Here is a 132,500-nt window from a genome sequence, read left to right as displayed (position 1 = left end):
TATTTCTAAATTCATTGTCTTCAAAATGACAAAAGTTGTTTTTTGCCAACTGAATGAAACAAAATCCTAATAAAAAAAAAATATCACAGTGACATTTTCACTTGTTTGCTTCTCACTGTTATTTATTTATTTATTTATTTATTTATTTAGCATGAACTTTATCTCTAAAAAAAAAAAAAAAAAAATTGTTGTTTTCATTCCTTGGGACTTATCTGCCTTCTGTATACGGGGACAGAAAGGCCGCCGTCTGTTAACAGAGTTAAAGGATGACGTAGTCAAGGATAACGTGTATTAACCTCACCTATATACGACACGCATCCGGACGCCGAGTCACATTACCATCCAGTTTACTGGACTGTCAAATCTATAGACAATGTTTTAGAAATATATTTGACAATATTCCGAATTTTTCCTGCTTTTTATCCACGGACTTCAAGAAATTACACCTAACAACTGAAAATATCTTTCATGTCGAAAAAAATGACGTAATGCTTCTTACTGAGATCATTATAAATCAAATATAATATTATTCGGCCTATTTTGAGACACGTTTCGTATTCTACTGGTAAATCTTTTTTTTTTTTTTTTTTTTTTTTTTTGGATAAATCACCGAGTGATTTAAAAGGAACTCGACCAAACAGAAGAAGACTATCTCAAGCTTGAAATTCGTAGGAAAATGTGTAAAAGTAGGATTAACGATCTGTTACGCTTGCTTTATTGTTAATGCTATAAAAGGAAATATGAGCTAAAGCAGCCCAGATATTTTCACTTGCTGACAAAACATGGCTTCCGAAAGCGATCATTTATCAATTTCACATTTTATGGTGCACATGGACATCGTCAACTTATATTCTAATACATAAAAAATAAATAAATAAATAAATACGAGATTCATTTTAGATTTTAATGGAATCATTTAAAAATACTTACTTTTTTTTAAAAAAAAAATTGATTTTATTTGTGTTTACATATGAGGATAATGGACTGAAACAGGATATAGTATTGCTGGCATGTCTGAAAGGAACACTGGCGTAACCTGTTAGCAACGCTTCAGAATAAACCCCAGATCATACTTTTATACCATCTAATAGTCGTTATATTTGAAGATGAGCAGAAACGTTCTGAGGGTAGTAGTATTTTCATCTGTTTAGGCTTACAGCTACACCGGCTGACCCGAGAACAGACAACCTCGACTTCGTTTACAAAACACGCATCTGAGAAGAGACAGATTGGAACGCGAAAAAAAAAAAAGAGAGAGAGAGAGAGAGGGAAAACATCACGAGAACTCAAGACTCCCACTCGAGACGTCAACGGGAACGTTATCTGCTCTCCAGGAATAACCGATACATCCGATACAATACGGTGTTTCACCACAGTAAGTCATACGTTGCATAAATATAGATTGAACACCGGGTTTAAAATAAATCGGTGGAGATGTACATTTGTGTCTATATTGATATTGTGTTATATATTGTGATATATTGTGTCTATATACCGTTGAATAGTAAATATATCGCATAATATACTGACCTGAGAGTGACGAAGTAATATACAAGTGTTAAAATGACCTGTCTTTGCAAATGAAGCCATATTTTAATCAACGTTACATTACACCGATCTCTTTATTTATTTATTTATTTATTTATTTATTTTAGAGCGTACACCTTCCTTCAGAATTAGGAAGAGCTTTAACGTCATCAGTTCCCGTAAGTTCACACGGCGAAGAATTAAAAGGATCATGTTGGATACTTGAATTCACCTTCAAAGCTTTAGGTTCAATTTTTTTTTTTTTGTTTGTTTGTTTTATAACTTCTCCCAAGTGTGTTGGGTTTTGTTTTTTTACAACCTCCAAAACGGTGCTGCTCATGATATGGCGCGTTTAATTCATCGATTCTGACCTTTATATCACCTGCCTGTTGCTTAGGCCTGAGGAAAGAACATGTTGCTGCTGTACATCAAAAGGCAATCAAAAAAAAAAAAAAAAAAAAAATCTTGGAATAAAAACTACCAGAGCAGAAATGCTTGCGCTTTATAAAATTTACTTTCTGATGACTGTCAGCAGAAGGGGGAAAAAAAAAAAAAAAAAACAACTTGCTGCTTGTCTGACTGTAAGGTTCACAGGAGAAAGGAAACGCTACTTACGTAACTGTGGTTAAGTGAACCCTGGATAACCGCCAGGTGAGGTCAGAATCACATGGATACCTTCTTGTCCCTGCATGCGTGCATGCCGAGGTGTTCCAAAAGAGCCACAAAGTGATGTATGATGCAGCGTTTGCAATAAATCCTGCTATCGTACAGCCGTCTCACTCTCTGGATCAGCTCTGGTTCCAAATAACAATTATCCGGGGTTCAAAGAGCAGTTACATCACTAGCAAGCTATTTTACCCCATTTCACTGATGGGAAATAGTACCATCGTACCATGCTACACACAGCTCTACTAGTCTTTGTGCTGTTTGAGCCAGAAAGCCGTTTTTAAAAGCATCTCGTAAGGGCTCATAAGGAAGGGACTCCAGTACAAGGGGGAGATCCCACACTGGGCTCTTCAGGGAACCATGATGGATTGTTCCACCAAAGGGAATGCAGATCCAGTATGCTAGGGGGTCTTATATTTAGGAGTGTTTCCCGGATTGCAAGGTTGCAGTCCTCAGTTTCCACTTCACAGGTGACCTGGCTGGAGGTCACCAATCTCCCTTCATTTGGAACAGTAGATCTGCTCCAGGATGAAGTCATCATGGTGTTCCAACCACTATCGAATGCAGCGGTGGAAACCAAGGCCTTGCTGACCATCTCGGGGCCATGAGTCTGGAGGCTAGTTCTGTTTAACATGAGAAGAATCAGTGGCGAAGGAGAAAAGGGAAACAGTAGACGAATTGGTTCGTCCAGGAAGTAAAACATCATTGGTAATGAGTCGACTTGGCGTCAGGGAAGAGGCGTTCCTGCACCTAGCCAAACCTTTCTCAGATCTGGTGCAGGCTACAGGAAGTATATTGAGTCGAGTCGTTTGTTCCGAACCCTGATGTCTAGCTCTGTCCAAAAGATAACACACTTCTTGGGTCAGAACGACAACCTTGTTGGAGTCTGATATCAATGAGGACCTGAGCCCAAAGGACATAAGTATATATCCATATGACATGAGGGCCCACAGATCTGATAGTCACTGCCCGATAAGCGATGTTTCTGAGCAATGCGGCGCTCTTCATGGGTGTGGTCTGAAGGATCTTTTAATGCTGGGTGAAGGGTGCTGTTTAGGGCCAAACATGGTCAGACCTACAAGGGATATAAGGGTATGACTTTCACCGCCTAGGGCCTGTGCAAGACAGACAGAACCTCACTGGTGCACTGGTTCGAACTGGTTTGAAGTGCCGTGTGGCCAGTCTGCCACATATCCTGGCCTAGGTCCCACTGTTGGATCAAGGTGTTGATCAGCTCCCTCACAGACTGCTCAACATGTATCGTCCCGCTTGGAGCGATTGTCCGAGTGCTAGCAGTAAAACGGTCAATGTAAAACCCCTATCTGTATCTGTGTCTGTACCTGTATTCGGATTGAAACCTGCGTGCGCACTTATTCTATTTCTTTGTACCTGCGAGTTCTATTTGGTTTGGTCTAATTAAAAAATTATAAACAAATCAGCAACCTAATTTAAACCATTCAGGACGAACGACCGAACCTCGTAAATGCGTCATGCTGCAACTCATGTTAACGATCATGGTCTTTTTGGTCCTGCAAGCTTCATACCTTCCACTCGTGTGCCTGGTCCTTGGTTTCACACCTCTAGTCTCAACCCTTTTTGGCAAGCTTTCCAAAAAAAACAAAAACAAATAGTGCATCTCCTATTAATAGCTGCATCTGCATCCATTTAAAACACACGTTAGTTCAAGTACGAATATTGCATTGGTATCCGGTTACATCCCTAATTTACACACAGTGCTTCATCGGGTAAGACCACCAGCAATGGCAGGCAAGTAGCCCAGGTTAACCTGCTCGTGATCTGACATTTTTGCTAAAAACGTACACCATGGAGCCTCTATTCATGACGTTTTGTTCAAGTTCATGAAGTTGTATGCGTTATTATGGTCTATACTGGTATGCCATAACTTGAAACATACACCTATTTCAGATTTCCTTATCATGGAATGCCATTATACTAATATATTATCACTGGAGCATCACCAAGAAATAAAGGCTAATAAAACTGTATTAGCTGAATATTTCATGTCCTTTAGCTACTTCATCCGCACTACAAGAGAAGCATTAACATGGTCTGAGCTCATCTGAAGGGAGGTTACGTCTCGGCAGAATTAATGCAGACGAGCCTTATGAGTTTTGAGTGAAAACTTTATTTCCCGGACATTAAAATTAATTAAAATTAAATTAAAATCCACCCTCTCCTGATATCCCGAAACTATAAACGCGAGTCGTTCAACCTGATCATTTTCGCGTCTTTAACCTCCATCCGATTCTCGTTAAGATCTCGGAACGATCGTTCCCCTGAGCCCCCGTCTATAGGTTCCGAGTCTCGGTGTTTTTCATTCTCTTGCGGGCGGACGGACGTTGTTTGCTGTTTGCTTTATGAGACATCGGTACTCTCTCGGGGTGCAACCGAATTACAAGCTGCCAAAACGTTGAGGAACCCCTGTGAGCGGAGAAACAATACTCCTTTTGATATGAGATCAGGAAACACGGCGAAGGAAAATAAATGCTTTCATTGCTCCGAACAAGACGGGGAATTTCTCCCTCTTTGCTACATGTGTTCTTGGTTTGATTCTCAGGACGAACCTCGGCCCCTGTCCCTAATAGACTTCAGATGTCAAAGGCAGGCAAACAATGGAGGCTCCATTGGAATCTATCAGGAGGTTCTTCAAGGTTGCTCTTGGGCATTCCTCCTACAGGTCTTCTCCTTTCTTTCCTCCCTCTCTCTCTCTCGCTCTCTCTTTTTTTTTTTCTTCTTCTTCCCTTCGTCCTCCCCCTTTCCATACAAGAGAGCTCCAGACCCCCAGGGTGAACATTATTGCTCTAAAGTTGAAGGCCCCTACCTCTTCTCCCCACTCCCTGGCTTTAGTGAGACTCGTTGCACTTTCTCATAACCTGGCCCAGTTTGATCGATACATAGGAGCAGTGCTTTGCCACGGCAGAACAAAAGCACGACCCCGAGTGTTGTCAAAAAGAATTTGTGCAGCACTGAGCGGCCTGTAGACTGTACAGAGGGATTAATGAAAACTGATGTGAAGTCCGACACGCACGTTAACTTTATGCTGTGCTATTTAAGCCTCATTTATTTTCAATCAGCCTCCCGAATGCGCTTTTGCTCACGTTTTTCCCCTCAATTTGAATGTAACACAACATTAAATGTCGCCCACCTGATGCTATTATTTTGCAAACCGTGCTATTAAATAATGCCAAGGCAAATAAATGACATTTAATGTGACTGTCAACCATCTAAAAGATATCAACCCCTTACAACATGCCATTATTATTATTATTATTATTATTATTATTATTATTATTATTATTCATTTGTCACTCATCACCCTGTAATGAAGAAAGCATCTCATATCAGTTTGAAAGCTTTTACAGAGAAGGTGTTAAGTGATAGGCATGAAGCTTTACTTTCAGTTATGATATTTCCTTTTACCAAACTGTTTGTACTGATCAATCATAAAGAGAAACCCACAGGATAAGTGGCCTTTTTGGTGGACCTGCTGGACCTGTTTGCTTTGTTGATCTTCCTCTTTATTCATCTTTCCTTATTCATCGGTAGGCTGGTTTTCTCATGATTATCAAATAATAAAGTTATTGCACCCGTTCAGATTGTCTTTGCTTCCTCTCTATGTTCGCAAGTGAGCGAGCTACCGGCTTATGGAGCAGATTAATAACAATTACTGTCACATCTGGGCTTCTGGCCTCAGGCCGGTGTTACACGCTGTTTTTGGTGGGATTTTTCCAGTGTAGCTTTACAGACCACCCACTTGCTAGGACAACACGGGCCATTTGTGGAGGAGGACCTGTTCTCTGCATGCTGTGGAAACATAACAAGCCGTGAGCGAACACACAGTGGCTTGCGCTTATGGTTCTAATCACCATCCTAATGCCTTAATGGACAACTGTTTCAAGTGGGTACTTTCCCTTTTCAAACATCAGCTAAGTTTGCTGGATCTGAAGAGAGGCCCTGTAGGAAACTCGGGGTGAAAATGGTAAATGTATTTTATTGATGTTAAACCTGTTTATTAAGCTTATTTGTGGTTCCTCTTTGCATGGTTGACATTTAAATTTAAGAAAATAAGTTTTTTTTTTTTTTTTTAAAGAAAAAAAAGCAACTTTTATACAGAGCATGATTGGAAAATGATGACGCTTTTCTTTTCTTTTTTTTTCTTTTTTTATTTTTTGCCTGGCTTGAATGCATTGCTAAAGCAGCTGGGATGCTGGTAAGCTACACATGTATGTGCTAAATAAGGGATGATTCATTTGGCTTACTGAGCCACAGGGCATGATTCAGCCTCTTCACACTTTCACACCAGTGCGTTAGGAAAACAAAATGGCAGACGTGTCTCAATGAGTTGGCACTATGAGCTTTTAAAAAAAGAAACATGACTGTCACAGTGACAGACTGGATATTTCGAACATTCACCATTGTTTTACAATATTACTTGTTATTAACCTGTGACTAATTAAATCAATCAGCAGAAAAGAAATATTCCCAGAATTGACTTTCAAATAACTAAATCTTGCTCAAGGTTATCCCCTATTACACCACAAGTAATTACAAATTTTCCCATCGTCTCTTACTCATACCAATAGCAGTACCACTAGCAGCTTCAGGCATCTCTACATACAAGTCAAAAACAATCAAATACGGGACTCTAGAAAAATTCCAACTCCAGTAGATAATTTTTTTTTTCTCCCTCATACTAGACAGTTTCCTATATGCACTCCCTCTTTTGTAACCAGTTATCCACTAGGCGTTTCTGGCCTATAGCAGGTTTTTCTGGCCTAGAGGAGTAACCAAACCCACATGTCTACTGGTCACGACATGTGTCGAATACAAGTTATTTCCTTTATTTTATTATTATTATTATTATTTATTCTCTCCGTCTGCCTTGTAGGATTGCAGGGTGATGCCCCAAAAGTTAATGTGAATGTTAATATTACTCCCACCTGGTCCACCGGAGCAAGACATGACATCCTCTGGCATCCCAAATATCCTAAACAAATAGAGAATAAGCCGTTTGGAAAGGAGGCCAAGGATATTATTGTACATGCTTTAGATAATTGGTAATATCACCACAAGATAGAGGTATGAACACGTGACGAGGACAGGTCAGTGACGCTGTCAATGGAGACCAGAGTCTGTATGGCATTGGCAGTGCTTTTTAATTGACTATTTATTGACTTTTGTTGGGCTTTTCCACGTAAGCCTAAACAAATAAAATGACTTAAATCCACTCAAAAGGAGTCAAATCGGACTAAACGAGAAACACCGTTGTTTGACGAGCACTGCGAATGTTCTTGCTGGACAAGGTCGATCGAGTTTGCTTGACTGTTAGCGTACGTGTCATCTTCTATTAATGACAGACTTTCCTGGATTCTCTGTTTATACGCTGTGGCTGAAAGTTTTGCCCGGTTGCATAGGGTTAACATTTATCTTAGGTGACAGCACATAAGTCCGCTTGGTGACATACAAAATGAAACACAGAAGCAATTAAGGGCTAACACAAAACAGGTGAACACAGTGTGATAACAAACCAACGATAGGACGAGTCTTGAGCCGAAACAAACGCACATGGAGTGAACTCAAAACAAACACAAACCCAACAAAACTTGTTGCACTGGGAAACACACTGCGAATGTAAATTTGTGACAGCATCCAGGAAAAGGGACTTTTCCCTGCAACTCATTTCTGTTTTAAACGTCTTACTAAGACGTCTCTGAAATACGGTACTCAGGTGTGCTTTGTGCCACCCTGTGATTCAGCTGGGTGGTTGACCATGGCTATAATCATTCACATCCTTGTGTACAAGTCCCACCCCTAACGTGATGTAACCCAACCAAAGCTTTGCCAATTACCAAACAGCTAAAGACCCACCTCTTCCGTGAACACATAACTAACTACTAAAAAAAAAACAACCATACTCTGGCTCTTACACCTCACCTCAATTCTACATTTTAGAACTCAATTAAAGATCTTGTATAGTAGCACTACTTGTATTGTTCTCTGCTTGATATATATCGCTTTGCTTGGCCTTTTCTTGTCCTATTATTGGTTTGTTATCACACTGTGTTCACCTGTTTTGTGTTAGCCCTTAAGTGCTTGTATTTCCTCATTTGTAAGTCTCTTTGGATAAAAGCGTCTGTTAGATGAATAAATGTAACTGTAAATAGAGACAGGGCACAAATGAGCAGTTGAGGTTTGAGGATCTTGTTCAAAGGTCCAACAGTGGAAGCGTGGTCATGCTTGGATATGAACTCGCAACCTTCCAATCAGTAGCCTAACGCTTTTCCCGACGGCTTAACCACTGAGCTCTCACTGCCCCGCTACCCTGGCCCTACTGCTTCATCGCCCCAATTATGAACATCCATTAAAGCCACCTTGTAATGTGCAAAGCAAAGGAAACACTGCACAAGAAATCTTTCAAATTTATTTCTATTAGGTAGCAGGCTCAATATGGATGGCAGTAGATGAAGTGGATAAAGCTTCTGTATTGAGCTGCCAATTAGTGCCAGCATGATGCATAAATAAGTTATCTACAGTGGTGTCTCCAGCATCACTCTGTACACTCATGACCTCCTACCGCTTTTCTGATACATCTATGTACATCACGGTAATGCAATAGACCTTTTAACCATGGGTAACCATGGCCTATGCTCTTGATTAAAAGCACAGGGAAGCTGATCTTTTATAGATCTTCCAGATGTGGGCATGACACAATCACATACAGTTGGAATATGAAGACATTTTTGAAATGTCAATGAAGCCTTCCTTAATTAAAAACGCCGGCTGCTCTGTCACAAAGTACTTAGGTGACTGCCATTTTTTTTTTTTAGATGATTTTTTAAATAAGCGTTTCTATTCAGCTTGTAGCCAGCAGGGACTTGTTTCTGTTTTTATATCCCAGGCATCCTAATTAAGCTAGAGAAAAGGAATAGGGACTGTATTTCAGCACCACTGAAGCAAATTGAGGATAATTGCCTTGCTCAGAGGCATATCAGGAGTACAGGACCCGCAGACCTTTTGCTACATCAACGGTTTCCCCAAGCATTTACCAATTACACAGCTGCCATCAACGACACGATGTGTGTTGGAGATGAGCTCTGTTCTGGGCATGCTTAGAATGAGTAGTGCTCGAATTTCCGGTTGAATCGCCAGCATGAAACATATTCCTTCACGATGACTCACCAGCCCTGAATTTGAAGTGTTACGTGGCTAATAATCAGGTTCTATTTTACATTAGAGATCCCGCAGCACAATCTAATCGAAAAGTCTTAGCGAGAAGTTCAAGAGGGGCACTACACAGAATAACCCCCTATTCAGTCTTGCTCAATTTTGAACAAACGACAGCTAATCAGATCACAAGTGCACGTTAGCGCATTCTGTTGCTGTTGAGTCAAGTGGCGGTGGGTGGCACTTCACCCTTGGCCCCTACAATTACCCATTAATAACCATTAAATGAGATTTTTCTATCGATTTCTATGGTACTTTGCTCCAAGTACAAACTAATGAGTTACCATGTTATCAGCCAGTGGTTGTGTCAATACAAACTTCGGCCAAGCGCCTTCTTGAGTCTTCACAATCTCCTTCAAGCTATTTTTATAAAAAAAGAAATCAGTAAGAATCGTTATTATCAGATGTACGATAAGACACAAAACATATACACATTATATTCCCATAGGTCACTCTCGTGCATTCGAACCCATTTGTCTAATATTCAACATGTGGGGACGCTCATAGTTTCAGCAAACCTCCTCCCTCCGCAAACAGCCTAGCCAATTCTCTGCTTTTACCCACAGCCTAGCTTTATGATTTATGACTTGTGATTTAGATACTGTTCTGTTTGGGGTGAAAGGCTAGTTTTTCGTTTAATTACCCTGAAGTTTTAGAGCCGACGGCAGTTTCTGGTCAACTGGATGCAAGCCATGATCTCGTCCTTAAAGTCAAGTTTCATCAATATTGAATTCCAACTAATAGTGGGACTAAGAATGAAGAAAGTTGATGCAGTTTGTTCTCCAGTGTGTTTTTACTACAAGCGCTTGGTGGCTGTTTGTTGAGTTTCAACACGTCCACTGTTTTTCATAAAAAAGAGAGCAAATTAGGCTAAATTGTACACTGCGGTTATGTTTAATATACCATCATTATGTTAACATCCCACAAGCCGGAGTTCACTGGCTATAGAAACACATTTGAACCTCTGCCTATTGATATAAAACAGGTAAGTAAATACGTGTATTATATTCTGAAACAGATATTAATATTTAAACACACTAATGTAATTTTATATCAAGAATGTTTTAATGAATAGTCTTAATTTTAACTGAAGAAACCCCCAGCTTGGGAAGACAAACAACACATCAAAGAAGACAACTGAAATAAGTTGTGAGCAGCGATACGCGGGGTCCAATCACTCTTCGCAAGTAGCGCCCCTAATGGCCAGTTGTTACCGAGTTACATAGAACGCAATATAAATTTCCAAGTTATCATTAGATGGACAGTTACAGATGAACACAACAATGAAGTACACCAAATTTCAGCGTGATCAGGTTTACAGTTCCTGAGAAACAGTGATTTGAACTTAACCATCAGGACAAGACAGTTCCTGTTATGACTTATGTTATAGCAGCTACACACAGTCATTCACTCACCAGCCGTTTTTCCCTCTCTCCCTCTCTCTCTCTCTCTCTCTCTCTCTCTCTCTCTCTCGAAGTTAATAAGACAGATAATGCAGTTTGAAGCGTTTACTGTGACAGAAATTTTACTGAATGTTACTCATGCGATACATAATACACAAGTCACTTTGAATGAGTTGTTACTTCAGAAACGATTACGTATTAGAACGAGCACGTTAATATAAACCTAGCGTTTGAATTAAAGCCAAGGCTACGTACAGTTCGAGCTGCTGTTATCGAAAATAACTGATACTGTCTTTGGACCAATCGGATTTGAGAATTCAACAGTGCTGTGTTGTAAATATTCTAAAAACGTGGATTTCACAGAGAAGTTAAAGGTTTGGGTTGTTTTTTGGTTTTTTTTGGCAAATTGTCAGTTTGTTCTCTCAGGATAGTCTCTAAAGGTCAACAAAATGTTAGAGCTTGTTTAGAAGAGATGCACCGAGCGAAAACAGGATTAGATCCATCGTCCGCCCTGGCCGAGCGCTCACTGTCAATGGTTACTATTTATCTGTACGCTAAATGGCGACTGCGACTGGCTACGTCCCAAACCACAGTTCAAATGGGTCGTTAATACTAATGGAGAAATGACTTCTTATGGCTTAGAAGCTGTTCTGTGAGAAGAGCAGCAGCTGCACACCTGCCTGCCATACACGACCCGCACATGCAAACCGAGAGCTTAGAAGCCTTGGGTTCAAACTATAACACCGTATGCAAGCCTTTGGATGCATTTCATAGATATGATATTTACAGACAGAATATGTCAGAGAAATGCCTGATTTTATAATGCCTGAAAGCGGTGTCTTGTTTTGTTTTGTTTTTTTCTTCATAATAAATACCACATTTCAACAACTTTCCCTCAGAGCAACAGCAATAAAAGACAAGACTGGTCTTATTTTTTTTCCACAGGTGTGTATGTGTGTGTGAGAATGACAGGAAGAGAGTGCATAAAGAGAATGTCTGAGTGTCAGTAATCCAGCTGTTAAGCTGCTAAGTGTCTCCTCGGGGATCCACACACCTTAGCTGACAGCAGGAGTTAGTATATGTGTGTGTGTGTGTGTGTGTGTGTGTGTGTGTGTGTGTGTGTGTGTGTGTGTGTGTGTGTGTGTGTGTGTGTGTCTTTGCAGTGTCCGAGCCTCAAAAAGTAAGTGCGCATTCTGAAAATATGGTCACTGGGACTGGAGCGACCTGACATTTGACGTTTCCGCTCACAGTGTTCAGTTTATTAACAGAGGCACATTATCATTAAAGAACTAGTCGAATTCTCCATTCTGATTGGTCAGAATGTCGAATTCTCCATTCTGATTGGTCATCGTCTGTAACAGCAGCTCTGACAGTAGTACTGGCTCTTACTCAAATCACTAGTTTGTATTAATGTGTGTTCTAATGTTTGATTTTTTTATACTCCCTACTTACGGCAATTTAAGCCTTATAATAAGCACATGTTTATAGTAAGCAAATAAAAAAAAAAGTGTTGTTATATAACAAATACAAACATATAATCATTGATATGGTGACGTTTGGAGATGTTTCTTCGAGCGTTTATGGAAGGAGTCTCCAGTGTCAGAGCTTTTCTGGTTTCTCTCTAATAGACAAACTGCATTTTTTTTTTCTCTTATTAACTTCATGAGACTGTTTATAGTTGCTATAATGCAACATTAAATGCAACTGTAAATGGATAAAACATACAATAAATAAATAACTATTACAGTACAATGACTTTATGTTATGAGAAAATAATCAGTAATCAAGGTGGGGTGATGTGGCTCACCTCAAAGTGGATTATTTTCCCATAACAGAGCATCATGGGAGCATTGTTTTTTGTTTTTTTCTTCTTCAATATAGTGGAACTCATTAAAGTTCAGTTGATGTTCGATTTTAGTAATACGGAGCCTTTTCCTAGTCGTTTACCCGCGCAACTGAGGAAAATGTGGACATACCTGACAGTTTTGTCTCGTTTCCTGACAGTTTATTTTGATTACACAGAAACTATTCGAATCTTTACCTCAGTTATTAGCTCGCTAAATGCTTTCTGTCTGTGTTTCTCAGTTGCCAAGCAACAACTTTAACCACTTAAAATGGACCTAAATTCGAAATTTGATGTTTCAGAAATTTGTCACTTAGTGTTATGGACACTAATATTATACTATATCTAGAAAACGGAACGTTTTTGAGATATTCTCTTCACTTAAAATGAGTGGAAAATATATTTTTTTCAATAATTCATCCTTTACTAGTCTTGCGTTAGTCTTGCGTTTGTGCGTTTAAATTCTTTCTAGGACCCAGAGGCGTGTCTTGCTATATAGTAGCCGCTTATTATCAGCAAACATGGTTCATCAGTGTGTTTTTGTCTGTGTGATTGTTCCCAAAGGTTATTTAATTTGGAAAGTTTATTCATTTGGAAAAGGGTTTGAGTTTAAGTTGGTGGTTATTTGACAGGCACTTTTTTCAAAGGAGTTTTTTTTTTTTTTCACCAACTTGGGCCAGTTCAATGTTGAGATTAGATAAGATAAGATAAGATAAGATAAAACCTTTATTGATCCCACACTGGGGAAATAAAAAAAAAAAACAGATAAAAAAAAGAATACACTTTAAATAGGAATAGAATTGAAAAAAGAAGGGATGTGTTGCTACCTCGAGACTGATCGAGAACGCGCTATCCGATATTACACTTATTAATTTTATACTCTCTGTCGCCATCGACAACGCTGACGGTTGACCTCGTCCCAAACGTGTACACCGTAACTCTAAAAGCGCACGGCATCCCGTTGACATGCGTGGGACAAACTCCCTCTAATCTCGAAGCGGTTCTCCATATTTAGCTAGTTCACTAAGCTACTGTCAAGTTGGTTTAGATTCGGTGGCATTGTGGCGTGGCATATCTGGAATGCTATTGGCTGTTGTGTAAATCAGTCAAGCGCTTCAAACATGTCTTCAAAGGAAATACATCAGCATGTGGAAACAGATCATGGCTTTTCTGGATGAGCGTGATGAATGCAGCGTCATTAGTGCTCATCACTAGAATTCATTACATTAGTAGCGGTATTCTGCGTATGAGCAAATGGACAAATAACACTCTGTGTGTGTGTGTGTGTGTGTGTGTGTGTGTGTGTGTGTGTGTGGACAAGTGTGCATTGTAATTGAATTCCTTTCTCTAGGCGATGTGGAGCAAGTAGCCGGCCTGTAACACAAAACCAGCCAGGTTAGAAGGAACATGTGCTGCAAGCTGAGAATCCGTCTCTCTATGACCGTGTCTAATACGGGGGGCGGGGGGCGGGGGGGATCCACTCACGCACTCGTCTTTCCCCAGTTGGGCTTGAGATTTTGTGTGGATTTGGGCTTGTGTAGGAGGTGAGGATATCGGAAATGTTCGAGTTTAAAAAGCCCCCAGACTTGTCTTATTGTTAGCTTATGGTATGGATACATGTGCGCGGGTGGACAACCGCTCCGAGACCTTTTTTCTTTTTTTCCTCCCCACTTACTGCTGCCCTGGAGGACTTCTAATGAGATCTGTAAGCTTTTATTTTCCCATGCTCTTTTCAACACACACACACGCGAGCACACGATATGCACGTGGACACACACTCATACATACGCAAAGGTGGTCCGATGATGGATCAAACCCTTGATACATCTCTCTCTCTCTCTCTCACACATACACACACAGCTGTGAAGCGTTCATTCTCCACATTCTCCACCGTGTTGATGATGGAACACAGCAGTCACAACTCCCATTTCTAATAATACTTTGGAGACCTGGGATACAATAGCATTATAAACACACCAACAGCATTATTCTGTCGACCCCATAACCTCCGCCTCTGCTTCATACACACACACACACACACACACACACACATACACACTGTCATGAGTGGGATGATGTTCTACAAGGATACAGATGTTCCTCAATTACTTCCATCAGCACTTAAGGATCATGTTAGCCCTTTCCACAACTATTTGGTTGGCTCCTTTGGAAAGTTTACATCAGTCAAACAAGCCTCCACCCTTCACATAGGAAATGATAACAACCTACACGATACCACGTACACAGTTTCCATCAGGGCTGATCATTATTGTGCAACATGGACATTTTTTTGGAGCACAGAGTGAAATAGTATAAAATGTGTTACTTTTAATGACGAATAAATCTTTCATTTCAATGAATATTTGTTTTGATGGGTCCCCCCCCCCTTTTCTATTGCTTAATATAGTTTTTTTCTCAGTGCATGCAGGTTACTTACCATGTAAAGCGATTGTTGGTGTTAGAAAGTTGCTAGATAAATTGAACACATGTAGTGTAATCCATCCATCTATTTTCTGCACTGCTTATCCTACACAGGGCCACAGGGAGTCCAGAGCCTATCCCAGGAAACTCGGGGCATCCTAAATGATCCCTTAAAGGGATACCAGCCCATTGCAGGGCACAACAACACACACACTCATACACTTTCGAGATACCGAACAGCCTACGACGCATGTCTTTGGACTGGGGGAGGAAACCGGGGTACACGTAGGAAACCCCCGAAACACGTGAAGAACACACAAACTCCGCGGACACGGGGCGGAGACGGGATTCGAACCCCCGACCGTGGAGGTGCGAGGCCAAACGTGCTAACCGCTAAGCCACATATCACAGGGTGTATTTCGTGATTCGGTTTGCATTTGAGTATTTCTTTGCTTTCTTTCTTTCAAACTGTTACAATGCCTTTAAACAAATGCTTTAAACATCAAGTGAACTAAATATCCCTTAGGAGCGTTGGGGATCATTTAGGATTAGGAAATGTGGGCTTCATTTAAACGAAATCTCATCAAAAAGCCTTTTGGCATTTAGGAAAATATATAAAGAAACATTTTTTTTGGAAACTTGTTCCTGATTCATTGCAGTTCTGGCACAGTGTAACTGTCTGACTGTTTGTGGAGTCAAGCCTGCGTGTGTTTATGATTTATGAAACACACACGGAGGATCTTTCCTCACATTTATTAAAGGACTAATGCTAATAATGGTCGACAACTACTAGGAATAATAATACAAACTAGGTCATCTTTCATTACGCATTTGCAGTGTACGGTTCGAGGAAGGAAGCAAGTGTGTAGAGTCAGCGTCGTATTTACTTTGGGCAATCCAAGAATCAACGCTATAGTCCATAACAAGGTGCAGTACACATCAGGGAAAGTTAACCGATCTTCAGAAATGATCATTCAAGCAAGAGTTAAAATAAAACAAATACCCGGTTAAACACTGCTCAGAACTGTGCTACACACTCGGCAAGACTTCGACATAAGTAATAGATATAACTGAGTATATATGTAACCTAATTAAAGGCTGAACAGCGTGGTGGAGTACAGTGTCACAGTGCCTTACATGCAGGTGATGGCAAGGGTGTGTAAACTTTCCTTTCTGAGAGTTCACTCATGAGATACAATCACCGACGTGGGTCTGTGCAGACAAATTCCTGTTGTAGAGATACGGGACAGCGTTTAAGGCCAAACTGAAACGGCGAATTAAACAGAATCATACGGACTAAAGACTGAACATGTGGGAAGCTGAATCACTCGGCAGGAAACGAACGCTGTGGACGCATGAGATTTGTGTCATCATTCAGTATGTGGTCACATCATCACCGCCATCTGTCCTGCGTAGATGTGAACATCACATGAACACGATAAGTGCTTTAATCACTAATGAAGGCTAAAGCGGACCGGTAGTAACCTCAGGGAAGTTGTGTGATTGGTTAGCTGTCTCGATATTTCCAATGTAGGTTACTGGAAGTTTTTAATAAGCTTAGTGATGGGATCTTGTGCTTCCGTTATGCCTTGATAAGCCGGTCTTAGGTTTATAAGGGAGAATCTGAGAAAGGTAGTGATGGTCTATAGCAAGAATCAAACACAAGGTTAAACCAGTGTAATCCATAAGCGTGACGTCCGTTCTTTTTTTGTTTTGCTGAGTATACAACTAATTAAGGGGGAACGAGTAAAAGGTGCTCACAATCAGAAAGATTAGCTAATCAGAAGATAAGGATCGAGGCAGGTGATGCTGTGTCAATATTGGAACCGTGACATGTTTTAAGGAGAAACTATAAACGTGAAGGGTTGAATGGTTTAACATGGATTTTTTTTAGTCCATTTCGAAGATTTCGTACAGAAATCTGCCAGTCTCTAATGGAGACCTTGTGCTTAGGCTGTAATTCTGTGGTGATTCAATTGTCCTGATGGATTTCTGTGACCTTCACGGAACACGAAGAACACATAATTATTTAGCAAGAACTATCTTTCATTAAATTACAGTTTGATGAATGACACATTTAATACAGTATATCATTTATCTGTAACTTTAGCAGGAACGAGTTGGCTCTCATAAACCATATTGATAGGAATATATCTAATGTAAGCCAGTAAGCATTAAACTTGTGGTGATGCTCAGCGGTCAGAAGGTTGAGACATCAAATCCCAGCACCGCTAACCGGTCACTGTTGGGGTTTTGAGAGAGAGAGAGAGAGAGAGAGAGAGAGAGAGAGAGAGAGAGAGAGAGAGAGCTGTAAGTCACTTTGAGTAAAAGCATCTGCCGAACGTAAACCATTAAGTTAGGTCTCATAAGGAAGTGGGCAGTGGTGTCTCAGCGGTCCAGGTTCTCTGACCTACTGATCAGAAGATTAAAAAGAGTCCAGTTCACAGCCACCGCCTACTCTACGACTGCCGGTTCATTGATAAAGAACATCAACTGTTGAGTTTGATAAAAATCAGCCAAGGAATGAATGATTGGCAGTGAAACAGCATTTCTAATGTTTATTCTTCCACCACGGTTGAAGTCAGCATACAAGAATAAGGAAATCGTTACACTCTTAACTTTCTGTTACGCACTTAAAGGTGGACATCACAAAAATATTTCTAGAAGCATTTTTATCCCTTTAAATGAGCTGCAGGATTTTACAGCAGAGAAATTTCTACAATTAACTGCTTTAATTTCCAGATTACATTCAGTAAAATAGAGTATTTAAAAAAAAAAAAAGTGTTGTTTTCCTTATCCTTTTACCCTTTTATTATTATTATTATTATTATTATTATTATTCAATCATTCTTCTTAAAGTTCATTACTCAGGAAACACAAGGAATTATTACTTATTACTCATTATTAATAGCAAGGAATTATTCAGAACTGCAGTGAATCTATTAGGAAAGGCGAGTAGGTACGGCCGTGAGAAACGTGCGCCTGGACGCGTGGGCAGATTTCTGTGTGTTTAAGGAGATACTCATACAATGCATTCTGCATAGAATTCCGGACCCACCTACACTTAGAAAACAAAGTTCCTTATACCAAGTTTCCGTGAAACTCTCAAAACAGAAGGTGTGGACTAATTTTCTAGAACAGCAGCTCTGTCAGTAGTTCTGACTGTAACATCAAGGATTATTAAATTAATGTGCTCACTTTAATACATTATCATTTCTATAGTAACAGCTGGATTACACGGTCTAGTATGGAAGATGGTGTACATACTCTTTTTCTTTTTTCTTTTAAACGACTTAACAAAGAAAAACTATAGTTAATTAATGTGGTGAAGTTTTTTTTTTTTTTTTTTTTAACGGTTTATGGTTTATATAACACTTATGGAAGGAGTCTCCAGTGTCAGCACTTTGTATCATGTTTGTTTCTTTTCACGTTTTTTTTTTGGTCTTATTAAAACTTCAAGTGAGAATAAAAGAGATGCTGGTGACGGAACAGCTGTTTATGGCTGCTCTAATGTCAACGATAACAGGAACTAACTTGTTTCGCAGACATTCCAGAACCTTAACTGTAGCTAGAAATGGTTAAAAGGTTTTGCCGTTCGATAATAAATGAAAACTATTGATATCTGGTAAATCGCTGTGGTAGACGAGGAATACCACACTTCAGGCTTTGTTCTTATCGGGAAAATAATCGACTTCATTGGGGTAATGTACAGAATTACACCTCCATGATTAACAGCATGGCCCATCATGTTTTATTCCTTACATACAGTACCATAAATAGTTCTCTGGTTTAAATGTCACCTGTAGAACCTTAAAACTGAAGGGATTGTTTTCAGAAAATTTAGAAAAGACCCTTTAACTAGGCAAAAAAAAAAAACAAAACAAAACAAAAAAAACAACCCTTGAGAACCAAGTTCTTTAGAGCATTGTTTTCCTTCCCTTTCTTGTTGATGTTTGAAAAGACAAAACCGATCTCAGGACAGTACAGAACATTGACTAATCCTGACCAGAGTCTGACTCCTGGCAAAGTGGTTTTCACGAGAGCAAATTCTACAGTCCCAGATCCGAGGCCCACTGCTCGACTCATGTTCTTGTTTTCCATGCTCTAGGCAAGCACACTTGACTTGATTCAGGTGTTTTCTTGCAGGAGAAATATGGTACCGTGTTAGAGGATTAGAAAGCATTGCTGTTTAACTCTTGGACATGATTGAATAATGTGACTCATGACTTATTCTCATGATTCAAACCAGACACTTTTACAAATGTGGACATCTGTGTAGCGCTCTCCGGGAGGAATGTCAAAACGTCACTCCTCCCTTAAACTCACCTGGCCCGCTGATGCAACCTCGGCGCTGGTTTGTGACGGAGGTCGACGCTCATGTAAAGGCATTCATGGGTCAGTTACAGCTCAGAGGTCAGCTTGTGTTGTGTGTTTTAAAAGCTGGACTTTGTGGGAAATGACGGTGATTGTCTAGCTTTGAATGAACTGTAACATCCAGGCTTTACAACGTGTTCTCCGGTCTGTGAACCCTGCGGGTGTTCTTTCAGTCTTGGGACATAATGTATGACATAACTAAAAGTTCAAAAGCACTCTATGTCTTTTCTGTCTCGAAACCTTCTTTCCAAATGTTCCTGTCTCTCTCTCTCTTTCCTTGTGTGTGTGTGTGTGTGTGTGTGTCTCTCTCTCTGGCTTCATGTCTGTTCTTGCAGCAACGCAACTGGTAATCCAACAAATCAGTGTCTCACTAGAAAACCCACACCTCTGCAATTATTGAACACAGCCTTTGAGCCACTAGGTGTAATAGTCCACTAATAGTCATGACTAATCACTACTAGCCCTATATACACTCCTGCCTTACAACCAGCAGGAGGCCTCATCACAGGCATGGACAAATTAGGCCAATACTATTATTAATAATAATAATAATAATAATAATAATAAGAATAATAATAAGAATAAGAATAATAATAATAAGAAGAATAACAACACTATATTATACTATTACAATATGATAGTATTATAATAATAGTATAATAACACATCTGACATACAACATATTTAATACATGACATCATCAGTCATCTAATCATCACCTAACTCCCAGCTTATTATTTGCTTAGGCACGTTATTTAGTAAATTATTCAGTAATTACATTGAAACTAATAAAAGACGTGTTACGAGAGTGGGAAATGTCCAGCTAACGAAATGGAGCACTACGTGGCTTCACAACGTTGAGAAGGATTTATCGACCTATGTTACGTGTAGTAGAAAAGAAGTAAAGAAAAGGAGAAAACCGAGAAAAACAAGCAACGGAACGTGAAAACTAGGTCTATAAGGTATATTTTAGCTTGTTTTGTCATGCTAGCAGCAGTTGATCAGTCAGCTAGTCAGTTAACTAACACACACACACACACACACACACACACACAAATCTGTCAGCATACAAAGCCTGAATGTTGAAGAACTTAAGAAATCCGTAGCTGATAAGATTATTAAGGCCCTTAAACCAACTGATCAGTGTTTTTTTAGGCCTTCATTCCTGGATGGACATGAACTAGCAAGTGTTTTTATTTTTATTTATTTAAAAAAAATTTTTTTTACAATGCCTAGAAGTAACTTTTATTCGTGCTTGAAAACCTTAACTGTGCCAAACACTGGGGTTTTGTACTCCTCAATTTTATCCGAAGTTAGCATACAAAGGCAGCATTTTGTGAGCATTATTTTTTACAGCTAGTCTGTTAGCTAGCTAGCTAGCAAACAAACAGACAACACTTTTCACCCATAAATATTTCATTTCATTTTTCAGGAATTACAGACTGTCGAGTTAGTTAGTAACCAAGCTACGGCAGAAAGATAAACGGCACAGCCAGCTTGCATGAGCGTGAGCGAAGCAGAATTGTGTACGCTAGTCCGCTAAAATGGATTAGTATCGCCCATGCCTACATAAATACGTGACGCTCTGAAGTAACACCTACAATATTATATGCAAGGAAGTAAAAGCTCACATTATCCCAAACATTATGATGCTTTAAAATGAATTATTGAATCGAACACGATTTAGTTACCTTTTTACTGTTCTTCTACTCAGTACTTGTTCTTATAATCACATGTCTAGGACGCTATGTTCAGAATAAACAAGTATATTCTTCAGGGCCTCGGTGGCTCACACAGATACGGCTACAACCTCAATAGATCATCAGACCATCTAATCTTCTACTCATCAGTTCCCTTTTTTTAATATTTTGTGCTTAATTGCTACAGGCTTTTCACACACACTGTCATGTTAGGATTGAAGCCTGTAAATCTGTACGATGGAGATGATCGGGGATCTAGTAAGGCAGGATGGACTCTTAGATCAGATTCCGTGATGTGTCCCTAAACAGTACCCGAGGTACTTGAGTATAATTGTTTGTAATTGTAATTAATTAATGGCGGAGACTCTGTGGAGTCTGTTGGAAGTGTGAGATCACGTTGTTCAGGGTTGGCTTGTCTCCCAACGCCTCCAGGTTTGACCTTAATCTTTCAGAGAGATGCAGCAGGCAGGTTTGTGTGCATACCTGAGTTTTGCCTACAACAGAGACTTTATGCTTCTTCTAACATGTAAATGTAAACATGTAAAAATGTCTGTATATATTATAAACGGCATTTATTCAGAAGCAGGGCTGAATCGTTTAAATAACAATTACTCATGACGATTATCTTAGCTTAGGAATACAGTGGTTAGACTTTTATTATCTTAAATATAGAGAATGCATGATATGCCTGTATTCTCAAAAGGAATACATAAAAACCATATGCAAGTCATCGCAGGTGAAGCCTACCACTAGGACTGGCCAAACAAGAAAAACAGTATTATTATTATTATTATTATTATTATTATTATTATTATTATTATTATTATTGTTGTTGTTGTTGTTGTTGTTGTTAATAAATAGCTTGATTATTATTATTATTATTATTATTGTTGTTGTTGTTGTAGTTAATAAATAGCTTTATTATTATTATTATTATTATTATTATTAATAATAATAATAATAATAATAATAATAACCTTTTTACTTTAACAGCCAGCAGGGGTTTCATCACATTGCCAATAATAAATACACTATATTATATATTACATTATGATTATCATATATAAAATTTATGCTATTATAAGTTATATACTTTAAGTTATATATAATAGTATAATTAAAAAGTCAAGAACTGAGGATAGGTCAAGTTAAACACCCATCGAGTCGGCGTTATTAAAGGTTTATGGAACAGTGTTCCTGAATTTAGGGCTGATGTAAGAAAACGCATCTTCCATCGTCTGAGCTGCAAGTGATCCACAGAATAATGGTCAGTAATACCTGGTAACGGAGGAAGAAAGTTATTTTCCAACAACAGCACATCGTTTTTATCCGTTTATAGTTACAGTTAACGTTATGACGCCTCGGTGAAAAAAAGGTAGTTCCTGTTCTCACTACGGTTCCCGCACCAGCCTCGCTTTCTCTCTTAGATGAAGTTAATACCAAGTTATATGGAAGCCCAAAATTTTATTTCTCACCATTTGGAGTTGAAGTTCACAAGTTTGCCTTTTTTAATCCCAGTTTCGAGTTAACAGCTCACGATTGATACTTGTTCTCGCGATGCAGACACCCACTGGACGCAGTACTTGAAATGTGACCAACTTCAGGTACCGAACATGTGTTGGTGTCTGGTTTTCCTTGCCTTGACTAGCTGATGAGTGTTGTTCTCACTGTGTATATCGATATTTTATGATTTGCACGCTTTGTCCGTGTATTCTTTGTACCTCACTAAATGTCAGTCGGATGTGTAAATTGCGAGAATCGTGAGAAATGAAGTCAAAATTGTGCAATATGAGCTCGCGACTGTGGGGGGAAAAAAATTTCAGAATTACTATATGTAAATTTGCATATAGTCAAATCCCCCCCCCTGCCCCCCCCCCCATCCCCAGCATGTTGCAGAGAAACCAGAAAACCCGCCATCCTGAAGACTTGTGTCAGAAAATGTAAAGTTACAGCTTTACCTCTGACTGTTTCAAAGCTCTGACACTGGAGACTCCTTCCATAACTGTTCAATAAACTCCTTACAGAAAACTTCCCCATATCGACAATTACACATGCTTTCCAATGGAGCGTTCACTGTCCAAATACTATTACCGATGAGCCCAAGAGCTATGATCAACAATCTGATGCACTATTATCGATATTTGTTGTTGTTCTGAAAACGCTTCCTCCTGAGCCAAATCCGGCTAGGCCGAATAATCCTTCCAGCAGACTTGAGCACTGTGTTTGATAAGTAGCTTCTCATTCATCAGTCAGCGCACAAACTGTGATCTTTTCCAAAGAGATTTAAGCGCCTGCGAGAAAACAAAAACGTAAGTGCATAGGAGGACAATAATGGACATATGGCGCCAAATAAAACACCAGCATCTCTTTTTCTTTCTGTGCCTCTCTCTATCTCCCGTTCTCTCATACTCTTTCTCTCTCACGTCTTGTCAACAGCCTGTTTTTCCTTGGAGCGCTGCAGAGCCCAGGGGTTGTGTTATGACAGAGATTCTTTTGTTTGGATTATGAGACAGCGGCGAGAGCAACAACAGTCCACTGCGCTGTTTTCACTGACAGAGGAACAATATTTTCATAAGGTGTTTCTCATCTCCTTCCGCTGGCTGATCAGAGAGAGAGAGAGAGAGAGAGAGAGAGAGAGAGAGAGAGAGAGAGAGACGACTGATTGAGACATGCAGGATCCATTTGCAACCCACACAAAAACACTTCCTCGCCCCTGTACGTCCTGGACTGTGCTTCTTAAAGCACTCGAAGTGTGCGGTTTGCTCAGAAGAGCATTAGCTAATGCATTTGGTAATTAGCTATAATAAACAACGGCCAAAGTTAGCATTAAACGCCACAATCGGGATTGTGTTTGCATCGGCTTCGTGACATATTCCCACAGATTCATGTTTCAGGATGGCTTTTTTTTCCCTTCTTCTTCTTCTCTCCGAGAGACGAGACGTACAAGCCAAAATACTTGAGGTTTTAATGCTGTTGGCAAACCTGATACACTTTTTTATCCACCTAAGCTCAGGGATTATCATGTAGCAATTATATCTTATTATTTTACTACTTTATAACTGCTGCAAATTTTTCAGTAACTATAGTATATGCTATAACTGTAATAAAACTGATGGTAGGCGTGACAAAGTGAGGGATGTAAGGAAGGTTTAAATATAGCTTTTCGTAGCTGCCTGCTGCCCTTTAGGTAACTGATTCCTTTGGGCTTCAAAGAGATAATCGCAAGAACCTGATCGGCGGTGCAGAGTTTAGCGATGCCGATCCTGGGCTCAGGTTACTGTTTGTGTAAGTTCGGGTTTTCTCCGCGTTCTCGGGTTTCCTCCCACCTTCTAAAAACACACCAGGTGGATTGACAACGAGTACCCGTCTTGTGCCTCGCAATCCCAGGATAATCCGGTATACCTCAGGATTTCACTCGATATGATACCATTTTGATTCAATTCATAAGGCAATGATCTGACATTTGTCTATACCTATAAATCTGCTTCGATGGCACATTACGATTTGATTTGATTTCATTTACTAGCTACTAGATTGACACGTGACCTACTTTGTTCAAAATCTGGGGTAGACCTAGCGTGACTTCGCTAATAATGATGACGATTTGAAAAGTAAGACTCGCCACCAAATCACCACACTAGCCTTTTTAAATATATATATATTTATATGAATTATCTTTATTTTTCGATTGCAATCAACTTACAGTATAATCGAAAAATGACAAACAGCTGGTGTGTAAAAAAAAAAAAAAAAAAAAAACAACCCATGTAGCTAGTCCTATTGATATGCGCTTACACAAGCACAGCATATACTTCATTAATTGCATTCAAAGGTCAGAAAAGGCCACACAAAAAAAAACAAAAAAACATTCATGCATTCGGCATCTTGTTAGGCAACATGCTCTTCATATTCTATTCCACACGCAGGTCAAGGGCCAGCCCTTTAGTTCACTGTGTGTTTTCCATCAGATGATGTCTCATGAGAAACAAACAGTTCATAAAGGGTAAAGGGTAAAGGCTGGCGGTGTATTCTCAACCCACTAAAAGCTCTGTTATCTACATCTTAACATCTCAACACAGGCCTCAGAAAGGAACGATAAGCAAATACTTGTCTTATGCATGGTGTTGGAAATATGGCTTAGGAAACCCTGCCCCCTAGTGGACAGAAGACACGTAACAACAAGCAGAGTTAGGTTTCATAATAATGACATATGCTGAATGTTATTCATAGTAAACCCTGCCCAAAAGCAGCATGTGAGCAAGAATATTTCCTGTCCACCAAAAATAACCAGCCCTGTTTCTAAAATAGTGCCCTACTCCCTGTTCCCTATAAATGTCAAAGTGTTCTATTGATATTCTCTACCATCTAGGGAACATCATTCATGAACACACTGGATTTATTTCATAGCTACAAAACGGCCAAAATAGTGCAGTGTGCACTGAGCAGTTTTTAGATTCGTCTTCTTCTAATTATTATTATTATTATTATTATTATTATTATTATTATTATGATGATGATGATGATGATGATGATGATGATCATATTCTGAAATCAAGAGGATCAAAATAAATCTGTTTACAGCTGCCGTAACGTAAGTGATAACAGGAACGGATTTGTTTCACAGACAATATTAAATGTTGATGTGGTGTTTGTGAATGAATTAAACAATTGTAATCACAGGCATTACAATGTACTACCGTAAGCCCCCTCCGAAAGTATTGGAACAGAAGGTCAGTTCTATTGTTTCATTTCGTCATGCTAACATCCGGACGTGTTAAACGACTGAGAACGTGGCACCTTTTGTTTGAACCCACCCATTTTTTCAAGTGATCAAAAATATCGGCACGCGCGACTGATGTTCCGATATCGACCGGTGACTGTTGTTTCTTGCTGCCCGGGTGTGCCCCGTTAAATTCATCGTTTAAACAATCAATAGCTCAGAATGTCTACACGTGGTTCGAGCCAAAGGTTTCGCCTGTGAAGACTGCATTTGTTGTTCAAAAAGGACGAACCAACTTGAAGACTGTGGGAGAAAAGCGAGCCATTTTGAAGTCCCCTTTTGGGCAGGACTGTATGACCCACCCCCATGTTGTTGATTATTTTCCTATAACAGCACATCCCCAAGTCTTTTATTCCTTACATTGCCTGCTGGCACAGTATACAAGTAATCGCTCCTCACACGGACAGCCTCTAAGTGTAAAATATCGCGCATGAAGCCTTCAGTGTGTCATCAGTGTTTATAAAAATGAACATGGACCAGAGCAGGACTTAACAGAACGGTGGAGCTCAGGGAATTGTGAATGGAGGCTTTTACCGCGTTATCAGGCTTTTCTTATTTTAAAAACATTACTGTGAATAAAAGTCTGATTATTACATATAGCGTAAGAAAAGAGAAAAGACTGCAGCTGAATTAAAGTGTTAAGTGACTTTTTATTCATGCCTTCAGTCAGCCCATTAAACATATATATATATATATATATTTATGTATAAATTCACAGTCAATCCATATAAAAAAAAAGGAAATGTATACAATAACATCATTTACAAATACATAATTGAGAAACAGGATTAAAGGTTAAAGGAAGGTCGGTATGACGCTTTTCGATTATCGGTCATCGGGCGTCTCTATACAACACGTATATATAAATGGTGACGTCACATACGTTCGAAAAAGGGTGCAATAAAAATACTGAACAAATACATGACATGACATGACTTAAAATGCACATACAGAGCATGATTTATTTTTATTTTTTTAAATGTACAGACATCTGCTACACTATGTTTGTGCACAAATTATGCAGTTTAAATGAAAATGAATCTCTCTCTCTCGCTCTCTCTCGCTCTCTCGGGAAACACAGTACATGAATTCAATAATAATAATAATAATAATAATAATAATAATAATAGGATTGTTATGACCTTATGTTTAATCTGTGTGAACACTCATTCCATATCAAAAGGTGTGCAAAGTTTTTTTTTTTTTTTTTTTTTTCCCACCAGGAAATAAATCCCTGATTGTTTTCTTTCTTTTTTTTTTTTTTTTCTTCCATTAGAAAAAAGCGATATTAAGTGGATGGAATTTTCACACTGAGGTTTATACCCTGTTAATTATCCATCTGTGTTTTTGATCTGAATGAAAATCTGCGACGAATGACACAATCTGGTCCTCATGCGCCGATGAGAAACAAGCAAATAGTTTGGAGAGGTGATCTGCCCTTGTTTTTTTTTGTGTTTTCTTCTTCTTCACAGTTCACAACTGACACTGTTGATGCAGTCAGTAAAAAATTAAAAATAAAAATACAGCGATTTACATTAAGGTTTCTAACTGGCTAAAACAAACTGGTGTAATACTCTTAAACTGGGTTTTAAAATTGCAATGAACTTACATATAAATGCTGATTATGATTGACATACCCTGCAATATGCGCTGGTATTATTTGATAATCTCTCTCTCTCTCTCTCTCTCTCTCTCTCTCCTTCATACTTTGTAAGTCTTTGTAATATCTTAGAATATGAGTGCATGATCAGCAAGATCAGCTCCTTACAGATATAGATATAGATATATAAATGTATTCTTCAGGATATAAAGGGTAAAAACTGATCAGCACTCCTACTCTTCATTCATGACTAGACTTTATTATCTCTCTTAATACCACGAGCACATTCAGGGAAAGGTCCAGCCTTTCCCGAGCCACATCCTGACTCTGACCCCTTAAAACTGGTCCATCCGTGTGTGTGTGTGTGTGTGTGTGTGTGTGTGTGTGTGTGTGTCTTCACACCAAGGCGTGGCGGCGGCGGTGGAGTGCCAGGTGGTCCGAGCGGGAGAAGCTGCGCTCGCAGTCGCCACACTTGAACGGCTTGACCCCTGTGTGCTTGCGGTAGTGACGCGTGAGCTCGTCCGAGCGTGCGAACTTCCACGCGCAGCCGTCCCACGTGCATTTATACGGCTTTTCACCTGAGACAGAGAGAGAAAGAGAGAGAGAGAGAGAGAGAGAATGCAGGAGAGAAGATAACAGTGCATCTGTGGTCCTTTTCAGATTTGCTTTTGAAATAATGCTAAATACATTTATGTGGGACGAAGGAACTTATATGTTGTACTGTGTCTTTATTCAGTTAATAGAAACCCTAGAATCCGTTTATACTTTAAAGCTGCTGTTTGTATTATTATTTTTTTTATTCTTTCCAAACCTGTAATCATCATATCATGATCCCAAAAAAAACCCAACATCTTAATAAAATCTCACAACTTTGTCATTCAGCTCTCGGCATAGTTTCTTCATTTCAAGCCTTTGTTTGTAATTTTTCTGCCCCTGAAATGAGCTCCACCTCCAGCCAGAACACAGCTGCTCAACACTGATGGTTTTCCTTTAACTTGTGTGTTATTTCCAGACTACAGTTCCTTCCTGGACCACTAGAGGGCACCCTTACTCACTGTATTGAACTTCATTGATTGTCTACCCCATTCCCTGCCATGATCATGCACACATATTTGGTATTTTCTCATTAGTCACCTTATTTAAGTTCCTGTTTGCCCCCCCCCCCCCCCCCTCCTTTTTGTTTGTTTGTTATTGGAGCATTATTCTTATTCTGTGTTGGCATGTGTGGCTAGAGTTTGGTTACTGGTTTCTGTGTAAATAGTTTTGTTTTCTAGTTTAAGTTTTACTAGCCTAGCTTAGCATTAGCCAAGACCCTTGTTGTCCCAGTTTTTGTTTATCTCTTGGTTGTTTTTGTCCCTATTAAAGATGTTCTGCACTTTGCATCCATCTCCCTGGACTCCTGTTATGACACATCATCACCATCACCAAACCAATCAAGTTTCTCCGGTCAGTAATCAAATGTTTGGATTTTCCCCAATACAAATGGTTCTAGTTTCTAAATGAGAACATGAAACACTCAGAAAGATGATCTATACACCGAAGAGAATTGCGAGCAGTGCACTAGAGGTCACGAGGTCTCTGGTTTGAACCTGAGCTCAGGTGATCATATTGTACTTTTAAAACTCTTTGTTATGGTATATATCAGGGGTCGAGAACCTATGGCTTGGAAGCCATACATGGCTCTTTCAGTGATTGCCTATGGCTCGATGGCAGGAAAAAGAAAAACAATCATGAATCACAAAATGTAGTGTGTAATTTAAATTAAAACTATTACATATTTTACATTATTACATAATTTATAATCGATGCCCGTTTATGATGTATACACTGACCACTCGTGATATGGCACAACAAGCTCAAATTTCATTGGGCAATGTTGAGCAGAGCGGTAACTTCCCGGTCTGATTCGTAAATCAGTTGAAAACTACATAGCCAGTCTGTTTTCAGTTTTGTTTGTTTGTTTTTTTATATAATGGTGAAATGGCCGAAAGAATGAATCGGACAGATGAATCTGTATATTTGGAAGTCGCATTAACGGTAAGTAGTGCTCAATTTACTCTTAAGTAAGAATTGTATTGATTTACCATTTGATGAATCTATCATAGTTGGTTAAATGAAGTCCAAGTGCCACCTACAGGCCTATTAGGTGAAGTGCAGGCTGTTAGGTCAAGAACATGTCAAATGACCATTATTACATTAACACTCTATAATTATGCAATAATAGTAAAGATAATAACTATAATAATATGACGTGTGTATATATGTATATATATTTTCCTCATGATCTTAAAGCTTTTGATCTGAAGGTGTATGAATAAATGTGTGAAATCGGTGTTGTAGACAAAAATGTAATCCTGCCAACATATTCATTTCTTTCATTAGAAAACTAACATTTTATTTACAAAAAAAAAAAGTCTTTATTTAAACGGACGACTCGGAGCAAAATATTCTGAAAAGCAGCCGACAAGACTCCAGCGTCGGTGCGAACTCCTTTAATACTGTTTAAAAATCATCTGAGGGAAATTCCTCAAGAAATGAGGCGAGAAAACGCCAAGAATACATTTCAGGAAATTCTAGGCACTTTGAAGATGCTAAAATACTAAATTATTTTGATTTATTTTGCGTTTTTTATCACAACATAATTCCCATAGATACATGTGTGTTACTCCAGAGTTTTGATGACTTTATTATTATGATGAAATGGGGGGGGGGGGGGGGTTGAATAAAAATAAAGAATGAGTGTTTCTAAAGTTTTGACTGGTAGTGTGTGTGCAAACTCCAATTTTCCAATATATACTGCAATATATACTCCGATATAAACTCCTCATGTCCACTCAGTCTTCGCTGGATCTTTTTTGCATTTGTGTCACACATGCTCAGGTATGTGTCTTCTTTGGATTTATGCATTTTTCTTTGTTTTAGTCCTTGTATTTATAGTTTTAGTCCTTTTACCTGGTAATTAAGACTTTTTTTCTGGCCCTAACCTTAGTACATGTCACTACACATAGTAACAATGCTGTTAGTGTTTTTTCCTGGTTTCTCTTCACACTCACCGGTGTGTGTCCTCCTGTGGGCTTTGAGGTGGGAGCTCTTGGTGTAAACCTTACTGCAGCCGTCAAACTCACAGCGGTGGATGCGTCTCCTCTTGGTGTCAGGAGACTCGGGCCGCCGTGACCTTCGGATGCTCTCGATGCTGAACGGCAACATGGAGCTGCGAAGACAATGATAAAAAAAACATTACTTTATATCTTTCACAAGCAAAGGGGTACATGTTCTGAGGTGCAGAAAGAGAACTGTAATAAACCAGTAAATGTTTCAGGTGTTGTAGTTTACTGTGCTGAATTCGCAGAATATTGATGATGCTGAGAAGAACCATCTCAGCTTAAACCTCATCCCAAGATTTTTTTTTTTTTTTTTTTAATAAATGAAAAGGGTAAATGCGAGGGAGACCAGATACACACTGGGAATGAAGGCAGATTCTTCTGATCCATAAATAAAGACAGATAATGGAGGAAGGGGGAAAACAAACAAGAAGGAGAGAAAAAAAAACAGGTGAGAATGGAAGGAGATATAATGGTAAGGGAGAGAAAACAAAGGGAGGAAAGAAAGAATGCAAAAAAAAATCGCAGAAGAAAAGGGAGAAAAAAAGTAAATAGACTGACAAAAGAAAGGGGAGAAAAGGGAAGAAAGAGAGAGGAAAAATAAAGGAGAGAAGGGGTGAAAAAAATATTTAAAAAACCCCAAAGAGAAACAGATACAGAGACAGAACAAAAAAAAGAAAGAAAATGAAAAGGAGAGAATGGAAGGAAATATAAAGGGAAGAGAGAAAAAAAGAAACAGAGGAAAACAAAGGGACGAAAGAAAGAAAAGAGGAAAAATAAAGGCAGGAAAGGAAGGATGCGAAAAAAAATCACGTAAATAGACCGACAAAAGAAAGGGGAGAAAGAAAGAACAAAAAAGGAAAGAAAGTGAAAATAAAGGAAAGAAACGTAAGAAAGAAAACAATTAAAATAAAGGGAAATGAAATACATTTACTAAAAAAGAAAGAAGGAAAGAAAGGCATTAAACTGAAATAGCAATACATTTAACACACATTTAACATTTTACTGGTTGTTTAATTCCATAAAAGTCACATTAGAAATGTTATTCAGCCAATGCAGCTATTTTAAGTCGTTTTATTTATCTTTAGAGTGAGGTATCTTTCCTAAAACACCTTGACACCAGAAAGAATCATGGGGAATGTCTGGACGTGGACTATAATGTAAATAAGGGAGCAGCTTTAGCAGTAATGATAAATCCGGACACTAGAGGGAGCTGCGCTGCTGTTAAACTGCCAACATCCAGCTCCTGCCTGAGCCTGCTCTACTAACAGATGAAGAAGGAATGTATTTATCCATAAACATATTCGAGAGCCGTAAACAATTTCCACAAAAAAAAAAACTTTGAAAAGATGAAAAAAAGTAAACAACGTTCGAACATGGACACAAACACACACTGAGAAAGTCATACTGTACACTGCAACACAAGAAAAGACACAACAATCTTAGCTCATCCGTGTACATATGAGTAACACACACACACACACACACACACACACACACACACACACACACACACAAAACGATGGATCCTGGATCAGTAGTTTGAGTCACACAGGCTTTATCTGGAGAAGTTTGGGAGTTTCACCTCACCCCTTGCAGACTCACTTCCTGTTTCTCTTGGGCCACACGGGTACATCATTTGTGTGTGTGTGTGTGTGTGTGTGTGTGTGAGAGAGAGAGAGAGAGAGAGAGAGAGATGTGGAAAGGGGAGAACGGCCACCTGTGGCTGCTGGCAGCTCGAACTCTTCTGGGAGCCCAGAGGAGATGGAGGGGAAAAAGAGGCATTCGACTCCCCCATCTTCTCTTCTCTCATTCTCTCTCAAAACAGAGAGGAGAAAATGATTCACCGATTCAGCACGAGACATGAGGGAGGGAGTGGAGAGAGCAGAGGGACGTCTTTGAGGATCTCAGGAGATCCTCAAATCTTTATGATGCTGGATTTGGAGATCATCAGCAGATTTTCAGCCTTCACACAGGAGGATGTGCGTAGCGTCGGGGTCATAGCAAACAGATTTCTTTAGGAATGAAAACATTCTGTGCCAGTACACTGGGTCAGGAACTAAAAGTGATGGAGGGATGAAAGATTTTTTTTTATGAGCCCTTTAGGTACATTTATAAGCCCTAAAACAATGGCAGAAAGAAAGAAAAAGTATGAGAACGAAAAAATATAATAAGAATATAGAATGAAAATGGAAAGAAAGTAGTGAAGTAGAAACAAAAAGACAAGTTAAAAAATGGGGGGGGGGGGAGAAGAAAATGGATGATGAGGAAAAAAAGGAAGAAAGTTAAATTAAGAAGAAACAAAGAAAGAAATAAAAAAAAAATAAGGGGTGAATTTAATTAAAGCTCCTGATTGGTCAGTGAAACATGTGAAACCTGTTATGACATCATCATATGATGGGTGAGTTGATGGAGGTGTGAGGTGGTGGAGGTGTGGGTTGATGGAGTTGTGAGCTGATGGAGATGTTTGTTGATGGAGGTGTGAGCTGATGGAGATGTTAGTTGATGGAGGTGTGGGTTGATGGAGTTGTGAGCTGATGGAGATGTTAGTTGATGGAGATGTTAGTTGATGGAGATGTTAGTTGATGGAGGTGTGGGTTGATGGAGTTGTGAGCTGATGGAGATGTTTGTTGATGGAGGTGTGAGCTGATGGAGATGTTAGTTGATGGAGATGTTTGTTGATGGAGGTGTGAGCTGATGGAGATGTTAGTTGATGGAGATGTTAGTTGATGGAGGTGTGGGTTGATGGAGTTGTGAGCTGATGGAGATGTTAGTTGATGGAGTTGTGAGATGATGGAGATGTTAGTTGATGGAGTTGTGAGCTGATGGAGGTGTGAGCTGATGGAGTTGTGAGCTGATGGAGATGTTAGTTGATGGAGGTGTGAGCTGATGGAGATGTTAGTTGATGGAGTTGTGAGCTGATGGAGGTGTGAGCTGATGGAGATGTTAGTTGATGGAGGTGTGAGCTGATGGAGATGTGAGTTGATGGAGGTGAGATTTGTTGGAGGTGTGAGCTGATGGAGTTGGGAGTTAATGGAGGTGTGAGTTAATGGAGGTGTGAGTTTATAGAGGGGAGAGTTGATGAAGTTGTGAGTTGATGTATGGGTGAGTTCATGGAGTTGTTAGTTCATGTAGTTGTTTGGTGATGGATGCGTGAGGTGATGGAGGAATGAGGTGATGGATGCGTGAGGTGATGGATGTGTGAGGTGATGGATGCGTGAGGTGATGGATGCGTGAGGTGATGGGTGTGTGACATGGAGGTGTGAGGTGATGGATGTGTGAGGTGATGGAGGAATGAGGTGATGGGTGTGTGAGGTGATGGGTGTGTGAGGTGATGGAGGAATGATGTGATGGGTGTGTGAGGTGATGGATGCGTGAGGTGATGGATGTGTGAGGTGATGGATGCGTGAGGTGATGGAGGTGTGAGGTGATGGAGGAATGAGGTGATGGGTGTGTGAGGTGATGGGTGTGTGAGGTGATGGAGGAATGAGGTGATGGGTGTGTGAGGTGATGGATGCGTGAGGTGATGGATGTGTGAGGTGATGGATGCGTGAGGTGATGGGTGTGTGAGGTGATGGAGGAATGATGTGATGGGTGTGTGAGGTGATGGATGCGTGAGGTGATGGATGTGTGAGGTGATGGATGCGTGAGGTGATGGAGGTGTGAGGTGATGGATGCGTGAGGTGATGGATGCGTGACGTGATGGAGGTGTGAGGTGATGGATGCGTGAGGTGATGGATGCGTGACGTGATGGAGGTGTGAGGTGATGGATGCGTGACGTGATGGAGGTGTGTGGTGTGATGGAGGTGTGAGTTGTTTGAGCCACTCTGTGGCTGTGTTTCTACTGAAGGCTGAACGAGAGAGAGGGAAGCTACAGCTGAACAGCATCTAAAAACAGTGGCGCTTGTTCTTTTGTTCCGTCTTTTGTTTAAACATTTTTTCCTCCTGGAGGTGCAAGAAGGGGCTTTCCTGCAGCGAGGACGTGCATGGCAGTGCCACTGAGTTCGGATCAGTTCACACACAGTCTCTAACACACAGGACAATGGTGTACAGAGCGTTCAGCTGACCCGGGATCAGGAGAAGTGAATCAAGTTCATGACGTGAACCTGGTCGCCTCGTGCACCTGCGTCCCTGAAACATACTCCCTCCGAGACCTGAGCAAACAATGATTTTAAGGAACGGCAGAATGCATTAGCCAGCTCATCCGGCCTCTCTCTCTCTCTCTCTCACACACACACACACACACACACACACCCCATGACACATTCAAACACATTGTTGCCTTGAGGCTTGGCAAAAAGCTCAGCACCGCTGGCAGCCATGTTCTTCTTTCTCCCCCTGGTGTGCCCATCAGCTGGCACGGCCGAGACGCAACACTCTCGCCTTGTGGGCATTCTGAATATGGAGGAGCCTCTGTCACCCTCCAGGGAGAATTCCTTTATTAATGAGCTTCCCTTTGGGCCGAGCTAGAAGTACACACACACACACACACACACCTGCACATCTGCCATTCCTTCACAAGTGCCCGTTTATAATGATGATGAATTCATGCTGACAGGGAAAAGTGTCTCCACAAAATTCTACCAAACTGAGAGACAAAACCAGCCAGATCACACACACACACACACACACACACACACACACACACACACACACACACACACACACACACAGGTTGGGAGTTTACTTTCTCATTTCGGCGCACGCCACGTTTCAGGCTGTCCAGTGATGCATGAAACGCTAATACAGTGACAAATTATTATGGATCATCATGAGTGTTCTTGTACACGTTATAAATTGCACAGACTGTGCCTAAATTTTCTCACATGTGTGTGAGACATCTATACCGCTTTCCAAGAAGGTTCTGCTTGGAACCTTTTCTGAATCGGAAACTTAAATGCTTAAACTTACAGTTAGTTCAAGGGTTTATTTTTGTTATTGGGCATGCGTCGCACTGTAAAACACTCTTCAAAGGAAGTTCATGTGTAGAACCGTACAACAGAGGTGCTTGCTTTCAGTGGAACCCTTTAAACACTCCTTTATATCTGTTTACTGTCTAAACAGATATAAGGGGGTGGGGGGGGTGGGGGGGGCACACCAAATATACTAAAGGTTTATTCAGTTGTCCCCCTCAAGGAATCCTGAAAAGTTACGTATAACCCGACAACACAGTTTCCCCGCAATCATAAACAGTTCCAAGTAGAACGTCTTTGAACATATAGAACCATTAACTATCTAAAGAACCACTGGAGTCTCGTTTTCTGTAACAGCGTATGGAAATATTACTATACGTCCACTCTTACAAACAGGAGGTAACGTCGAGCACTTCTCAATGTTCTCTTTAGGAGAACCGTTAAAAGGTTCTAGGTCAAACCTCCTGTACAACTGGAGGTTTCCCATTCAGGAAAGTAGAACACCTTTATAAACCTTGAATCATTAACAGTCCAACCATTAACAGTCCAACCATTAACAGTTAGTTGGACAGTCTTTTAAAAAAAAAAAAAACGAAACAAAAAAAGCGTTGATGTATAACCCGACAACACAGCGTCCCATTCATAAAAGGTTCCAAGTAGAACGCCTTTGAACGTCTACAACCATTAACTGTCTAAATACCCACTGAAGTCCCCTTTTCTGTAATAGTGTACGAAAATATTACTATCCATCCACTCTTACAAACAGGAGGTTACATTAAAGAGCACCTTAAAGGGTTCTTCAGTTTGTCCCTCTGAGGGAACCCTTAAAGGTTCTACGTATAAACACTGTTTTACATTACCTATCCAAAGAACCACTAAGGCATCGTTTATTTATTGTTTTAAAAAAAATAGTTTATGAAAAATATTTCTGTACTACTACTCTTTTAGGAAAAAAGTTCCACCTAAGACCTTAAAGGGTTCTTCAGTGTGTCTTTCCTGACCTAAAAGATTCTATGTAGGTTCAGAAAGATTCGACAACAAAGACTTTAAGAAAACGCTCCAAGTGGAACTCTTTTAGAACGCTAGAACCATTAACGACACAAATAAACCTTGAAAAAAGGTACAAAAATGTATCACTAAAGTTAGTTGTACACTTTATAAAAGAGAGAGAGAGAGAGAGAGAGAGAGAGAGAGAGAGAGAGAGAGAAGAAAAATTGGGTTTGTCAGTCTAGGGTAAAGGTTAAAGGTTCTTTGTTGAACTTTTAAAAAGCTAGACATATTAACCATCCTACCAACCAACTATTGAGAACTATTGTGTGTGTGTGTGTGTGTGTGTGTGTGTGTGTGTGTGTGTGTGTGTGTGTGTGTGTGCGTGTGTGTGTAAAACTCACTCCTGTACAGCACGGGCGATGGTCAGGGCGGTAGAGCCGGTCTCGTTCACGCTGTCCAACGTCACATTGGGCAGGTCATCGTCCTCGCTGTCACTCAAAGATCGCCGTGGAGACGGTCCATCTGGCACTCTGTGTATGACTGGAGAAGAGAATGAAGAGGGCGGGTTTAGAGACGTGGTGTGGATATGAATGTAAGTGAAGTAAAAAGTAAAAATAATAATAAAAAATTATGAGAATTTTTTGCTGCAGTAAACCAAATTGACAGATGGCTATAAATGCTAAAAAATAAAATAAAATAAAAACCATTGAACATCATTTATTTACCTCATAAATGTCTTTATGAGAATATCAAAAACATATGGTGTTTATATGGCTAACTTGTCTTCAAAAATGTCTGATTCTGATGATATAGAATGGTGTTCAGGTTCATCTGTTAGCACAGTGCTAAAATAACATCTTAAAGAGAGAGAGAGAGAGAGAGAGAGAGAGAGAGAGAGAGAGAGAGAGAGAGAGAGAGAGACAGAAAAAAGAGAAAAGGCTTTATTTTTGGGTAGTTAACTATGAGCCCAGTTTGTCAGTCTGAGGAAAATAGACCAAACTAGACCCAACAGCTATTATGCTAGGTAACAATGTGCTAACTGAAACCTTTAGCTAAAGAATTTGCATGCTAATCTCACTACCTATCTAACAAAGCCAATATATAAATCTTGGGTGTTAGTGTAACATTATATTTGAGCAGGTTTGGCTAAATAATTCACTGAGAATATGACAACGCATATTACTGAAATCTTCCTGTGAAAAGTGAGCGCTAGTTGGCTAGCACTGAGCTAACATGTTAGCTAGCTGTTTGGCAGGAGAACATGTAGGAGTTTCTTAACGAGTTATTTTTGTATATGTATTTTATTTGTTTTGTTTTGTTTTGTTTTTACACTTTCAATGATTAAGTGTAGAAACGACCTCACAAAAGCTCATCTTTAAGGATTCACACTGTGCTAACATCTTTGCTAACTTTTCCAGGTCTGAATTTCCTCAGACGTGTTTATAAGCGCATGTGGTGAATTAAAAAAAAAAAAAAAAAAAAAAAAAAGAATAAGAAAGAAACAGCAATGTTTTTGCCTACAGATGTGACATATGAAATGATTTCTCCGACCAACTGATCTTTTTTTTTTTTTTTTTTTTTTTTTTTTTTTTTTTTTTTTTTAACCGTAGTCTGGAACAAATGAAGCTGTTATCTGGAAGAGCAAAGCGTGTTTACATCAAAGGCAGAAAAAACTTTCAGTACCAGGAACTTTTTAGTGCCTGATCAAACGCTGGGATTTTCCTTTTAGGTTTTTCTAATGAATCTCTGTGAGTCAACTAATTAATGCTAAACCTAAAGACTAGTGCTGTGAAAAGGACAAGATTTCCTGGTAAACACAAAAGCGTATAAATCACATCCTGTGAAACTGTAGCCGGATGTGTCTGTCTGCGTTTTTTTTTTTTTTTTAATTATTGTCATTATTTTAAAATAATTTTTACAGTTACTGGAGTGTCATGGCTAATGTCTGGTTGCCTTGTTGTTACCATGGAAACCTCTCGAGAGACACAGCAGAGGGCATAGAAAAAGACAAATCTTTTTTTTTAAATTATTTATTTATTTATTTATTTTTTTTTACAGATGTAAGATTATCATACTCATCAGCATATCAGCTGCATGTGTATGAAAGTGTTTGGGTGTGTGTGTGTGTGTGTGTGTGTTACAGGAGGTTAGTCTTAGGTAACCCCTCTGTCCACTCTGTTTCAAAAGAACGTGGGACGTGGGTAAAAACAGAAAGGGAACTAGAAAATCCTCAACTGCCACTAAGCCTGTTATAAACAGCACTCGTGCGGAAAAGCAGACAGACTGCCATGAGAAATATCTGTGTGTGTGTGTGTGTGTGTGTGTGTGTGTGCTGAAGGGCTACATATTAGTCTCCTTACCTAAGCTCTTAAAGAAAACATAATACGAAAGAAAATATATAAGGACATAAATGTCAAAATATATTGGAAAAAAAACCCAAGACGTATTCTTTTCTTTATTTACATTTGCACCGTGTATAACATCTAGAAACCGTACAATCTGGAGATTTAAAGGAGCAGTCCGTAATTATTAGTGCCGTCTGGCCTCTTCGAAGTGTACTGTAAATCTCATGAATACTATAGTCAAGTGTTCACCTTCCCCCCGAAACGACCATTAAAACCGACATATGCTTGTTAAGATAAAGGGGTGGAGCTATTTTCCGGACCAGAAAATGTTAACCAGAGCCTAAGATGAATAAACCAACCAGATCAAATAAAAAGTGCAATAATGTGCGAATCAGAGTTTGTAGAATGTAATGTATGTTTGAAATGATAGGATTGTTACAGGGCTAGAAACATGTTTAAACTTTACGAACTGCACCTTTAAATTAAGATGCTTTGTATCCCAACTTGTTTTGACTGAAGAAAGACTGTGAAACACAGTGCAGTCTGAAAAATCAAGTGGTGGCTGTTCAACATATTGTTGGGTTCTGGGTTGTGTCATTAACGCTGATGAGATTGCAGGACTCAGAGAGGATTTTGCAGACGACAAAGAAAGTGAGACAGATAGAAAAAGGGGAAGTGTGTGTGTGTGTGTGTGTGTGTGAGAGAGAGAGAGAGGGGAGGGTAAAATAGAACAAATGTCAAAGCCAGTGCCAGAGTTGGAAAGGTACAGATGTTGAGGAAGGGGAAGAGCTGAGAATCTGTAAACTATACAGAGAACCATCAGTTATTCTGCCATGTTTGTCTATTAAAAGCATACATTCTCAATCTCTCTGTCTCTCTCTCTCTCACTTTCTCTCTCTCTCTTGCTCTCTACTGAACTCTCTCTCACCTTTTCCATGTATCCTGCTTTCTTCCAGCATGGGTGCCATGAGGCCTCCAGGTCCCAGTGAGCCAATCCCGGCGTAGACCAGCGGCACGGGTTGTACCACCACAGGGACTCTGCGGGGGTGCAGGTGGATGGGGCTGTGGCACGGAGGCATGACCTGGGGCATGTGCAGGAACGGCTGCCCTCTGCGAGCGATGGAGGGCGGAGACGTCACCCTTGACGGAGACATCTTTAATCGTGGCACTGGCGTTATGACGGAGGGAGGCGAGGTTGAGGTCAGCGATAATGATGATGATGATGATGATGATGATGATAATGATGAAGGAGACTTGGTGGATGAGACTGGAGGGGAGCGTGGTGAGAAACGCAGCAATGATGAAGAGGGCGATGTTGACAATGATGATGATGATGATGATGACGATGATGATGACGGTGAAGAGCGGGATCTATTGGTGGAAAGGTCGACAGGCTCAGTCTGCATCTGGAACAGGTCTGACGGAAATCGTTTTTCAGGTGACTGAGTCCGGAACCTTCTTTCCATCACCAACACGCCCATGTCTGCATAGCTATGGATCTCGGGAGACTGTTAAGGAAAGGAAAAAGATATTTTAAATATGATTTGTACCATGAATTCCCTTCGCTGCTTGTAGGGTGAATTGAAATTTCTTTTAAAAACAATAATAAAAAAAACATCAACAACAACATTACCTTGCACTTGTATTGTCTAGATTTACATTAGCAATCATTATCTAACTTTTCCTCTGCAAACTTTAACTAGCTATGTTATCGGATAAAAGCAACTGCTAAATAAATAAATGTAAATGTTATCTAAGTTCAGTCAAGCAGTTATGTACTTATGTACTCATATTATGAATTTAAAGAAGCCATTTGTAAAGTTTGGTGCCCTCTGCTGCCTGTAAGGTAAAAAAAAAACAAAAAAAAAAAACAAAACAAAACCCATAATGAACGACCACCCGTCCCGTTCCCCCCAAATGACTTCACAGTCTTTGTTAAAACTTCATAAGCCTTTTGGGTTGATTTATAAGAAAAAGAAGCAAAGCTAAGATGAGGGCAGGGCGAATTTCCGGGCCAGAAAAAAACAGCAACAACAAAAGACTGAATTGAAGAAACTAGACAGATCTTTCGCATGACAAAATTGCAAATCACATGTTTCACAAGTTATCATTTAAACTACACAATTCTCACAAGTCTAGAAATACTTTTAAACATTACAAACAGCATCTTTATTCTCCAAATGTGCAACAAACCCTACTTATTTCTTAGAGCTCTCACATTCACATTACAGACAGTGTAAAACAAAACGTGCGCTAATTTTCCGCTGTGTTTCCTGCGGTCGGCTGGCTTGGAGGTTTCTCAACTGAAATGAAACTTGTTTTGAAACCTCATCTCTCTCTCTCTCATCAAATTTTCTCATCTTGATCGTTCCTCTTCTCCTCCTACACAGCCCGTTTCCAACCCCTTATTCGGAAGGGAAAACAAAGGAGGGGGTTCCTCCTGCTTATTACCGCTCATTTTCCGAACTCGCAGAGCTTCTGGACAGCATAGGGGGAGCAAAGTTTACAAGAAAATAAGAGAAGATGCTTTGGCACAGAGCCCGATCAAACTGCACACGCATGCTTCAACCGTCTGCTCTGCTGTTTCGCACTTCAAATGCGAGACCTTGTAGCCCACGCACAAAAACCTCACGCAAACAACAGTGAATGCAATGGGACAGACAGACAGAGATACACAGAGAGAGAGAGAGAGAGAGAGAAAGCGAGAAAGTGAGAAAGAGAGAGACTGGGGGGTAGGATCGGTCTCTGTACACTGTCCTCACTCTGCAGTTTGTTCTGTTATCTATAAACATTAACAAAAAAAATCCAAAGACAATAATGGTACGGTTAGGTAAAGAGAAGTAATAGCAACACGCCTATTTAGAAAATGTTAAACTTTTGTGTTTGTGTTGTATGGGATGTTACTCATTACTGAAGCTCAGATTAATAAAAATAAGGAATTTGGTCCCATATGCTAATACAAAAAAAGAATTCTAAGGGTTTTCGTCTCTTAGCTGGATGAATCTGATTGTATCGATTGGTGTTTTGTGTAAATATTTTTAACACAAATGCCAAAATCACATTTTTCTAGTCATAACAGACTTTTAATTTCTCAGCAGTTCCTGCGTGCTAAACTAAACAGCTAATGTTATAGTTGAACAAAATAGTTTGGTGCAGTTTATATGTTTATGTATGTACATACATACATACATACATATATATATATATATATATATATATATATATATATATATATATATATATATATATATATACATATACATATATGTATGTATATATATATATATATATATATATATATATATATATATATATATATATATATATATATATATATATATATAGTTCTGATTGGTCATAATCAAAATAAATTCAAATTTGAGCTAGTTTACTAGCAGTTAGCTATCCACCTAGTTAACTGGCTAGCAAATTTACCTAATGTTCATTTTAAATTTTCACAGGTTTGGCTGCTGTTAATTGAACTGCCAAAAAAAAACCCACCAACAACTCAGATACTGAAATCGCACAGTGACAAAAGTAAGCTAGTTTACTACATTTACATTTATTCATTTAGCAGACGCTTTTATCCAAAGCGACTTACAATAGAGTACAAATACAAGCAAAGCGATATATCAAGCAGAAAACAATACAAGTAGTGCTACCATACAAGATTTTTAATTAAGTTCTAGAGTACTAGCCGTTAGCTAGCGACCTAGCTAGAGAGGTAGTATGCTAGGTAGGCAAAGTAGCTAGCTAGCATATCTTAATATAAATGAGTTACAGAATCATGCTCGTTATTATGCTAACATTATATTTTCACAGGTTTGGCTTCTGTTAAATAAATTGCCATAAAATGACTCAGATACTGAAATGCCACTTTGACAAGTGTTTAGTTTACTAGCAGGTAGCTAACTGTCTAGCTAAATAGGCATTAGTTAGCAAGGTAAGCAAGGTGGCTTTATGTTTGGTAATTTTATATTTATTTTATCTATGTTATGGTAATGTATTGTACGCTGTGGTAGTTTTATATGTTCCGAGATTTGGCTGCTGTTTAATAAACTGCTGTGGGGAAGAAGAAAAAAGTACATAAATTGAGTCAGATATGTAAATCTGACCTTGAGAAATGCAAGCTAGTTTACTGGCAGTTAACTAGCCGGCTACCAACAGAGGTGGTTCTCTAGGTAAGCAAGCTAGCTAGCAAACATATCTAATGTAACTTTATATTTTCACATGTTTGGCTGCTGTTAAATAAATTGCTAAGGAATTATACAGCATAAAGACTCAAATAAGGAAATCAAACAGTAACAAACATAAGCTAGTTTGCTTGTTTAGCTAGCCACTGACCTAGAGAGGTGGTTAGCTAGGTTAGCAAGTTAAATAGCTCTTTAGCAAACATATCTAATTTAACTGAGTAACAAAACTTTGCTTGCTATGTTCTGGTAACATTATACTGCCACAGGATTGGCTGCTGTTAAATAAGTTGCTAAGAAAATGACAAATGGAGACAGATACTGAAATCTGAGCATGACAGATGTATGCTAGTTTACTAGCGGTTACATAACCACCTGGCTAAACTAAAAAGGTGGCTAGCTAGATAAGCAAGTTAATTAGTGACAAACTCATGCTTGCTTTATAACTGAGTAACAGAATCATGCTTGGTATGCTAATGTTATATTAACTAGCAGTTAATTAGCCAGCTAGCGATTTGGCAGGAAGACTTGGGAGTGTATACATAGTTCCTGGCGCTTTTAAAATGAAAGTAAAGATTAAAGCTTTGTTTTTTTGTTTGTTTGTTTGTTTGTTTTTTTTGTCATTTAACTGACACTGCTTTATGATAACAGTGAGTTTAGTGATAGCACTTCAAGCAGTTTCTTGTGTACATATGAAAAGGTATTATCTCTATCATCCCTAGTGCAAACTTGATGCAATCATTTAGCATAGTACTGCATACTTTGAATCAAACAGAAAACCATCTGATCTGAAACCAGTTTTAAGTATTAACTCTTAGATGGCGTATGTTTACGCAATGACGTCACGGCGTAACATTTTAGTGAGCGTGAAGCTTCTTACCCGCCGCTGCATCTGCACGGGCTCTGCTCTGACTCGCAGGACAGGCATCCCGTCCAGCATCAACATCCTAAACATGAACCATACAGGGACACAAGACAGAAAAGAGACACGTTAGTTTTTCTGATTTCCAGAATTGATCGAATGATTCTGAGAGAATCAAAGCAACATTTTGCCCAAGCATATAAACAAGCCTAATAAAAACAAGAATGAGCGGGTGAAAGAGAGATAAATTGAAAGAGACAGAGATGCAGGACGAGTGTTTAGTCTAACAGCATGTTACAAGCCAGACCCGGCAGGACTGGTAAGGTGTAATGAACCGTTCGAGTCATGTTATGAATCCTTTTGACAGTCATGCAGCTCATAAAATCAGTAGTGCTTAAGTGAGATGTTCGGGTATTTAAGCTCTCCACCTAACCAGAATTTGTGTGTTTGTGTGTTGGCACAGATACCCCTGAAATGTCATTCGGTTCAACTATATACACCTCCAACACCTACTAAATCAGGAGTTGTTCATTTTATTTTGCTTTTGTAGCCAGGAACCTCTTCCAGTGTTAATAAAGTGCCTCAGAGCCCCTTATGATCGCAGCAGATTTAACAAAAAAAAATTTTTTTACCATAATGCAACTGTTCAAATATTAGGTACGTTAGGCAACATTATATTAATTTATTGGTGCCATTAAATGTTTTTATTCCTGAACTTTCCTCCCACAGAACCCAAACCTTATTCGGCTGAGATAAAATGTACACAGCAACTGCATTTGGTTTTGCAGATTTCCAGTGAATTATTCAGTCAGGTTTGTAGGTTTCGTAATAAAATCACCACCACCTTGGAAAGGCTTTTCCTTTTCCAAGGAGGAAACTTAAGGAGGAAACTTAGGACCTTCATTTAGAATTACAAACATTCGAATGGGGGGAAAAAGATGGGATCGCGGTGACTTTAACTTAAGCATGGTTGGTGGTGTAAGATTTTCGCACGTAGCAGTCTCTCGAGTTCACACTGAATGGTGCGAGAGATAACAGCAATAACAACAACAACAATCAAACATCCAGCGAGCAGCAGTTCTGCAGGCGGAGAGGCCTTTTCTATGAGAGAGGTCAGAGGAGAATGGCCAGACTAGAAGGCTACGGTATCTCAAATAAGCACTCTTTATAACCGTGATGAGCAGAAAAGCAACTCAGAACATAAAACACGTCGAACCTTTGGACGGATTGGTTACAACAGCAGAAGACCACATTGGGTTCCATTCCTGTCAACCAAGAACTTGAATCTGAGGCTATGATGGGCACAGGCTCACAGAAAAAAAACAAAAACACGTGTTTTTCCAATCTTCATCTATCCAGTTTTGGTGAAATCCTACTTGGCCAATAAAATTCTTTTTGATTCTTATTCAACGAGACAACGGAGTACTAGAATTCCTCAACTTGCAATTCTGACAGATGTTTACTTGTTTGCAAAGAATGTGCTAATTCAGGAACTTTGCTATTGCAACCACAATACCATCTTTATCAGCATTAATATCAACACAACTATTCCTTGTGCAACTTGGATTAAATGAATGGACTGTGAGCTGCTGGTCATTGCCTCGTTATGGATGTTAAAATGTGGCAGAAATGTAATAGAAGCTGCCCCTTTTATAAACACTGGCCACACATGGCTCGGCGGTAGAGGGGTCAGCAGGTCAGCCATGCTTTTACAGCTCAGCATATACAGTAGCATGGTGATAAATGGCTGTGGTCGATTGTGTCCAATTCTATGCCGTGCTCGCTGATTCAGGAGGGAGCGAGTGCAGAAACATGCTGACTGCTTTGGCCTCTGCTGACCTGGTATTTGTTGTGTGTGTGAGCAATGAAGTAGACAGGATGTTAAAGGAAATGGGTGGGGTCTTGGATGACTGCACAACTATTATAATTCCTTCACCCAAGCTCCTTAATGTAAGTGTGTATGTGTGTTTAACGAACACCCAAACCTACTTTAATAGCACCATAATCCTTCCCGATACATATGGTGTACATATTCACCAGAGGAATCCCACTTTAAGGCACCGTACCTCAGGCCAGCCATCAACATCATGCCTTCCATTTTGCAGTGGACGACTGCGAGAGCCGTATGCTACACAGCTGTGCCTCTGTAACACCTCATACAACCTAGATGAGGCTTGAACGTACCCCTGAGCATCAATAAATCCCCACTCTAAGGGTTTGTTGCCTTGTCCAGGCACTGAGAAGGTTCAGGAAGCGGGCTCTCAGCATTAGTCACAGGATCAGCACGCGGACGGTGACATTGTAATGGTTACAAATGGCTAACCAGGTTTGCATTAATGGGAAGGGATGGGATCAATGAAAGGCTGAGGTCGGGATCCGGATTGGAATCGAATCGCTTATGTGGGAAAGAGAGATTTTCTTTGGCACCCGTTTTGATGAGGGAGAAGCTTTGGTGAAAGAACAGCTGGCCAAGATCAACCTCATTCAGAATGAGGCATGACATGTCAGTGATGGAAGTCAAAGACGGACAAAATCCACTTCAGCCTCCACTCGGGAAAGGATCAGGGGCTACTTCACAGAACCAGACAAATCTCGGATGCGGTTAAAAAAAAAATAGTTCTCACAAATTGGTGACCGAAGAGTGTTGTCAGCTCTTCTTACATATTGAGATCTGTCCTAGTTCAGCGTTTGATTAGTTTCAATTGAATTGCTGTGGTCAACAAACTAATCTCACTAAGCTTTCTTATCACAAAGTCCATTTTTATTCCAGGAGTACGCCTTATCCTGGTCTGATAAACTCGCCTGCAGAGATTTAACTATGCAAGTCATTTTTTTGGCCCAAAATGCAGAGAACTGCACATAGACAAGAAAGCAATGAGTCAATGTTTTTTGTAAAGGAGATGGTCAGTTTCATCAGAGTGCATGACCTCAGTCGGGTCAGCACAACTTCCTTCCACCCTGTTGCTCCGCCAATAACCAGTTTGAGCTTTGTGCCTCCTGGATAAACACCACCTACTCCACCTCTACTCAATAATCTCCTTTGTGTCAGTGACAGATAAGAGTGTAGATGGAAATTGGACTGTGTGTTTGATCTGGCCACAGCAGACTAGAACGTCTTTCAGATAGAACTGCGAAAAGAAAGTGTAAAAAATGAAAATAAATAAAAAGCTACACTTTAAAATTCCATCTAAGACCCTAAAGGGTTCTTTGGTTTGTCTTTCTGTGGGAACCCTTATATAACTCTCTACATGTAATCCTACAACAGATGTTTTCCCTTTCTTTCAAATACGTTTCCAAGGAACGTTTGAAGAACCTTTTTTTTTTTTTTTTTTTTTTGTAAAAGTGTACTGTTGATCAGAATCAGTTAGCATGATCTCATTTGCATAATGGTATATTCCTATATGGTTTAGGTTACATGTGCCTCAAGGGTTCTTCGGCTTCTGAGGGAAGCCTTTAAAAGTTCCATGTATAGTATGCCCACTATCAGAAAGAGATCAGAAAGTAGAACCCCTTTACGAAAGCAAACAGTTATTCCACTCTCAAAACAAACCTTGAGTCACCTTTTTGTCCAGGAGCATAGGAATGGATTGCCATAAAACATCTCCAGCACATAGCGATCTGGATCTTATAGTCATAATCTAAGATCAAGGCCATCCCAAACCTCCCCTGACTCCATGCTGAAGGTCTACCTAAGTATCTAGTTTGGAGCCCATGCCGTCTGAAGCTGATGTCAGTGACAGATAACAGAGATGTCTCGGACTGCCCGGATTGGACCTGCATTCAGGAACACGCAGACCTCTCCTGCTGGATTCTCCTGCTTTGCGTAATCAGACCTCGCCAAAAAAAACCCCAGAGTGACTTCAGACTTTCCATTTCAGCGGCGCTAGTTTTCCTTGGCGGACGACTCGAGTCGGATGGGGGCTGCTGCCGGGCAGAGCCAGGACACTGCTCAGCCTCACAGTATGTGTGTGTGTGTGTGTGTGTGTGTGTGTGTTAGGAGAGGTGCACTATTTCACTGTCTGTTTTCTACGAGAGACAATACACTATGTCCAAGAAATAACTGGAAAGGCTTTTGGACGCAAACAAGAAGAATAACAACCCGAAACAATAAATCAAAACGCTACGTTTTTTTGGGTTGTTTTTTTTTTTTTTTTTTGCAAGTCGTTCTCTTTTCGTTTCAAGGCCTCACTCAATACTGCCAACAGATAGGGACATGATATTTCTGACATTTCAATACCCTTCTCCAGTAAACCCTTTAGAGTTTAAATATAACTTCATAGATTCACAAATCTTGTGGCTGTAACCATTCATTATGTAGTCATTATGAATACAATAATAAACATAATCATATCCCGGAGCTTAAAACAGATAGGTCTTCGTATCGCTATATAAATAATCCCTTCTTGCCTTACAGTGAAAGCACTGTCTAAATAGTCCCCACTTGTCATCCAAGACACTACATAAATATTTGAGACTATCTCCTGCAGATTTACTAAAGTTGCTTCTGAAATTAAGCTTCTGCACTTTCGTTGTCTCTCTCTCCCTAAAGAAAGCTAGCCAAAACACACTCCCTTCTCACATCTGCTATTGATTTGGGGCATGGCCCGTACACCTCGGTTTCTATCTGTCTGTGTAGTCACACAGACACCCTACAACCAGGCTGAGAGCAGGTCGAGCTTCCTGGAGTCTGGAAGTATGCAGAAGGTTTTTATAGGATGTATTAAGCACAGTACAGTGGTACAGTAAGACCGATAGCGTTTTCTCTTTTACAGTAGATTCATCAGAGCTGACAGGATGTGCTCCAGACTGATACATGCAAACAAACAAAACAAAAAAAAAATGTCACAAGCCTGGCTTTCCTGTCATGCTGAAATCCAAACAGCTTGAACAAGACATTTTCCGTGGCTTTTTTATGCAGATCGTCTGACACACTGTCGAATCGACACTCTGTGTTCTGAGTTCTTGTGTTTCTTTTATAATAATGCGGTTATGATCGGGGTTGTCAGAAACTGATCTGAGATCAGCACAAAAAAGCCCATTCTCCCTCTTGGCCTCTTGGGCCCAGACTGGATCTGGTGCTGCCGTACGCTCTTGCATGAAGACCGTGTGCCAGAAAGATCTGAGGCTGCCTCTTTAGTGTTCCCTTGGACGGGCTAAGACAGATGTGTGCAATTTGACTTGAACTGTTGAACCGCACACTGTCAAACTGTTTATTATCAGAGGGCCAGGATTGCGCAATGACTGAAGGACATCAGTGTTTGGCGATATTGTGCAATGGTGCAAAGAGGACCATGAAAAACATGAAGGTGCTCATAAAATGGTACAGATTTTTTTTTCTTTCTTTTTCCAAGAACATACCAACCACTTCAGGATTACAAGCGCTGACATTACTCACTCACTCACTCACTCAAGCTAAGTGAGTGACCTCATGCCCAACCGATGAAGATTCAACAACCAAGGCATCCCTGGACAATTTTATATTGACATCTACAGCACTAGAGTCAATCTATATACTGTGGACCCGTTGACTTTTTAACCCTACCAATTAGTGGAATGAATTGCAACCTAGAAACCTTTCTGAAATATCCAACCCGGTTTGATGAGGAAGGATATTTGCTTTGTGCACGACCATAAAGGATCAAAAGTTGCTAGCGTATGGCCTGGTCTGCTAGCACAGCTGGAAGAGATCTGTGCACATTCTCATCAGGCTCTGGGGGGCAGTGGCTGGCCCTCCACAGCTGTCCTCGGCATTGTGGGAAAGCCTGGGGTTCTTCTAAAGCCGTGCCAGAAAACGCTCGTGCGGCATTGTGAGTGCCAGTGACCGGGCATGCTAAAACCGCTGGGAGAAGAGACGTGAAGAGAAGAGAAACGGCACTCGTACAGAAGAGGAAGAGACAACACAAGGAAGGATTGTATTTTGGGCCAGAAGACGAGGAGAAGTGAGAAAAAAAAAAGTCAAGACACAAATAACTGCACCAAATAAAAGAGTTTGCAACACATTCTTCTGCAACCGATCTCGCCTTTAGTGACACCTTGAGTGACGCTAGATGTTCTTATGAAAAACTCTTCCTTTTGTCTCTCCACCTTTTTTCAGCGAGCAAGCGTTATCAGGCTGCTAGCCTTAACGAGTCAGACAGCTGTGTTTTCCTTCAGCACCACACACACACACACACTCATATACACAGACTCTTAGAGTCCTGGGCAAGGGCTGTTTTTCTCACTCCTGCCCTCGGCACTGCTGGAAGAGCTGCAGCTGCAAGGAGGGAGGGAGAGAAGTATGGACGGAATAGAGAGATAGAGAAATTCGACAGTCGAATAGTGAGAGCATTTATTTTTCATTTGCATTGCATCTATGTGTGTGTGTGTGTGTGTGTGTGTGTGAGATATAAAAACCCTAAACTCACATTGACACGCTCACACCACCATCACAATGCCAACTCGGCCGAACACAGCTGTTGATCAGTAACAGACGGTTAACCAGTAACCCCTTCCACATGTAGCTCTCTCTCTCTCTCTCTCTCTGTCTCTCGCTCTGTCTCTCTCTCTGTGCCTCTGTCTCTATCTCACTCTCTCTCTCGGCGCTCCCCTGTCCTCGGGTGATGTGTGCAATTTGACTTGAACACCAGGAGGGCCCTGGGAGTCAAGGGGTCAAAGTTCGGACACAGGAAGTGCATCCGCTGTGCTGTTCTGGCCCCCGGCTTTTTCCAGAGCTCTGTTTAATGGGCCTGGCAGTCGCCACGAAGAGCCCCTATTTCCCGTACACTACACAAATCACTCTGCCACTCTGTTTTCAGTAGGTCTGTGACTCATACACGTTTGCGTCTATGTGTATGTGTGGGGGAGCATGTTTTTTTTTTTTTTGTTACAGCTTAGAGGGGACGACGTCCCCACAAGGATAGGAATATCTAACAGTTGTAACATTCTGGGGAGGTCCCTGTGAGGAAAGCTGCTTTAAAAAAAAAAAAACCTGCAGCTTTTATTTCAATTAATTGAACGAGCCAAAAACATTCCTTTTGGTTACTGAGGCACTGCATAGCAGGTAGGAGGTATAGCATTAATTAGCTGCATGAATAATTATGTCTATAATTATGAAAGGTTCTTACAAAGATGTGTGTGTGTGAATCATTCGGGTGTGACAAAACAAGCGGAATCCGACGCAGTACCAGTCTCAAGCCGAGAAAGCTCGAGAAATCAAGCATCATATGTTCTGTTTCAAATCCAAGCCAAGACCAGTTCATCGTCTCCATGTGGTGCGTCGTATCAAGAAGAGCAAGAATCTGAGTTCAAGGACAGTTACACAACAGCAGTGCCACAGCTGCAATGAAGAAAACTCAAAGAAAACCGTGTTCCCTATAAATCCTTCCTTCCTGTTATAATAAATAAGATTTCCTATTCCTACTCCTGGGAAACCTTGGTGCAGCAGACGTTCATGCTCTCAATATGTACAGTAGCTCAAGACGCGATTGATAATTAGCCAAAGAGTTAAATCGGTGAATGGTTTTGCACAAGGTCCACATTGGCCTCTGTATTCTGTATCCCAGTCATGTTGACATACTTGACCAACCCCCTCATCATGCCTGTGTTTGCACTCATCCCATGTTCCCTGACCTTTGGCCTCTTCCTTCATTGTACACGTGCAACCCAACTACGACAACAATCCCACCAGAGGTGGGCCTGCAAGGAACACTAGGACAGCACAGGGTCAGCAGAAGTCCAAGACACAGTGAATGTTTGCTTACGTTCCAGCTGTTTCAGATGTGTAACGCTGTCAAAGAAGAGCAGGCCAAGCAAGTTTGAGCCTCTTGAGCCCCTGTGACCGGAGGCTATAACTCACAGCTCCAGACAGGACAATACAGCTACGCTAATTGGCATAAATGGGGAACGATACGGTCCTGGGGATGTCATAATGCTCAGAGCGTCTCTCCGAGGTTAATCGGTGTTTTCCTACCATACGTACAAGAAAATGTGAATCTAACCCAAATGGGGCAATAATATTACAATTATTCGCTAAGTTAGCCAACATTAACTAGCTAGGTTGGCTTCTGTATTATGTTGACATACTTGACCAACCGTCTTTTCATGCCTACCTGTATGTTTGCACTCATCCTACGTTCTAATGTTAGCTAACATCGACTAGTTATGTCACCTCGCTACATCATTTGAAAAAGTTAAATTAAGCATGTAAGGAAACCCACGTGTTCTGGTGTGATGACATTCATTTAAAGGAGCAGTTTGTAATATTTAGAGCCCTCTGCTGCCTTTCAAGTGAACTGCATAAAAAAAAAAAAAAAACACAACAAACAAAACTTCCTGTGTCACTTCCTGATTTCTATCAGACCTTTTTGACAAAATGTTTGCAGCTACTGGAGGTACTAGCTGGGAGCAGAGCTAGTTTCTGGGTCAGAAAACTGCAAACACAAGCTTGAAGTGAAGAAACTAGTCAAATCTGTTGCACTGCTATATTGCGAATTTTAGTTTCTCTACGGCGTCTTCGGAACGATGGGATTATCCCAGATCTAGAAACATTTTCACAAAATGACCCTTTAAGCTAGAGTGTCCAACAAAAGCCAGGCACTAAACCCACTATGAAGAGTGAGTGAAGAGGCCAGTCTTCATCATGCTGCAGATATTGTTGTTCTAAAGAGACGTTCTTGGTATTTGGAGTGGCTCCAACATAACTATCACCCAGCGAGTGAAAGGAAGAGCAGCACTGTGGGGGGGTTCACACAGAGTGCATAAAATGTATTCATAGCTATCCATGTGCTTCATATGTGCATGTGAGGTTTATTCGTACAAGAGTATTAAAACATTCAGAGGAAGTCTATAACCACTGTACATATTGGTGTGGCAGTACCAATTTACATGTCACACATGAACGCATATCAGTAAATTGCACAGACTGCTGAGTGATAGTATAGTCTCTAGAGAGAACAGTAATATATAGACAAACATCTATAGGTCAAAAAAGGTGAATTTTCTGGTGATTCAAAATTTGTAACATCGTAACGTTAATTCTTATAATGATAAACGATTTGTTTGTTTGACTCAAATTGACGGCACGGTCATGTGACCTCGCGTGTCATAGATGAATTAATAATTAGTGCATAATTAATTAATAACTAATTAATCAAGAAATACAGTAGAGAGTGCACACAATATTACGTGTATTGTACATTGTATACGTTGTCAAAGCCGTTTGCCCTTTGGAGATCTGATTTGAATTCTTTCACTCAAGTTTGAGGATTGTCCAAAAAAATACGGCTACGACGGGCAACTCAGTGACATGACAGCTGACAGCTAAGAGAGAGAAAGAAGCAGGCAATGCAATAGAGATTTTAGGAACTGACCTTGTTTGAAGTCTTGGAACGTGAGATCAAGAAGTGATATCCTTATTGAGTCCTTTTAGGTCTCTTTCTGTCTCTGTCTTGTTTTCCTGTGCGGTCAGACTCTTGTCTGTCGCTCGCTCTCTCTCTCTCTCTCTCTCTCTCTCTCTCTCTCTCTCTCTCTCTTGCTCTGTCGTTTCCCTCCTCCTTCGTGGGCTACTCAGGAGGAAATGAATGGGGAGCTCTCACTAAGCTGTTGTACTCTGAAAGTGCACATCACATGACCATTGTGAATGAAGAGAGGGGGTGGACCCTTAGGCTGCCAGGGGCGAGGACAATATAGACCCAGCCTGGTGGTGGTTGTGTGGGTGGTGGTGGTGGTGGTGTGTGTGTGTGTGTGTGTGTGTGTGTGTGTGTGTGGAGATTGCCTCAGAGCTTCAACTGTTGGATTATTGTGAAACAGGAGAACATGTATAGAAGCAGCAGGTTTTGGACCAGATAGGTAGTTGTTCGAGCTGAAAATGGCACCCAGTCTAAGAAAATAAAAAACAACAGTATCCTGCGATTTGGAGAATGATCAAAGCTTTGAAGATCACAGCCACTGTTCTTTCTCGCCCTTTCACCCAGTCACGTCCTTCCACACCATAATTATTTATGATCTGATTTCCAGTAGTCGCAATTTCAAGTAACAGGAAACTGAATGCATGAAAAACAGACCAACAAACAGAAGTGAAAGAGATGCAAGTGCACGAATGGCTTTCTCTCATGCATCCAGGACCGTGTTCCAGCTGGAAGCTGGAGGATGGAAAATCCATTTGGGGCTTAAAGCCTGAAGCGTTTCCTCATGGTGTACACCGTCCAGGACTGCTACTGTGGTAAAGATTACCACCCCACACTGAGCTGCTGCTGGGTCAGTACTGGGCCAGCTGTCACAACCACTGGCCCTGTCTGCGTGAATGTAATGGTGCTGGCTTTTACATGTTTACCTGTTTCTAGACCAGTGATAAAAAATATCATTTCATCTTCAGTAAGCACTTTATCCCGGTCCGGGTTTGCAGTGGATCTGGAGCCTGTCCTGGGAGCACTGGGTGTGAGGAGGGGATACACCCTGGATGAGATGCCAGTCTATGACGGGGACTCACACGCATTCACAATTTAGGGTCACCAATCCATCTACCAACATCTTTCTGGTAAATGGGACAAAACTGGAGAACGTAGAGGAACCTGAGCTCACGATTGAACCAGGGACAGAGGAACTGTGAGGCGGCATCGCTACCCTGGTGCACCACAGCGCTGCTCTACACCCAAAACTTATTCAACAATGTGCATGACCTTATTTGGTTGATGCTTGATGGTACGTTTGTGTACACTGATAACTGAAACTTAGCTGAAATCATAAGCTAAACAAAAAAAAAACAAAAAAACCCTGAGCCATGCTACCTTACTATACTTTATAATAACATTACATCATATTGCACAATTTTCTATTTTATTCTCCTTTAATATTCACAGGGTTCACATTGCAATCTTGCTTTAAAAAAAAAAAAGATCAAACATTTTTTAATTACACATACAGAGTAAGAAATAGAAATAGAATTTTATTTCCTTGTGTCATTTCTACAGTTGAGCGGTTGGTTGGTTTGTTGGTGCTTTGCCTCGGGCTGATGACCAGCTCACCTAATGCGAGCCCCTTCACTTCGCTGCCCACTCAATGGTGTGTGTGTGTGTGTGTGTGTGTGTGTGTGTGTCTGTGTGAGAGAGAGAGAGAGAGCTAGTGTGTGAGTGAGGGACTGCCACAGGCAGAGCTAATTGAGGAGGTCTGAGGGAGCATGTGTGTGTGTGTGTGTGTGTGTGACTTTCCTTCGAGGCCACTCGTCAGTTGCCATAGCGACCTGCCTTCCACCTTGTGTCCGTCTTTTTGTGGAGGTGTGTATGGAGGTGGAGGGCTCTCTCTCTCTCTCTCTCTCTTTATTTCTCTCTCCCACTCATTCGCACCTTCTCTTACTGTCCCGTCTTTTTTCATTCTTTCATTCATTTGATCTTTCTTTCTCAGGAAGCCTTTGAAAGCAGGTTTTCTTTGAGTGAAGTAATGAGTAGGTCATAGATTAAAAATCTGTATGTGTATGCACTGTATAAAATCATGCAGTTACAGATCATGCTCACATCAAACCTGAGAACGGCGGGTTGTCCTAGGATTTTCACACACAACCATCTCTAGATGGTTATCACAGAACAGTGTGAAAAGAAAAAAAAAAGAAGAGGAAACATCCAGCGAGGAATGGTAGAAACGTCCAACAGGAACTCAAATAACCACTCTTTACAGCCACGGTGAGCAGAAAAGCATCTCAGTATGCGCATCATGTCCAACCTTGAGGCGGATGGGCTAAAGCAGCAGAAGACCACATCGGGTTCCACTCCTGTCAGCCAAGAACAGGAATATGAGGCTACAGTCATCACATGCTCATGGAAATACAAGGTTTTTTTTCCCCAGCTACAATCTTTCCAATTTTAAATTCATAGTTGTATCCACGTCTTTAAACACCCAAGTGATAAATGAAATAAAAGTGAAAGTGTCTATAAAATCATCTGTCTGAAACTCAGTATCCACTCGCTCCGGGTATTGAAACTGTGGCATGGTTTATTTTTTTATCAATCAGACATAACCGAGCGAGCTGATTGGACTGTTGATATTGGCCCAGGCTCATCAAGTCCTCTGATTGAATTTCCTACGGAGCGTGTATTCCCGTGCTCTGTGATAACATTGGGAAAGTGCGGAAAAGGCCGTAATTTTTTATATTTATTGTCTTGGATTTCAGACTTTGCCCAGTAGCTCAGATGGCGACCTGTGGAAATAATTTTCCTCTACCTCGTTTTTAAAGATAGAACTCGAGAGCGAGTTGATACAGGTGTCAGTCGAAACGATCGAAATGTGACTTGAGAGAAAAATGGGTTTGGAGAAATCCGAATACATGAGCAAGCTGTGCTTTTTGCATGTTTTTTTTTTGTGTTTAACCCTCAGTAGTGTTGTCACCATGAGAACACAAACGATTACACAAACTGTGTGCAAAAAAAAAAAAAAAAAAAAAAAAGGGATCATTTGAATCATACTCATTCAAGAGGAAGCGCCGACACTCGGTTAGATTATACATCTCAATTCAGAATGCACGATATAATTATCCTGGAGAATTATCGTTCCGAGTTCTGCCTTCGGTGTTAGCTAAGCTGTGGCGTTAGCGATAAGGTAAGCGATTGTGAATTAATAAATGTCACCTCCACAATACGCTACAAGTAATAATGTATGATAAAACTAAATGGAGTCCAAATGAGATGCTGTCAAAGCTCTTTCTTTTTTTTGCTAAAATGTGGTATTATGTTATATACATACAGTAATATTTCATATATTTTGTACACAGTTGTGAAACGATTGGTGGACTAAAAATCAATAGCTAGTGTGGGGTCATTCCTATGTTCCCAGGGTCCTATGTTCCCCAGTTCAATATTCTATTAACACACATTAAGTAAACTTTTCCAAAGGTTTTATTTAGTCAGGACCAGATTTGGGTGTGTAATTAGTACTGTATCCGAATGACGCGGTAATGTAACGCATTATATTTTACATTGATATAATTTGATTACAGTTACTGATGTCAATAAAATGACGTTACTTGCAGTACAAATTTACTGTTAAGAAAACAATATTAAGTCAAATGCATTTTAAAAATAAATCACGTTTTGCATGGCTGACAGGGGCGTAACCTGGCCTGGGCAGGTTTTTTCTTTAGCCCCGAATGATTCTCCACTTGGAGCGGTTTGTCACTACGTAACTGAACGTCAGTAAAAGAAGACGGCGGTGTTGAAATTTTATATCTTCAGTGAACGGAGGCGAGACGAATCAGACAGGGTTTACAGGAAATATTGGCTGACATTCTCTCAGTTCTGCCAAACGCTAGCTCACACAGTCAGTGTGAGGAAAAATGGATATATACCGATTTTTTTTTTTTTAAACCAGTAAAGGGGTTGAAACTGAAACACTAACATCCTCTCATACTGAGCAGGAAAACAAGGTGTTTAAATGTCTATACGAGTTCCAGTTTACGTGAGCATGATGTGAGCAGAGCAGAAGGAAAGATAATGTACTTTGCATGGCACTGTAGCAGCTAAACCCATACAGTGATAGCTTAGCTGTGCCTCCTCTTGGCTAGCGACAACCAAACTAGCCTAGTTAGAAAGTTTTATATGTTATCGGTCTGGTGGTCCTACAAACAGTAACAACACCCAAGGCAAGTTTTATAATAAATTGGACTTTTTCTGATCACGTCATACGTCGACACGCGCTAAAATTAGGCTACTAAGTTTCAGTTTGTAATGTATTTTTGTAGGTTTGATAGGTTTTGGAAGTAAAGTAATTAGTAATCTGATTACTTTTTACATGCAGTAATCAGTAATGTAATCAAATTGCAATTTTAAAGTAGTAATGAGTAATCTGTAGTGGATTATATATATATATTTTTTTTGAGTAATTTATCCAACACTAGTCAGGACTCATTTTCCCAGGGTCCTATTAACTTTATTACCTTTTAACTTGAAATGCCAAAGACACATTTAAATGAATAACGACATACCTTATTTTAAAATCCATCCTTCATCCACACTTGAAAAAGAACTAGGTTGCACATGCTGAACCCTTGTTTGTGCTGCTCTAAAAATAGCTGTCAGTCTACATCCATACATCCATACAGTTCAACTCCACACATGAACAATAGTGGAAAGTATACACTAAACTGAAGAAATGCCATACTGTAGCCTATAAAACACAGTAAACAGTCATAAAAGGAACAAAATCTTAAGTATGAACATGTCCCAGCTCTCACTTATACTGAAACCTAACTCCAGCTTTAAATCACCATGTGTTCATTATGTGCCATATAAATCTGAGGAGCATACCGCTAGTGCTCCCATGACAAGCAGATAATACTGCCTAACTAGCTAGCTTACATATTATCCTGCTTAACTAGCTAGCTAACATGTTATCTGTTTAACTAGCTAGCTAAAGTTATCTTCCTAATTAGCTATTTAGCGTTATATGCATAATTAGCTAGCGAACATGTTGTATACCTACCTAGCTAGTTAACACCGTCTGGCTAAAGTTTTCTGCCTAACTACTTAGCTAACATGATATTTTCTATTATCTGCCTAATGAGTTAGCTAAAAGGCTGCATCACTAGCTATCTGACATGCTATCTGCCTAAATAGCAAGCAAACACATTATCTTCCTAATTATCTAGCAGAAATGTTATCTGCCTAACTACTAACTAGCTAACTAACATGTTCTGCCTTAAGAGCTAACTAGCTTGTTGTCTTACTTGCTAGCTTTCTAAGGCCTTGTTTTTACATTATCTAAAACAACTTTTCGGCTTGGAACGGGAAGTAAAAAGGCAAGTACGTGCCTGCTATTCATTCCACATTTCATTGTGATATTAATTGAGTACACTGGAATAGTTATGGAAAGCTAGCTAATGAACTTATGATTTATTTACTGCTGGATAATAGCACGAAAAACACTGAGGCAGGTATCTTGACATGACAAATTTAATATTCATGCCTAGTAGAAAGACCAGGAAACTCCCCACTCCACTTTTGTTTATTAGCGCTAAATGGTTTACTTTCCTAGCATTCTCCTGTGATTATGCAAAATCCAGAGCTACACTACAGCTCTGTCTGTCTATGAGCCATATTTTAACTTAAGCTTAAGCTCCATTTACAACCACACATACTGATGTTGGATTAAAAAAAAAAAAAAAAAAGGAAGCGGAAAGGAAAAATCCTGAAGTAAATATAAAGAATCTGAATGACTGCAACTATAGCTAGGTTGCTAGCAGAACTAGTGAAGTGTGATGCTTATGTAAAGCCTGGGGCTAGTGTATGCCTGACTGCTCTAACACCTGCCCTCAACTCCCAGACACAGCACTAATGAAGGGGAAAACATGGTGTGTGTGTGTGTGTGTGTGTGTGTGTGTGTGTGTGTATGTGTATGTGTATGTGTGTATATAAACCTGAGGCTATTCTGGAGGTATATCAGTGTCAAGTGGTAGTGATGATCGTAGCCACTCGCTGATTTGATCCCAAAGAGGGCCTCCTTGGTCTTCACTAGTCTTCCAGCCATCATTACAAGTGTGTGTGTGTGTGTGTGTGTGTGTGTGTGTATTCAACCCCCATTGCAAATCAGGATTATTGTCAAAATTTACCCACTTTCAGCTGTTTGCAATGAACAAATCAAACAAAAGCAATTGAAATAGTTCAACACAACGAATGCTTCACGTGGTTTCCCCAAATTCCACTGAAAATGCAACTTATAATGACTTCTCCAGTCTCAAAATTATTCAACCCCTTCATGGCGAGCATCTACTTAGTAGAGCATCCTTTTGCTGTTATGACCTGCTGCAAATGAGATACATAGCCAGACACCAGCTTCTGGCAGAGTTCCTGAGGAATCTTAGTCCATTCCTCATGAGCAATGGCCTACAGGTCAGTAATATTCTTGGGTTTGTGTGCTGCAACCGCCTTCTTCAAATCCCACCATTTTCTATGGGGTTCAAGTCAGGTGACTGTGATGGCCCTTTAGAATCTTCCAGAACTTCTTCTGCAACCAAGCCTTGGTGGAATTTGAGGTATGCTTGGGATCATTGTCCTATTGGAAGGTCCGATGACACGTAAGCTTCAGCTTCCTCACAGACGGCATGATGTTTTCTTCTAGGATTTCCTGATACTTCAATGAATCCATCTCACCTTCCACACGCTGCAGGTTTCCAGTACTAGAGGACACAAAGCAGCCCCAGAGCATCACCGAGCCACCACCATGCTCGACTGTGGACAGAGTGTTCTTTCTTCATTCTTCTTCCTCCAGACATACCGCTGATCCATCGTGCCGAAAAGTTCCAGTTTTGTTTCATCGCTCCACAGAACAGAATCCCAAAACTTCTGTGGCTTATTTATATGATTTTGAGCGACTTTTCTTGTGCTTTTGGGTCAGTAGTGGTGAACGTCTTGGAGTTCTGGCATGGAAACCTTTTGCGTTTAGTACACGCTTTACTGTGCTCACTGAAACCTCAGTGTCTGTTGCACCAAGTCTTGCTGCAGGTCTTCTGCAGTCACTCGAGGGTTTTTCACAACCTGCCTCCTCAGAAATCTGCTTGCAGCCCTTGATAGCTTCCTTTTTCTGCCCCGTCCAGGTATTTCATATATTTTCTACCCCTAGCCAGTTCAGGTATTTGATGTGTTCCAGCTCAAGCGCACCTGGTACAATTAATGAAGCCCTTGATCAGTTGCATCAGGTGTGCTTAAGACAACGCCTGTTTTGTATATTTGTGCTGTTGTGAGGGATTCTATTCAGGGGGTTGAATAATTTTGAGACTGGAGAAGTCATTATAAGTTGCATTTTCAGTGGAATTTGGGTCAAGCACTTGAAGCTTTCGTTGTGTTGAACTATTTCAATTGCTTTTGTTTGATTTGTTCGTTGCAAACAGCTGAAAGTTGGTAAATTTTGACAATAAACTTGATTTCCAATGGGGGTTGAATACACACACACACACACACACACACACACATACTACTAAGGACTGTCAGAATTCCATTTTAGCCTACTTTGAGTCATTTTTTAAGCATTTAATAACTTCTTGGCTAAATGATCATTTGTGTCACATTATATAGTAAAAAAATGTAACACAATATGGTTCTTAATATTATTAATATCATGTAATTAAAAAAAAGTGTTTATCTGAGTAGTTTATTTTATTTATGCACTCCATAGCATGACATTATGCTATATGTAGTGAGCGTATGTAGTGAATAGATAATCATTTAGGATTCGTCCTCAGTGTAAAAGGGACCGATTCACCCTTCAGATGAATTTGACAGCCCTAATACACGCATACTGGCATATACAGATATATCAGAAGGGATTCATCTTCATTCTCAGATCTTCACCAAGATCTGGAGTAGTAAATTATTCGTAACCACAGTCTGCTATTAGGAAGCTGTTGAACCACAGCACCTGTTAGAGGTGGGCTGGAGTCTCTGTCTTTCTCTCTCTCTCAATCTTTCTCTTTATCTCTCTATATACCTATCTTTCTGTAGTCTGGAGGACAGACCTGCTGCCACGGCAACCCCGTAATCACACCTTCCAACCTCCCCCATGCCACATTTCTCTCTTTCTCTCACTCCCGTTTTCCCTCTCCCATTAATGACACAGACAGGATAGAGGAGTATAATGCTCCACTTTCGATCTGTAACAGAAAGAGTACATATTATTCAGTAACTATCATGGGCGTAATGAACATAAGGATCGCTGTTATTTGGCGCTAAATTCTGTTCTGCAGTCCTACTACAAGAGGTAGAAAAAGACTTAATTACAGTGGAAAAATTGTGAAATACTGTATGTTTCAGATTGGGTTGAGTGACACTGTTGCCAGATATACAGATTTTCCACAGCTAGTTTTCTGTCATCTGGAGCAGTGTATACATGGATGGTGGATGTGGTTGTTGTTGATATTCCGCTTTTTCTCTGCGGCACAACGGAGGTCCTGCTCATGTAACATGGCTTCCTCTTGTATGGATTTCATCCAGGTGCTTCTGTCTGAGGCAATGTCTTCCCAGTTGTTGAGACAAATGTGGAATTTCCTCAGGCTATTTTTGATGTCGTCGTTGACGTTTTTTGTCCATCTTCCCTGGATATCGCTGTCCTTCCTTCGACTGGGAATACTGAATCTGCGTAGGAATGTGTGTATAGGCATCTGGATAATATAGCCAATGTAATAGCCAATATAATTCTCCCACTCCATCCACCGTGGCAAACCCTGTCTTCATGGAGCTTGCTTTGTGTACAGGGGCATTGTCATGATAGAACATGTTCGGGCCTCTTAGTTCCAGTGAAGGGAAATTGTAATGCCACACTGTGCAAAGCCATTCTATGCAATTGTGTGCTTCCAATTTTGTTGCAACAGTTTGGAGAAGAACCACATATGGGTGTGATGGTCAGGTGTCCACATACTTTTGGCCATATAGTGTATTATAACTCCACTTCCACCACTGAAGAAAGGAGATCCAGAGCAATCTATATCATATCCATATGGGACCATCGCCAGTCGCCAGTGCGGAAATTCCAGTGATCCTAAAGGTAGATTTTTGCATGTGGGATGAATTTTGTCCTTGATCTGCTCACCACTCTAGACGTGAATTTCTATAAATAAACATGTTTGATGTATGAGATCCTCCATACTTATCTGAACACACATGGGAGATGAATTTTCTTGTTAACACTGGTCAAGCACAGCAAAGGGTTGCCACGGTGACTTAATCCAGATGTTTGTGTTCGGGAATGAAGCCTGGTACAGCCCACATATTTACACCACCCCCGACCTTCATAAAATACTATCATAATTGGATACGAGTAAGGATAAGTGATTTCCCGAGGATCATGAAACCCTTTTCTAAATCTTTCAAGTGATTATGATTCCATCACAGCACTATTACACTTCCCAGCATCCACCTTTATCAGTATAAATGAATCATTACTGCTTGGGTGAATCAATAGGCACCTAGACTCAACCTGAATGAATCAATACTTGTTCTGTGCCTAGTGTATGGGGGGGGTTAAAGAATTAAAAAAATAATTCTCAGACTGTCAAGACATGGAAACAGAGCGATTCAGACAAATTGTTTAAAACTCCAGACATTATTTGGACCCGACTTTTTGTTTTTTTGGAATTCTCAGATAACGCATTTTTCCTCCGTTGCGCTACTCCCCTGGCTTAGAATAGGGCGTCTTCCTGCCAAACTCCTCTTGGAGATCAACTCCCCCACACACACACACACACACACACACACACACACACACACACACACAGAGTGAGTGAGAGAGAGAGAGAGAGAGAGAGAGAGTCTGCAGGGGGTCAGGGAGTGTATATATAAATGCATGTGTGTATATGAAAGACAGCATTTCCTCATTTGCAGTGTTCCCACAACCTCCATTTTTTCGCTGTAGTACTTCACAATCAATAATGCTCCAATTTCGCTGACACACTCTGTGAGTGCGCATATGTGTGTACTTGATTACGGGTTTTGAAATTGAACGTTTGGTAGTTGAGAAATTCCTCCCCTAACCGAGTCAGCCATTGATGAAGGATTTCCAGCATCCTCTGCTAATTCGCTCCAGAAAGCCAAGTGGCCAGACATCATTTATTGGAAATGCTTCCCACCCTGAATCCCCATCCGATTTTTATTTGACTTTTGCCATGGGGTGTTTGTGTGTGTGTGTGTGTGTGTGTGTTTGGGCTGTGTGTGGACAGCAAACACACACACACACATACACATAGACACACACATGCACAAGCACTGCCACGTCGTTTGGGGTCTGTTTCGGCCCCCTTGCAGCCCCCAGCACGCAGCAGGAAAATGGGAGACAGCCATGATCTGTGGCGGGGTTGAATACTCGGACGATGAGAACATGTGGTGGAGCAAAAGGGGTGGGGGTGGGTGGGCGCTGACTGGCCTGTGGAAAAAAAAAAGAGAGAGAGAGAGACATGTCATGATTCAGAGGGAAAATAGTGCGTTTTACAACCTTGTTCGTTCAAATTGGAGGCATGTAAAAGCAGACGTGACATTCGAGCTGTGTGATTAGGTAGGTCCAATCACAATATCAGAATTAAAACTTCTCCCGAATGTTTGAATGATAAGTACTACACAAACACACATACTCATTCAGAAGAGCCAGATGGTTGTAGGCTGAAATGCCCATCAGCCTGGATGACAGGAAGTAAGCATACCGGAAGCATCTTGTGATAAACATAACACATGCACTGATAATATATGTAGCGCTGAGATGTTATTAAGCTTTTGATTAAAAAGAGAGAGCGAGAGAGAGAAAGAGGAACAGAGAAGAGAAGAGTAGGCCAGACTAGACAAGCTGTCTGTGCGACAGAGCCGATAGAGGAGCCGGGGTGTTAAAAGGAGGAGGAAGAGTGATAAATAAAAGGTTGGCTGGGAGTATGAGTGTGATCTGGGGGAGCGGAGGGAGGGCTTGGCGAGGCCTGATGTTCCTGGCGAGGCCCTCGGCCCCGTCTCAGAGTGGCTCTGTCCAGAAGGGGAGCTCGCTGTTTTTAAAAAAATTTTTTTATTGTTGTTGGTTTTCTGTTTTTTTTTTTAGTGGCTAGAAATTATGAGCTCATTCACAACCGAACTTCTGCTCAGCATATCAACACAACCGCCACCATGCTTCATTTCTGCAACATGACATCACTGGAATTCTTAAGTATTGTAGAATCATCAAACAGTATTATTGCAGTAATAATGGTATCATGTCAGTAGTTCTTGCAGTTCTTTGCATGGTGTAATGTAGTATACAAAAAGGTAGGTGTATAGCTGTAATATATTCTATAGTAATATACTGCTATACCCTGGCCTTTTTCATATACTACTGTACTGTAATACCGTATTACTCCTATACTTTTTTCTACATCAGTAGTGTATGTGTGGTGCATCGGGCAGCACAGCTGCATCACAGCTCCCTGGTCGATCCTAAGCTCAGGATACTGTCCGCGTGGAGTTTTGCATGCTCTCCTAGTGTCCATGTGGGGTTCCTCTGGGTTTTCTGGTTCTCTGGGTCCTCTCAAAAACATCCTGCTAAATTGCCCCTAGGTGCGACTGAGTGTATGAATGTGTGTGTGTGCGGAGCCCTGTGATTGACTGGCGTCCGATCTAGGGTTTATTCCCACTTTGTTCATAGGTCCATAGGTGTATTCTGCTTCCGTCTCCCGATCTGTTCAGGCCCCGTCTGTCTCTCCGCTGAGGTCCTCTTGAAGAAACGGACACGGACGGAGATTCGAAAATTGAGCTGTTTACAAAACTCAACACAGACGTCATTAGTCATTCAGCTAATTCAGAAAAGAGCGTTTGGAATAGTTTTTAAATGACTGCTCGTAACAATTGTTTATGATTACAATATGCAAGGAATCGAGAAAATAAAGCTCCTAAAATTGACCATCTCTGAATCATGCAGTTTTATGTGCCTGTCATCACATATTTTTCGAATTAGGTTATGCCCAATTCTAGGGTGGGTCTGGTTGCAGGGAGCGCTAATGGTGTTTTGTGTGTGTGTGTGTTAAAGAGACCAGAATATGCCCTATGCTACACTAACACAGCTGGTTATGGCCCCTTCTGCCCCCACCCGCCGTTGTTCTCTGGTGCCAGGTTAGGACAAAGCTACAGTGTTCCACACACACACACACACACACACACACACACATACACACACTCAACAGCTGGGCAGCTCCAGGTGAAACAGACCACCAGAATGTGGCCAGGGACACCACACACACACACACACACACACATGCACACTGCCTGAGGTCCTTGCTGTGGCAATTACATATGCAGCACTTCAAGTGGCCTACAACTGAAGTCTTGAGCAAACGCATGCGTAAAGAATTCTGCATGAAGGAGAAATGATAAACAGTGATGGAAATGATGTGAAGAAATACAGCTCCTGCAAACCACAGTGCGCTGCCACTGCGGTCAGGCCACAGAAATGACATGTTTATTATGTTCTCAGTCAGCACAGGATTCGTTGTTTACTCGCCGAATGCTTGTGACGCAAGTTCAAGGAACTCATTCACGCAACACGGGCATGTTTATTCGTTCAGAGATCGATATTAATTTGGTCACACCACTCTTTATGAAATGGAGGACTGCGTTTGTCCACAGAGTCACCGTAACACCACAAATAAATATAGGCCAAGCTCAAATTCTTCACTCACTTAAGGGATTCGTACGTAATTTTTAGACCCCACCCCCACACCTACACCGACCCTCCCCGCTTTGTTCAAATCATTTACACCTTGTACGTTACCTCTTTGGTAAAAAGAGCCAGAACTGAATAGCTCTGCTTTCATGGTGGCCTAGCTCATTTCCAGCACAGAAAAAGTTCCAAAATAACCGCCAATGTTCGAGTCTTGAGAAAGATCGCTATCAAATTATGTACACTCTCAGAAAAAAAGGTTTCATCTAGAACCCTAAAGCAGTATTCGGTTTGTTCTTCTGGGGGATTCTTAAAGATTCTATGTAGAACAGAGAACCTTACTGAAATGGTTCCCAATAGAACCCCATTAAGGAGCTAGAACCACCCCTAACCACCCAAAAAGCCCTGGAGGATCCCATCCATCCATCCATCCATCCATCTTCAACCGCTTACTCCTTTTAAGGGTCACAGGGAATCTGGAGCCTATCCCAGGGAGCATCGGGCACAAGGCGGGGTACACCGTGGACAGGGTGCCAAGTCCATCGCAGGGCACAATCACATACACACTCACACACCCATTCATACACTACGGACACTTTTCCCTGGAGGATCCCTTTTTGCTAAAAGTATAACTAATTTATAGCTATGTTTTATGTTACAGTAGTATATTTAATATTTAAAAATAATAATAATTTTAGAGCAATTTTAGCTAGCAAGCTAGTTATTTAGCTGCTCATATTTTAGCATCTTGGGGTTTAGATTCAGAGTAATGCTAGTCTCTGTCTTTAAAACCTTACTTGATTCATTATAAGCTAGCTAGCTATCATACTCCAATGTCAACCTCTCAATAATAGCCAGTTAGCTGAATTTAATAGGCTACTATTTTAATACTATTAATATTGTTATAAGCTAGCTAGCTATTTATGTTATGTATACATACTACAGTGTCATATAGCACTGCATGGTAGCTAGTCATTTATCTTTAGCTAACATATTCCAGTCACAATCAGTGTAACAGTAACTACGTGATTTCATAGCACTTTAAACTAGCTAGTTATTTAAGTTTAGCGTACATAGTAAAATGACAGGCTGTCAGTGAAATTCTAACCAGTTATCTGTATTGAATACCTTATTTTATAGCACTATAAGTTAGCTAGCTATTTATGTTTAGCTAGCAACCTCTTAACAAACTTAGTTAGCTTATTTGAATGCTAGTTAACTAGCATAAGTGAACAGTTACACACGTTTTGATGATTAAAAATAGTTTTCAGTGTATTTCACTAAGGCAGATAAGTAAAAGGGAGCACATGATCTTTATGTAAACAGCGTAGTTACATAGCTACATGATTATAGCTCAACAGAAGCCTGTAATGACGAATGATTATTGGGAATTATAGTGTTTTATAACTGATTTTTAAAATGACAGATCTTGGAATCTTTAATAACTGGAGTTTTAATGGAGGTAGACAGAAAAGTTGATCAGCTACAGTGAAATACTTGGCTAACTGGTGTTGCATTACCTGTGGGGGGAAAAAAATCTAATTATTTAAATGTGGCTATTAAGGACAGACTCTACATGAGGAAGACTACTTATGTATGATCTAAACCTCTGACACCACTACTGGCGGACCCTCAACATACCTGAATACAAATGAAGCGTGGATATTTTCCCACTTCAAGCCTTATTTTGCTACAAGGGGCGAGTGAGGTGCATGTTACAGTGATTAGCACAAAAGGCCGGGTCTCTCGAATGTCTCCCCAAAGTGTAATGAGATGACAGCAAACCTGAGAGAGAGAGAGAGAGAGAGAGAGAGAGAGAGAGAGAGAGAGAGAGAGAGCGAGAAAGAGAGACTGAGAGAGAGCGTGAGGGTCTGAGAGAGATGGATGTTATTTTTTTTGCGGTAAAACATGTATCTCAAAAGCTCAACACTAGAAGCAAAGCTGTGGTGCAGAACAAAAAAAAAAAAAAAATGAAAAGACTGCATTAAATCCAACCTGACCTCATTTTCAATACCTTTATATAGCCATTGAGTTGTTTTTTTTTTTTTCCAAGGTTCATGTTTCAGAATAGCATGACCTATTGTAAAATGTGGAAAATTATTTTCAAAACCACTTGAAATCATTTTCTGGCAGTGTAATATTTGTATCACAATTTTCTTTATAAGCTAGGCATTAAGCCATGCTTCAGACTAAAGGTATATTTATGTATAGTATCCCTGCTTTTATCTGTATCATGTACTGAGGTGAAGACCTGGCTCACACATAATGTGATCTGAATATAGAGCAACCCTACACATGATTGTGTGTGTGTGTGTGTGTGTGTGTGTGTGTGTGTGTATGTATGTGTGTGTGAGATTATCAGACAGCAGGCTAGTCACACAGGAAACCAGTGGGCAGACAGTCTTGCATGCTGCTCCAGCTTTGGTTACAGAACTTCCTGTCGCTGGGTGAAGCGCTTCCTGTTCGTGCTCCATCTGACGAAAACTGATCTCAGGCCGAATTAGAGGCTCGTTAACAGATTGTGTTTCATCTTTATGTGTACGAGTTCATTGAAAATCGACACAAAATCACACAGCATTGGGCTGTATTATGGAAAAAGTTATAATATGGTAGTATTCAGTGATGATTGGCGGCGATATTAGACATACAATCTATCAGTAGCTCGACAATTCAATTGTTTGGGTTAAGTGAAACATTGCAGCATGAGGTCTGTTTAATATCATAATAAAAATGACCTAGGGCAAACTACTACTACTGCTAGTACGTACACACTCACACACAAAGTACTTCTCTGTTATTTTTCTTTGATTGGACAATACGTGCATTGTCCAATCTACATTGTGTTCCTCTTCCAAAGCTATTTTGAGGACAAAAAAAAAAAAAAGGATGATAGAGTAAATAATCCACCGCTTTCATATTCATTACACACAAGACTGTATTTCATCTGTACCTTCTCAATCGCTGTTGAGCCCACATTGTGATCTAATCTAGGTGGGCGTGTCACTCTGGGAAATCTGTCACTGATAGACTGCATGAATCTTCACTCTGGGCGAGAAAGAATTCAGCCCCAGCCTCGCTTCTCAAGTCTTCATAGCATCCTGTTTGTTTTTTCTTACTGCTGTTGGCAGTGCTGTTGCACCGAGTTCTACAAAAGTCCAAAGTAATCAGACTTAAGATAACTGCAGATAATCTGATGACGTTTCATATTGACATAAATTGATGTGTGTTTGTTTTTTTAAATTGTTTAAATCGAACATTTACACCAGCCACACCCATCTCTAGGATTATCAGTGATACAACATGAGAAGCTCTATGTATATCTACATTATAGCTATAAATCCTAGATATTATGATATTATGAGTTTTAGATCAGAGATACATGCTGCTAGAAACATACACCTGAATATCATCGGCATAACATCGAAATCTGGCCATGGTTATGAATAATGTTAACCCACGGTTTACCTGTAAATTATAGAGACACAGACTGAGAACCGATCCCTGGGGGAACAACCGTGAGTGACAGGGCAATGATTCATTTACTGTTGTGAGTTTGTGACCTGATCCATTCAGGACTGTACCAACAATATGAACAGAGGAGAGAAAACAAGTATATCATGATTTACTGTATCACATGCAGAACTTTAAAAGCACCAGCATCCCAAAGGAAAAAATAAATAAATAAGGAAGATCTGACTAAAGAATCCGTATAAAATGATTTATTTGACTATATGTATAGGTGAAGAAGGGTGGAATATTCTACATCGTGGGTCTAATAGACTGCCAAAAAGATGATGGGTGCAGGATTTCATTCACTATAGACATTTTCCCAAAGCAGAAAAGCTGCCTGAGATGTCACGACGAAGAAACTTTGAGAGGAACCAGACTCACAAGGGAACCCATCCTCTTCTGGCTGACACCGGATACTGGGATTATAATTCAGTCCTATTATAAAACTGTAGAGTGTAAAGTCAGACAGGACTAGGTGTGTTGAAAGGATGTTCAATATGAGCAGATTGCGATTAAGAGTCTGGGGACGAGGATCAATGACTTGTTCGTCTTGTTTTAAAATGAAATTCACTTCATTTCAAATCAGTGCTTAAAACCTTAACTTCTGATTAGTCCTGGATGATCTTTTAAAAAACTAAACAGACACGGTGTTACTCTTCAGAGCCGTCATTACTGATACTTTTACCTCCACGGTTTAAGGAAACTAGACTCAAATAATAATAATAATAATAATAATAATAATAATAATAATAATAATAATAAAACATCCATTTCCCACAATCCATCTAATATATGCTGACGTTTTAGAAAATATAACCATATTTGTCAGATGCAAGATTGAAATCAATCCCCAACTGAGATGTAAACTAATGGAGTTTAAAGTAATGCAGCAACTTGATTAAAGCTAATCTGACACCCTATAACTGTATATCATGTTTTGAGTGTTATCTTAAATGCGATCCAGCATTGCCGCCTGAAAGCTCCAGGGTCCCCGGTTGGATCCTGAGCTCGGGTTTGTGTTTGTGTGGAAGTTTTCACGTGTTCTCCCCGTGTCTGTGTGGGCTTCCTTCAAGGTTCTCCAGTTTCCTCCCACCTCCCCATGCTATTGCCCTTAGGTGTGAATAATATCTCAAAGCTGAATGCACCTGGATAAACTGATATACACGAATTCAGATTGAATTCAGGTTAAAAGATGATGCATCCTTGTCTCCGGACGAGAATTATGAATATGAACACCTACACCAGTCAATCTGTCATACATCCAGCCTGAGCTTTCCGTCGAAATTGTGAATTCGGCGCCATCGTGTGGTGAGATCGAAACAGCACAATGCAATTAATTAACAGTCGGGGCGTGGTTTGACTGATTTTATGAGAAGGGGCGTGGTTTCCGCTAGGTCTAAAAGAAGGGGCGTGGTTTGGACTGACTTTAGCAGCAGGGGCGTGGCCTCTTTGTAGCGCCGCATCACTCTGCTTGAAAGCTGAAGCGGAACCTACCGTGCGCCTCTGCAGCTGCGTGTGTTTGGAGCACCTTAACGGGACTTTAGTCGTGTTTTCGGGTCACGTGAAGGGACAGGTGGAGTGAGAGTTGAGGATTAACACAAAAAAAACACAAAAAGAAAGCTTACATCTTTACACGCTGGTGGGGAATTAGGGAAGGTGCGTTTTAAGGTGAGGTTGAAAAAAAAAAAACCCCAGCTAGATACATACACGGGAAGCGGTTTGTTTCACTACAGGGCGTCGACGTGAGACTTAAGAATTAACTCTAAACTCTTAAAATGACTTTTTGAAATGTCTTTGCAGTGTTAATTTTAATTTATCACAGTGTAAACTACTGATATTCAGGTTTATGCATCAAACACGGGTGTAAAACGGGTGTTTCCTTACAGGTGAAATACAACCGAGGTTTGTTTTTATTTATTTATTTATTTATTTATTTATTTATTTTAAATAAATTCAGAGTTGGGTAAAAGTTAAAATGTTAAAATAATTCAGAGTTGGGTAACAGAAAACATTTTTCATAAGTAAAACCGAACATTTCTGATTGCAGTAAATATTGTTACACATGGTGGCCCGCCATTGGTGCATTAAAACAAACCTATGATCACGTGACACACCACTATCTCAATAGTCAGCCTTGAGCAATATTAAGGTGTTTGTTTGTTCATTTATTTATTTATTTATTTATTTATATAATTAGGGCATCTTTTTATCTTCTTCTGAGTCTCACAGAGCCCAGTAACTTTGTAAAATTGCTAAGCACGTATCTCCTTGGGTTCTTGCAGAGCCTAATCTCGTGGTGATGGTGAACACCTGATATACTGTGTCGCCCTTGCAGGTTGGTTCAGAGTCGTTTCGGCGATGGAGTGGAGAGAGCAGACGGCAGTCGGCTGTGAGGTGGCGTTCAGCGAGGCACAACGATGGATGGAGGTAAGCGAGAGTTCTTCGTCTCCTGTCCGAAAGAGATCCGTCTTCCACTGCGTTCACCTCCCGCATGGCGTGCGCTCAGGCTTTACTCCACGTTAAGTTTACTTTACTTCACGTCAGGATGTCTGCAGTCGTTCTGTCGATTAATACATGCGTAAGGTTGAGCGACGCTCTTAGAAATAAAGCCTAGCTTCCAAAATGAACTTTTCTTGCCCACTGCCTACCTTTTTTTTAAGTAGCGTTTACCAGGAAACAAGAACGTAATGGTGGATCTGGAGCCTATCGCAAGATCACTGGGTGAGAGTCGGGAATACATGCGGGATGGGACGTGGCCGGACACTATGCACACACTCATTCACACACAGTGGTGATTTACCTTATCCAGTCCAAATACTGGCATGATTTTGGGAGGTTGAGGGGGAACCAGAGAACCCAGAGGAAATCCAGGGACATGAGAACATTGACAGAAACTCCACACAAACAGCAATCCAAGCTCAGGATTGAACCCAGGACCTTTTAGTATAGTATACCTATTTAAAAACAAACGACGTATGGTGTGTATATAATTGGACCTTTTTAACGACTGCCTTTAAAGCTTTACTCTACGTGCTAATTAAAAGTACACAACATGCACCTTCTAAGGTAAAAGATGACCGTCCAACAAGGGCAAGTGCAGCTTTCTGAGAGCATAGAGGCGGAGGTGTTTCTGAACTTTTTGATTCAGTAGCTCGTACCGTTTTCCGACAACCTTCAATTCTGTTGTCGTGATACTTCATACGTTAAACTGTAAAGTGTCGGTGATCTATATTTAAAGAATGACATGGTGTTTAAAATAATCTGTATTTATAGTTACGTTGTGAACAAACGAGTCGCATTATGGCAGATATGAGTGGTCGTTCTCTCGCTAGAGCCGAACTGTACGCGTTTCAGTTTGGGCTTGTTTCTTATCTCTGGTGTCTGATCAGATTCCTGTGGACACACACACACACACACACACGCACAGTATTGAGCTTGTGTTTTATGGTTTGATGGCCATGCTGTAATCATTTTGAATGAATGAGGTACTGCAGTGCCTTCAGTGAGCCCTTTGTTGTCTCTGGTGTTTAACCTCCACTGACCTGAAGGTAAATGGAACACTTTCTCTAAATTTGTGCAGCTTTGAGTGTTTTGAGTCGTGCTTTTCAGTTCAGTCATCACTAACATGCCTATATATAAATATAAATAAATAAATAAATAATATATAGCATGTTGCAGAACTGTGTGTAAACTTCTTGGTCGTGTAGACCTTGAGGAAAAAGAAGTGAACTGCATCTCCTTTTTAAGGTCTTTTTCTGTGGTGTTTCAGGTACATTTGAAAATGGACAAGTGGCTCAGGCTGTGGTGTAGCGTTGCTATGGTGAAAAGTCGCTTCCTGTTTAGACATAGCACTGTTTCCTTTTCTGTGCATTCAGCTTTATTTTAAGCTGGTGTTTGCATGCTTGCCGTCCTGCCACTTCATAGACTGGGTTATAATGCACTTGCACGCGAAGTGAACTGCTTTTGCAGGCTCCCGGTCTGTAAAATTTTGCATCCGATTCCTAGGCGTTCTTGTTCTGGCCTTTTCACCGTCTGAGCTGGACCACTTGGTGTGTATGATTTTATGTCGGTTACTGTCAGAGCGACATTCCATCCACACAGACAAGCTGATGAGGGACAGCATGGGGTTTGAGAACACACTGGCCAAACACAAAAGCCCTCAGTAGGATCCCTAATTCCTTAGTGTTCATTAATGCCCCATGAGCCCCATGTCTGGTGCACGGCCTCTTAGATCTCCCGCTCTTTAGACTGTTAAAACGAAGCTCGGTTTGCTGTTCGGCTCTTTAACGAGCGCTTGTGTAATACAGTTTCCGAGACTTAAATCCACAAACTGAGTGTTACGAGTATAAGCTTCTGTTTAATATACTAAGTACTGATAATTAAACTACAGTCCAAAAATAATAATTAATATTAAAATCTCACTTTCACAGCACCTTGGTGTCTGTTACTCTCCGCCTTTAGGCATGGTTTTAATTGTTTTTACTTCGATCGTACCGTTTTTAACTGGACATTACAGATCTTGCTTTCGCTACACTGTTCGTCACCGCGCCTGCACCGCGAGTGAGGGGCAACACGGCCTCGTTACAAATAGATCGCTCCGGTTAAAATACTTTCACATACGACATATAATAACAATAATCCGGAATTAAACTAAACCTTTTAAGCAACACGCAACGGTTTCCGCCACCCCTTGGACCGTGGAGCGTTTTGGACACGAACAGTTTGTGCTCGTGCATCACTGTCGTTCTTCCGTGCTCCACAGGGTCCGCTTTGTAAAGTTTGTAGGTTAGAGTCTTCTTCCTGGCGTTTTAATGTAAAATGAGGACTTGGGTCACACTTTTTAACTCCGTCTGATGGTGGCTGAGGTCACGTCGGGTAGAAGAGGAAATGTTGACATGAACAGTAAAATGAAGAAAAGATATTGACGTCGATTCTGGGTATTCCGCTGAAGTTAGTGCCGTCGCGTTACGTGCGTCTGATGTCGTGCCGTCGACTGGGAAACGGATTGAATTCCCGGTTAGTAAAAAAGCCGCTCGTGTTCCGTTCGAGACGGTACCACCCTTCTAAAATTCATACACTAGATAGTAGTGTAAGCGCATAGTGTGTAGTACGTCTACAACTTTGGTGTGAACTCTGTTTTCGGAACAGAGGAAACGCGATGAGCAAACGTACCCCGTACTGCACGCAGACCAAACTAATCAATAGAGATTTCTTTTCTCTCTTTTTTTTTTTTTTTTTTTTTTTTTTTCTTTTCTTTTCTGGTTTTAATCATGACAATGTGATTGATCTAATTGTAAAACCCACTGTGCGTCACGAAAGAGTCTCGAACATATCCAATGCAAGGAAACGTCCGTCCTCTTCGTAACACGTCTATTTTCTGTGTCGAATCGGATTAGCTCAGAAAGCTAGTTGAGCATGTTTGACCTGACCTTGAGTAGTATTTAATTCATGTTAATTATAACTGGCTCTTAACACTAATGGTGCAGGGTGAAAACACGAACATTTGCCTAGTGCGTACAAAATGGTGATCATAGGTTCTCACCCCATACCAAGTATTTTAATTAGTTTTTAATTCCTTTCTGTGCAGGAAGTGACGAAGAAGAGGTTCGGGAGCAGTAACTTTAGATCTGCCCTGGAGAACGGAGTCTTGTTGTGCGAGTGAGTGGAGAGGAAAGTGCTTGTGCTTTGTTGATAACGATGCAAACATGTTGGAGTGATGATGAATGTGGTGTTTGTGTCCATGTAGTCTGATCAACAAACTCAAGCCTGGGATCATCAAGAGAGTGAACAGACTCTCCACCCCCATCGCCGGATTAGTGAGTGCCATTTCATTCGACGTACCTGTATAGTAGTTAAGGCCAGTTTATACTTGAAGCGCGACTTTGCGTGCGCGCGTGCAGAAGCAGCGGTGACGAGCGGCATCGCTCAGACGTTCGCTCTGCATACTCGGTGTACGCTTCATGAGCTGCTTTTACAGATTTCGCACGTTACTTTCTGCAGGACAACGTGAATGTGTTTCTGAAGGCCTGTGAAAAACTCGGACTCAACGACTCGCAGCTCTTCCACCCCGGAGACTTGCAGGACGTGTCCACCCGCGTGACCGTCAGGTAATCGCCCAAAGCACGCTCCACGGGGTTCAGGGTCGAGGCGATCAGACACGGAGTGGATCACGGTGTGGAATGTGGATAATAATAATTTGTGGACCGTAGTTAATAATCACTGGGGTTTTTTTTTTTTTCATAATGTAACCTTATTGGTCAGTTTATATAAGGTGTAAGTAATGGTTTAAAGTATTGACACCTTCAGCTTTTGTACACGTTGTGTTTATAGATGTAATTGAAAATAAATGAATCGGACTTGTTATTTTGGGGCCGTTAAATGAGCACAATAATCCTTATTGACAAAGCAAAAACAGGTTTGTAGAACACCTTTATAAATTTTTAGTAGAATTCAAAAACTAATCTCATTTAGATTTAAAAAAAAAAAAAAGACCCTTTATTGAAGGTTTAAATTTGTTTGCGAGTTTTACTTTTTTGCTTTCGTTGTTTTAGATTAGCTCACATGTGAGATGACGGCTACGTGGTTTTATTTCGTTGATCATTTTTTTTGACGCACGGTTTATTCCATTAATTTACTGTTAAATATGTCGCTCTTGTTGCCAGTAAAGCAGAGCCTCCCCGTCTTGGATCTCTGATTCCCGGTTGGTTTTGTATTATTCATTTTAAGGCACAATAGGCACCTCAGAATCCCTCACAACGTTAACCTGGGGTGCTGAAGTTGTTTCTGGTGCTAGTCCGCCATGGTCCCTGGGGTCACCGGCGTCTTAGTGGCCGTTTCACGCAATAAGTGTCAAAGCACCGCTCACACACTCAAGTCTGAGTCTCGTAAAGCTGTGTCCATGGTGGGTGTGTTTTAGAATGTGCCGATGCGAGGGAACGTTATTGCTTCAAACCGCTTAGGATAACTGATATAACTGACTAAACAAGTGCTACAACCCCCCCCCCCCCCCCCCCCCCCCTTTTATTTTTCTTTTTCTGTTTCCTTTTTTTTTTTTTTTTTTTTTTTTTTTTTTTTTATAAAAGTAAAGCTCACTTACAATGGAAGTCTAAGGGTAGGTATTGGGGCAGTCAGTAAATTTGAAACTCCTAAATGTTTCACTGGAACCACACCGGTATTAGAAAGAGTTTTACAGAGCTGCTGTGTTTTGTTTAATTTTATTTATTTATTTATTTATTTATTTATTTATTTAAAAAAAGCGCCAGTACAGTACAACGTGGTTCTGGTTACATTCCTTGTCCTGATGGATTCCTGTTTTGTATAAATGCGCCATAGAACTACATTGGTCATGCATAACTACAAATATTTTTTGCTCAGGAGTGGGCACGGTGGCGTAGTGGTAGCACGTTTGCCTCACACCTCTAAGGTTGAGGGTGCGCTTCCCACCGCAGAGTTTGCGTGTTCTCCCTGTGCTTCAGGTGGCTTCCTCCCCCAGTCTAAAGATGTGCATTGTAGGCTGATTGGCATGTCAAAAAATTGTCCATAGTGTGTGAATGTGACTGTGCCCGGTGATGTATTGGCACCCAGTCCAGCGTGTCCCCCACCTTGTGCCCCATGCTCCCTTGGATAGGCTCCAGTTTCCCCGTGACCCAGTAAGCATAAGCGGTACAGAAAATGGCTGGATGGATGGACGGACTTTCCTCAGGAATAAAGTAGTTTCTGAAACTCTTCAGATTTTTTTTGGTTGTAGAATTTTCAGTTTTGCATAAATGTTTACTGACTGAATTGCTCTTCAACCTCTGTTTTATAAGTGACTTTTTAGTAAGCAATTACGTTTTGTTTTTCAGTACAGAGAAACGAGCTGTATTTTCACCTCGGTACAAGAGAACCAAATGTCACCTGCTGAATAGTAGAATATACAGGGACACATTTTTGTCCAGTTTTACTGGCGCTTTTATTCCCTCGTATCACTATAACTATCGAATTAAGATAAACCGTGCAGCCCTTCTCCTCTGAGGAGTGTGTGTTTGTGTGTGTTGAGCCTTGTTGGGTTTGGCTGGGTGGCAGCATGTCTTCCAAATTTAGCCTTGCGTCCCCATGCTGTGGTGAAACTATAGCAGATCTATATATGTTTAGCGTCTATTTTGGTCTGACTTTCACCCACCTGCCCCACTACTGTATAACTCGAAGTCTTTCGGTACAGGTCCCCGACTGTGCGACGGCTTCCGAATCTTATTTACAGCGCTGTTCACGTTAGAAAGCGTTCAACCGCTCCGTACTCCACGTGTCTTGTGTCCACGTAACGTGCGCGTATGCGTAAACACACGTCGAGCGAGTGGATTTAATGGCGTTCTGATTTTTAAACCTCCACCTCACTGATTTCGCTTCTGTCCTTACAGGCATCAAGAGACATCCAGGAGATTGAAAAATGTAAGTCGAGTCGAATTGTTTGTGTTTCAGATTTGTACAACCACACGGACGGACATGCTGTATTCACGTTACATGTGTTCCGCTCAAGAATTATTAGCACCCTTGGTTAAAAAACTAAATAAAAGATGAAAACATGACGAAAATCCACCCTTTTTAATTGATATTTAGTCTAAAAACAAATCTGCATGTCTCACAATTATTGGCATCCCCTGCAGGTTCTCATTTCTGACATTTCAGCACCTTCACCTATAATCTCTTCTTCAATGATGTTTGTTGAGATTTGAATATACTGAGCAAAGAATCTCAAAGTCCTAAGTCTTCCCTTGTGGACGCGTCTCCATAGCTCAACTCCTAGGTTTTCAAGGAGTGCTGCCTTTTACTTGGGGTGCCAATATTTCTGGAGTTGCCTGTATTAATCCAGAATGTGGTTTTGCTTGGTCTTTCTTAGCTTTGACTTGCTGTGTAGCTTGAGTTTGAGTGATGTGGGTGCGTGTCCTGACGTCATCTAGTCTCTTCCCTGTGCTTTATGTAGTTTTATGTTCATCGTAAAGGACTTGATTATTTAAATGACACAATGATCACACTTTTACTGTCTGTTCTTTTCTTACATATTATTTTGTGTGCGTTCAGATGGTGTTCTGGTATTTATTTATTTTTTAAAAACATTTCTCTAAAGTCTTGAGCTTTAAAGCATGCACAAAGGTTTTTAGTGTTTGTTTGCTCAGTGAGGGGAAGATCTTTCTGGATGAACGGAGACAAAAGTGGCACAGGAACACAAGAGCCTTTCATACAAGGCTCAAAAACACACAGAGAGAGAGAGAGAGAGAGAGAGCGCTGTGTGGTGTTGGAGAGGTAGATCTGGAACAGAATGGTCTGAAACAGAGGGATGATTAGAACAAAATGCATGATAGAAATCACTGGGTACTAATGGGTAAGTTTTATTGCTCGTTTTCTTCTTTAATTGCCGGTCTATTCACAGCAGCTGGAATGGTTTGACACAACTACACAGCATCTGGAGTAGTCTGACCAAACATATGTACACAATGAAATATTTTGTTTAGGTCACGGATTTAAAATCCCGATTTGACATAATTCTTTTTCCACAAAATGTCAATGTATGGTGAATAAAAGTGGAAAATGGTGATTTTATTTTTTATTTTTTACATTTGGTTGAGCAATTTAGTACTGCCAATATTCATGCGTGTACACGCACACCCCCATATCTTGTAGCAAGTCTTGGCTGATCGACTAGCTTTTTGGAAAACTACGTTAATCCTTTATCTGTCAGTGTATTTAAACTAGAGGGGATGGGGTAAAAAAAAATTGCTTTATAATATACTTAATGTCACTTTTTTTAAATTTTATTTTTATCTTCTTCTAATTTAGGTGATCGTCAGTCCCTCTAGGATTTCGCTATTTTGCGATCACAGGAATTAACGTGAAGTCAAGGACACCCCCCCCCCCCACACACACACAATATTTCGGGGAGTGTGCAATTTTTCCCAGATTTTCCTGTAGATTTGGGACGTCATCACGACACGCGTTCAGCCGAAGCCCTCTTTGCTTTACGTGCGTCAGACATGAGCGCGACACAAAGGTCTCATTTACCAACAAACATCACCGCGAAAGACCGTGCGAAACTGCTTCAAAAAAAGCACAAAAAACATTGCCACACCAAAATCAAGCACTTTTGGTCACAACAATCTCAAAAAAAAACCAACCTCCATGACTGGATAATGCTGTATGTTAACCTGAAAGGATTTCTCTCTCTCTCTTTCTCTCTCAGGTTCTGATCACGATATACTGGCTGGGAAGGAAGGCTCAGGCCGACCCGTCCTACAGCGGACCACAGCTCAACTTTAAAGCGTTCGAAGGTCTGCTGGGCGTCGCCTTATCCAAAGTGAGTAAGGACCGGAGACTGACGTCACCAGTAGCTGCAGGAATCAATGTTATCCGTCACGTTTTGTTACAGATTTCAGTAACAGATATTTTATAATGTATATCTCTCAGTTAAGTATTGGAATGTACAAATAAAATTATATCTATTGAAGGTCGGTGGAGTTGGTCTCTTCTCTGTTCTGTTAGGAGTCATCCTTCTGACACACCTCTCCTTTTCTCTTGCTGATCCTGCAGGCTCTAGAGGAGGCCTCGGGCTCCAAGTCCAGTGTGAGGGACAGTTTTTTTGCAGAGACCTGGTACCCTGACAGCGAGGTACTGAGCTACAGGAGGGAAGATTCGGTGGAGTCCGTAGACTCCGTGGAGTCGCACACTCTGAGTGTGGTGTCGGATTGTACGTTGATCGCAGGCAGTGAAGGTAGGAGCACCGAGCCGGCGTTTGCTTTGTGTCTCGTTGGCGAAATTGAAGCACTGAATCGTTTAAAATGATGTCGTCGAACCTCGCGCCGTTTGACAACATGCCGTCGTCTAAAGGTGTGTTTAATGCTGTGACTTTTACCACGCTTTACTGGCACGTTCTCAATCAGGTCTGATGTCTGTTTTATAGCGCACAACGCAACGTTTTTAGATTTTCAGCATTTAGCAGATGCCGACGTACAGAGTCTTCATCAAAATCATATTGGGTGGGTCGACAGCCAGTGACATGTTAAGAGAGACGGGAAGTTCGTTCCACAGCCTGATATCCTGGATTTATTTTTTGCTAGTGGAGGGTGGTCATGGCTCAGTGGTTAAGGTTCTTGGTTATTAATTAGAAGGTTGTGGAGTCGAGCCCTAGCACCTCCAAGCTGCTCCAGGGGTGCCATATCGTTGCTGACCCTGTGCTCTGTATCCAACTTTTCACTGCAAGTTTTATACTTTTTATTCAATTGTGTATGTAACATCTTTTTTAAGAACAGATATGATAATCTTGATACCAATATCATGATGTATTAATATAATCACAATATTGGTACGATAACATCGTAATACACCACCATGCACTACTTCAGAGACCCAAACGTTTACAAGCTGCTGCTTACGTTCCTTCTGTAACGCTGTGAATTGTCAGATGCGTGATAATGAAAGTTCGGCACATCGCGTTCATCCTCGGCGCTCGCGTAAGTGTGACATAGTGGATCGTTCCACGCCACTGAGGTGTTGTAATGCAGGCGTCGGTGTGTGTTCAGCCTGGATATCCTGCATGGTGTGGTCGACTGTAATCATCGTATCTATTAGTGGTGATACTTTTGTTTATTTATTTATTTTTTTATTATTTTTTTTGGTACTTCTCTCATTTTAATTTTATAAAAATTTTTTCTTGTTCTGTTTCTCAACTTTTGCTTTTTCTCCGTCAGGGTTTGGGAGCGACGCAGAGGCAGAGCACTGCTTTAGGATGACTGAACCTCTGCCTGCCCCTGGTAGAGAGAGACGAAACGTCCCGCCGGCACTGAGGAGGAAAAGATTTGAGCCACATGAAGGTGGCAGGGGGCGTATCGGCCCGCTCCACAGGTACTTCCTGTGTTTTTTTTTCTTTCTTTTTTTTTTCTTTTGTGCTTTTGCTTATGCTCAGTGGTTCAGATTTTCTGAGCAGGTCACTAGGAATTGTGGATTGGAATATTGTCCAGTCGGGCAGACATATAGATTACTTAATTATACAATCCTGGCTTTATTAGATTAGACGCAGTGGTTTTTTAAAAAAATTATTTATTTTATTTTTTTTCTCCGCCCTCAATTATTTGTATTTTTTGCAAGTCGTAAAATATTCCTCCGAGTCTGATTTCCTCACCGTCTCTTGGCTGTAGTGAAAATGGGAGGGGCTTAGTCAGTCCCTGCCTTGACGTCCCTCCCGTTTCTGCTTTCCACCAATGGGCACATGATTTCCAGAGTGACTCCGACTCAGAGTCTGACTCTGACCGTCCCGAACCGGACCTTGTTCAGGACGACCTAGCGAGCCGTCGCTTCCGCTCGACAACCCTAACTGCTCCTGCGAATTTCGCCGTGCCTGCGAACCCCGGAGGTATGAGGCCGTTCCCTGAAGTGACCCCCACTGCGAGAAGGTCTTGGGTCACCATGTCTGATGCCTCGCGGTTGGCTGCTGTTCCTCATGAAAACTCAAGCCAGAGGTCAGAGTTTGGAGTGACTTGAAGTGGCATGACATGCTAACACTGCCGTATCTTGCTAATACTCGTTAACCCGACGTGCTGTAGGATCGTGATGGGAGCAGTTTTGTTTTGAATTAAAAATACAGTGGAGTTTCACTAATCTGAGCTGATTCATCTGAGCTGGCAGAGTTTAATCTTGTTCTGCTTCATGATTTACTAACCTTCTTCATTTTTAATCACTACTGAACCGCTACCAAGATTGTGCAAGACTGGCGCTACCATCTGCAAGATGAAGTCTCTTCCCACGTGCATGTAGATGTGTGCTTTGTTCTTGCCGCGTTCTTAAAGGGAATGTTTGCGTCTCAAACGAACAGCAGCACGCCCCCGTTACCCGGCAGCATAGACGGCTTCCAAAAAGCCGCTCTAGAGGACGAGCTTCTCCTGCGGGCTAGGGATGAAGATTTGAGCGAATCGGACGAGGGCCAAAGCTTCGCTGACCCCGTTCAGGATGACCTCTACGCTCGCAGGGTGCTTCAGGCAACCCATCAGACCTCCATCAACACGGATTCAGACAAGTTCCTGCCCAAGTACTGGACTCCTGAGGAGGACGCTCATGTGGGGAGGATCAGACTGGGGTCACAGCGTAGACCCTGGTACAAGAAGATGCAGGGCTTCAGGTTGGTCCGAACGACAGGATGGTGGAATGGTCTAGTCTTCGGCTTTACTTAAATGATCTACTCCATCCCTTAGGATTATATTAATAATTCCCCCTCCTCCTTTTGATTTTCTTTCTTCTTTTCTCTGTCTCTCCTTCGATCCCTGGGTTTAGCCGAAAGACTTCTGGCTCGTCCGAGGACGACTCTGACTTTGATGTCACTCCCTGGTTGGGAGCCCCTGCTCACACGTGCCCACCCAACAGCACACTTTAAGCACCTTCCAGCCCTGTTGTCATCCTTCTGCACTGCGTTAGGCTTGGATTTCTTGAGTGTCGACATAATTGCCAGCGTGATGGTGTGAGTGCCAGGCTCAGGCACCTTGGTAACTGAAATGGATCTAAATAGTTCTGTAAAAGCGATTGACTGCTTGAGTTGGGAACCACTACTCAAGTCTGTTCTTAAGCCATATACGCTAGAGCTAACGTTTGTTTAGAGCCAGTACCCAAATTTTAATCATCAAACCTACAGACTGGTGACAAATTAAAGGAAAAACCAGCGGCTCTGTCCTGTCATTGGGCGACATTATTATTTATTTACTTGATTGCTGTGGTTTGGCTTCACCTGGAGTGAAGCGTCCGTGCGAATCAATACAGAGTTCTTCTGTCCGATCACCTCACGAAACATTTCTATCCTGGTGAGTGCGATCTCTTCCAGAATGACTCCGCCCCACTATCCACAGAGCACGAGGGCTCACGCGATTGTTTTGATGACGATGAAAATGATTCAAATCGTATGCTATGGCTTTCCGAGTCGTCAGATCTCGCCCCAATCGAGCACCTGTGACGGATTTTAGAGTGACGTGCTCGTGACTTGACCCACCATCATTAAAGCACCAGCTGAGGGAATATCTTTTGGAGGAATGGTGCTAGATCCACCCAGAACAGCCAAGGTGCACTGAAGCTGTTCTGGTGCATTGTGGTGGTTCTATACCTGACAAAGAAGCTTGTTTTTTTGTTTTTTCTCCTTTAAATTCTCACCTGTCTGTAGGTGCCCAGAAGAGGGCGCACTACTAAAGCCAGCGCTCCAGTGGTACACTGGTACACGGTTGTACTTTTTTTCCCCAAAGTATGAGCATACAGTATGCCCAAAATAATGTCAGTGCTTAGTCGATGTTTACTTTTGAAATCAATCTGACCCACAGGTTAGTTTACAGTTCCTCTATGGTGCCGAAATAAGATGGTTCCTTGCCGACGTGTTTGGAACATAACGCAGAAGGCTGCTATGGCTGAATTTCCATACGTTAACACGCACATAGCTGGGCTTTACTGGAACGTAAGAGGTTTCTCTCTTCTTGTTTTTACTCGTCGTAAATTGCTCAGCAAGGACTTTTTTGAGGAACTGGACTCTCTTCTCACATGCCTGCTGCTTTTATTAACTGCGCTGGACCTAAAATGAAATAAGCTTGGAAAGCAGATTATCAGTGGACACCTGGACGTTCCAGTCTGGAGATGTGTTGGTGATGAGAGAAATGACGGTGCACAGTGTCCCAGCTGCAGTGTTTCCAGAGTTTATTGCTCAGTATATGCTGCTAGCTTTCTCTTCATGCCCATGAAAACAAATAAATGCTTTCAGGTTGGAAAAGGTCAATAAAATGGTTTGTCGCACATCTAATGTGGTGTTTTGAGTAAATCTTTACTTGTGTGATGAATGGACTCGGTGCTCTCTCTCTCTCTCTCTCTCTCTCTCTCTCTCTCTCTCTCTCTCTCTCTCTCTCTCTCTCTCTCTCTCTCTCTCTCTCTCTCGCTGATATTCTCACCCAGGTGTGAGTAGCGAGAGGCATCAACCCTCTGTTAGGGATTTCGCACTGATCTGTTATTTAAAATGTATTTCTAGCTGCAGTATTTATGTTAAAGTTCAACTATCCTTTGTGTTTTCAGTCATTTCACATACAGTGTGCATCGTTTAGTCTGTTTGAATCGAACTCTGGTGCGCTTTCTGCATCGACCTGGTTCGTTCGTAAGGCGAGAAGACCGAAGTCGCACACGGGCGTGGATTTAAAACACGCATTTGAGAGAGACGGACTCCGTCCGCTTCCCGAGTGAAGTTGAATCGCATCGGGAGAATCATCGCAGCGAGTCGACTCGACTGCAGGAAGTGAACCAATCACATCATGTGTTTTAAAATAAATAAAAAAAAAGAACCGAAAGAATCGCTAGTATATTTCACAAATAGTTGTGAAAAGCTTTTATATACATTTGCATCTTAAGGGGGGGAAAAAATAAGACTCTAAACACACTCTAGATCACTTCAGACCCTCTTCTCGGCTATTAAACCGGTTCGATTTGTCCTTATCTTCATTTCCCAGAGTTCCCACGGGACGTTCGCCTTGTGTCGGGTGAGTGTGTTCTTCAGTTGTTTATGCTGTGGCTTTGTGTGTGTGTTGGTGGACAAAGCGAGCGCTACAGTTGTGTTGACGTGTGATGTCTGCTTTCCCTCGCTACAGATGTGAGGTTAGCTTGCAGCTGCGTTGCCTCTGCGTCCGTGTTGTGCTCCGCCATCGCATTCGTGCCGTACTGGATTAAAATATTCAGACCGGATAGATCTCGAATATCTTAAACCAGTTCCGCTGCAGTGTCCGCTTATACTCTAGTTTCGGTGTCGGTCTCTCGAGCAGTGCTTACAGGGTTCGTACAGATGTTTCATCCAGATGTTTTAAATGTTTTCTCAAGGTTCAGATCGAAGGCTTAACGTTTCAGCTAGATTTTCTTGCGTATCCACTAAGCTCGCGTTAAGAAACAGCTTCTCTAAGTAAGGAATAACACACGATGAGCCTCGCCCACGTTTCCGTTACAACGGTCGGTCCTCGTCACCGAGCTCCTTTTCACACTTTCGCAGTTAGCTCGAAAAGGGAAGTCCGACGTTAAACGCTTCTACGAGCACTGTACGAACCCTGTGCTTGAAAAGATGCTGAAAGCTGTCAGTGTCCTGTTTTTGTTCGTTGCAGCCCTCTTGCTTGTTGTTATTTAGCAATTGTCAATTTATCATGAAATTAGACTCGGCGTTTCTTAACCCAACAGGAGCAAGTCCATGAGTGACATCGCCACCGAGCCCGTAGCTCAGGAGGCTGAAAGCAGCACGCTTTTTCTTCACCTGAAGAGCCAACGCAGTAAAACTGCCACGGTTTCTATGCAGACGCGGCTGTATCAGGCCAGGCTGAGGGAGAGCGAGGCCAAGTGGCAGGAGGTGAGTGCAGTCTTCATTCCCATTACAAAGCCCCAAACCTGAATAAAATCAGCCTGACTGAGCTCTTTTGATAAAGTACATTACAGTAATGCTGGTTACTCCCAGTGCTGGAGTAGTACAATACACAGAAGAAGACTTACTGTATAGGGAGATTATTATTATTATTATTATTATTATTATTATTATTATTATTATTATTATTATATTTATGTATTGTCTAATTTTTCCTTGGAAATTATCTTTTACAATTTATTATAAAGCTTTGGTTATGTTTTCCTTTGTCCCGGAGGCTTTTTCTAGTTTCTTTTCTTACTGTTTCCCCTGTTGGTTTTTTAAAATTTATTTTATTTATATGCCTGTAGGACCTGAACAGGTGGAAGACCCGAAGGCAGAGCTTGAACTCGGACCTGCACAAGAAGAAAGAGGAGCGAGAACAACTCGAGCTCCTCACCAGTGCGACTGCGCTAGACGTAGAGGAGCAGAAGCAAAGGTAGTGCACGCATGGGCGACACCTCCCTAAAATCAGAACGGACCGTTCGACCTAACCGACTCCACCTCCTCTACCGAAACTAGGGAACTACGCTTCCCAGTACTCTAAATAATGCCGCCTTTAAAAAAAAAAAAAAAAAAAATGTATCAGTTCTTTAAAAGTGCTCAGAGAAACCAGGGAAAAGCACTTGTGAACAGGGACCGATTAATACAACTGTAAAAACGAGTCCTCAATAAGTAGTCCCTTTCAATTAAAGCGTCAGTGAGCAACCGTGGCTCATTCGGTAAACGAGGTACAGAGCTAAGACCGAGTGAAAAGTAAATAAGAAAACGTATCTAAAGAAATAAGAAGCATTGTATGTCTACTTTGTAAGTTGCCTTTTAAGGAAAAAGGGGTGGGGCTAATTTCTGACTAAGAAAAATTAAGCAAAAGCCTGAAATCACAAAACCAGATCCGTTGTGTTGAACTATTGGGAGTCCATTTTTCTAAGCCATCGTTCAAATTATGATTTAAATAGTTTGCACCTTTTTTAATTCCTTGAATATATTTTTAATCCATGTGCAGTCCTTGTAGGAGGAGCCTACGGGGGGAGAATCCTGACTTGGCCTCTATGGCTACACACGAGGCCTTCGCTCCTTCTCCACTGACCTCCCGCTGTAGCAGCATGCCGGTTCCCGTAAGCTCAACTGGACCCGTTCCTGTACGCAGGGACTGTTTTCGTGCTACTGGTACGATTGACGCGAGTCATCACACACCTCCTGTAGTGAGCGCAGCGTCCGATCACCTGCAGAGCTCCTCATCCACCTCCCTGCCAGCCTCGGATACAGACTCCGCTCAGGTGCCCGTCCAGTGCGCCAAGTCTCTAGAGGGTGTGTATTCGGGTACGCCGCAGATGTCCGCCTCGCTGCCCAGAGGTTTCCGCAGGTCAGAGGGCACCTCACGGCTCTCCACAGGCGTCACACCTAGACCCTTCTGCACCAAGACCTCCAGGAGGTCTACTCAGCCCAGATTCTACCCCGTGAGTGTAGTTTGACTTTTTACTTTCTCATGTATTTTCTTCCCTCCACAAGTTCTCTATGTATATCTTTTTTTACAGAATAAATTAAGCTGTTTTTTTGGAGTTGGATGGTTTGTCCCAAACGCACAGCTCTTGTTTGGTGCACTTTTTCAGGGAGGCGTGTGCGCCTGTCCATCCATCCATGTATGTGCCCAGTGTTCTGTGTGCAGTCTAGTGTTACTCGTCTCTCTTCGATCTCTTTGCAGCCCGTATAAATAATGGAACATGGCTGCCATGCCACTTAATGCTCCTAGCAGATAGCGAAACCCAAGCTTCTGCAACAACTGCTCAATTGAAATCGGGCACTAGGATGAACGAAAGTGCCCTTTTTCAACCAGGCAGGGTTTTTGTGCGCTTTTTCTTCTTATTTTATTTTTTTTTAATAAATAAAACTTTACAAAATAAAAAGCCAACTAATGCATGTGTAAAATAATTGTTAAAAAAAAAGGTTTCTGGATTTATAACGTTCTATTTCTTATTAATAATAAGGGAAAAAAAAAAAAAAATTTGGTGTGGACCTCGATATGTGAAGGATCTGGAGAGATTCTGTATGGAGGAACGCTCTCAGATCCCTTGGGATGTATTCTCCAACCTCATCAGGTATTCTAGGAGAAGACTCGGAGCTGTTATCTCGGCAAAGAGAGGTAGCACGAAGTATTGACTAAAAGGGTGCCTATAATTGTTGCACACCTATATTTACCAAAGATTTTTTTTTTTTTTTTTTTTGGATGAGCCTGTTTTATTTGCAGTTATTTGATATCGAGTTTTTGTTTGAGAGCAGAGTATTTCTGTGAATGTTTTGATCAAAAGCTCCAAAGATTCTGTGAACTAATAGCAGAGCAAATTCTAAATCCAAGCTAAATCTTCTCATGTCTTTGCATTGCTTTCAAGGATATGTCGCCTATTCAATATGATGTACTTTGTCCATCTTGAACCCCTTGCAGACGGACGATTCCCATAACGACCGGCGAGAGCGACACCAGCTTCCTGGATCTTTCCCCCGGCAAGAAACCGATACTACATCTGATTACAAAGATGGCACTCGCTCTAGTACGCACGCGGCCGTCCGGCAGAGGAAGAAGGAAGAGGAAGAGCGGGGAAAGCGGATGGACTCGGCTCCTAGCGTTCACTCGTTCATGTCCGCTAGTGTCCTGATGCCAGATAAAACCGTGTCTGCGAGCGAGGAGGACGAGGTGAACACGAGGAGTCCGTCTTTCACTCCATAATTGCTATAATTACCATAACCCCAGCAGTCCTTTATTTACTTGCGAAATTTGACCCACTTTAGGAAATGTACAGGTTTTTGTTTAGAACGAACAGCAATCTTTTGCTTTGATGTAAACAAACGCTTAACAGAAACGTATAGGCATGCATGATTACCATGAGGTGTGTGTGTGTGGAAATTTTATACAGACGGTCAGGATTCGAGTAAATGCACCGTAAGCATCCGAACCTCAAAGATCTGGTGTTTCCCTACAGGATGCGATCACATGATCACCTGCCTCGGGTAACATTTCCTCCGTTCACTGTCTCTCCATCAGGTGGATCACCGTGACATGCGAGTCAGTCTGAATCAGACGCCCGACAGCGGCACGGACTTCGGCTTTCAGATCCGTTGGGACTCGACTGGCGCTCACATCAAATCCGTCCAACCAGGTAAAAGACTTCACGCTTCACGCCAGGCGATTATCGTGATTATTTTTGCTGTATTGGAATCATGTAAACTTGTTCTTGAACGCCGTACACGCCTCAATTGTATACATTGAAAGACTGCAGTCATGATCATTTATTATTATTTTTGTTAATTAGAAAAACAAAGACATTAAATGGATGAATGAAGTGAGTTATGACAATATGCAAAAGGTTATATCATTAGGAGGATTATGATTTTAGAGTCTGATGCATTAACTTTATTATTATTATTATTATTATTATTATTATTATTATTATTTTTTTTTTTTTTTTTTTTTTTCTTTTCCATTCCATGTCATTATCACCTCTCTTCCATAGGGACAATAAGGATGTTGGCAATACATACACTTTTATGGCCATTCTTGGAAAAAAATACAAAGATAGGAAGAGATTTATGTAAAAAAAAATAAAGTGTAATGGGGGAAAAAACTTTTTCTTTCTTTTTTTTTTTTTTTTTTTAAATAAGTGTATCAAATCAAAAGCAAAACACAAATTAAGAAAAATACATGGAAAGGGGGCGGATAAAAAGAAAACAAAATACAAAGAGAGAAAAACAAGATAATGAGGAGGAAAGTTCTGGAGCGTGAGCAAATATCTAACCTCAGCTGATTATCCAACTTTACCAGAGCTGTCCAATATCACGGTCTGACTAATGTTGGAAAGCAAAAACGTTCATTATGATTTATTATTAATACGAATAATAATAATAATAATTTAAAACCGTGTTTGCACAATATAAAAAACGTATTTAAATGAATTTTCTTGAATGTGTTGTAGTGACGAGGCTGAATTGCTGTTTTTCGTGTTGGGTCATGACTTTGAGTCATTTATTGTAGTGATGGTGATTAGATGTGTTCGTTAATAGGCTTTGTTGTAGCATTGTAGCTGTTTTAATTGGTTGGATAACTGGTGTACTGGTCAGCTGGAGGAACTCTGTGCGAACCCTCTAGAGAACGACCTTGAGTATTCGTGTGTATGTGTGTGTTTCTCGGTACACTGAGGGACACGGGCATGAATGATTGATGGTGAACAGTGAAGGTGTTGCTTACTGTGCATCAGTCTGATTAGTTAGACGTGCTGTTGCGCTCGGGACGATCTCCATTCTTATCCCGCTGTGCTCGTTAATGTCGTAGTGACACCGCTGCTTGTGTTTTTTGACGACGCACTAGGCCACGTTTCACCGTTTTGGAATAGTCTTACAGCGTTCTTGTTTATGTATTTAAAAGCGAGCAATGCACAAGCTGCTCTTAAACGTTCAGATGTGGATTTATTTCTAGTCGCCAAACTTGAGGAAGTGGGTTCTCCGGTTTCCTGTCGCCTATCGGAAACGTACAGTGGTGCTTGAAAGTTTGTGAACCCTTTAGAATTGTCTGTGTTTCTGCTTAAATATGACCCAAAACATCATCAGACTTCTATAAATACTGATAGATTCCTGTTCTTTAAATAAAACTGGCCGCTCACTCGCACCCGATCGTCATCACAGTGATTGAAATCACCTGACTCTAATTTCACCTTCAAATTAACTGCTAATCCTAGAGGTTCACATACGTCTGCAACTCACAGATATGTCATTGGATCACTTTCCTCAGTAAATAAACAGCCAGTATAATTGGTATAATATTTTTGTTTCATTTGTTTAATCGGGTTCTCTCTGTCTGTCTTGTGTGAAAATCCGATGTTTTAGTTCTTATTTATGCAGATGTATTTCAGGAAAAAAATTGAGGGTTCACAAACTTTCAAGCACCACCGTACCGCCGTAGGTGGATTACAGACGCTAAATGTGAGCGAGTGTGTGACTGTACGTACAACTTTCGAGCTAAATGTTTATGTGCCAGAATCGCTTGTTTTCGTTTGTTTACATGATTAAACTTCAAGTGCAACATTAAAGAAATTCACCAGCTGTTCTTACTGCACATTAAGGGAACCAGTAAATCTAGTGATCTGTTGCATTTTATTACCTCTCGGTGCTTTATAATAGTATTTTACAGGCTCGTTATAATGTACTGTGTATCTATTAATTTAATTTTTACACAGGACTCACACAATCCCTGTTTAACAAATCAGACGGGGGGGATTTCAGATATGTAATATTCAGTTTAGCCTAAATTGACTCTCTCGTAGTGATTTAGACCAGAGGTAAAAGCTGCAACGTGTGTGTGTGTGGGTTCTCTGTCCCTCAGGCAGCCCGGCTCAGCTGTGCCACCTGCAAGCGGGCGATGAGATTGTGGCTTTGGGTGGACAGCGAGTGGCCGAAATGAGCTACGAACAGTGGAAGGCCAACATGGATGCCGCGCTGCGAGAGGGCAAGCTGCTGATGGACATCCGACGCCTCAGCCTTAACGGTAAGAATCCTTCGTTTTTGTGTCCGAAACTCCTAAATAAGCAGAAGGTTCTGTGCCAGAGCGACAATCATATTGGTGGAGTTTGATTATTCAACCCCCATCTATAATCACTAACGCACTGACTTGAGTATGATTGTAGGAAAAGGCCGTTTAACGCCGCACGTCCCAAGAAATGAAGATGAGCCAAGTTAAACGTGTACGTTTTCAATCCGGATTAGAGAACGTCTAATCAAGTGCGAGTTTCGAGTGGGCGTGTCCGTGGTGTTTCCTCGTGAGTCTAGCCAGCTCCTAATGCCAGAGCATTGTACACCGTTAGATTTGGCCTTCTGCTCATATTGACCTTGTACACTAAGGCACTGCTTTCTGAAGATGTGGAGGGAATTTGGGAATTGGACTGCCGTTTGTTTAAAGGCTATAAAAAGTCTGACCGGTGTGTGTCGAACACTTGCAGGTCATCCAGATCAGCACACCTCCAGCCTGGCCGTGGAGAACGAGACTAAAGCGCAGGTCAACGGCCATCCTGTTAATGTGAGTCAACTTTTTATTTATTTTTATTTTTTTATTTTTTTTTTTTATAAACGTCCGGAGAGATCAGGACGTTTTCAAATTGACTTGACCTATTTATTATTATTATTATTATTATTATTATTATTATTATTATTATTAATATTATTATTAATATGATAAAGTAATGGATAAGTGATTTTATTTTTTGGCCTTAATGTGGACTGCAGGGTTTGACATCGAAAGTAACAAATAGGAGTTTCCGTGACAACGTGGTCCTGACAAAAAACAAAGGTAAGTTATGAATTTGTGCTTAAATGGGCTTTGACGGGGATGTAGTAAGAAACAATAATAAAAAATAAAAAAATTAATATTTATTTTTTTTATTATTTTTTTTAATAACTCTTGCACAACTCTTCTCTCTTCACCTGTAGAACATGAGCACATAATAACGCAAAATCACAAAAGGAGATTAGAGTTTTTTATTCAGAAAGGTAAATCTTTCGGGCAACTTTTGGCTTTGAGGTTTAATGGCTGCTTCCTGTTAATTCAGTTCAGGTCATTTTGGTGGGTTTTGATTGCCCAGAGACTCTGATTAATAATCCTAATGAAACAGAGGAACGTCTCCTGACGGCGTTATTTATCTGTGATTTGTATACATCATCTCAGGTTCCTCTGGTTCCACAGTGGACTCCTCGGTCTACCTTTGTGGTAAATGTCTGCTGTGTCTTTGCCTCTGTGTGCTCTTCCTGAGACAATATGAAACCCCAAATGTAGTGTGGGTGCTCAGTGGGCGTGTTTTATTTTTTTTTTAAAGCCTCATTTCTATCTATTTTATGAAGGATTGCTACACATGATCATTTCAACATGTTTACCTGTACTGAGAAATGAACAGAAGCTGACTTATAATAGAAGTCTAAGGGCATTTAATTTTTAAAAAACTTCCTTTTTTTTTTTTTTTTTTTTTAAATGACTGTTTATATAGTTATTCAGACAAATAGGAATTTTTATGTTTAAACATCTCTCAATTTCACAAATTTATTTAGTTTATTGGCTGATTTCAATGGCTGCTCTTAGACTTTCATTATAAGCTAGTCTGTGTTGGGTTTTTTTTTTTTTTTTTTTTTTTTCCCTTCTCTTCCCCCCCCTCCCCCCAAGTACAGAGAAATATGTTGAAATTCTTGGTCCCTCCAGGATTTTGCAGAAATGTACACGCAATCGAGCCAACTCTGCAATATTCAGAGGCGCTTGCAATTTTTCAAAATCGCCGCAGATTTTCAACAGAGTTGGGCCAAGGCGCATCACGTGACGTCACCACGACGCGCATTCAGCCAAAGCCCTCTTCGTTTCACGTGCATCGAAACATGAGTACGGCTAATTCGAGTAGTTTTCCGCAAAAAATAATGCACGAAAAACTCCACGTCGCGGATTTAGAAAAAAGACTCGGGGGGGAAAAATCGAGCATTTTTGGCCGCAACGATCACAAAAATAAACTCCCAAATCCTGTACGAATTGAATGAATTCTTATCTGCTGTACTCGCAGATGAAGTGGATAGAGATTTGGTTAAAACTGCTGGAGTATTCTTTTAATCTGTTGTTGCATGGATGTGTGTTGTGTGGTGTGAAATGGAATCCTGCAAGCTAAAAGCGCTACATATTGATGTTCATTTTTCCTTTTCTTTTTTTTTTCTTTTCTTCCCCTTCCGATTCTTCCCCCGCTTCACATCAGGAGGCTCCGAGTCGGCCATATCGGATGTGAGTCGTTACTGGTTGATTGCAGATTTTATTTATTTATTTTCATCAGTGTACAAGAGATCCTAATTCTTCTGTATTTAAAATTTTTTTTTTGTCTGTTTGTTTTCCTTTAGCTGCTGGTTCCCTCCATCGGCGCGTCGTCATCCTCACGCTGGTCCTGGAACGCGGAGGAGGAAAGGAGGAGACAGGAGAAATGGCAGATGGAGCAGGAGCACCTCCTGCAGGTAGACCAGAGGCATGCTGTATGTTTACCAAACTCCGTTCTAGTCACGGAATAGGAGTTTGCAATAATATAATATTGAGGTGAAGCGTCAATAATACAGCTTCTTCTCACCAGAAAAATTGTACCTGCGACTACTATTTAAAATTTGTCCCACCAAATATTGACTGTCATTTATTACTGTTTATTGCTCTTTACAATTTTTATTTCTTTATTTTTTTAAATGTAAAAACATTTAATTTCATTATTTTGAAGGCATCTTTGCTCTACAGCATTTTTGTACATGCCTAAGACTTTTGCACTGTACTGTGTGTGTGTGTGTGTGTGTCAGGAGAAGTACAGGCGTGATCAAGAGAGACTAGAAGAAGCATGGAGACGAGATCAGCAGGATGCAGCATTAGAAGAAAACAGCGGCCCTGAGGTTTGTCAACCCTTTTGAGGTCTAACTGTAGAATTTAATGCAAAGCTGATACAACTTTTGGGTTTTATTACCCTTATCCTACAGTCTAACCCAGGGGTGTCCAATCTTCTCCGGAAAGGGCCGGTGTGGGTGCGGGTTTTCATTCCAACCATGCAGAAGCCACACCCGAATCTATTGAAAGCCAAGATCGACGGATTTAAACAGGTGGAATCAGCTGTGATTCCTGCTTGGTTGGAATGAAAACCTGCACCCACACCGGCCCTGTCTGGATAAGATTGGACACCCCTGGTCTAACCAGTAAACTGGGGATAACGACACTACTTATGTCGTCTTTCTGGGACCTGATTGCGCAGTGAAAATGACACCATATAATAATAGTAATAGTCACGTTATTTGTGTGAGCTTCCTCTAGGTGGCAGTAGTACACCAATCAGTGCAGTTTTTATTCTGATCAGTCCTTTCATTATGGCTTCATCACACAGCATAGTTGTATTGTACATGGACACTGCAAAAGCCTTGAGAGAGCGTAAGATCTACATAAGGACTCTTCTCTCTTTTCTCTTTCAGTAGTGAATTCCTGTTAAATCGAAGCACACTTGAAACATGCATTGATTGCGTTTAACTGCTGCCTGTAGACCTTTTTATTATAACTACGTGAAGTAAAACTTCTTGCCTGAAGAATCCTTAGTTAAAGATGAGGTTGGAAAATATTTCCTTTAAGTGCAGATCGGCTGTAAGTTGTAATTGTACTCTCTCATCCTTCTCTACAGAAGCAGGAAGTGCCCGCTTTGCCCAGTGGAAACATCACGCATTACTCTCCAGCCCCTTTCCTCCACCGATCAAATTCGCCAACTCTTGTAGCACCCGCTCAGCAAGCGCAAGAGGCGGCGCTCGTCCTGAACAAACAGGTCCAAATAGCGGCCAGTCATCCGACCAGGGAGGAGTGCGATTCCTCCTCAAAGACAAGTCAATGGTGAGAGATATGAGGATACTGTGTGCGCTGTCTGAAATGTGCTTAAGGTAAATCCCGTCTTTATACTCCTAAAATGAAGTGAGTGGAGCCAAACAGGTCAAATGGCAATCTGACACTTAAAGGACCATCAATGCGAATGAAGATCTGTGAATTATTTTTATGCTGATATGGAAGTTACTTCTTTAATGATAATCGTTGTTATATCCTAGTGGCCAGGCCAAAATATAACCAGAAAGTTCTCAGAATCATTTCAGTGAGTGTAGACTGATCGGAGACATTCAGGGAAATCCGTTCACGAGTCTGATCTAGCTCGGTCCATTTAGAATGATAAATAATATTAAATATTTAGAGGGTTAATCAGGGCAGAAAGCCAGATGAACTAATAGTACTACTAATACCACTACTATTAATAAGTTATAAATAATACTAACAACTTAATTTATTTAAATAATTACTTTATTTTTTTTGTTAGTCTCCTACTCTTTCCTCTTTTTTTTTTTTCTTTTTTTTTTTTCCCCCCCTCTCCCGATTTATTTATTTATTTATTTTTTATTATAATTTTTATTTTTTATTTTTATTTTATTTTTTAAAATTTTATTATTTTGTATTATTTGGGGACCAAACCATGGCCGAAAAGCAGATGGGGTCTGGAAGGAAAAAAGAAAATAATTATATCTATGTCTGCCATTATGCTCTGATTGGTTCTCTTGATAATACACATCTGTTTTTTTTTTTTGTTTTTTTTTGTCGTCCCCCTCTCCCCACAGTTGGTTTGACAGTTTGTTTACAGTATGTGACGCCAGTTAAAATAAATAAATAATAATAAAAAAAACCCCACTTCACTCTGGCTATTTTAAAAAAAAATTATTTGAACCCTTGTGCTGACTGGGAAATGTTATAAAGCTTCAGTGTTTTGCTGTACGTGTGTTTTATCTGCTGCAAATTCCACTGCTCTGTCGTAAACGTCTGCTGTTGCTGCTCTGTTGTGCGTCAGGCCGAGCGAGTCTTACGGATTTACCAAGCTATCGGCTTCGTACAGGTCAGTCTGCTTTGCGCTTTAATGCAACGTTCTAAATACATGCCTGGTACTAAACATACTTTCAATGCAAACAAAGGAACTACCAGAAATGTCAAGGAGCACCTGTACACCTCCTCTGTATCTAGATTCTGGCATTTATACTGAGTTTACGCATGATTAAGCAACTTGGAAGTGTCTCCATGTCCTCCTGTCCAGTCAGTTTTATATAAAAGTGCACTTCTAAATAAACAGAAAATGGACTTCAGCGCCAATGTATACAATCAGAATAGATCAGAATTGAACAATTTCTATACATCTTTCATGACCATGGGACTGTGCCGTTGTGAACGCACCATTTTATTTAAATTCGCTCTAAATCCGTTGTTTTTTTGTTAACAGGAAAAAGTCCAAATCCACTCCCTCACTTGATGGCAGCCACAAGCAAGAGTCTAGAGGTCTGTCTTGCTGTAATTTCCCTCTGTCTTCATTTGAATTAACTGCCTGTTGCGCTAATTGACTTACTCTTGCGCCCTCGTTGACTTATTCTGGTCCGTTTCCATATTTCCTGCGCTCGCTGATTAGCTGAAGCGGGCGTTAAGAAGGCCGGTCGCACGTCTCAGGCCGAGCAGGAGCGTCTGCAGATCCTGGATGAGATGAGGAAGAAGACTCCAGTCCTTACTGACAGCAGCTGGATCCGCCAGCGCAGTACCTCTACCGTCCACAAGGAGCCAGTCAGCGTTGCACCACTGAGAAGGTTCCTCACATGCTCGCACTACACTCTGGAGAAACTTCCTACGTTCTTCCCAAACTGTTTAAGCTACAATTGTAAATGAGCATTATTTTCGGCACCCCTCAGCCTTTGCCACTCTACTTGGGTTTTAATAGGACTGCTCAGTCGCTCTGTTGTTGAGGAACTAGCGGAGGTGTGAACTCTGACGCTTGTGCACCGCATCGTGATGGCGGAAAATGATGAAAATAGCACTGACGCTCTTGTGTGAATGAGACTCCCAGTAACACTTCGAATTATTAGCACACAAAAATAGGTCTTTTTAGTAAGAGGACCAAATTCTAATTATAAATGTCGAGTTTAATGTTGATTATAAAAAAGCCCCACCCCTGACCTGTCATTTAGGAACTCCTGCATTATGCAGTCTATTGAAATCTGAGTTAAAGCTGCTAAGTAATCGGAGATAAATAAGTGTTGCATGTGTACGTAGCCGCATATTTAGTCTTTGTGTATCCCTTGGCTGCAGTCTTACCATAGAAAAATCACTGAACTGAATCCTGTTCTTTCCTCACCGGTGAATTTCAGACACGAGTCTCTGGACAACATCCGCAGCAGCAGCTCCTCGTCTCCGCAGTTCTCCAGCTCGTCTCAGCCTCTTTCGGGCCTGAGCGGCATCGTTCCTTACCGAGCTTACTCGGGCCGCTGCAGCCTGGGCCCCGGTGCTGCCATTTTCTCCAAGGCTTTAAGGCAGAGCTCCTGGTCTCGGCTCTCCTCCATCTCTCCCGCGTCTGTTGCTGAGGAGGCGTGTAACCGAGCAGATCAGCATGACAGGTGTGTGGCTGGTGGACTAGACGGTATAATTTTTATCAAATAAGTGGCAAGGGTTTTCAAAATGTCTGCGGATAGGGACCGCTTTAGCTGTGTGATAAACTTCGGAGACTCTTTAATACATAATCGGTCTGTACAGGATGTCGCAATTTTTAGAATTTATTTTATTTTTTAAAAAAAAAAAACGTGTTTATGTGCAAAAATGCTTGATTATGCTGCGGCTTTTTTCAAAATTTGCTTTGCGAGTTGTGGGAGGGTTTTTTTTTTTTTTGGGGGGGGGTTACAAAAACGACTTGAATTTGTGAAATTGAACAAATGTTTTTCAATAATGGTTTTTGTTGGTAAATGAGACCTTTTACACATGTACTCGGGTTTGAAGCACATGAATCGAAGAGGGCTTTGGCTGTGGAATCAAATCTGTGGAAAATCCGCAGTGATTTTGCTTGAGCTCAAAATCACAAATCCTGGTGAGACTGCATAATCAAATATTGCTATTTAAATATTAGGCTTATTATTTAAACGTGTGCGGAACGTGGATATTGATTAGAGCCATAAAGCTTTTTATACTCCTTTTTTTTTTTTTTTTTTTTTTTTTTTTTTTTTTTTTTTTTTTTTTCCTGGAGTGGAAAGTTTCCACACATGTTTATTAAAATCGATGGGCTATTTTATTATTATTTTTTTTTTTTTATAAAGATATTGAGGTTTTGATTAAATCAGTCAATTTTTGATTAAATCCAGTCACAGCTAATACCTATAAGAACTCGGTAATTAATATAGTAACTTTAATTTCCACCACTGCAACAAAGGAAAACAAAAATCACTGATGTGTGAGACCATTTAAATGCACTTGAAATTATTTCACCAAAGACCAACAGTCTTTATCACTTTCTATAAATGCAAGGGATTTTAGTGTTCTCTAGACAGTAATAAGCTCTGCAAGTTTAGTCATTTTCAGTAAACCGTGCAGGAAGGAGGGAAAATTTCACGGGTCTCGAGTCCAAGGACCTTAAAGAACGTAACGTTTTAAAAAGTGTCCCAACTTGTAAAAATTCCGACACGTGCACCTTGAAGTGAAGGTAGGTCAAGGTGAACGGACTTCTTGAAGACGTTTCGCGACTCTTCTCGTCGAGCCTCACTCGGGCTTTGCCATGTCCTGTAGGCTGGCGAGCCGCGGGCGACCGTGCTCCCGCTGCGAGCAGCCGCTGCTCAAGGGCCCGGCCATGGTCATCGAGTCTCTGGACCTGTGCTTTCATGTCGGGTGCTTTAAGGTGAGCCTGGAGGTCAGCTGATAGCCTCTTGGGGTCTGCTGAGCTGCACCCGGGGCTGGCCGTTTATCCTGAAACCTCACTAACGGATCCTCATAGTGGTGTTGGTTGAGAATCAGATCACATGCTGACTTGTGGAGTAGGACGGTATGATCTTTAAGAGTGGGAATCTCTCGACCTCATGATTCGATTCGATTGTGATTCGCAGAGCCAGTCAACCTGTTCCACCTCAGCGCTTGTTCCATTCGTGACCTCAAAACCCAAGGCTTAATTGACCTTGATTAGTATTCAGATTGGAAGATTTCTTTTGTGACCGTTTGCATTATTATTATTTTACATATTTACCTATTCTCAACAACGAAGCATGCTCATTCTCACTTGATTTAAGGACAGGTACTCTGTATCGTTTATTTGTTGTAATATGTTGTGAGCATATAAGAACCCGTTTGAGATTCGCACTCACCATGTCCGTTATTCTTAATGAGATTTGGCACGTGAACCCTTTACGTGGATCTCAGCTTGACTAGACTAAATCTAAATTCTGACTGAATATCAGTAAAGTGTTATTCATTTTGGATAACGTTGTCGTCTGATCGTGGTTTTCTTTGCTTTTTAATTAATAAAGTGACCACGTATCTCTAAAACTGCAGAAGATGTAAAAACTTGTTCTCATTTATAGCAGCTGCTCATGTTTGCTCCTTGTGGACGTAAGAAGCGACTCGTGCAGTTATTAAAATTCAAACGCAATTTTAAATTGGACGACCATAGCCTATAAAGCTGTGAGGGATTTTTTTTTTTTTTTTTTTTTTTGAGCTCTGAGATGCGTCTAAGACCTGATTTTTATTTCTCCCAAGCCTAGCGCTAATTAGCTGCGGTACACTTCAGGAAAGTAAACACTTGCTTTGAGCACTTGCTTATGTCATAGTTTCATACCAGTTGGAGGCAGTGATGTGCATAATAATAAAAATAAAATGAAAAATTGTTGAATTAGTTTTTAGCCTCAAGACATGCATGTGGTCTGGTTGCCTCAGTGTGAGCTCACACTCTGTAACGGGTCACCTGCTTTCTTTTCCTGGGGAAGTCTGGGAATCCGATATCTGCTGCAATCACAAGACTTTATTTTCCTTGGGCTCCCTGCTGTTTTGCTCAGAGCCTCGATCACGCCGCACAGACATTCTTTGCTGGGTCTCTCTGGGGTGCAGGATGTTGTGGTTTTGATGAGGACAAAAAGATTTGAGGCTTTGAATGATTTTACCTTTGACAATCCTGTTTAGAGCTTCATCGTTCTGGACGTCTCACAGTGGAGACTTGTCCAGTGTCCTCACGGCTAGAAGAGATCGTTTCAGGCCTCGGTCTAATTTCGGATGTGTGTAATTTCGGATGTGTGCCCCCCCCCCCCCCCCACCTTTTTCCCTGGCTGTTTAGGAGTCGGTGTGCCTGCTCTGTGGTGGTGTGGTCATTCTAGCTGATTTAAACTGGATGGTCCGGAAGTCTGTGCACTGGGGATGGGCGATATAGACTTAAAACTATATTATATTTCATGGTCTTTTTCTCTCTTGGTGTTTCCTTCCCCCAACACCCGTTTACTTGCTGTTCTCCATCTCCCAGTGCGTCAGCTGCAGGACTGAGCTCAGGAGAGACCCGGAGTCCGGAGCTCAGGTGCGAGTCAGGCACGGACAGCTCTTCTGTGACACCTGTTGCAACAGTCTCCAAGGTGAGCCAAACTTTTTCACGCCCACTGTTCTCTAAAGTCAGCTACACCTCTGGTTTACTGGTGCAGAGATGATGTATAGTTCTGTGAAAAAGTATTTGATTTCTTCTTTTTTTTTTTTTTTTTTTTTTTGTGTACATCTCGTACCTGTTTCAGAAATTAAAACAAAATCTAAGATTAAACAAAGGCAACCTGAGTAAACACAAAATACAGTTTATTTATTTATTTATTTAAATGATGATATTTATTGAAGCAAAAGAGTTATCCAATAGCAACTGGGCCTGTGTGAAAATGTATTTGCACCCATACTAATTCCCCAAATCTATGAACCTGCATTCATAATGGCGTTCAGCTGGACTAGATTACGCAACCAGGCCTGATTACTGCAAACCCGGTTCAATCAAATCAACTCTTAAATAGAACTTTTTCAAGAGCATGAAGCTGGTTAAAAGGTCTTACTCAGTAACACACTATGCTAAAGTTGAAAGAAATTCCAGAAATGATGAGGAAGAAGGGGATTGAAATGCATCAGTCTGGGAAGAGTTACAAGAGCACAGCAACTATTCATCCAGGAAGTCACAAAAGATCCAAGGACAACATCAAAGGACCTACAGGCCTCTCTCGCATCAATAAAGGTCACTGTTCATGACTCCACTATCAGAAAGACTCTGGGTAAAAATGGCCTCCGTGGAAGAGTGGTGAGGTGAAAACCACTGCTGACCCAGAAGAACATTAAGACTCGTCTGAATTTTGCCAAAACGCACCTTTATGATCCTCAAACCTTTTGCGAGAATGTTCTGTGGACTGATGAGTCGAAAGTGAACTGTTTGGAAGACAGGAGTCCCGTTACATCTGGCATGAACCGACCAACTAATTCCACAAAAAGATCACACCTATGGTCGAGCATGGTGGTGGCAGTGTGATGGTGTGATTTTAAGTTTAAGCGGGCAATTAGTTTTTCACACTGGTGATGTAAAGTAGATTAAATAAAAACTGTATTAGGTGTTTTATTCCGGTTGCCTTTGCTTTATATTTTTCGTTTGAAGATCTAAAACTACTTGATACGAGATGTACACAAAAACGGAAGAAAAAATCGACCGCTCTCTGAACTCTTAGCAATGACTACTTTGGCTGAAACATGGGGGGGAGGGGGGGACTAGCTTATAAACCATGCTTATGATGTATGATCGGAATTAAATTCGAATTAAAGGAATACTCCAGCATTTTTTAACATAACCCCCAATCCAATGACTCTGTAGTATGTGTGATTACCACAGGAATGAATTTAGTCCCCGATTTTCCTTTACTGAGAAATGAGCACACACCTAAAACTCTTTTTCTAAAACGTCTCATGGAAGTCTGAGCGCAGATGTTTAACGTGTGACTATATAATGCAAATTCAAAAAACGACAGCTTAAGAGGAAATCTTAGTATAGCTGTTTTTATGGATGAGGTCCTCCAATTCTCCCAAGCACTGGAGCAGTACAGTTAAAAGTAGATCTGGTTCCTTTCACTTTCAGGGAATCCATGTGCCATCAGAGCCTTTCGACAATGTTCGATCTGAAAAAGTAGCCCCATCTCTGAACGGACCAATTCGACAGATTTAGAGATGAATTACTTTGAAATATCTTTGAAGAACTCATGAAATGTTCTACAGACATGTTTTGCATCAATGTTTATGGAATTCAACAGCTGCCCTTAGATTTCAGCATACGTGATTGTTGTATGGTTTCAGTATGCAGGTTTTGTTCCTCTCTGGTTTGGTTTGTGGTTGTGTTTTTGTTTTTGTTTGTTTTTTCTTTTTTCCCCCCTTCGGTACTAAACATTGTAAATGTTGTCTGTGGTAATCACATCTGTAATACCCTACAGCCTCGGTGGGTAGAGATTTAGTCGGGAAAACACTGGAGTGTTCCTTTTTAAATGTTGACCTAGATATGCTACATGCTACAAGTCTACAAATTCTCAGTCACAGAAGTAGATTTCTGTCCTGCGCTGACTCTCTGATGTAATGTAGACCGCAGTAAAATGTTTCGGGAACGTTGTGTGATTGATTTCAAGGGTGTTTCCTTTAGCGGATATCCGTTTCTCCCCAGTCCGTACCGGCATTCCGAAGTGATCATGATGCGTCGCTGCAGATCACGGAGAAGACTTTCCCTGAAGATGATTCGGACACGGCAACCGCAAGCTCGGCATAATTTCAGACAGGAATAAGCTTCCACTTAACCTTCCATTTGCGTCATAGAATTATTATTAATATGCGTAATTGTTCAGGTTGTCCGATTTATAAGTTTCTGAATGTGTGGGGGGGTATTTTTTTTTTTTTTTTTTTTTTTTTTGGGTTAATTTTTTAATTTGTCCTTTAATAACGTTAGATTGCTGAACTGAAATAAACACAGCAGTAGTAGACCTTGTCCTGCTAATCTGGACTGCAAGCTGAAACAAGGTGATGACTTTTTTTTTTTTTTTTTTTTTTTTTTTTTTTTTTTTTTTCTTTCTTTAAATTAGACAGCCCTTCTTGTATCCTGAGTTCTCTGCATTACAGCTTGCATCAGTACAGGCTTTTGTTTCACACAGATTTAATATGATGTACGTGTATATCCCATAGATAATTAGCACATGTCAGCACTTTTTTGTTCTTGGTCTTGTAATGCACTTTTTTCCCTTTTTTTTCATTTTTTTTTTGGAAGCAAGTCTGTTTTTATGGAGAAATCGCACTGATCATTCCTAATTTCTGTAAATAAAAGTATCTACTATGCATTTTATTTAAACGTTTTTTTTCCCGTGTCAGTGTGTCAGTCAGCCGCTAGATGGTGCTGTGGGTGTCCATGTTTCTCTACTAAGCGGTACTGAATACCAGGGTTGCCAGGTCTAGAAAATCTGTCCCGTCATCACAAAATCCACCATCGGATCTTTTAAATCAACGTCATCTCTCCCTCAAGAGGCAGTAATTATATCTCTGAGATATAAAACCTCTCATTGTTTCTGGATTTTAAAATATTCTACATTACCTGGGTGTTTTGCCAACTATATTTCTTCATCCAGAATTGCATCAATAAAAAGTGACGTCTACTACAGCGGTTAACAAAGGCAGGAAGGCATGGAGTCATTCCCAATTGAATGTTTGCATAGAATTTGGGGATCTGTATTACAAGGGAAAGGCAGCCAGTTGTGTTCCTGTAATTATTCTGTTTTCCCAAACTATAAATTACGCATTGATTCAGCGCTTGTTGGTGTATAACTGTATTTTTAGCATTCCTTACAGGTACATTCACAGAGATCAGTGTGCTGTCTTCTGATTCACTGATGCATGAGACATTGAGGCATCAAGGCAGCTGCCTTCAGTTTTGGAATCGACCCCGTGAGTGAGTGGATACTAGAGATCTTGTGTAGGAATTGAAATCTCCTAAAATGGTGTGTTCAAACTGCTCAAATGGAGCAGTGAGTTATGCGGTGGAGTTCTGTGCTAAGAATGTTCCTTCCTCTTCTTGACTTGAGACTGAATGGCGAATTCTTGTCTTGAGAATTTTAGAATTTTTACTAATCTTGGTGCGGTTTAAATGGAACAGTGTATTCTAGAATTCTTGCATGAGATTTCTAGAACTTTCCCTTCTGTCTGTGTTCATATGGAACAGTGAATTCTGGAAATTTTGGGAAAGAACCCTAGTATTATTATTTATTTATTTTACATTTTCTATGCTACTCGTGCGTTCAAATGGAGAAGTGTTTTATTTATTTATTTATTTATTTACTTATTTATTTTTCTTTTTTTAAGAACTCTTGCACTGAATTCCACCATATTGCTGCCTTCAAAGGGAACAGTGCAGTCGTGACCACACAATGAGCTCACCAATCAGAGTTCTGACACTGTCTCTAGGCAACTGAAATATGCATGCTTAAACTAGCTAAAGACTGAAGGTGTGTCTGAAATGGAAGGCAGCCGACTCGATGCCTTATTGTCTTAAATCAGTGCTTCTATATCGATTCTGCATGTACCTGTTGGGAAATGGCATGAGACATGGCTTCCATTAATGGTCACTAACCCTAATACCATTAGGTTAGATTAAGTGAATTAGCTTTGGGGGAAACCATTTCTAGCTAGAAATCCGAGGTCAAGAACTGTTACGGATAACTTATCCAGTATAATGGTGGATTCTGGCACCATTGATTTACAGACAGGCTGACCCACGAAATTATGGGGACGTGTCGGATGGTATGAAATGTATGCTACCTTCCAAAACTGATCGGCTGAGGGAAGGCAGCATTTCTTTGGGAACATTCAGTCTGGACATGACTTTCTTGCGTCAGCCTTAAAAGGCAGCGTCTTTCAACATGATTCGAACCACGTTTCGGCACGTAGACACCAGAAATGAGACGAAAGCGTGGGAAGTAGCAGTGTTTTCCTTTCTAAGTAAAAGGCTTTAAATGGCTGCGTTATATACACTTCGGTCACACATGCTTACCATCAACTCCTATCGGAACTTCCATGGGATATGATGTAGTGAGAAGCAGCTTTGCCCTTCAACTCATGAACTCTGAAAATTTCATTGTTGTGGCAAATACCCCAGGAGACGTCTGCCATGTGGAATCTGCTCATAAACACCGTGAGCACATGACCTCTGTTAAACACAGCATTGAACTCTGGTTAACGTTTGTTAAAGTGACTGAGAAACTATACGTCGTCTTTTGATCAGTGACTTCCCGTGGAGCTTTATCTGACCATGTCTGCCTTGTGATAATGATTCGGTGCAATTAAGTGCAACGTTTATTTTTTTCCATTCATGGACTTGACGCATCTTCTGAAACTATTTGTGACTTGTTAAATAATTTCCTTTTCATTCCTTCCACTTTTCCTGATGAGGGCTGCAATGGCAGCAGGGTGAGAAGGTCAGCCCAGACTTCTCTATCCCCAGTTCCTCCTGAGGGATCCCCAGTCGTTCCCAGAGACATAAGCTCTCTGGCGTGTCCTGGGTCTGCCCTGGGGTCTCCATTGAGTGGGAAGTGCGTGATACAGATCTACTGGGAACGACCAGGGGTCGTTCTTCTACACCACGAAAAACATCTCCTCTTTGACACAGTGAGGAGTAAGATGACCATATGATTAGCTTCCCCCATATTCCCGACCCCCTTTTTAATTTCAACACGTCGAGGGGAATAAAAGAGAGGCTGGTCTGGGAATGACTTTTTTTTTTGTTTGACCTGTTTTCTTTACCCATTAGAATAATTTCCCTATAGCAGCATGATATCCCCTCTGACCCATCCCACCACGTGTTCGATTTCTGGATTATCACAGGACCTGCACCTTTTTAAGAAATTCTGTATAGCAATGACTGGTCTGTCACTAGCGGAATGACCCTTAACCCGCATCTTTATTCTGCTGTCTGGTTTCTGTCTTGCTAGTGTTCTCCTAGATCCTCAGTCTTGCCTTCAGTTCCTCTGCATAAAAAGCACCTAAATGAAGTGTTGACTAACATAATTTCTCAACCCAATCCAGTGTCCTTGTAGATGTCGGATCATGTCGTCCCCTGAACTTTCTAGAATGAAGGTGTTGCAAAAGGATGCCATGTAAACCCTACAGAGAGTACTCGAAAGAACACTTCATAATCTGGAGATTGTTTTTTATCTTATAATGGCATCTAAAGGAGGGGGGGAAAAAAGCCAGTCAAATTGAATCAAGACTACCCCCCCCCCTTTGTGCCCACGGGCACTACCTGCAATTTGCCCATAATTGTCAAATGTCAACTTTAACCTAATACCCTTTTCATCCTTTGGTCATTTCCCTTGGCATTTAATCTCTTACTTATTTATGACTCCTCATCCGTTTTTTTTTTTTTGTGTGCGTGCGTGTCTTCATGGCGATTCTGTGCCCTTTCATAAAAGCACAGCAGCAGAGTCCTGCCTCTACACAGGAACACCAGAGCACAACATTGGGGTCACTTTATTTATTTATTTATTTTTGTATTCTCTCCCCTCCATACCAGGAATCTAGTCCTTTCCTTGCGAGTCCCTTGTATGCCCACTGGGCTTGTGGTTGTTCTAAAAGTCTCCGTCTTTAAGTCTCTAACCGAAGAAGACCTCAGGTTGCTTGGGAAAAGGCCGGCTATGAGAATGCATATCACCTTGGGGATATGCATATAAGCCATACTGGACTGCTTCTGAACCTCGAAGATCTCATTAGCTCTCCTCTGGGGGGAAATGCTAGTCCTCAAGCAGTCGTAGTTCCACGCGGATTAGTGAAATGACTTCCTTATGTCAATGAAACGTTAAGGCTTATTCGTCAAGGGAGTTTCCAAACGTTCTCTTATTGAACTTGCTAAATATATTCTGGGAGTTTTTTTTTGGGTTTTTTTTTCCTTCGTTTTCTTCTGTTAATGAGATGTAAACACACAGTGCATTGCATTTTAAGGGAATGAACATTATTTGATTTCCCATGGGAGAAATGGTTTTTGTAAGATCCAGAAAGCTACAATCTACAGCTTAAAAAAAACCTAAAATTCCACAATCTCAAGGTGTTCAAATTGACCAATATTGATGGCTAAATCATTACAGGGAAGGGAAAGGAGAAAAAAAAAAAAAAGGTATCGGATGAGATACTTGACGTCAAGAGCACAGCTGGATTTAGAAATGTCCACCAATTTAAAAACAAGCAGCAGTGTTGTGGGCAGCAGTCTGAACAGTGATGAAGGCTAGACTGTGATTAAAAAGATGATGGGCTATAGTCTCTAAGGGGCCTCTCTTTTTTTTTTTCTTCTCCTTTTTCAACCATCATCCATCATTGCACGTCTTGCATGTAATCATATGGGCAGCCATTCCAAAATGATTCCACCCCCATCCACAGGGCACGAAGTCTCACAGAAAGGTCTGGTGAAATTATGTTCGCTGTATGGCCAAAAGTATGTGGACACCCGATCACCTGCCGTATGCACGTTCATCCCCAAACTGTTGCCACAGAGTAGGAAACACACCGATATGTGTATAGCATGTTTGTATGCTGTAGCAGTACAACTTCCCTTCACTGGAGCGAACAGGCCCAGACTGTTCCAGCATGACGATGCCCCTTGCACAGAGCGAGCTCCATGAAGACATGCTGTGTTAAGGTTGGACTGGAAGAACTCTGGTGTCCTTCACAGAAGCCTGACGTCAACCCCACTGAACACCTTTTGAGATTAACTGGAACGCTGACTGCACCCCAGACGTCCTCGATTCGACATCAGTACCTGACCTCACGAATGCTCTTATATCTGCTCGAACACAGATCCCCACAGCCACGCCCCAAAATCTAGTGCAAAGCCTTCCCAGAAGAGTGGAGATTATTATAAATGGGGAATAAATCTGGAATGGTACCTTCAACAAGCACATTTTATGATTCTTCAGGTCTCCACACCCTTTTGATTATATAATGTAAATAATATTCTGTGGCCTTCAGTTACCAGATCTCAACCCAGTGGAGCACCTATGGAGGAAATAGGGGCAGTGTGTGTGTGTTGGCACTCTTTACCACCATCCTCGACACACCGACTGAGGGAATATGTTTTGGATCGAGGAACCGCACTCCATACATCCAGTACACTTCCACTGCACTGAAGCTGTTCTCGTGGCACAATCGTATAATGGACTAGAATCTCGTGTACACCGGATGAGCTGTTAAGCAACCGCTTTGTCTAGACGGTCTGTTCCGAGAAAAGCAGCAGAGGAGACATCCATCCGTTAATAGCATCCATATCTCCCAGCGTCATCCACGTTTAACGACAGACCTGACAAGCTTTCATCAGGATAACAGTAATTCGTGTGTGTGCGTGCGCGAGAGAGGGAGAGATGTATAGAGGTTTTTGACTTTCAGTCACTTTGGACCACTTCTTTTTCTCTCAGCAGGTGGTTCATTATATCCAAAAAGAGGAACATCGTCCCACTCGTTCTCTCGCTCGCTCTTCCTTTTCCTCCTTGGGGCTTTCATATTGTGAACGCCGACAGCCTCTGAGCTCTCGGAGTGCTCTGCTGTTGATGTGCAGATCAGGAAAGCTAAATGTCAAGGAGGTCATTTTGAGGAAATGTATTTAAATGTATGGTGATTTATTACGCTTTTGTTCGACTTAATAAATGGCTATGCATAATCGAGCAGGAGATCAGGAAAATGTTTGCCAGTAAACACCGCCCTGTGGCTCATGAACCGAGCGGACGAACGGAAAAACCGCGTCCCCGGAGGAGCGAGAGATGTGGAAATGTTCGCAAATTAAACTATTGTGTAGGTTTTACTTTGTCATTTATTGCTCCTTGTTTATTGGCGTTGTGGGTTTGGCTTTCTGATTGGCTGACGCAGAGAGCTAGTTTGGGTTTATGCTCAGGACAAGGTGCTAAATTGAGACCGTTTATCAGCAGGACCGCGCCTCTGGGACAACTCAGGTTGTGTCTGGTTTTAGAGTTGTCAGATTTCCAGTGGAGGAGGAGGAGAGAGACTGTGAAGGAAGATGACAGGATGACAGGGATGAGAGCTGGTGGGTGGATACTGAAAAAGAAGGAAGTGTTCATACTGATTGTGACCCAATGAACATGTAAAAAAAAAAAATAATAATAATTAAAAAAAAAAAAAGCATTCCGGTTTAAAAGAAGCTTTCCTTTCTTCTTTGCTTCCCCTTTTTTCTTTTGTTTCTTTCTTCTGCTTTTCCCCCCTATTTCTGTCAAGCAAGGGGGGAAAAAATTTGGTTGTCTTTCTTTCTTTCCTTTTTATTTTTTACTCTTTTTTTTTTTTTTTTTCCCCTTTCCTGTCTTTTTTATTTTTCCTTCCATTTCCTTTTTATTTTTTCTTTCATTTTCCCATTCGTTTTTTTCGTTCTCTCTTCCTTTCTCTTTCCTTGTTCACTTTAATTTTCTTTCCTTCCTTTTTTTTTTTTTTTTTTTTTTACACCTTTTTCTTGTATTTTTGTTCTTCCTTTAATTTAATTTTCCCCCTCACTTCTTTTTCTACCTTTCTTTCTTGCTCTCTCTATTTTCCTTATACGGTTTTTTGTTGTTGTTGTTCTTTTACTTTCATTCTATGATCTCTCTCTCTCTCTCTCTCTCTCTCTCTCTCTCTCTCTCTCTCTCTCTCTCTCTCTCTCTCTCTCTCTCTCTCTCATATATATCTATCCTTCTCTTCAGGGGGAATAATCCAAGACAGCTTTATCCTTAAATCACATTTGCCCCACTCAGCTTGATGAATGGAAGAGTCAAAAGTTTACCATAATCATTAATACAAAAGCTCTGTTTACATCCTAAAGGTCACATGAGTAATCACTCGCGCTCCGAAATGTTTCAGTGTGTATAATTACTCTGAATGTAATGAAAACACACCGCTAATATTAATATCCAGACTCTACGGGGGACAGTCCAGACAGGTTTTCAGGCTCTACAAGGAAAACAGCCCTTTGGTTTTGTGTGATTGAACTGCATCTGTTTGATTCTGTGATGAAAACAGAGGCGATGCTAAAAATAAGTGTCGTTGCATGACTCACCGTGCTAATGTCTGAGGAAGTCGTCTATTTTTTTTTTTTTTGTTCTTTTTTTCCTGAGCTGCATGCTTTTGCATTGATGGACAAGTGTTAGGACATTTGCTATTGTTTTCTCCATTTTAGTAAAGTGCTTACTGTACTATTTCTGTTCTATGCGTGTGTGAACGCGTCAGTTCTCCCTGAGCATGCCAAAAGCTCGCTCTCATTTCTGAAGATGCTGCAATTTGGCTCAGTCGGCCCATTATAACTTCTGTCATTCTGTCTCTTAGACTTTGTTTATATACATACTGCTTTCTGTCAGGCCTGCTTTCCATGCACATTTACATACTGTGTGTGTGTCAGTCATTTTCCACATTCTCATAATGAGACATGCAGTATGAAGCCTTTATGCGGTTACCAGGCAGTCGGGTCTTATTCCGCGGTCTCTAATAGATCATTTATTTTCCTTTCATTGGTTTTTGACTCGTCTCTGGATAACAGCGGTGACACTGGGCCTTATTTAAAATTCCAATAATGTGCAATCTGTTATACTCGTACAGCAAGAGAGAGAATAAAAGAACAGGGGGATGGTGCAAATAATCTATCTTCCTGCCCTTCAGAATGAGGGCTAATCTTATTGACCTGGGTCAAATTACAGGTAATGCTTAACTAACCCCTTTGACATAAAATTCTCTGAATATCACAAATTTTAAGATTTTTTTTCTTCTTTTCTTCCCCCCCATTGGAATCATGAACACTGTTGCTAGGCAACTAGAAAACGTTTTACACTGAGGCTAAAGATTTTCCTAGCTAGCACACAATCAAGACTTTGTTTTTTTGTTTTGTTTGACAGACAATATAAAATCAGAATGACAGTGGAGGGGGGGAAATGAGCCAATGCTGTCAGGAATGCAAACGTTTGCCTCAGATATGTTATTAAAATACTAAGAAAAGACTCTCTCTATATGTAATTGCACTCTTACTGAACTTCCATGCGTTCACAATATGGAGAAAGGTGTGTATAATCTAATGTCTGCAGTGGTGAATAACACAATCAAGCCTTTCTTTTAAAAAGACAATATAAAGCTAAAATGGCCGACATTTACCTCAGATATGTTGTTTAAAATACGAAGAAAAGACTTTGTACGACTAAAATCACACTTCTTATTACACTTTGCTTCGAAAACAAACCTAACGGTGTTTTCGAAAACATCGTTGCTAGGAAACAGGAAGCACATGAACTTGCTGATCACCGAGACTGAAGACTTTCCTAGCTAGCACATAACCATCAAGTCAATATGAAGATGAAATGATGGCGGATATGACAAACAGTAAGAAATACCAACATTTACCTCGTATGTCGTTAAAATACAAAGAAATGAATCTCTACACACTTGTGCTCATAAATTTACATACCTCTTTTTTTCAGTTGCTAACCTTTTTTGTAGATTTTACGAGGCATCATTAAAATTCCATTATTTTTTATTATTTATTTAATTTTGAAGTACTGCCCTGTTTCACTTGACAGATGTTTTACATATAGTCCACAAGACGATAATAACCGAGTTTACATAAATGAGCCAGTTCAAAAGTTTACACACCCTTGATCCTTCATACTGTGTGTTGGTACCTGGATGATCAACGACTGTGTGTTTATGATTTGTGATCGTTTGTTCAGGAGTCCCTCGTTTGTCCTGAGAAGTTAAACTATCCACTGTTCTTCAGAAAAATCCACCAGGTCCTGCACATTCTTCGCTTTTCCAGCATCTTCTGCACATTTTGTCCCCTTTCCAACACGGGCTATATGATGTTGAGATCCATCTTTTCACACTGAGGACAACTGAGGGACTCGTAAATCGTCTGCACTTACATAGCGCTTTTATCCAAAGCGCTTTACACTGTCTCTCATTCACTCACTCGCACACCAATGGTAGCAGCGCTGCCGTGCAAGACGCTAACTTTCCATCGGAAGCAACTTGGGGTTCAGTGTCTTGCCCAAGGACACTTCGGTATGTGGAGTCACGTGTTCCGGGAATCGAACCACCAACCCTACGATTAGTGGACAACCCGCTCTACCACCTGATCCACAGCCACCCTTAGTCGTACACGACTATTCTAAAAGCTGCCATGTTAAAGACGGTAACACGATACATTAAGAGCCAGGGGGGTGTAAACTTTTGAACATGATAATCAGTGTAAATTATCGCTAACAGTTCTTGCTGTTAAGTCATTTTATGGTGGCTCTGAGTGGTTTAGTTAATAAACCCTTGGTCCGCTGAAGGGTTCAGGTGTATGAGAAATTGTTTTGAGGGTTCTGGACAGCAGAAGGACGCCTCAATGGTGCACAGATTTTCAGCAAAAGAGCTTCACGGTGTAGTTCTATACTTCCTAACTGTTTACTCAGCTGCAATACTATTCTAGAATGGACATATGGAAAAGTAGGGTTTGTGTGGACAAACGTTGGCAGCAGAAATACGTGAATTGTATATTATAGATTTTGGTAATACTGGGTTGTCCTCAAACATAACGACACCATTTTGAGTTGAAATCATCAGTGTTTGCAGCTGAGCCCGCCTTTTTTCTTGTAGCTGGGTTTATGGTTTGCTGGTCGACGTATTTCTCAAGGAATTCCATGGTGTATATTTAAGAGTTGTTTTGTATTTGTTTGAAATTCTTGTACAAGATTTACTGTTTAGGTTAAAGTATGATGGTCAATCGTGCGCCTGTAAGCTCGTGACTTCAGCTTTCACGCAGGCTCCGTCCCGTTCAGTTTGTACAGCGGAGCCGTATTAATTTGTACTAGAGGAAGGCGTAAGTGGATTTGGATTGGATTTTGGCTAGTCTGGCAGACTACCCAGTAATTAATTGACCATTTAGTTGGCCAATGTTGACCACCCCCCGCCCAAGGTTTCCAGAATAGAGATTAGTGTTCCCCAGCCCTGAACCTGGATTAATGCCATTGTGCTCTCACACACCTGATCCATCCTGTGTAATTATGGGTGTATTGAAACTGGACTCGATGACTTACCATGACGTTGGGATTCTTTTCTAAATAGTGTTTTTAGCAGGATGCTTGGCGTTTTCAAAATGCATGCATTCAAGTCTATGACACCAGTGAGTTATAGCTGACGTAATGCAGTTAAACATGCATACTTCCGTCATTTGCAATAGAGAGGAAGTGGCACATGCGGCAATACAGATTTTTATTTATTTATTTATATTTGTTTTGTAGTTTGCGGGTTTGAGTAGGAGGTCAGAAATAAATTTTGTGCAACGACACGGAGTAGCACGAAGTGAACATTACTCTCCTGTTATTTTCTATCAGCTCACAAATTTATGTTCGTCATCGTTACCAGAATTTTACTTAGTGACTCATTCCGTTGCACAACATTTTGGAGGTGTTCATGTTGGATTTTGGAGGTGTTCATGTTGCCTCCTTTACATTCCACCATGAGCCTTAACCCAAATCCATTTGATTCGCTTCCATGCAAAGATGCTTTCATATAAATCAGCTTGGTGTGCATGTACACATGTACCGCAGTGTGAATACCTGTTTAGTAAATGTACTGGTAATGTAAGTATGTGTAAAGCGGTATCGGCCGTCGACATTGCCGATGCAACAGTTGCTTCAAAAGGGGAACGGCGTGACATCCAAGTCAACCTGGGTTCTTTACTCAACTTCAGCTTTTACACTTCCTCTCTTTTTTGCTAGTCATTAACGTTATTAGTCGGCGCTTCCACAAAGGTTATTCTTTTCGACACGTGTTTTGATTTTGGTTACACAAAAGGTTATTCAGTTAACCCATCCGGATGGAAAGAAGGATGAGGAAGTGTGGCGTATCAGGACGGGAAGCAAACCTTCAACTGGCTTCACTGTACACCCAGTTATAGAAATGGCCCGTAATACCGTAATTATGCCTTTAACATTAACCCTATCAACCGATCTCAAACTCCGAACTACAAGTCTATATACTATAGTACTAGTTTTTGCACTACTGCAAAGTTTTTGCACTTGTTTGGTGGATGTTCTGCAACATTGCTATATATGTAACTATACATGAATAAAACGTGTCAATTTTCAGTAATAAAGAAAGTTTAATTGGTGTAAGAGGAATAAAACGCCCGTATACCACATCATCCTGTCATTGTCACCCCACTGACTTTATTTCTAACTTCTGACAAATGTAAGAATAATGCTGACACTGGTTTACAAGGGGATATCATATGGTTGTTCTATTCTTGACTTAATGACATCACTGTGGTTTTACTGTGGTTCTTAGGTTGACTGTTTATGTAGTAGTACAAATGATTACATATACCAATTATATTGCCATATGATAATTATGGGTTGTCATGGTTTTTAGCATGTTTCCGTGTTCTTTTTCCAAACCAAAAATCATGATTTATTGTCGTAAGGGCCCAATGACTGATCATCAACAATTGGAACAACAAGCAGAGCAGGTTTTTTTTTTTTTTTTTTTTTTTCCACTGTGATTTTGGAAGTTAATTAAATTTGTGGTTTTTCTGGGAATAACACACACTTGGCTTTTGCGCCCCATTCTCATTGGCCAGCAGCCCAGAAGATGCCTTGGCAAACCTGAGAGGAACTCTTGAGTTTAGTCAATCGTCAGGTGATTTCCGTTGCATGGGAATCTGTAGCTTTTTTTTTTTTTGCGCTGAAGTAAACACAAGTAGTTATTTCATGAGGTTCCTCTGTTTTGGGCATGTCTTTCCTTTCTTACCCTTGGGCAGACATGAATGTGTCATTCTCTTAAATGTGCTGCAAAATATGTCCTGCAAGAAATTGTGGTGGTTTCTGCACGCCATCTAAAACCAACCATTTTTGGTACGTGTAATTATACTGGTCAAGAGTCCGCCTCTGTGGTCTCTCCAACGGTGAAACTAGAAATTATGCTGCTTTTTTGTTATAATTGCAGAAGTTATTTGTACTTTTCCAAGCCACTGAATTGTGATCCCTCAAACCACTGGCACAGTGTAATTTGTAAGTTCAGACTTGTGTAGTTACGTTCTCTGCTCCAGGCCTGGTGTGAGAATAAAATGAAAACAGCAAAGTTAAGGCCCCGTAAATGGCTCGAATCCTTGTCCGAACTCAGTGTTTTAACTGGCTGTGTGTGTGTGTGTGTGTGGGACTTGACGGGCTTTGTGTTGCTTCATGGTCAGTGGACCACCAATCGCTGCCTCCTGGGTGGTCGCCATAGAAACAACAGCACGAAGGAGGTGGTCAACAGAGGGGAGGACAAAAAGGTATGCTGGTGACTCATTGAAGTGTGTGTGTGTGTGTGTGTGTGTGTGTGTGCGCGCGCGCGCAAGTATTCCTCTGAGATCTTTCTTATTGACTGTTCCATGAAGGATTAAGCCAAGTTTCCCCTTGGTTGATTAGAAAAGGAGGAGGCTTTGTTTAAAGGGCTGTCATGATGAAATGGTGGGAGATAGGAGCAAATTTAGCTCTTTCCATCCACCAAGATATGACTGAACAACAAGCAAAAGTCACTTTCCCATATCAAGCCTCCACTCCTCCTCCTAATCCCACAGCTGGTTTGGTTTCCTTCAAACGGACAGCAGGTTGGACGTACAGTTTTTCCCTTTTGTGCGCCGACAAAAATGACAAAACGCTTGTTTTCAGGGAGCCACTGCAGTATAATATGCAGCATGCAGGAAACAGCCGCGTTTCTATCTCGTTAGCATGTCTGTTTTGAATGTTGATGAAATGTAATGCAATTCTCCTCCCCGCGTCTGTACTGTACTTCCAACGTCTGCTGAATCGTCCCGACATCCTCGTTATGATCTTTTAAATGATTTTTCCAGTTGGAAAAACAAAGCCAGGCCACATGTTTGTCACTCATCTTTGAGTAAAATATAATCTAGACTCGTGGAGGGTGGAAAAGGTCTCTTTGAGGTTGCTTAAGGCTTCATTGGATAAGCTTCTTAGAAGGGTTCCATTTGGAACTATATACCTTGGCTTTGGACAAAAGTGATGACATGAAATGCCAGTACAAAACCAAACATCCATCCATCCATCCATCCATACCTCTGTACCACTTATCTTACACAGGGTCACTGGGAGCCTGCAGCCTATTCCAGGGGACTCGGGGCACTGGGTGGGGGACACCCTGGATGGATTATTATTATTATTATTATTATTATTTATTATTATTATTATTATTATTATTATTATTATAAAACATAAACTATCATGACTGGTTAAACATCACAAGATATCTCGTCGCCATTCAGGCATGTTAGTCGCTTATCTTGACCTTTTGTAGGCAAGGAATTTTCTATAACTCGACTGGCCCGTAATGTATTTAGTTTTAATACCCCTAATATTAATATTATTCTAAATGTAGGTCGGGAGTGTCGGACAGCAGTCCCACAGGATCCCAGCATTTTTAGCATATCGGTTCATGAATGTTTTACTAATAAGCTGATGTTCTGAACGAGAGTGAATTCTGGAGTGCTTTGGCCCTCGACTCGGCCTCCCTACCCTTCATTACTGGTTCATATTTTGTGAAGTGTTGCATGGCGTAATTAAATGCTTTTATTGAAATCCAAGTCGCTTAGAAGTGAAGAAGTGTAGAGAGTAAGCATCCAGCTGTTAAAGGAGACTCATTGAAAATTTTTATTCAAGGGAAATCATGGGAAAGTCGTACGCTCTTTTTAAAAAAAAATCCCGGTGCCGGAGTCTTGCAGTTCTGTAAAATCGTCGATGATCTCTTGCCAGTTTTACTGGCGACGCAGAGAAATACGCGGAGTTTGTTCTAAAAGAAATGTCCGCCATACGTTCTGTGATTACGTGGCAGTTCTTGAATGAAACAAGGTACGTGCAATTTAAAGAGAATTCGAACAGTGTTTTAAAACGATACATTGTATGAAGTCATGGGAAGTGTGATGTTGAACCCAAACATTTGGGAGGTTTGATTTGATCTTATTTGTTTTAATTGTTTTTATTTTTTTTATTAAGGCTTAAATAATGTAGTGTAATGGGTCTGATGGAATGAAAACCATTAACAGAGGTTTGAAGTTAACATTTCTAACATTTTGCCATCAAAATTCTATTAATTGCACATTATGATTATATTCAAATCTTTTTTGAGGGTTTTTCAGTAGAGGATAGAATGGTGAACTCCTTATGTACTGTAATCACACGTACTATACGAAGTGGTAAATAGAGGTTTGGTTGGAAAACACTTAAGTATTCCTTTACAATAATATTTGAATCCATATTTCCAGATTGTCAGTTCCTGTCGATTTATATTCTTAAGAAATCTCCTTGGACAAGCTTACAGGTCTGGCGTCATCCTTCTCTCGTGTTGACCTCAAATGCCTTTGTTAAGCTGTGAAACATCTGACCGTGGAACACAGTGCATCCTCTGTTCTGACTTCGTGTGGGAGACGGGTTTGGAGCTCGGGGTGGTGTGCGAGGAAAGTCCCGTCAGTTCGGGGTATTTCCTAACCATGTCAGTAAAACCATTCACTTCCCCATCACACACACTTTGTAGTCATCGTCCTCTTTCCTCCCCCCTTCTGCCCAAACAGAAGAGACTGACAGAAGGTCAATGTGCTTTAGGGGTTTGATATTTAGGTCAGGACTCTCCCCTGCTCTGTTCAGATTCTCTGCGAGTGTGCTCATGACCGTATTGCACCAAAGAAATGTCCAAGAAGGTCTGTGCACTAAGAATAGAAAACAGGTTCGCCCTATTAGCAAGAGATTGCGAGTTTGAATCCTGACGATGCTATAGCCATCCGAGGCTGGGAATCAAGAGAGAATAACTTTCTCCACACCCCGTCAACCACAGTGATCTTGACCAACTGTTGGTGTTTGTGTATGTGGAAGAAGGCAGATAGCGCTTTCCTCAGAGTTTGACAGTATCTCTTCATTTATTTTCTATACCGCTTATCCTTTTTGGTCATATGGAACCTGGAGCCTATCCCAGGGAGCATGGGGCGGGCACACACACGCACATTTCACACACAACCATTCATACACGACGGCCACTTTGGACACGTCAACCATCCATATCTTTGGAGTGGATGAGGAAACCGGAGTACCACGAGGAAACCCCCGCAGCACGGGAGAACATGCAAACTCTACACCCAGGGCAGCGATGGAAATTTGAACCCCACACCCTGGAGGTGTGAGTCAAACGTGCTCTGATGGGAAGAGCTGACTGGTGGGTGGGAATTGAAAGGTGATTCAATTGAGAACAAAGAAAGGGGAAGAAAATCCAAAACACCTTTTTCACTTCAGTTACAGAATTATTGTCAACGTGAGCAAAAATATATAACGTACTTAAACGTGGGTGCTGTTTCAAAAGTATTGGCACGTTACACTGGCAGAAAAACGTAGTACTAATTCTACCTTTTCTTGTCGCTAGAGGGGTATCCTTATCCTTTTGTACCTTTTTAACATATCTTTTATCTGGAAATGTAAATATAATATACCTTTACAAAAGAGTTTAATGGACTAGGATGTACTTTTAAGCTTTAAATGGACATCATATGCACCTTTCAAGGTAAATGATGCATACTAAAAGCGCAAAAGATGTCTGCTTGAGGGAGTCATCCTAGCAGCAACCAAACTGCGCCTCTTCTTGTAATGTATAAGGTTTGAGTCGTGTAGAATGTCTTCAGCCACACCTTCGTGCAAAGTGTTTTAACATCCTTTATATACTTTCTTCTGTATATGTGGACTTTTCTCTTTAATTCTGACAAGAGGAGATGCAAAACATTGATTTTGTGTCCACAAAAATGGATATATATTTTGCTCATTATCCTGTTGAAAGATCCAATTATGTTTAAGCCTCATGGCACAGGCAGCCAGGTGATGCCATCGATCTTCGCAAGCGTCCCTGAATGACCAGACACAAAATGGCCCCATGCATCACCGATCCACCACAATATCTTTCAGTGGGTTTGGGGGCTTTTGCTTGTACGCAGTCCTCATTTTTCACTAAATGCGTCCGGCCGTATATTTGGTCAATAGATTCACTAGAGGATGAGAGAAATTTAAAAAATGATTATTTGTTTTCCCCCCCTAAGGATGACATTTTTTTTAAAAAAGCTTTTATTTAATTTTTAAGCTCTTATGAAATAGATTTTTTTTGTGTTGGAGGAAAATAGAACATTTTATTCCTTGTGTGTAATGTTTATTTTATGCATTACGTTTTGTCCATTCTCTTGAAAGGTGCCAATATTCTTGTGGTCCAGATATCGAGGCATTCCATCACAATATATGTATAAGTATTGTATGCTTTTATATTGTTTTCACTTATTGCTCCAGGGGTAGTGGTGGCTTAACGGTTAAGGATCGGGGTTATTGATCAGGGGCCTTGAGTAAGGCCCTTAACCCTCTCTGCTCCAACTTCCTGGCATGCTGGGGTATGCGACGAAAAGAATTTCACTGTGCTGTAATGCATACGTCCCCAATAAAGACTCATTATCATTAATATTGTTTTTTGGGTTTTTTTGAGAAATAATACAAGTAATTTTTTTTTTTTTTAAAATTACGGTCGACTACTTCGAAAACTCTTGTCGTATGAGCAATAAACAGCGAGATGTATGACTCCATGAAAACTCCTGCGTTATAACAGTGTCACCCTTTTGCTTCTCTCCCCAGCCACACAGTAACTGATGATGAATATTTACAGGTGATGACTAAAGGTGATGAATATTTATAGAGCGCTCATTCCTGCTTCGCATCCGAGCTCAGATTAGACTGTCGTATGCGCAAACACAGAGGCAGAGCTGGCCAACAAGCTGGTTACCTGCAGAGGGAAGACTCAAGGACTCGAAGAATAAATTGGACCGCAGACATCAGATGGAAGTGTGATGAACGTGTTTTCCTGCAATTTATATAATTATGTGTTATTTGGGGGATAATCTAGAAGGCTAGCAACATAATAACGTACCAAAATAACATCCGGGCCTCGCACACACTTACCTTTCTCTCTACATCTGAGCGTGTGATCATTTTAATGTGAAATATTTCCTTATCCAAAGAAAACAGCTTCATACAGCTTATGAACTTACTCTGGTTTTCCCCAGTGTTTATCGATTATAAATTAAGACGGTGGTTTTAGATATGACCGTTAAAAAAAATTGCTGACGCTGGAGACTCCTTTGAAAAATGTTAACTAACGGTGTCTTTACATTTGTTTATGTACAGTGTCCACTATATGTAAGCTGTTACTATAGAAACAACAACACACTAGAACTGACAAACTAACTCCTGGACATTCCACAACATTAAACGTATCTCTAAACGGATAAAAAGTATGACGTGTCGTTATTTAATGAATTTAAAAAAAAAAAAAAAAATCATTATTGGAGAATTGCTCTTGTTTAAAATGCCTTGACATTCTGTTGTTGATTATCTTCCCATAACAGCATGCTCCCGGTTATGTTCCGTTCCTTACTCTTTTCATAGCAGAGAGATTCTGACCACTAAAGTGTGGTTATTATTTTAATTACCTGGTAAATTGTTGATTTTGATGCATTAAGACATCAAGTTGTTTCCATGGAGATATCAGATGCTCGCTCCTGTAGCAGTATGTAGTGTTTACGACAAGGTAAGAGGTTTTAGAATGCCCACTTTGAATGGTAGTATTCTCTTAACGATAAAATTCAATCATCGTCCTTAATATTTTTAGATCGTTTTCATCGTTCGTCGTTGCAGTGTGACTAAATTCATGTTCCTGTAGTGCGCCAGTGTTTGGGAACTGACAGATGGAGGGCCACAGCTGTTTTTCCCTCTTGCCTTCAGACACACACACACACACACACACACACGCACCCAAACAAACATATCCTGATGCAAACTTTCATATAATGGCCAAAGGGGCTAAACTCTGAGCCCATATGTCTGGGTCCTAAACGTGTCATACAGTATGTGATACGCGCACGGTGCTGTCAATTCTCAGAAACTTGTAAATACTGTTGATCGTGTGGTGAAATTATTAATGTTTGGCCAAATTGTACCCATTGAAACTATACAGCTGTACTCGTATTCTCCATCTAAGAAAAAGCGTTTCCAGCCATTACTCATCTTATATTCTGATAAGCGATCCGCTAAATACTGTGTCATAGTAGGTTCTGTCTACTTTCACAGCATTTTTATGACGTTGTTGTTCTTTTGCACTACCTGCTATATCGGACACTTCCACACTAGACTGTCGTGTGTACTGGTTTAGTAGGTGTCGTCCTGTTTTAGTAGTTATTGTACTGTCCTGTGCTATGTTTTATGTAGAAATGAGTAGGTCTTATTTAGTTCTGTGTAGTCTCTTGTAGTCCTGTGTCGCTCTATGTAGGACAATGGTCTTGATGGAACGAGTATGTCGTCTCACTGCGTACTGTACCAGCTGTGTATGGTTGAAATGACAATAAAGCCACTTGATTGGATTTGATTAGATTTGAAAAAAAAATAAAATAATAATCTAAAACCTTTCATGAGAATTTGTTACGTTTAGTACTTCCATGAAACATTGCTATGCAATTCTTGTTGTACAGTAATATACTTTGTTTTTTTTCTTTATGGTAAAGTTGTAGCAGGGATTTTAGTAGTAGCTATGAATTAAAAAAAAAAAAATGTGTGTGTATATATATATATATATATATATATATATATATATATATATATATATATATATATATATATATATATATATAATGTGTGTGTGTGAGATATATATATATATATATATATATATATATATATATATATATATATATATATATATATATATATATATATATATAATGTATGTGTGTGTGTGTATATATAATATAATATAATATAATATAATATTGTGTTGGTGTGTGTTGATTAATGTTCCTATAACAGCGTGAATCGGACAGTAGTTCCTGCTCCATTTTCTGTGAGAAGACTTTTATTTATTAATTTAGCATTTTTGGAAGGAGTCTCCAGTGTCAGTGCTTTATAACAGACGTCAAGCTGTGACTTGAAGTTGTCCAAGTTCAAGACAGAGGAGTTTGTGCTTTGCGGTTTCACAGGAACATGACACGATGTGTTTTTGTGTTGTCGTTTTAACTTCGAGAGAGACCAAAAAAACCCCCAAAAAACAAAAGAGAGAGGCTGGTGAGGGAACAGTTGTTTGTAACATAAGCAGTAACAGGAACTAGCTTGTGTCATGTATGTTTCACAACATTGCATGTAACTATAAATTGTGGGAAAAAAGTATAATATTGTTTTTACTTAATAAACGACTGGTAACTGTTGGCTAATTGCTGTAGTTTAAGAAGAATAAAACACTACAGGCTGTGCTGTTATAGGAAAATAATCATAATGTCGTTGGTTGGTTTTCCTAGAATAGCACAACCCCCAAGTATTTCATTCCTTACATAATAAAGCTTTGTTCTGAGAAACGTGCAAAAAGTGAATATAAATACTACGGCAAATGAAGTTTGATGGAGCTAACATTAGCTTCGGGTGCTCTAGGAATAACCAAGACTGGCTTTTGTCAATAGGCAGTGATATTATCAGGTCTTATATAGGAGCAGGAGGAGAGGCTGCTGCTTGTCATCTTGCACTAAATTGGATTTCAGGCTGCAAACAAACAGCCGTTCGTTTGGATGAGGAGAGCAAACAAAGGCAGCCACTAATTAACATCTATATCAATCGATCGTGCCATTGATACTTGCATCCAAGGTTGACATGCGACCGCATCGTCCACTTCAGACTGTGATTTTCATCCTAGGAACAAAATGATTCAATTCGCTCATCGGTTTCCTGTTAGAGGATCCATCTCTGAGCTGAAGAGTACTGCATCTGCAGAGTGTCAGGTGAAGTCCAGAGCTCAAGGCTGGATAACACTTTCCAGATACAGGAGACAGGAAAGATACATGGCCTGGATCACAAATGGCTCCCAAGCCAACTAGGTAGGGCACTGACTAATGGTTTTTATTCCTTATGTAGTATAGTACACTTTAAAACACTAAATCAGATTCAGCACCAGATTTATGTTATTGTGCTAAAACAGCTTGGGGCACACCCATGCGCTGGCACTGTAGGACCACTGGGGGCGCTGCAGATCTCTGTACTGTAGTATATGGGTTAATGGCTCATCAAGACCATCGAATTCGGTTCTATTTAATTCTCTGCTATCTGTGAACTAATATCTCAAGGACAAACGTGTTATAATATGAGTATCTAGATAATAATAATAATAATAATAATAATAATAATAATAATAATAATAAGTGCATACAAGATCTCTACATGGTTTGATGCAGTAGCTTGTGTAGTGTCCCTAGGGGAAATGAATGAATATAGAAGAACAGAGGAAGATAACATCCATTTTTGCCTCACAATCCTCTTTCAGATCACTGAAGTAATATTTTCACCCACAGGTCATTTTATCTGGCTTATGAGACACTAATCCTCCATTCACTCTTGTCAGTCCTTTAATTTTTCCCCCCATCCCAATAATCTGCTTGTAAGCCATGTATAAAAGCTCTCCAAAAACCGAGAGCCAAAGCTCACAGGGGCATGAGCTCTTGGCATATTTCCTGCTTGTCAGTCTGCATTTCCTGGTGATATGTGAGACATACTGAGGCAGTTGATTGCTCAAGGGCCTTCCTGTGTTGTTGTTGTGTGTGTGTGTGTGTGTGTGTGTGTGTGTCTGCACAATGTGTGAAAGTGTATGCTGTGCATGTTCTATTAATAAATCCATCTTCGTGTGCACAATGTCCTTACCTCGGAGACGATGGATTCCCCCTGCTTTCTCGCTCCTTAGTGCTTTCCTGGCCTTTTCTGCACACAGTAGGAGCCTTTTTTACTCCAAAAGGGCCCAGTGTTGGGGCTGGCGGGGGGCCAGGATGCTGAAAATCATAGGCCTGCGCCCTAGCTTTTGTTCCCCGCCGCTGAATGATGCTGGCGGCCTTTAGCACCCTCGCAGAGCTCAGCGTGAGACGTACCGGACTGCCATGGTGCGGAAGCTCAATTTGGCAAAGAGAACAGTGTGAGGGAGAACCGCCACGACATTTACAGAGAACAACGGCTTGCAGCAGGTGACAGGCTGCCCTTTTAACGCAGATCCAGAATCAGCTTTTTACGCCTGTCACTTAAATTAGCTCTGTAAGTGCAAGAGTAACATTGTCTGGGATCAGTGTAAAAAGTCAGGTTTGAACAGAAAACCCAGTAGCTTGTCATTCTGTCACTGCGGCTTTGTAGCTCACATCACAGATCACGGATGATCACAGAACCAGGAGAACTGGAGAAAATGTGGACTGATCTTGGATCAGTGTTGTCCAGTTGTTTAATACTAGAGGCGAACCACATACTCTGGTCTAGGATCAGCTATCTTAGCACTCTGGGCCTCACCAGGAGGGGAGAGTGTGCAAGGAAAGATCAAATCTGTTTTTTATTAAACTCCTGGGGCTCAGGGATAATAACCATAGCTTTATTTGACATAAGCCCTTACAGGCCCAGTAGAACGGCATTATATTAAAAACTCATTTTGCTGCATTTCTGCTGAGGGCTTTGTGTGCAGTCTAGACTCTAGTGCCTAAAACACTTGGAACAAAGAGAGTTTCTCCTGTGAGATTTCATTCGTTTAATAATTAGCCCAAAATGCTAGTAACTAATAATAGACTAGTAATAGGGATGTGTGTTCACTGTGTGGTCACAATGACCTGATAGCTCTGGTACAGTAAGTGTTGATGGTTTTTCACTATGGTGGAGCTCGTTAAAAGTTTCATTTTAGTTCCCTTTTTTTTTTTTTTTTTTTTTTTTTTTTTTTTTTTTTTGTTATGGTAATTCACCAACACATCTGAGGTAAAATGTTGACCTTCTCAACGTTTCGTCAACATAAAAACTTCACTGCGATGTGCTAGCTAGATATATCATTAGCCGCAATCATAAGCTCGTTCAAGTCAAGTCAAGTGACTTTATAGTCATTCCAACCACAGACAGCTGGTACAGTACACAGTGAAACGATCCAACCTTCCTCCATGACCGCATAAAACGACACACTGACCACATGAGACGACTCGTAGAACTAAATAAGACCTACACATTCTACATAAAGTGCACGTGCAAACGTGTGCAAACAACACAAGACACTAAAACAGGACAATAGGCACAGTAATTATGTGCCTACTAGTTTAATACTAGTAAACGTATTACTAGTTTACGCTAGGCATCCGTATTTCCCAGTTGCTAGCAGCAGTCTTCACCCGACTATAACCGTGGGATTGATAAACGTATCATGTGTTCACATTCACATAACAAAAGCACACTGTTCCCCCCTGGTTTCCTTATGAACGCACCATCAGTTCATGCTAACAGCTTCACACTAGCATCGTGCTATAGATACAAGTATTAGCAAGCAGAGGTGGATGGCACTTAAGGAAATGTACTTGTGTACTTGCGTTTTCATTTTGAACCTTTTAAATATTCGTTACAAATCTTAAAGAGTTTGATTTTAGTTTCTATAAACAGGATATTGTCATATCCCACAGCCCTCATTTTACTCATAGTAATTGGAATGGTTTCATCGTAGGATCAACGTGAAATTATGTTCACTGTTTAATCATGCACAGCTATTATCCTGTCCCTAGTAGGAAGAAATGAGAAATGATTCGAAAACACCACATAGAGACATCTATATCAGGGATTCTGAAACTGATTCCCTCACAGATGATTTTTTTTTTTCATCCACAAAAACGTGGTTGGATTTTCTTCAAATTCATGCGTAACAAGTCATAACAAGCAAATAGTTACTTTTCCAGACCATGTTGGTAGAAAGGTTGTGAAATTTCAGTTCATATACTTTTAAATCTGTTTTTAAAATGTATTTTATTTCAGTGGACACATTTCAGTGTGCTACTTCATTACTACTTTAAACTGACAATGATTCATCGAGTAATCCCTTAATAAAAACAAAAACAAAACTGGACGCCTAATTAGTACTAAATAAAATTTAACCAGATTTGTTAGGCTTCAGCAACCTTCACGTATTTTCCACTCTTTAATGTCTTAGTTTTACTACACTGACTTTTTTTTTTGAACATCTCTGTTGCTGTGGTAAAATAAAACACACACACACACAAACCCCCCACAAGCCTACTATTTGCAGCAGCAGCTCCTAAATTAGACTTGATTTCATTAGGGGGTTGTTTGCAAGCAGTAATAAAGTCCCTTTAGCCATTAGTACATTGAATTTTTCTTTCCACTCAGTCAGGGAATGAAAGGAATGAGGAATAAAATTTTTTTTTTTTTTAAACCCGCCTGCCCCTTGCACTGACCACTAAATATAGTGTGGTGTTTATACAGCCCCATGAGTGTATTTACGTATTTATCTCACTGCATATTTGTACCGTACTTGTATTTGCATGCTTCATGTTTGCATGTTTGAGTGTGTGTGTGTTTGTAGTGTCATGTGCATGAGGGACAGGAACAATCTGAGGGTTCTTGCTGACCCAGAGTTGTGTTAATTCGTTTGTCCACTGATAATACTGTAGCGTCAACATCAGAATTATTGGCACGCTGCAGGAAAATTATTGAGTATGATTATACTAAACGGATTTTTTTTTCTGCAGTAGCAATAATAATAATAATAATAATAATAATAATAATAATAATAATAATAATAATACCTTAATAATAATAAGGACACCATACAACATCAATAAAATACAAAGCAAACATACAAACATCAAAAACACAAACATAGAATTATTTAAAAAGAATCAATCAATCAAATCAATAAAAGCTATTCTAAAGAAATAAGTTTTATTCTGGGTTTTAAACTGGGAAATAGAATCCAATTGGTGAATATGCAGTGGTAAAGAATTCCATCATTTCGGCGCAGAACAACTAGCACTGAAAGAACTTAATTTAAAATGACTAGATTCATAATTATTGGTACAGTTAACAGTTAAAGTTGGAGACACAAGTCTACAGTGGAATCTTGGTCTATTCCGCTCCTTTCTATTCTTTGGTTTGTGTTATGTGCAATGTTTTCATCAGGGTTCAAATCCAGAGATTGAGAAATCGTTGCAAGACGTACATTTTGTGTCGGTTTTCTGTATTTATTCATTATGTATTTGGAAGATTTATTAATGGCTGAGTCGTAAACTATTGGCAGAGGTAACCAGGTGGCTAAAGTATCCTGGTACAGAATTTATAATGGATCAATGGGGTACCCAATCATTTTTTGCTACATTTTATTGAACGGTGCTGATATTTATGGTCAAACTCAGGTGTTTAGTAATACACCAGATACATATCAAATGTAGGAGTCACTGATAGAAACATTCAGGAAATATGAATACTACAGCGAATAGAGATTTCAGATGCTTTTCATGGCTTTCTTTGTAGCTCACAAAGATCAGTTCATAAGCACACGATAATACCTCGACTTTCTGTTGTCATGGAGATGTTGTCATGTCATGGCCAACCTGTTAGGTCTCACGAAAGACCACATGAAACTGATTTTTGCTACTTCTGTGAAGATGTGGGCTAGAGGATGGGCTACCCGTCACTAATTTACTATCTTGTTGGCAGGTTAAGCCTGCAGTATGTAGCGCTTTTGAGACAAACATCCTGACACGTGTTTCCTCACTCAGTTGCATTTTGCTGCTCAGCTGTCATGAGAATTGGTTTTCGTCCAAGAAAAGGTAAGCGTTTTCTGCAGTTGTGTGGGTGGATATTTACTTTATACATCACATATATGGGTTGGTAATGGCTGCCATGTCTAGTGCTTTTATATTATTGTACAAACAAAACTGGTCCATCAGTGACTTCACCATCATTCTTTGGGGATGTGGGCTAGACGATGTTGATAAGCCATGAATGGGCCATCGCTAACTTGCTGTCTTTTCGGTAGGCTAATGTCCTGACATGTGATGTGTTCGCTCACTCACTTTATCCAGTTGTGTGAGCAGATGTTTATTCTATATATCATTTTGGCTGCCCAGTCTTAAGAGGTGCCAATAATTGTGAAGTAGAGTGCAAACAGTCTGTATATGAAGCCTTTTTGTTGTCATGGAGATGATATCAGGTCAGTCCATGGCTGTGTCCCGATAGCAGACCATACTAAAGCAAATCTGCCTACATAAGCGTTGAGCACCATTGACCAGGATTTGGATGAAAATTGCAAAATGCAACCAATCTTAGTTTTGGGTCAAAAGTGGCACGAAGTCCAAGAGAGCATAATTGGCTGTGCTCTCAGGGAAGTAGGAGTGGCATACTCTCTCTCCCCTGTCAATCACAGTGACCAGTAACACTAGCCAATCATGGGCATCTGTAAGCTCATGAATGCTGAAGAGGGTAGATAGCACACGGATAGTATGTGTTACGTTCCCCCCCACCCCCTCGCTTTAAGTTGCATGAGCAACAGTTTGAAAAAATACAATCGGATAGCTTCGTGTGCCTTGGAGGAAATATGTGCTAGCCTTTGCCCTCCCTGGTTGGTAGGTGTCGCATAATAAGGGGGACCTAACTGGTGGAACGGAATTTTCCAAGACAAAATTAGGGAGAAATTTAGATAGGGGCGGGGAAATGGCCAAACTGTCAGTTCCAGTCTACATCAGGTCTGAGATCCGGTCTGATCCGGGCTTGGTTCTGGCTTGAATAAGTTCAATTATGTACTTAAAAGAGAAGTGTTGTATGTGGGTGCTTAAAAGAATACACTCTGAAATACATTAAATATGTTTGTGTTTAGAGATTCGGGTGCTAATTTGTTCTTGGGTGCTGTCTTTTGTCAGTATTCCCATGAGAAGTTAGCAGCTGTTTGCCGCACTGATGTCACAAGGTGACACTGTTATTGTTAGAACAGTTACAAAGGCGTCTAATAGGAGAAGAAAATTCAGTGCACTCGTAAAACATAAAGGGTAACAGTCAGGTTTCAGTGTTAGCTCCTAAAACCAAAAGAGCTTCTTTACTCACTCACTATTTTCCAGTAAAGTCATATCAGTGAGAAGTCCACTGTAGAAGTAGTGGCCATGTTGCTGAAAACGTCGGATTCAGAATACAGTGTAGCCACATGACGCAGTCGTGCTGAGTTACTGCAGAGACTCGGCTCGGCTAAAGAGCTGGAAAGGTTAAAGGATTAAAGTGCCACTGCATTGCCACTGATTTCTTTAGGTAGAGGTGAAGCGAGGGCTGCATCTTATTGTCGCCACAATCAACAGGTAGTCGAACGGCATTATGGGTAATGTAAGTGAATATATAGATGAAACGAGCAAAGAAAAAAAAGTCAACAATTCCATCACAAAATGAATCCCGGATGCTTTTTAAGCTCATATGTTAAACCTAAAGCTTAGCAAGTCGTCCAGGGTGATTTTTTTGCTTTAAGCGTATGGAAGGATTGTTGAGGAAAAACTTCCTGACCCGTGCTCACTTACTCGACTGCATTGCTCAGCTCTCGTAGTCATGGAGCGGGTTTATAGAGAGACAAAGTCTCCTTTCACGGTTTATGACCGCGGCAATCAGTAAAGTGTATTTGTTTCCATTTAATGACATGGCGGTGTGCTCAACCCTCCCCATCATCTGCTCCTTATACAAATATGATGTGCAAATAATATTAGCCTTGTGCCTTTTACTGAAAAGAGCCTCTTGTGAAATGAAGCCAGGAGCGTTTTTTATTTTATTTTATTATTTTATAAAAAAAAAAAATTTTTTAGCCACATGATGATAATTGTGTCATCCTTATATTACTCTCTGTGATGTTCTTTTGGGCTGTTATTTTATACTACAACGTTTTGTGAAAATTTATAGTCAAATCTGTATAAGATTTCTCATTAGATGACTACAATGAAAACAAAGATAAGAATATTAATGCTATTTGTAGACATCTTTATGTATTTTAACCTTGAAATTGTTTTTGCTCTGTTGGTAGATAATTTTACTTATAATAATAATAATAATAATAATAATAATAATAATAATAATAATAATAATAAATGCCTGAATATAAGACAAAAAAGTTATTAAATTACTAATGGAGCAAGACAATCTCAGATAATCAGAAATATTTGATATATTTACCTATATACAGTATATGCATCAAAGATTTGACGTTTTTGTGTCCTTTTTTTGTTTTGTTTATCTCCTTAGTATTATTTGTTCGTCTCCTCTGAAACTATTGGAACGGCCAGGCCAACTCATTTGTTTGTGCTATACACCACTGACAGCTCTCTGATCTTCGTGTTGGTTTATCCTTTTTAACAACAAATGCAGGTGAAACTGTGAAAAGTCTAAATCCATGAGTGGACGTTCAGAGCTATTTATCGTTTAAACACTCAATCAAACTGGGCACAGCCGGGTAACGAAACACCTGTCAGTCAGACGTTCCAATATTTTTTGCTCGCCTACAAATTGGGTGGTCTGATACAAAAATGCGCTGTTCTATGTCGTTTAACACGTCTACACAGAAATACCAGGAAATAAAAGCTGAAATTCATCTTACTTCATATTCACCTTTTGATCTCAAACCCAAATGTCTGCAGTCTACAACAAAAACAAAGGAATTGCGCTTGCCGTTCCAATAATGTCGCGGACTGAAAGTACATTTTAACGCTCTATAAAATTATGCCACTGTGATGTCTTGCAAATTCGTTTTCCAGTACATTAGCTTGAGTGTTTTTCCTTTTTTTTTTTTTTTTTTAAAATTACAGTTCATGCATTTTAATGTAGTAGCCATACTCTTAGCATTCATTACATTCACAGCCTACTGAATGCTTATTAGATATGAATTATGCATCGTTCTGAAAGTATGTCCTTGATATACAGTATGTGTTCGTGTTTATATACCACTGTAGGAATCTTTAGGTAGAGCTTAAAAGCCATATGAGTCATCTTAATATTAAAGTTTAGGCAGCGGTGTTTGTTTATTTATTTATTTATTTATTTGTTTGTTTGTTTCATTTTATTTTCCTCCCATTTCTTCCCACAGCTACCAGCCAGGGAGGTTAAAGGCTAACATGTGCTTGCTTCGAGACACGTGAAGCCAGTCAACAGCATCTATTTTGAACCGTTGCGTCACAGGTCAGAGTAACACTTGCTATCTGCCCTTTTCTGCATACAAGAACTCACCGATTGGCTAGTGTTACTCTGACGGGGGGAGAGTAATGACATCTCTCTCACCCAGTTTTAACACATGGCTATGGCACTGGTAGGGTTCGAACTTGCCACCTCTCGAAGATACAGTAGGGCCAATGCTTTTCTGTTACACAAAGACTTCACACACATTTTCCACTGAGCTTTGCGTCAGATCTATGAGCCTAGCTTGGTTACTAGTACCAGAACTTATCGCAAATTCATCACACCTGTTTTAGTGTACACCGCTTGGGTAGATCATATTATTTCTGATCGATAATGTTTCACTGTGATGGACGTCCTGTTTTTCTGCATCTTTCTAATACTATCTATGTAAATTAGTGACATCAGCATACACAAATCCACACCCACACAATCTGTAATCAAGTGACCAGTAATGGTTAAACAATATGCCAGAAATATATATATGTATATATATAAATATATATATGTTTTTTTTTTTTTTTAAATCTATAAATCTGAATTACAATATTACCCTCATCGCTTCTAGGAGAAGGTAAAAGATCTGCGTCCTCTCTGACGGACTCCATTTGACGTGAGTGGAAAATTCGTGTCAGTTTGTCCCCCTTCCCGTGACTATTATTTTAAGTGTGAAAAATGCCACCTGCCCCCCTTTTATTTTCCCCTCTTCTTTCTATGCTCCGGAAGCACTGATTATTTCCACATTTCCCCACGTGCCAAAACTCACAGGATATCTAAGACATATTCCTGGAAAACTAATTTCCCCAAGTGTACTATATAACCCTTCAGCTTGTCTTCTGTGTCGTATTCTCGATGGCTAGATGGACGACTGTGTCCAAAAAAAAAAAAAAAAAAAAAAGTGTTAGAAAGAACAAATAAAAAAGGATCAGTGAGCTGGACCATCTGGTGTGTTCTCTGGTGGGTGAATGTCTCCGGTTTAAATTTAAAAAAAAAAAAAGAAAAGAAAGGAAAGAAAAGAACCGGCGGAACCCAATGAATCACGTCGAGATGGGGAGAGAGAGACAGAGA

General features: G+C 40.6%; 3 protein-coding genes and 1 long non-coding RNA gene across 9 annotated transcripts in view; 2 read left to right on the top strand and 2 right to left on the bottom strand.

Moving 5' to 3' along the window:
- klf5a (Kruppel-like factor 5a) overlaps positions 1 to 92 on the top strand; it is an 8,768-nt gene extending 8,676 nt beyond the window's left edge. The window contains exon 4 of the mRNA XM_017458214.3: positions 1 to 92. This exon is cut by the window's left edge and continues 3,070 nt beyond it. The gene's annotated coding sequence lies outside the window, so the exon portion shown is untranslated.
- A 26,497-nt stretch (positions 93 to 26,589) lies between these two features.
- klf12a (Kruppel-like factor 12a) lies at positions 26,590 to 53,530 on the bottom strand. The gene is made up of 6 exons (XM_017458136.3): positions 53,308 to 53,530; positions 43,979 to 44,045; positions 39,837 to 40,416; positions 36,965 to 37,103; positions 30,613 to 30,770; positions 26,590 to 28,137 (listed from the first exon to the last, which is right to left on the bottom strand). The coding sequence occupies exons 2-6, from the start codon at positions 44,042 to 44,044 to the stop codon at positions 27,956 to 27,958; spliced, it is 1,125 nt and encodes a 374-aa protein (XP_017313625.1). The 5' UTR covers position 44,045; positions 53,308 to 53,530; the 3' UTR covers positions 26,590 to 27,955.
- A 17,431-nt stretch (positions 53,531 to 70,961) lies between these two features.
- On the top strand, positions 70,962 to 103,711 carry lmo7b (LIM domain 7b). Of its 6 annotated transcripts, none has more exons than XM_053676125.1 (28): positions 70,962 to 71,239; positions 71,919 to 72,010; positions 75,171 to 75,241; positions 75,330 to 75,399; positions 75,584 to 75,690; positions 77,980 to 78,010; positions 79,797 to 79,910; positions 80,144 to 80,324; positions 81,301 to 81,454; positions 85,069 to 85,098; positions 85,781 to 85,946; positions 86,309 to 86,436; positions 87,001 to 87,454; positions 88,438 to 88,686; positions 89,035 to 89,149; positions 91,366 to 91,527; positions 91,979 to 92,055; positions 92,262 to 92,325; positions 93,761 to 93,786; positions 93,900 to 94,010; positions 94,338 to 94,427; positions 95,198 to 95,400; positions 96,395 to 96,439; positions 96,818 to 96,873; positions 97,001 to 97,172; positions 97,731 to 97,976; positions 100,847 to 100,952; positions 103,022 to 103,711. In XM_053676125.1, the coding sequence occupies exons 2-28, from the start codon at positions 71,942 to 71,944 to the stop codon at positions 103,142 to 103,144; spliced, it is 3,420 nt and encodes a 1,139-aa protein (XP_053532100.1). In that variant the 5' UTR covers positions 70,962 to 71,239; positions 71,919 to 71,941; the 3' UTR covers positions 103,145 to 103,711. The 6 variants fall into 6 exon arrangements, with proteins under 6 accessions (XP_053532100.1, XP_017313754.1, XP_053532102.1 ...); XM_017458265.3 differs by having other exon boundaries at positions 70,962 to 71,251; XM_017458268.3 differs by having other exon boundaries at positions 70,963 to 71,251; positions 103,043 to 103,711.
- Positions 103,712 to 118,446: 14,735 nt separating this feature from the next.
- Positions 118,447 to 120,781, bottom strand: LOC108258547 (uncharacterized). Its single transcript, XR_001810697.3, has 3 exons — positions 120,372 to 120,781; positions 120,196 to 120,273; positions 118,447 to 119,419 (listed from the first exon to the last, which is right to left on the bottom strand). It is a non-coding gene; the product is annotated as an uncharacterized LOC108258547 (long non-coding RNA).
- Positions 120,782 to 132,500: the final 11,719 nt, after the last annotated feature.

This window comes from Ictalurus punctatus, chromosome 26, assembly GCF_001660625.3.
Source record: "Ictalurus punctatus breed USDA103 chromosome 26, Coco_2.0, whole genome shotgun sequence".
NCBI lineage: Eukaryota > Metazoa > Chordata > Actinopteri > Siluriformes > Ictaluridae > Ictalurus > Ictalurus punctatus.
The sequence above is the reverse complement of the archived record's forward strand: the minus strand, read 5'-3'. Positions and strand labels throughout refer to the sequence as shown.

Coding starts and splice junctions, on each gene's coding strand:
- lmo7b (XM_053676125.1), top strand. CDS start 71,942: ATGGAGTGGAGAGAGCAGACGGCAGTCGGCTGTGAGGTGGCGTTCAGC. Junction 75,400..75,583: donor CCACCCCCATCGCCGGATTA/GTGAGTGCCATT, acceptor TACTTTCTGCAG/GACAACGTGAATGTGTTTCT. Junction 92,056..92,261: donor TCAACGGCCATCCTGTTAAT/GTGAGTCAACTT, acceptor TGTGGACTGCAG/GGTTTGACATCGAAAGTAAC.
- klf12a (XM_017458136.3), bottom strand. CDS start 44,044: ATGTTGATGCTGGACGGGATGCCTGTCCTGCGAGTCAGAGCAGAGCCC. Junction 40,417..43,978: donor CCGTGCAGATGCAGCGGCGG/GTAAGAAGCTTC, acceptor TTTCCTTAACAG/TCTCCCGAGATCCATAGCTA. Junction 30,771..36,964: donor ATCGCCCGTGCTGTACAGGA/GTGAGTTTTACA, acceptor TTGTCTTCGCAG/CTCCATGTTGCCGTTCAGCA.